Here is a 144,179-nt window from a genome sequence, read left to right on the forward strand (position 1 = left end):
GACCCCCGAAGAATCCAGTGAGATTTGGCTTGCATAGTTCCCATCATGTTTTCCTACCCATTAAAATCCCTTGGGGAGCGGAGATTTCCGAACCTTAAGATGGCCGCCATCTAGGTGAGCTCCTTCGGCTGTATAACGATCCTGCGTAATCCTGGTGCTATCAATATCCTATTGGGCGCAACTGCCGTCCAGCTGCTGCCTGACATTGCCCACGATTGCTGCGAAGCTGAACAAATGCCGCGTCGGCGGTGCCACAAGACAGTTTTTGAGCCTGGATTCCATCAGCTAGGCCATGCTGAAGACTGAAGAGAGCATCCAGTTTGCAGCGGGAGGGGGGGTGGCACCCGATTAGCATCACAAGCTGGCGGCCCGAATCAGCTGAGGAGCACAGGCCCCACTACCTTAGGAACTACAGTAGAGATGGGCACTGTAAACCCGCACTTGTGCTGGTGGTCAGGTGGGGGTTCAAGAAGTGCTTGATGTGGAGTGATCAGCCTGGTGGATTGGGGAGAAGCCTGCCAGCACATCCTGGCACTTGCTCTGCCACTTGACCCCAGACGCAGAGCCTGCCTGAAGCCACCTGGTGGCTGGGCATGGCGGGAGGATGTGGCGCCACAGAGGCATGCCGAGGTAGGAGAGCTGTGGTCACACCCAGGGAAAGCAGTGAGTTCTACCTGCAACCCATATGCCGGTTCTGGTGGCACCAACCTTCTGAGGATAATAGTCTGGGCAGGGAGGGGAGCACAGATTTCACCCTTGAAGGAGGCCGAGGATTATCAGCGCAAGTGGCCTACAACGCACACCGCAGGATCACCAGAGGAGTACTGCCCTCGTTCGATTCCATCTTGCCTGAGGGGTGGCCCAGGCTGTTAGGAGGAAGAATCTGCATGATGCAATTGATGAGTAGCTTTGTGCAGGGGGATGGGGGGGTGGGGGTGGAGAGGGGAAGTGTGCCTGGCCCAAGAAGACGACCTGCCATGGGAGGATAGCTGCACTGGACTGGTACTATAGTGGCCACTGTCACTGCTGCCCAGGCGCCGGCCGTGGCCTTTCCACCACCCTAGTGGGCGCGAAGGTCACCAGCAAGGCCGTTCTCAATATAGGGTGCAGGACTACGAAGCACCACTGTCTGTACCAATTTGCGCATGTGCCCCATGGAAAAAGATCAAGTAGTTGTGGGATGGAGTCCTGACTAGGCATCAGTGTACCCATCGTGGGTGGGACTGTGCCACTTGCATGGTCCCAAAGACTGTGGTATCCCCACCTGGGCTCAGTATGGAATCTCCACTTTCAATGCCACTCATGCCATTTATCCCAGCACACAGGTAGCCTGCTGGTGTTTAGGTTCCCTTGGAGGCAGTGGTCTGCTGAGAGCTGCTGGGAGAGCTGCTGGGTGAGCTGTAGCATCAGAGAGGGCCCCACCTATCAAACAACAGAAAATTGTATAGAAGACACCTCACGAGAACCCCGTTGGAACACTGCGATACATCTCTCAGGTGTGGGCAAGGCAGATAAATCACAGCCTAGATTGACCTTTTGTTAGACTTTTCATCTTTGTTGTGGTCACCCTTAACTTTTTACCTCTGTTCCCCAGGTTGTTGATGTGTGCTGGACTCTGATTTTTACTGTTTTTTTATTTTTTTTACTCTGGGCACTTTACCACTGCTAACCAGTGCTAAAGTGCAAGTGCTCCTTTACAAAATATGTATGTGATTGGTTTATTCATGATTGGCACATTTGATTTACTATTAAGTCCCTAGTAAAGTGCACTAGAGGTGCCAGGGCCTGTAAATCAAATGCTACTAGTGGGCCTGCTGCACTGGTCGTACCACCCACATAAGTAGCTCTGTAATCATGACTCAGACCTGCCATTGCAGTGTCTGTGTGTGCAGTTTTACCTGTAAATTCGACTTGGCAAGTGTACCCACTTGCCAGGCCTAAACCTTCCCTTTTCTTACATTTCAGAAACCCCTAAGGTAGGCCCCTAGGTAGCCCCAAGAGCAGGGTATGGTTAAGGTAGGACATATAGTAATGTGTTTTATAGGTCCTGACAGTGAAATATTGCTAAAATTAGTTTTTCACTGCTGCAAGGCCTGTCGCTCTCATAGGTTAACATGGGGGCTACCTTTAAGTATGATTAAATTGTAGATTCCCTTTGGGAGCGGATGGACATTTGTAGTTTGGGGTCTCTGAGCTCACAATTTAAAAATACATCTTTTAGTAAAGTTGATTTTAAGATTGTGCGCTTGAAAATGCCACTTTTAGAAAGTGAGCATTTTCTTGCTTATACTATTTCTGTGACTCTGCCTGTTTGTGGATTCCCTGTCTGGGTCAGTTTGCTGGGGTGTAGTCTGCATATCCTGATGAGCCATCTGTGCTAGGAGGGAGGGGAGAAGTGGTCACTCGCACCTGAAAGGGCTGTGCCTGCCCTCACACAATGCAGTCTCCAACCCCCTGGTGAGTGTCTGGGGCCTGGCCTGGGCAAGGCAAGGCAGGATTTCACATTCCAAAGAGACTTTACTTTGAAGTAGGCCTACTTCAAAGGAGAAACTGGGTATAAGAAGGGCATCCAAAACGACAGACTTTAGAACACTTCTGGAAACAAGAAGGAACCTCTGCCTGGAGAAGTGCTGCCCTGCCTGTGACTGTGCTTTGTGGAGCTATCCTGCAGTTGCTGCTTCTGCCAGAGTAAGAGGGCAAAGGCTGGACTTTGTGTGCCTTCCATCTTGTGAAGAAATCTCCAAGGGCTTGATTTAGAGCTTGCCTCCTGTTGTTTGAAGTCTCAGGGACAGCAAAGACTTCTCTCTGCCAGCACCTGGAGTCTCTGGGGAGACTCCTGCTCTGACAAGTGGTGCCCTATTCAGTCCCTGGGCCCTTGAAAGGAAAGCTGGTGGAAATCCAAGGAAATAGACGTCGGACCGACACCGCTGCTGAATCCGGTGATGCCGTCTGCACCCGACGCCGTGACCTTCGCTGGAACGCGACGCTCTTCGCAGGACCGACACCGCTGCAGCCCCGCTGAAGTCCGAGACTCCGTGAATTCGCTGCACCACGTCGTGATCGGCGCTGCTCGAAGTGCGCGGATTCAACGTTTCGCACAGACGGCACGATCCCCGACTTCGCCCATCGGCTTGTTTTCACTCTTCACCTAAGGTACTGTACTTGGGGGTCTACGCGACTCCGTGTCCGGAGCCGCTGGTGTTGGCTTGTTGGGAATGATACCGTGTTAACATCTCAAAGCATTTTTGTTTCTAAGCCCTATTTTTGAGTTTTAATCTTTAAAAATTCAGAACTTGACTTGTGTATGTCGGATTTTTTGTCGTTTTGGTCTTGTTTTGTTTAGATAAATATTTCCTATTTTTCTAAACTGGTGTTGTGTCATTTTGTAGTGTTTTCATTAAGATACTGTGTGTTGGTACAAATACTTTACACCTAGCACTCTGAAGTTAAGCCTACTGCTCTGCCAAGCTACCAAGGGAGCAAGCAGTGGTTGGCTGAGGGGGATTCTCTTTTACCCTGACTAGAGTGAGGGTCCTTGCTTGAACAGGGGGTAACTTGACTGTCAACCAAAGACCCCATTTCTAACACCTTTGAAAGCAGAAGACCCCCAAAACTCATAACAGTGGCGCACCAGAACCCAGACAAGACTAAACAAACCTAGAAATGGGGAGTGACTTGCAGCAGATCTTAGCTGCCATGCAACATAGCCTCACCATAATTGATGGCAAAAATAGATGCGACTTCAAATGGATTGCACGTCAAGGCGTCTGGACAAACATGCAGAATGCATCGACGTGCTGGAACGTGTTTGAGGTGGAGGATTAACAAGCTGCTGCTTCGGTAGCCCAGAAAAAGATGGACAAACTACCTTGCACACTACAAGTGAAAGCAGGAGAACTTGAAGCCAGATCGCACTTCATCAGCATAGTGGGGCTGGTGGAATTAAACACCATCAATATGGAAAAGAGTGTGGAACAAATCCTCAGACTTGTTAGAGTCTGAAACCTTCTCAGACATTTTTGTGGTTGAGCAGGCGCTCCGTTCCCGCGCACCACACCCTGTCCCTGGTGCTAAACCTAGTCCCATCATTGCGAGACTCCTGAATTACAGGGATCATGATGCGGCGCTTCGCAGGATATGCAAACTTAAGGTGCTCTGCCACAAAGACTTGGAGTGGTCTTTTTACCCGTACTTTACGCAGCAGGTACAGGAAGCCCATAAACCGTTTATCCCAGCTAAACACAAATTTCAGGAATTAAACCTGGAATCCAGCATATTATATCCTGCATGTTTTAGTGTTATGGTGGATGGAGAGGTGACTATCTCTGGCATACTCACACTAACATTGACATGACCATATTACATGAAACACAAGTGGGGTTATCTGGTGGCATCGCTACTGGCAGGAGTGCATGGCCCTAGTTATAACCCACAATTGTTTGACGTGCAGCGTACTTATTTGACTCAATTGTTTTCTTGTGTGGGGGGGGGGGGGGGGGGGGGGGGAGGGGGGAAGAGAGAAATCTGCCCAGATTTGGGGTGGGGTGACTTCAATTGCGTAATGTGCCAGGATCACTCCAGAGGCTTCTTTGACTGCCTTCAGCTACACCTCGCACCTTTGACAAGACTGCAGGTCAATGCGGCTTGTTGGATATTTGGTGCCATTTGTTCCCAATGGGTACATGCACTACTCCACTGTACAAGACATGCACACCCGAATAGACATCTGGTTGACACCTCGGACCAGAGTGCCACATGTAAAGCACTGCGAACACTTGCTGCATACTTACTCAAACCACTCGCCGGTGCTACTGGAACTACTAGGCACCAAACAACATGCTTTTGCGTGGCGCTTCTCTCACCTCCACATGCTGCTCAATAACCTGAAGGCTCTCATGGTTCGTCTGAGCGGGAAAGCAACTGAGTGTCCACTGGCACACACTAACCCTACCTTATCTGGGCTTAATGCTCCAGATGTGGAGATATACTACAGAGCAGCATAGTGCATGTATGCTCATTATTGGTCAAAGGGTCTGGCAGACCTGCCGCATCTGTGGCTCGAGCGAGATGCCTCCTTTCCTCTATCACTTCCTTGGATATTTTTTAAACCAATGTAACATTACAACGATCAAAGGTAGGGCCATAGTGTCATGGGAGCCAAGGTGGCTTCCAGACGTTCTCTCAGTTCTTCAGGTCATCTCTGATAGACCTGTGCAGTACTCCTGAATGGAGATGTTTAGCACCACCTGGGAGTGCACTCATTGTCCATCAGGCTGGCTATGCAAATTATTGTGGCCCCCATCCACCACACTAACCGGGCAGCAATCTGCCACATTATCCACCCTTTCATGCACTCTGGTAATATAATCTTGAGTTGGCATCTAAGGTTCTCTAGGATGACATTCTACCATTCCCTGGCTTCCGCTAGTCGTATTCTTGAAGCAGAGTCAGTATCCACTCGATTTCTTAGATCATGATGGTCCCATCCAGCACCACCAGTTCACAGTAGAGTTCCCTTGGGATGCTTGCTGTCATACCCATACAGTGCTCACAAATAACCACCTTGAAAGCTTCCCACTCGACAAGGTAGTCCAAGGTCACACCTGAATTGTGTGTGAAATAGTTCAAGATGGCCTCCTGGAGATCCTCTTGGTAGGTGGCATCTTCCAAAGTACTGGGACTAAGGCACCCCATGGGGATCGTGGGCATAAGTATGCCCAGCAGTGATCCCCTCAGTAGAGGGTTATGGTCAGAGATAATGCGGCACAGGTATTCAGTGTGATGGACAAATTGGCAAAGGGGTGCAGAACACAGGACCTTATCCAGGTGGACATGTAGTGCATATAAGTAGAGTAGTAGGAGTAATCTCGCTTCTCATCATGTTGCGTCTCCAAATGTCATCAAGCCACCACCCATCTACCTAGGCTTGAAACCTCTTTGCAGTGCTACCTTCCAACGCCCCTGGGAGCAGCAGGGTAGAGCGATTCCAGGTGGTGTCAGCCACACAATTAATGTGCCCTCCAATAATCATGCCCCTGCCAGGAAGAGAACCGAACTGTGCCAATAGGTGGGTTAGAAATGGGAGTTGGTTCAGATTAGGGGAATAAAACACACCCAGGTGTCAGGGGCTTACAATCCAACCTCCCCTCCAGCAACACATCTACCTACTTGGATCTCTGTGGCCTTCGAGGGGATGCCTACCCAGATCAAGGCTCCCCGAATGCACATTGAATACCCTGTGGCATACACCTAATCTCTCCGACTCCTCTGGAGGTGCTGTACTTCCATGGTGGTGATGTGTAGCTCCTGCAGAAGAGCTATATGGAAGGCCCTGAGCAACATAAATCTTGGGTCTACGGCCCCCCCCAGCCTCCTTCAACCCCTCTGCCCTCCCCCCCCCACCTCCTTCAACCCCTCTGCCCTCCCCCCCCACCTCCTTCAACCCCTCTCCGCCTCCTTCAACCACTCTTTCCCCCCCTCTCCAAGACATCCCACACCACAGGGCAAGGCTGGGCCTCCCAAAAGGTGACAAAAGCCATTGTAATTAGAATGAATATCAACATAACAGGAAAACCAGGGGGTTGCAGCTCACAGCTGGGAGTCTCCTTCTAGTCACTCAGCAGTGTCTTAACCTCCCATGGCATACTGGCACCCAACATGAATAACCTTGTGTTCACCTTACCAACATGTCCGCACATTCAAAGCAGTTAGTCTGCCATGTCACAAATAGCCTATGCTGCCGATCCACTGATGTGTCCTGAGGAGTCTGCAGAGTATCAGAGTGAGTCCCAGCATCTAAGTCGCGTTCAGGGGTGAAGCCCATCGCTGCCAGCAGAGCTGCCGCCCATCCCTCCCCACCTGGGTCTTCGTTGGACCATGGGCACAGCTTGCATTGAACCTTTTCTTACGTCTCCTTCATGAATATGGGATTGGTCATTGCTCTGGCATACCACTTTAAGCCCTCAGCTCGGTTTCTGTCCATCCACTCTCCGGCATCAGAAGGATTCAGGAAGATCTGTGCAATTCCATCTAGACCTGTAATTTAGCAGGAAACAGAAGTGAATATCTGAAAGGCCTCCCGTAGTTCCGGCCCAATCTCCAGTAAGGAAGACTTTTTAGCCTGCAGTGAAGTCAGGGTCACTGCTGCATTGCCCACTCTGAAGGGGCCACTCATGTGGGCACTGAAGCAAGATGTCACGATCCCAGTAATGCAGCAGCCTAGCCATCACAGGTCTCGGCAGACTTCTGAGCAGGGAACCTGAGGGACTACATGCTCTTGATCAAGGGCAAAGAAGGTGGTTAGTTCTGTGGGGATGGCTTGGGTTCTTATCCAGTGTTCCAGGAATGCAATCATGTCATTAACTTAAATTGCCTCTGGCAGCCCCACGGTCTACAGATTGTTGTACCAGTTTTGGCCCTCAGAGTTCAGCTCTGCTCTTCAGAATCTTTACATTCAGGTGGATCTGTCATTTACTGCTGCAGGGACTGCTGTGCCAGCATGAGCTCAACTACCACCTCTTCCAAAGAGGCTTTTGAGTCCACAATGTCAGACAGGATTTTGTCTAGAATCTGCTACAGGGCAGGAGACACTTGCTCCATGTCCCTTCCAGATGGTACGTTGTCCATCACAGTTTAACCCTGCACTCCAGTGGTGGTGCCAGTGTCACTTTGGGGTTTGCCCATTGTGGCCACCTGTGTGTGGTCCTGCATGTCAGTCCCCCACTGGATCATTGCCAAACAGTCTAGGAACCACACCCAGGATGAACAAGAGCTGCACACACTGTCCCAGTATGCCAATTCCCCCACTGGCAGCACTCTTCCCCACAGTTATAGTCTCACTCTAGTCAGGATAGTCCCGGGGGGAAGAAGGGAACCACAAGTCCCACTCACCTGAGCAGTGGTGCCCCATATCATGCTTGAAGGAAAGTCTGGTAGCATATCAGTGAGTTTTCGGTTCACAGGGTGGCTGGGCAAAGGACTGAAGCCTCCCCCACCCAAACCTGTTGCGATGTCAGGCCCCAATAGTTCACCAGGGATACAGGCAGATCTATCACGGCTCTGTGCTAAAGGTCTTGCTTCCCAGCTGTCAGGTAGTGATTTTTGTTTTTACTTTCCAAATGAAGACTTATGTTTTTTCCTGGTTAACTTGAAGCCTGTAAGCCATGTTTAAAGTGTTCAGGGCGTTTAGTGCTCACTGTAGGCCAGTTTTTGTGCAGTCCACTATCAAAGTTGTCGACATATTGGATGATTTGGTGTTTTGTGGGGCCAATCTTTGGTAGAACCAGGCTGGCCTTCAGATGTTCCTCTAAGTCGGCGGTGTACAAATTAGACAGCGAGGCCAAAACTCAGCCCTGCTTTAGGCCTCTGTAGGTTTCTATTTTCCGAGATAATGTTCCTGGACCTATTAAGGAACGGATCCAAGTGTGGGTGTGCAGTGAGATGAAGGCTCTTAGGAGTTGTATGGGAATGCTCTATGCTGATAGCTTCCTCCATAGGGTTTCACGGTCCACCCTGTCAAAGGCACCACTATAGTCAACGAAGAAGCAGAATAGCAGACAGTGATTGGTGTTTGCTGCTTGATGTTGCAGGTGTGAATGCACCACAATGTTGTCCACTTTTTAGACCCCAGGTCTGAAGCCAGGTTGGAAGAACAGCTGGATTTGATACTCCTGAACCCAGGCTTCCAGTTGACCCGGCAGCAGTCATGCGTTCATTTTTGGCCTCAACATACAGGAGCGCTATTAGTTGATAGTTTGAAGCTACCGATCAGTCCCCCCTTTTTGTAGAACGGGCAGACCCTCTCCAGGAGTCTGGGAGAGTGGTCAATTGATACGGGTAGTTCAAGAGCTGAGCCAGCCTCTCTGCCCAGTCCAACAGCATTTGAACAGAGAAGCTGGTAAGTCATTTTCCCCTATGGCCCCATCCTTCCTACTACTCTATAGCATTCTCAATCATGCTGACGGAGAAATGATTCAGCTCCGCGCCTTTCGCCTCGTCGGGTGCAACTGGCTGATCTACTTCACTCACTAGGTATTCAACCGTTGAGGGGGGCCTTGCACTGTGTGGGTGGGTTTTGGGCAGGGGGGGGGGGGGGGCGCAGAGATTCTTGTCAAGCCTGTTGAGGTCCAAGTCTGGTTCGGAGGTCGTGTACAAGATAGCGACGTGAGACCCATGCTGTCTCTGCCTCACTACTCCTTTACTTGTGGCTGTTCCTTAGCTTGTTTACATGCTCCCAAAAACCGACGCGATTAGGGTCCTTTAGGAGCTTGAATATTGTTTCCAATACCTTACGGTCTTTTGTCACCTTGTGTTCCCATATTTGTTTCTTGAGGGACCTTCTGATTTTTCGTTATCTGAGCCGCTATGTCCTGTGTGAGCATTTGTTTATGCATGCGTAGGACTCTACGAAGTACCCACCTTGCCTTGAGAACATTTTTGTCCAGTTGTAATGCTGTACTTTCCCAGGCGAGATGAGTAAGCACCTGTTGGCTTACCAAGCAGCAGAATGATAAAGATGTCCACCAACTTCACCCACCATTCAAGGTTCTGGTTAGGCTCTTGAGGCAGAGTTTAACCATATGGCTATTTTAGATGAATGCTCTGGTCTCTATTTAGTTCTCACCAAGCGTACCTTCTTTGTGCCCGTTGAGGCCCCTACCACGATGTACTGCCCTGCTGCCTGAGCTTGTAGGTCTATAATGCATTTCAGATCGCCCTCTGTGACTTCAAAGTGGCCAAGTCTCTGCATGAGCGTTTCTGAGAGGTACACGTAATCAATAGTTGAGCTTCCCTTAAAGGATGGAGGAAAGGGGCAACTTGTCCGATCGTTCATGTACTCCTGGCAGGTAGAAGATAATTGGAAAGTTGTAAGAAAATTTTGTAGCAGTTGACTGCCTCTGTCCTGGGGGAAATCCTCTAGTTGTGCATCTAGCCTGCTTACGTTAAAATCTCCCAGCATGACTATTTCCGGACCAAAGTGATTGAAGATGACAGAATCCAGGTTCTCCAGGAGTTTGAGGATTGTCTCTACTTTTGATTTCCTTGTAGTGTTTAATATTGTAGTTATTTAGTATCAAGTCTACTCCCCCCCAACCCCGATCAATGTTCACACCACTAATACGGATTACCTGGGCCATTTTGCTGTTGGTCAGCTCGGAGGATGCAAAACAGACTGTATGCTTGATGAAGGTGGAAAGGGCAACAGAGGGCCGCCCAAAAATACTTGGGTGAGTGGCTGGCTATAAAAATCTCGTAATAGTCTGGCAAGTGAGATGGAGCACATTGCCAAGTTTCTTCCATACAGATGATGTCGTTAAGAGTTTAACTAGAACATTGCCTTGCTAGATCTGCCAGTGCTCCTGAGGCCTGCCATGTTCCATGACAAGATTGACAGGCATTTGACTGAGCACAAAGGTTTGGGCTCTGCGCTCCACTTAGAGCTAGGACCTATTCCTTGGTTCTGCCTGGACCCTCTGCTTGCTTTATGGGAATGATTGTGTGACCATGTAGACTTCTCCTGTTGTGTGCAGACTATGGTTATAGTCTGTACTCCTACAGAGGATCTGCAGTGATTTTCTTCCCCCCACCTTTTGAACCTCTCAAGACAGTTTTTGGCCTGTCTCTAGGGCATGTTTATAAGGATAAACTGGTATTTGTCAGGGGGGGGGGGGGGGTGCGCGAATTGGATGAAGCCTATAGTTCAATACCCCAGTCTGCAAAGGTAGCTCTTGCATCCCAAACTACAGCCCTCTGTGCTGCGCTTTTCCAAGTTGTTTTTTATAACCTTTTTGCTTGCATTTAGGAAGGGCGGCTCAAACCTGACCCAGTCCATGTCTTCCGAGGTGATGTGCCTGAGAGCTGGCAACTGAGAGAATAACCTCAACAAGTTCCTTCTGTTTAAAATGTCTATTCGTCCCTTTGAAGTGTAGTGAGGGATAAAAGTGAGTTCCAGAAGGTCCTGTTCTTCTGGTTGTGGTGTGTAGTGTCCAGTTGACAGCGGGCATGACTGGCCCACTGCTGAATATTTGGCACTCTAGCTCAATGAGAGGTATCTATGCTAGAAGGGGCGTGATGAGTTGTGTTTGCCACTACAGAGTGGGCCATCTCTCTGCTGCTTGTGTAGCTGGTTGTGCCAGCAGACAGCTTTGGCAATTGTGCACTCCTTGTGCCAGTTCACAGATCGTGATAATATTCCTGTGCGCTATGTGGACTAGAGTACTCCCTGGCACCCCCCCCCCTTGCTGGAGCAGGCTGCTGTAATCCTTACTGGGATTGTTTTTGGACAAGTCGTTCGGTATTTGATTCTGTGATCCAGAGGCTTTCTAAGCCCCACTCCGGGTTCCCTGGTGTATCTACTCTACCTCTTTTGCCGTTTTCTGGTGGTGGACTAAGTCCAAAGGCTTCTGCTACATCATGATCCCTAGGAGGAACCGTCTGTCACTGCTATGTGTTCTTGTAGTTGAGGCAGTTGTGTTGACCTGGGTGTGTCAAATGTTGGTGTTTGTGCTTTGAATGCGGCTTTCCCTTCCCTCCATAAGGGGGAAGGCAGCAATTGTGACCAGATCAACATCCCCAGTCTAGAAAAACAGTATAGAAGTGAGCCCCCACTGTTTAATTTCTTCCTTACTGGAGACAGAGCTTCCCTGTGTACTCTAAGAACTGCTGTGCAACCAGGGCTGTGCCATCCAGTCTTCGAGGGAAGATGGATTACCTGAATTCTGTGGAACATGCTGGGGAAGGTTTGGGTATGACTAGTAGCCTGCCTGCCCAGAGAGGTAAGAACATTCCCTTGCCCTGAAGCAGGAGAAACTACCCAGAAGAAGCCTAACTATGTTCCTAGTATAAAGAACCAGGAGCAGACTTGGGTTGGGAGTGTGCCTGGAGCTTACCAGAGATCATAAGGTCCCCTGGCCTCCCAATTTAACTCATTTGGCAGTCTTGTGAAGTCCAAATACAAATTACATTCATGATCAGTCTAGTATCTCAACTGTAATTGAGTAACTGTTGTCACCTAACAGTATGGCCAGACAACGCAACCTCTGCCGCCCAAGACATCTGATGGGCCAGAGGCTGCAACAGCCCATGAGAAGACTACTGCCAATCCTGGTTTGAGATTGGACAAGATGCAAAACCCGGGGCTGACTCAGAGACCCCGTTCCTGCTGCAGATCACTGCTGTGCAATCACAAGAAACATGTACGACTGCCACACACTGAACTGCACTTTGCCCAGATAGGAACATGGCAGTCCCTGAAAGTCTGAGAACCAGCTTGCTTTAGAAGTGCATATTTCAATATGGCCAGTGGGCCACCTGAGCTCTTAAAGTAAGAGACTGAAGAGACCTACAGGTCCACCCACACTGATTTTAAAGTGAAAAAGGACAATATCTGGATAACAACTTCTCCAATACATAACTATCCTCAAGCGGACATTGTCTAGATGGGAGGATGCTACAGCCTAGCTGGATATTGCTGTAAAAGGGCATGGATCACCATCCCTGACCAGAGTGCAGGGCAAGTGTAAACACCAATAACGTGCCTATAGTGCATAGTAAGTAGGAGCCCCCCACCCACCCCCACATGAACCCATGCTTTTATATTTGTTGCACAAAATTACTTCTTTCCATACAAAAAACACTGATGTGGACAGACTTTTTCTAACTGTTGGTAGAGTTCAAAGTTCTTGCCACCCAACCAACCACACTACCTTCCTGAGAAATCTGTCTGCAAGCCCAATTTACCAGGAATTTCAAGTAAGGAAGGAAAATTTCCCAGTTTGCAGAATCCTAAAGAGACTGACCCAAAGACATCAGTAGCAAACAACCTCACCCACCACAGATCGGGCCCAGTGTTGCTTTCTGCCTTCTGATTCACTGAACAGGGACTGACATGGACCATGGACAATAAATGTACCCAGACCATATTCACACTTACACTGGTGAATTCCACAAAGTTATGGAGATTTTTCACTATCCACTACACTGTGGTGGTGGGTGGTGTTCAAAGGAACACAATGAGTGGCCAATGCATTCAGCAACAAAGCTATAGTTGTTACGATGTATGGAACCAAGGCTGTTGTGGGTTCTTTAGGCATACCGGAGATGGGAATCTAGAAAGGAGTGCAAATAGAACTAAAGGCTAATGTTAGAAAGGCACAACTAGTCTGCAAGATACAACTCCAATGGCGCAAGTACATTTACTTGGGGAGGAGACGTCATTTCATCACCACAGCATAAAAGGCCACCACAAATACTTTGTGTACATTACCTAAGAAATATAGAATGAAGATCCTGGAGGACTAGACCGTAACAGAATGCACACATGCTCTCCAAGATACTGGTTAGTTCTCTCAAAAGACCTGGCTTAAGCTATAGCAGTTAATTATGTATCCTGTAGGTACCCAATCGCAAGCACGACTGCAGGTTATTCCATTGTTTTTTTTTTTGCTCACTGGTTTGGACCCAGCCATATGCAAGTCAGTCTTGGCCCTTCTCCCAATGGGCGTAGTCCAGGCCTTCCCTGGACCAGAAACAAGCATCCTGGCACTGTTTCAGGTTATCACCCCTCGTCATCCAGGCTACATTGAATCCACTGGCACAGTGAGCACATTACCCTAGTCTGCGCATAACCTTCCCACTTAAGACAACTATAGCATAACAAGATGTGTGAAATGCTGAACATGGTCAAACATTCACTCCCAGACACGGATCTGGGTTTAATCCATCATTTGTTTGCTCACCATGCCACCCCAGTTTGGACTCCAACATATGCAAATCAGTCTTGACCATGCTACCCATAACTGATTTGCATATGGCTGGGTCCAAACTGAGGTGGCATGGTGAGCAAATGAATGATGGATTTAACCCAGATGTGCGACTAAGGGTGAGTGTTTGACCATGTCCAGCAGTCCACCCATAATCCTTGCGTTGCTAAAGTTGCCCTAAGTGGCCATGAGTTTGCCCAGATATGGGTTTCTTGCTTACTGTGCCACTGGATTCAAGGTAGCCTATCTGATTAGGCATGATACCCTGACGCTGGTCCCAAGATGCTTATTTTCAGTCCAGGGAGGACCTGGCCTGGCAGTTCAAGCTGGACTGTACCCATTGGGAGCAGAATCTAGACTGATTTACATATGGCTGGGTCCAAACAGGTGGTACGGTGAGTAAGATCAATGGCTATAACCCAGATCTGTGGTTGAGGGTGGTTGTTGGACAGAGTGTTGAAGCTCTTCAATCATCCTTTTGTGTTGCTATGTTTCCCAACATGTCATATCTGTCCGGGGTGGAACTATCAAGATGGTAAGTCAACCATATGGTATGATCCTATGCAGAAGTTAAGAGATTGTCAACCAAGGCCATAAAACCACTCACTAACTAGACAAGCAGGTGAAATATGGATAGACCCAAGGTAAGCTTACTCTGGGCTCATGCTATTGCTTAAAGCAGGCAAGTCTCACAATAGTGTATTTACATGCTGTGCATCCTTGCAAAGGGGCAGATGTCTATGAATTGGAGCGCTTTACAAAAGCCTGACCTTGAAAGAAAATTTGTTTTAGTAGGTTTGCTCAGGGTCAGATGGATGCAAGTGGCCATTCTACTCATGGAGCGGGCAGACCAAGGACAGTGCTGAACTGGGAATCAATATTGTTAGCTGTCCATCCCAAAGCAGATAACCCCCGTAGCGGACATGCCTAATCGGTTTGTATAGAGGTGAAACTTGTTGCATGGGGGAACACCAATGCACACCTGCTGGGTCTACGCCAGGTTAAGTGTGTGTTGTAGTGTTGGACAGGCAAGCACATCTCATTGGTTGAAGGGATGGATATCCCAGAGCTATTTATTGGTAGGTGACACTTTTGGTAGGGGGTAGAGGTGCTTGTTGTCATGACTGGTCTAACCAAGGTAATATCTATTTGCTGGAATGCAGGGGTCAGAAATGTGGTATATCAGAATGTTTTCTTCGAGTATTTGCATGTACAAGATGTTTTAAATGAGCTGCCCCCTGGGTAGCACTCAAATTGTACTAACATAAAACCCTTATATGCAAGATACCAACCACATGCAAACTCTTACTCTGGTTTGGCCAACAAACTTTCAATTTGGCAAATCACAGGCTTTAAAGATGGCAAAAATAGAGTCACTGCCTTTGTTCTGAAAGGTTGTCTGCAGGCTGGTCATCAACTTATTCAGCACTTAAGGCGCATAACCTGGCTGCACCATTAGGCTTCCTAAAAAGTGGCGCTTGTTTTTCTTTTTGTAACATGTAAAACAAAACATAGTGCACTGAAATATATTTTTAAAAAGTGCACAATGAAAATTAATGTTTTATGTAAGCCACATTTGCAAGAATGTCAATGTTCTATTATAAACATTTCTAAAATACAAATTTTATATTCAACAAGTTAGACATTTAAAAACCTATTTGAACTAAGTGAAGGCTGCATTCTTTTTGTATATTCTTATCTTCAATGTGAAAGCCTGCTTTTCCAAAGCTCAGGTCCTGAAATTAACAAGGCACTCGTTGTGCATGAGATATAAGTGAGAGAAATGCTACGGACAAAAAGGAGTTTCCGGGCACTGGCAGCTACAGCTTTTGAGATTCCGGAATGACCGGGTGTATCAAGGTCAGGTGCCCAAGGCTTCGGAAGACTGAAGTGTTAATTATAATTGATTTGCAGTTTTGTTTTTCAAATGAGTTGGTAATGTAGTCATCACACCTGGAAAAAACTAAGGTTTAAGTGTGGTTTAGTAGGAGAGAGATTCAGATTCTCTGTCCCTTCCTCAGAGCAGACCTTTTGAAGTACATACCTCATAGTTTGCATGTGGTTTTATGCTACCACATCTCTTGAACAGAATCCTCTACCGATGTTCTGTTTGCTAACCTTTCTCAGATATTCCTTTAGTATTAGACTATTGTTTCGGAGCTAGATTTAGTGGTTAGGCAAGAAATTCATTTTAGAATCCAGACACCAAGTACTTTTCCCGACTTTATGCATTGTTGCTATTGAAGTCTTGCTCTTTTATATGGTGTTTGTATGTTGCTTTGATATCAAGAGAAGCCTTAATTCTCCATTGGTGATTTTGTTTATCTACACTATTGTTTTGAGACTCATCTATGTAACTTTGGCTTAGTCTGTAATAAAGCCCTTTGAAACTTTACTTTGGACTCAGTTTTAATGTAGGACTATTGAGTTGCACTGTAATTGATTTGCTAACATGATCTTCACCCCTCAGGAAGGAGAAAAAAAGAAAAATTCAGACCCCAGATGAAGATAGGGCCCCAGGATCCGTCAAAACTGAGGTAATATGTGAAACAAACCAGAGGAAAAAAATACAAATACAAAAATGGCAGCACAAAGTTCTTTGCTTTATTACAAAAGGTTTAACGCTCACATCTTGCTCTACTGCTGCATTTAAAAATAGCCACAGACACTATTAAAACACACACAATAATTACTAAGGTGAACCAAGCTCCCTCCTCCAGAGGTGCTCCAAGTTCCGCCACGTGATCTGCAAGAAAAAAAAATGAAATTCACCGGAATACATAAATCTGTATTTAAAACTTTGATCACAGCACAATCAGATACAGGGTGGATCTAGCAAAGACAGCAAATATAGGAGCAAAAGATACGTAATAATGCTACACCATTAAAATTACATCTTGGATTCTACGCAAGATAGGAGCTATTAAGTAACTCAACTGACCAAGTTGTTTTCCAAATACATCCCAATAATCAAAGCCACCAATTTAGTATGCATGTTAAATCTGTGAAACATTTTGAAAAGTAAAAACGAAAAGAAACAAGCAGTGGCAAAGTCAATAGGACTCTTATTAAAGGCTTAGCCACTGCCTTATTGCTTTGGTATAAACGAATGGCAAAATAGCTGGGAATGTGTCAGCACTCATGCATTCAGGTGTGCTGTGATGCATGTGTGTACAAAAACCCCATTACGAGATTCCCACATGCATTTTCACTCAGCAGCAATTTTGCCATTCTTAATATACAGTTCAGAAATGTTTTTGGGCATTTCCAAACAGGAATGATTCCCACCACCCAAAAAAAAAAAAAAAAACACCACTTCCACACACAATCAGAAGACCCTTACTTTTGAATTACATTTTACAAATCTAACAGATGAGCGAGGTAGTACGTAGACTGTGTGTGAGGGGGCATTGGGAGGATAGAACAGGACAAGACACGCACTCCTGGGGAGTTCTGAAAGGCAAAATAATCCCAAGTCAGCAGTGGAAGGATACAACCGATCTATTTACAACTGAAAACCAAATGTCCCAGTGGAGGACCGAAAAAAAAACAAAAAAAAAAAAACACAAGACTAGGGAGGAAAACCACTGAATGAAACAACGACCTGTGCCATCCATTAATAGGGGCTGATCAACAACCCCATAAATAAATGCAATCAATATGACGCAATAGCGCTGCAAAGATCGCCAAGTGGTCTGTGACACGCAAAATTAAACTTCAAAACAAAGAATGAATTCGACATTTAATTAACAACGCAGGTTAGTTATCATACCTTTGCTCTTTCTGGAAAATTCACCTTCAAAGATAACTGGACCAGGTAAACTGGCCAACATGCCACTGGAGGGTTCAGCAGCTGCAGTAAATATACAAAGAACTCGTATTTAGTAATTTAGTTTTTAGGAACCAATTAATGTAAAAATCTAAAGTACAAATTACCCGCTCTTCGTCGCCTTCTGCCAATTGATGCTGGGCAGATCGTTGTGCAAAGAGTGGAATCAGGAGTTAACTTATCGCAGACTATAGCACTGCAATGGAAATAAACCTAGACAAAAATAAGAGGAGAAGGGAACATAACATTCTGTGGTCGAATCGAATTACAAAAGCGAGAGAGTGTGGAATGGTTAGGTCAACATCAGGGCTTTGCAGAGGCAAAAAAAAAGTTTTATAACAATGTTGTGAGGCCGTTAATGCAGCCAGAGATTTAGTACAGTATATTGAAGTTTGAAAAGAACCAGCCCCGGCACGCTTTAATGATCAAGTCATGTTTCTTTGACTACAGTTTCCACACTAGGCTTTGGGCATTGAAAGAGCAACCAGAGAGGCTCTTCCATTGGCGATTGTCCAAAGAAGTGCGAGGGGAAGCAGATGGTTTGTTCACTGTACCAAATGTTACTATAAATACGAACATCAATGTCTAATTACTCTAAAGGGTAGCATTTTACTTTAAAGGTAACAATGCAAGTTTATCAACCAATTCAAAGAAACGTAACAAAAATTACCAGTAAACCTACCAGACTTTTGAATGCTTGGCTGCTCGACACAAAAGCAAAAGTTTTAACTTCAAATCTTTTGCGGTAATTTGGGTAGGAAACTTGCCCAACGGAATGAAACAGAGTTCGGTAATTGTCGTTTTTAAAGTCACACCTATAAGAGAAAATATTTTTTTGGGGGGGGGCAGGAGAGGGAACATAAGGGGTATACACATCTAGTCAATCAGAACTACTTTCAGAATATTATGCCAACCCTCCCACCCCCACCTTGAGATAAAGGTACAGATACTAGCCTTACACAGGAATTCAACTACAGCAGCGGCCAACCTACCATGCTCTACCTTTAACCAGAGTCCTTGAACAGAAATAGAATGAGAACTGTTCAACACTAAACCCGCTACAGTACAGAATTAGGGGTGACCACATGCTTCCCAATACAGCGGTATCTGTAGCTCTTAGCCAACAGAGTTGTGCCTTCTCATTCACATCACTCCTCTTCCTTTGTACAATATGACAAGCTGTTCTAAGTTTTCAGACATAGAAAAGGTGAATTAATCATTTCCCCCATAACTGCTACTCATTCACACACTGAACTGAATTAAGATAAAGCCATCTCCACAGCAGTCACACCAATGATATATTTCGGCTATTTTTGAGTGAGCCAACTACTGTACGCTACAGCTCCCCTCTGTCCAATTCTATTTCACTTCAAAAAGGGAAATGAAGTTATCCATTTCAGGTAACACTGCAAGCTGGTTGGGGGGGGTTGGAGTGGTCTGCTCTTCCAAGTTCTGTCCTGCTCTAGTTACTCCTATAACACTATTCTTCTGTCCACTCTGCTTATTACTAGGATTTCTTCCCTTCCATCACTTACTAGTAAGTAAGCATGACAAATGTAAAAGCTCAAATACAAACTAAAAGATTGTTTAAAAGGCAATCATAAGTCACAACAGTACCTACCCATCCACCACTACATTCCATCGTGGTTGCGAAGTTGGATCTTCCTGTGATGTTGCCCAACAGTCATTCAGCATCAATTCAAGGTTAGGATCGTTCCTATTTAGCAGCTGTACTTCTAAGTAAACTGGTTCCCGCAGAAGTTTCACCACTGGATATTGTGAAATACTGTAAGGCGTGTTGTACGAATCATCTGTAAACAAAAATACACTGAATGAAACTCCTGAAGCACATCCGAGGTCAAGTGCCATGTAATATTAAACGACCACAAAGTAATCAAATTTTGGAGTTTGTCTAACCACCCATTTCACAATGATATGCAGATGTTACTTGGTGACATTAAGAGTTCCGGGCAGGCAAGATCATCAATATCTCTCGTGCCATCTAGATTTTCAGGATATACCTGCCTCCTGTGCCACAATCCAGAAGACTTACTTCAATTTTAACTGTCTTATTTCTGGTTTCAATTGTTCCCAGTCTCTGAATCAAAGTAAGATTAGAAGCACAATGACATTAACTCATAGCCAGATTATTCAGAGGTTTAGCTCTCATTAGGTCTTCATACATTTGAATAACACCCTCACCCCCTTCACACTTCCCATCAATCCAGTTCTGAATTGCTAGGTTGATTTACTCAAACAACTAATCGTTTTAATCACCCATTTAACCACCACCATGGATGGATTGAAGATTTCTCTATTTGAGGGTAGAGAGTAAGACATTTAGATTTTTAATGTTAAAACAAGACACCCTTTCAAACTGTTAAGGTAACTTGCAAGGTATAATTGTTAGAGGATTCAGGATCAAGAGTACAATTTGTCATTAAGTAAGAAGATCTTGTTCACTCCATCTACAATAAGCAATACACATCCCATGACCAGAATTGACCCAGATTGCTACAGGGTCTACCACCAACATAGGCACAACGTGGGGGGTACCATATCACCCATCACAGAAGCTATCGAAATTGCAGCCATTTACACTGATCACCACCCATGGTGATCTATAACTAGTTAGGCCCTAGCCATTTATTCCTCCCATCCAAATGCTATTTAGGACTGATGTCAGAAACCGCTCACAAGATCAAACCCCTTCAACACGTAAGACCAAAAAGATTCTACATTGGGACGTTCTCTACTAGGTGTGCAACCAAACTAATGAGGCCACAGTCTTGTCTGTGCTTCACGAAGACACCCAGTCAGGCTCCAACAAGTAAAGCAATACATTTTCAAGTCTGTTAGATAAGTGTTTAGTACACAATCTGGCATGCCTAGTGACTAACAAGTGGGCTGTATGAGGCACACTCTTCTGCAGTTTTGCCATTCTAAAGCACCAGAGAAATGTCTGCCTTACAGCCATGGGGTGCCTTCACACACACTTACATTTCCATCTTAGATAGAAGGGTGCCATTTTTATTACCTTTTTAAAGGAGGAAGGTTTGGCGCAAGTTCAGGGTGCTGGGTTCCACTCAGTACGAGCTATCTAATTTTTCCTTTGTTAAATGACAATTTGAATAAGTGAGATTTTGTTTATCTTGGATTTTCCATCTCCCTTCCCTGGGGAAAAAAAATGGTTTTCCACCAGCCACCACTCCTTTCCCCAATTGTAGGCACAGCTACGGTTATGTCATGTATTGCTGCATTAAGAGAAATTCAATTGGTAGCCTAGAAGGCATCAGAATATATGCTCATACTAACGTACACATGTACATTCAGTCATTTCTGCTCTGACCTAGATCTTTTAAAATTCTGTGCATTCTGCAACAAAGCCCTAAATAAGTAGCTCCTTACACCTTCCATACCCCCATAACAAGAGCCTGGCTGGTTATATATAGATGAGATATTTTAGCCTTATTCTAGTAAATAGAGTAAAATGGCATAAAAATCTAGTCACTAGACAAGTAGATGTTAATATTTGAGGAATAATCCTTAAAGGAAACCATCCTCCAAATATCCACAAAACTACCTGTAACCCTCCTTCACAATCCCCAAGGCATACTCCCATGAGAGGAGTTCACACTGGCAGATCTGTTCAACATGGCAGTCTGAGAAGATTTAAGTTCCCCATCCCTTCCTCCAAACAATAACTTCAGCCAGTAGGATATTTAATGTCTCAGGAGGACAGAGAGGACTGCTTTGCCATCGGCTGTGCAGTGGGCCAGAAGGAGTTCCCAGAGGGCATAGGGCTCATTCAACAAGAGCAAACTATACTCCTTTTGGATAATGTCCTTTTGAGCATCACTTTTCTAGTTTTGTTGCCTACATACCAAAACTAGTGCTCCCCCCAGAATTATTGTACCCAAAGAGAGCATTCATTTTTTTTATATCGACTGCACAACCTCTTCCTTACTAGGGTGAGAAAGGAAGGTAGTTTGAGTACGATGGAAGGATGTTACCACCTTAGGAAGAAAACCAGCTCTGTTTTGGAGCAGAAGCTTGTTGTGGAAGAAAGTAAGTGAGGACAGACTGGACTAGTCTGGCAGACAGAACTGCAACAGGAAAAATAAGCTTGAGTCTCAGAAGACGTTAGGAACAATTACAGTTGCTCAAATGGAGACACCATTTAAAAAAAATAAAAAATTAAGCAAGCACCAAACAAAACCCACTGAGGCACAACAGTGGGAGAGAACATAACAATAGGGGGATCTGAAAAGGGACAGCTGGCAGGAAGGCAGCGGGAGGGCGACAAAGCCACAAGATGTCCCATCACCATACCCACCCAGTACATCCTTCTTGGGTCAACAAAAGGGCAAAGTTTAAGATGTCCAATAAGCAAGCTTTCAAGTGATCATTCTGGGGGTCTGTGAACTAAACATCAAACCTACACCACTTCCCAGAGGAGACTTTTAGTGGACAAATGACAAGCAGAGATGACTCCTACTATGCCTTCAGTCAGCTAAGTGTTGAATGTTGCTCATTCTCCATGCATGAAGGTGAATGCTGAAGAGTCAGATTGAGGACCTGCCCTTACGGCTGGGAAAGGAGATCCACCCTGAAAGGAAGGCTGCGCAGGGAACAAGGAAGTTGTGAAAACTACATGCATTCTGCCATCTCAGCCAGTCCGGGGCCTACTGATCGTCCTCAGTAGATGCAGGCTCCGATTGTCAGCCCTGGTGTTCAGAGTGGGTGAGATGATTTGCCACCATCCACATTCAGTTTTGTGCACCCAAGACAAAGTTGCAAAGACTCCCAAACAACGGCAGAGATTCTACTTCCACTTACCTGGGGATCTATCACATTGGCTGTCAAGTTTTGGACTGACAGAAAAGGGAAGGTAGGAAGACCTTCAAGAACTAGATTAAACCCCTTCAATTCGAGCATTTGAGTCTTTTGCTCCGTTGGTGACCAGAGGCCTCTGATCCGCAGTTCCTTTTGATGAGCTCCCAAACATTAAGCAGAAGCATCCATTATTACCATGGCCATGTTGAGGAGAGGTTGAAGGTTCTCCATAGCCCAGACAAGCAATGCAGCACTGTTCTTGGAGATCGTCTGACAGAACTTCCCAGTGTTTGAACCACTGCTTGGAAGCACCAATGAAAGGCCATCTTGGGCCAGCGGGCGTGAGTGACCAGGAAGACGAAAGCAAACAGACCAGGCAGGTATGCGCAACACAGGACTAACAAGCACCTTCCAAAAAAGTAGGGCTAGGTATCCTGGATTTGCTGCAAGTGAAAATACCTGCAACAAGGTGGTATCCAGTACAGCCTCTATGAACATAAGGTGCTGAATGGATTCATGTGAGATTTGGGCACAATGATAAAGAAGCTCCAGTCATGCAGCAGAGATGCTGCAATTGCGCCATTTCCAGAGTCCTAAGCTTTCAGGAGCCAGCCATTCAGGAAGGGAAGAACTGGAATAAGGCCTTCTGAAGTGGGCTGCCACAAGTGCCATGACCTTCATGAAGGCATGTGGTGCAGATGTCAGACTAAGGTAAAGGGCTGCAAACTGGTAACGAGTTGAGCATACCACAAACCATAAGCAATACCTGTATGACTTCAGGATTGGTTGGATGTTACTTGACATGCAGGATGCTCATTTCCACCTGTCCCACAGATCCAGAAGAACAGGAGATAGAGTACCCACCAGGAAGAGTCTTACTGAAGTTAAGTAACTTGTTCTGTAACCAAGTACAGATTCCTCACCTTGAGTATTCCCCAGATAGTCAGACTGGATCCAACAAACTCAAAAGCAGTACTCCTGCGTGCTGCTAGGTAGTGCTGTGCACCTCTGTACCAACATATTTCACTCCAGAAGTGGCAAGTGGGGCAGCATATACATTCAGAAGTTGCAGGACCAAACTAGCAAGATACCCATTCCAGTAGACCTGTACGTCAAGACAATAGTGCTTACACTGTGCACTAGGGCCCACAAAGCAGCCTGCCATTTATCCAGGACAGTCACTCTGACAATGCAGTAGTAGGCTTGGCTTTGTTATAAGCCCATATTCTTTCAGGTGGCTGCTTCTAAGCTAGTGAATTGCAGGTTTTAACGCACCCACCTAGTGATGCGTCAGTTTCACACTACCTTTCCCTCCTTTGCTCCAGAGATGCCTAGACAAAGTTATGTCCAGCTGATGGTCCCTGGTGTAATCAATATACAACATGGATAGCTCTTTTGATCTAAATGGTGGAGTCTCCTTTTCCAAGGAGTGTTATCACTTTCCAGAAAATGTTCAGCTCCAGATCTCAGCACTGGTTGGTCTGGAAGAAAAAGAGAAAAAAGAAAAAAAAAAAAAAAAAAAAAAAAAAAAAGCAGCATAAGGAGTTTGCTTGTCTCATGAGTGCAGGCACTCTTGATACAGACATTGTGACCAGGAAGAGTTTACAGGGGTAAGAGGCATAGTACAGTGCATTGGCTCAAATGGAGTGTACATTTGTAAAGGGAGAACTACATCAAATCCCATAGTGGCATCAAGAGGTTTCAGCAGAAACAAGTAAACCTTTACAAAATCTCATTGCAACAGTGGCTTATCCAAAAAGGGCTGATTCAGCAACCTCAAAAAGCCTAAACAGCTGACAAATGTCATTTAACACTGCCCACCACAACTCCTTGTTGGGCTGACAACACACTTCAAACAACTTAACTTTTAGCAGGTCATCTCAAACAGCCGAACAAAGCCACAAACTTGTCCCAGTGCCCGGCGTATGATTTTGTAGCTGGGTACCTGGCTGCCAGAATAATCTCAAGCAAGCCCCTGCTTGCCCTGGATATTAAGCTCTGACCGCGCCCCAGGTCAGAGTTCTAGCAAGCCCTGAGGAAGACCAAGCTCTGAGCTAGATTTGCTGGCCAACTGGGTCTCAAAGTGCCAATAATGGGGATTCTCCCCCCCCCCCCCCCCCAACCCCCCAGGTTGATTTCCCCTGCTTGTCCAGTTCAGAAGCAGTGACTACATACCCCAGGTCAGAGCACTGCACCATCCATGAGTTGCTGGCCTGATCTGAAATCAGGATGAGTGCTCATTTGACGCCAGGAAGTTGGATGTGTTCACTCAATGTCCACTTTAAGTGTGCATAGATTACATGACAGACAGGTAGCTTTCTTCCAGACTAGGGAAAAGTATGAGGAACCCCTTGTGCTCTGTTCTTTCTGCCGAGGTGCTGCAAAGACCTGGACTGGCCTGCCCCAGGGCCCCACGTTTTCCAGCCATGCCTGATGGGCCTTTCCACTGAGCCCATCTTTCCACAGATGGGACAGTGATGCAAAGCAGACATCCCTGTGCAAGGCAGCCTTTTTGAATCTGGTTTAACCAGCATTGTACTCAGATCAATCATGCACACTAGTCCACTTAAATGGGACTGGCCACGCAGTACACCCCCCGTTTCAAGCAAAGAGCTTCCAACCTGCTTGGTCAGTCAGACTTAAGGTCTACATTTTGTGCAGGTCACTCAGAGATAAGGCCAAGCAGCCTGTAAAGAGGTCTGACCAGCGTAGACAAGGTTGTGGCAGTAGTCCCGGATGCTGCCTGGTGGACCAGACCTTACGCGCCTTTCCGCTGCCCTTCTCCATCAATGCATTTCTACAGCAGCTTGGAACAATCATTCCATGGGGTGTCCCTGGGTGAGACACTGTAACCAGCGTCTTTCTTAGCCTGGCCCACCTCTTCTATTGACATGGAGCATGTTTGGCCTGCTGGTGTCACTGCTTGTCATCCCCCAGCACTCTGCAGACAAGCACAAGCTAAAGAAGGCACCGGAGGAGGACTGTTGGTCCAGAACAGGGGTACGTAGCTCATTATGTCCAGCTGTTGCAGCTATCTTGTTGATCCTGCCAGAAGCATATGCGCAATTTAAAGATTAAGCCATTTGTGACTACACTAGACCAGTACAGAGAAACTGCAAATGGCCCCCTAAATGAGTAATTGTTTTAGATCGCTCTATAATTTACCAGTACCAGATGGAGCAAAAAATGCTGACAACTGCTGGCCTCCAGGGACTCATTCATCACACCAAGACCAATCTGGGCTGGCTCAGCCACTTTGGTGGCTCTAAATAGTATTTAAAAAAAAAAAAGGAAAAAATAAAAATAAAAACACTCTAGGCCCTGTAATTGGAATGAGTATACCTTAAATTATTTAAGGAGGGTCCATGGGAGGGCAAGTGTAGTGCTAGCAGCTGAAGGGATTCTAGCTGAAATAGCATTTATTAGAGTTGCTGCAGTTGTAAACCTCAGTTGGCTCTTGGGATCAAGACAATCATAAGCTGAGAGGAGAGTTACCACCTGTACCAGCCCCTGCCTCCAAGGTCTTGACTGAGCCTGGGAGTCCTAAGCATTTACTATGAAAAATATTCAAGTATTAAAAGCAAGCTGGTTGCCTGAATGCTTCAGCTAGGAACAACAGAAAAGGAAACTGGTTCTATTTTGTTGGTTTTCAGAATTGGGGCCATGATTGAGTGGGACAGCCTGAGGCAGTCAGTGCTGCAGGAAGTGTAATTCTGACCAATGCAAGGCAAACATTACAAAAGCATTTGCCAAGAATGTTTTCAATAATCAAGAACTTAAGTCAGAGGTTCAAAAGACTACCAGCAGCTTTATTCCCATTACCTGCTGAGCAGCAACTGTTTAACTCCCTCCCCCCACCCCCCTTCTGCACTGACCTGCTTAGCAGCTTCCAGGAAACCAAAGTCTTTGGGTTCCAGGAGTATGGTTGCAAAGCTGAAGCTTAAAGGAACTGACAGAAGGGCACCACCAGGAGTGGAGCCTCCAGCATAATGACTCAACATGCTAAAACTCACCTGGCCTGGACACTAAAAGCAATGACAGCCCTTTCTATTCTGTGGGGAGTAGGGCATAGCCGTCAGTTGAAGGATTGTTCTCGGTTAGCACTGTGCTGCCTGGAGCACAGATATTGACAAGATCCCTTACAGGTCCGCAAGGTGGCCAGATGACTGAGCGGTCACCAGGAGGCAAGATTTGTGACTCGAGGAAGGAGCTTAAAGAAACAAATAGGTTAACCCTCTCAAATAAGTCACTGGGTGATGTACCCTTCAATCAAGGAGGCAGCCACCTGGGATATGGCTCCCTTGGAGATAAAAAAAAAAAAAATTCTCAATTGGTAGCCTCCTCTCAAAGGGGACTATTTCTGGCATTTTCAGTTTCTTAATTGGAGCAACCAGGACAGAACAAAGGGAACAAAGAGCGGTGGGATTGATAGTCTAACTTTGAGGCACATTCATAAAAGCACGATCAGTCTACATAAAGAGATTGGCTATAAACCTGTAGAAGATTGGAATTACATCCCCAAAATAACTGCACAGAATGTACCCAGGTGCCTTGGATTCGTTAGAGTTGGGATAACTCGCCATATATCAGGCACTGCCCTCAAATTGTGCCCTTCTCGAAACCAATAGCCTAAGTATTGAAATCTATTCTGGGTTCTCTAGTGTTTGACACAAAACACTTCTATTGGGCCTTAGACTCAAGGGACATGCTCACATCATTATGACAGAAAAGTATGTGAATTTGCAATGCTTCGGGCTGCTAACTGGTCAACAGATCAACACTGGAAGAAAACAAAGCCACCCTCCATTTTGCAAATTTGCCACCAAGTTGGGTAGCTTCTGTGTTTGTGCCAGTAACTATGAAATCAAGTTGTTGAACTTGCAACCAATATAAGAGCTCAGATCAACAAGTGCAAAATTATCTTGCAGGACTTTAGTGTCCACCTTATAATATTAGAGAGAGTACAGTCACTAAATGGGAAAATTCATAACATTGTGCTTCTTAGGGATGGTTTGATGTAAAATATTTTGGTCTATTAGTGAACTCTGGCAATAATGCAAGTAATAGAACTGCTGCTGTAGTTTTTGTACAGTCTAAATGTAGTCCTCAGAAGCAAGCAACAATTGTTACACCAGATACAATGCTAGCTGATCTACTACCTGTAAGAAAACAGGGTTATGGCAAAAAAAAAAAAAAAAATTGTGAAGGAATTGGCACCCTGCAATTTTTTTAAAAAGCTACATTTGGCCAACAATGGAATAACTTCCTTCAGAAAAGGAAAACCTGTAACCTTTAAAATATGCGGAGAGCTATCTGCTAAAAGGTCATGCAGAAATCTGACAGGCTGTCTTATGGCACGAACAAGAGGCCTGGAGTTGGACAGCTGGTATGATTAATGATATGCCAAACAGCCGAAGATTCAGGCAAACGTGTACGGCAAATTTGTAAATGGCTGTCTTGCAGCTGGATTAAATGGTGAGGATTATAATCTGAAGAGTGGCATATGATATAAGGGACTATAGTAAAGTCCAGTAGAATGATTCAGGCAGACTGGATGTTAGCATTGTGACCGCAGCTTTAATTTGCATATAGGAAACAGTCACTGGAGCAATAAGACTCCTGAAATGTCAGAAAGACCATCTGGGCTTTTGCTGTGAAGTTCATTGCAAACTGGGATTGTGGATTCTTGTGTAGTACTACATGAAGACTTCCTTTCAGTAGTGGCAATTAGGGTATGAAAGAGGTTGCTCCAGTTTACCAACTAATTGGAAATGTCTATGTTCAAGTAAGTGCTGTGGATTTTAACTCGATCGCAGAGTTTCTAGCTACTATGTCATTCCCAAACAAGGTAACGCATGGCTGCTGTCTGGGGATTTTAATGTGTTTCCACACCTTTGCCCACTAGAACTTCCAAAAGGATTACCACATAGAGAGATTATCAATCTTGTACAATAAAGTACACCTCCCTGGGGAAGCAGAGTAGTCAGTCTATACAAGCTAGCATTATTAGTGGCATTAGAAATAAATATGGAGTAACATCAAAACCCATTGTCCGATATAATGGACTGATAGGCAGGGAAGAAGTGTGAACTGGGCCCCTGATGGCAATTGTTTGGAAGGAGACATTACGCGATCTTTAGGAGTTTTAGCTAGTTCTGAAACAAGGAAAATTATCCACAAAGTTATATCAAAGAAACTTATGGCTCAAAACATAAGTTTATAAATTATGGACATAATAAACTGATCAAGGCAGTCTGACTACTAGGAAGACTTCTGCATGAGAGGAAGGGGGGGGGGGGGGAAGCACACATGTCTCAGGCTGGCATAACCAATGAGGAAGCAGCCAGAGTGGCTTGCAAACACATGAAAAAAAAAAAAAAAAAAAAAAAAAAAAAAAAAAAAAAAAAAAAAAGGACTGTGAAAGGCTGCCAAAGACAAGTTTAGTATCAGTCACCCTACTCAGTATGGACATTACTGGGAGGAGAGAAATGCAATATTAAGTTACCAAAAAAAGGTGTTTAAATGATTCATTGATCAAACACGTCTAATTCACAATCAAAACCACCAAGACAGTTAGAAGACAAATTAAATTGTCATGAGCTCCAGGACCCAATGGGCTTCTAGCTGTACTTCACCAGCAAATTGGTAACATTATAGCAACATGCTATTACTAATATTTCAAAAGTTACTAGTCCTAAAAAAAAAAAAAATGTAAATTCTAGGATCAATGTCAAGTAGTAATCTATTTTGGGGACAAAAGAGAACTCTTCATACTATAAGGTTTAAATAGTTACTGCATACATACAGTAACATTATCCATAGTCACTTTAGCACATGGATTGAAAGTACTGGCATTCCACCAACTGAACTAAGCTTTAGGGAAAGAGGAACAATGTTATACTGTAACCTGGATTAAGTTGTTGCATTCTAGTAGTAATTTAGCTTGCCCTTTGAGTATGGAGGGTTATGCAAATCCATCAATGGATCAATTTGCCAACCTGTAGCAGACTGCTAACCCCCTATGGGCACTGCTTTTAAACATGTGCAGCATGGGCTGGAGGTGTTTTTTTTTTTTTTTTTTTTTTAAATTGAGGATTAGTGTCCCAGTTTAAAAGGGTCAAGCACCAAATGATCATTTCCTGAGAACTAATGAAGTTTTACAACAAGACCAGCAAAGGTACTTCCAAGTGACCTTACCCATTTAATTTGCTAAACTTGGTTTATTTCTATAGTGGAAAGCAAAGAATCCTATGAAAGGAGTGTTTTTTTTTTTTTGTTTTTTTTTTAAACCAGCACATCAAGCGATTTATCCTCCCACCCCGCCCTTCCCTGGTCAACATGGTGTGCGCCAAGTGTTGTGCCGATCTTTAAAACTGCACCAAAGTTATTGGTGAAGTGATTTTATGACCCCCCCATTTAACTTTCCCACACCTACTTAAAGCCTTCAGATTTCTATGAAATTTAGGATTCCTTCACTGTGCTAAGGTGCCAACAGCTAGCCAAATTTAATGCATATGTAAGAGCATCAACATTAGGGCACAATCATCTTTACCCTCAAATTTCAATGTTTCCACCACCCCCAATGGATCTGCACAAAGTGTGCCATACAGAAGATTTACCATGCTAAAGGTCTGCCAAATTACTTGTAGATTTAAAATACAATTTATTCAAAAAAAAGAAAAATATATATATCTATCTCTGGCCCCTTTTCAAATTTACCACTTGACAAACCTGAATAGGTTTAAAAAAAAAAATATATATATATACCCAGTCTAAGCTAAGCATCGGCCAAAGTTTGCGAAATTGTCTAGTGCTTAAGTTATAGCTAAAGCTAAAATAAACTTGGTCAAGATCTCCAAATCTCTTCAGCACCGACTAGCCTACTTTTCACACTGTTCAATAGATGCACATCAAACCAAAGGCACTTCCTTGAGTAAAGTTCTACTTTTATCCCAAGTCTGGTGTAAAACTGCAGTTTCTGTATTCAGGAGCAAAGACTCCTATGACAATTAAAAATTGGAAAGCTCACTCTATGCCCCTTTTTTGGGGCATTCGACTGGTGTCAAGTGATTTTAAAAATAAAGTGACTTTAGTGGAAACTGATTGCCGCTACATAGGCTTTTTCGCCACCTGTCAAACATGGTAGAACAGCACAATATACTATAAGCCTATACTCCCTGCTCTGATCAAAAGCCAATTAGTCACATGATTACAGAAGCGTGGTCCTTGATAATGATCTGTGATCCCAGTCAGAAGGTGAAAATATTTGTTTGTGGTATTTTTTTTAATGCATCTCAATATGGAACTTTGACAATTGCAGCCATCTTGAAATCTCCAATAGTTACTTTGCCTAGACCAGTGAATTCCATTTCAAACATTCCTCAGATCTTTTTCGATTTCACTAGACAGTTATACTTCAGTTTTGTAAAACAGAATTACCACCCAATTCCCGTAGCTATTTTGTGGTGAAACAAGTCATGTTACTACTATTTCAGCACATAATATACCTAGTGCATGTCCCTGCATGATTCAACAAAAGACACCCAAAGAAACAATCCTACATCGTATAGGAACAAACAGTCATAGTGGTTGTAGAAATTAGAAGAAACGTAAAAGGATTACTTCAAAATTGCACCGCACATGCACTTTTTTAAAAACCTGAGTAAAGGATGCCCTACTGAGCAGACCACAATAAATAAAACGTGTAGGAATTTTTAGTGTTAACCCCATATGAAAATCTAGTAAATCCTGTGGTTGTAACAGTTATTACCGAGATGGGTGAAGCATTTATTCCCCCAGTTTCATCCAGTGTGATCTCGACCCAGGAGCACTTTACATGAGAGCCAGTTACACTACACAAGGTAAGATGGTTTTGGTTTTAAGGCACTGGGAAATTATTTGCTTTGCGTAACATGCTGAGAACCTCAAACCTGGTTCCTCAGTTCCAAAGTCAGCAGCTCTGGCTCCAACGCCACACCCTCCCTAATGATACTTGAGGAAAGTGACGCATGAACAAATTCTATTTGCATCACTGTCAGCGACAGCAAATATTTACATAGGTTACTGAAGTGTAGTTCAAATACTACGTTAAGATACCTAAGGCTGGAAGTGAAGAATCAATTCCAAGCACCTGTACACAGCTCACACCTGTTCTATAAAGTGTCTATCGGGCACCCACCACCCATAAATTTACAGAAACTCATTGAATTACTGCAGAGCAGTGGATGCCTGACAATTACAATTTGCCAGAAGATTACAAGGAGAAACACGTACCCAAAGGATATTATTAAAAGATCAATAACGGTAAATCAAGTATTTTTGAAAGGATAAATATTTCAAGGAAGCAGACTACAGTGCATTAAGGGGAAACAAGTCCTAGGCAACAATTCGATTTGCAAGCCAAGACTGCGACTGGATGAGAACACCAATTACATATATGAGCAGCTGAAAGTCAAAGTCTAAAACCAGCTTAGCAACTCTCCCCCCCGCCCCCCAAGTTTTAGTGCTTTGTTTGCACCATGGTCAATTTGATTAATTTGCAATATCGTATTAAAAGCTTCTGATGATTGTATTACATGTGACATGATAAAGGCGGACGCAGGACCTTTTCCTTTCTAGCACACTGCTTTGAAAAGTTATCAAAAACCATACAGGAGGTTCCACTAAGCACTGCAGAGGATACTGCTCAATCTAGTACCCTAGGTGAATAAAGGTTGAAAATACAGCAGAACTGTAATGAGCGTAGTTTATATAATCAATTCATAAACATTTCATGTTAATATAAAGGTGTGATACTGCCGCATAGAAAACTATAATAGCAATTTTGCTTAAACGTGCCCTTTAATTGTGACCACAGTGAGTGGCCACCAATGTATACGCATACTAATAATGATGACCAAAATGTTTGTTACGTTCAAATGAGCTTATATTAACATTTGCATTATTAAACTCTGTATTGAAAACCTCATAGGCCTTAAGTTAGCATGAGCTGCAGCTTAGCTGCTCGGCTCTCATTAAACGCATTTTTCTATTTTTCAGTGTGCCGACTCACAAGGGGCCATGACCCTGCGTGTTCTTTTTCTTTGACTTGGAAGATGAATGTAACCATGTTAAATCTGTTCACAGGCATATTTTCCATGCCCATGGAATAAATGTTAAAATATATTGAAACACTGTAGATTAATGTAATGTACAAGGTCATTCAAACCGGGGAAGACAATGGAACTGCTGACCAAAAGATGTGCAAAGAATTACCAAGAGATGAAGTCACACCAGACGTGCCACCTCTGAAGACGTCAATTACGAAGACCAATCAAAGACTTGTAAACCAATATGGGGTGAAGATTAGGATTACTTAATGTACTCTGATAGGTTAAAGATAGTGGGGTTACAGCAAATGTCCAATAGAATTTTGGGGGAAAATGTACTACGAAAAAGGAATAAAAACCCAGGTCACGGGAAGTCATTTAGAATTAGGTAGGGCATGCTATTGATTTTATCCAGAAACTGTCACTCTGGTGACTTGAGATTTTATTAAAACCATCCTCACCCTTAGACTGCCCATTTACACTTTACCTCCTTATGAGGGAAGTGCCCTTTTTGTCCCAGAGCTGAGTTCTGACTGATATCCTGAAGACGAAGACTGAACCTGTGTGCGGACCTAATCTTTGCAGGTTAATTATGACAATGCATTTGTAATTTGTCAGTTTGCTTTTCCTTTCTGGGTACCAACTGCTTACTTTTGACAGACTATAGCTAGATGTTTTCTAAATTAGTGTTTTCTAAATTGTTTTGCATGAAGCCCAACATGCGAATGCTAAAACAGTGGTTAGGACAGGTGGTCACCTAAACTGACGCAAATAGACAAACGACCAAGACTATGCTTTGTCGAACTGACAACGCTATTGACACACTGCTAAACTTGATCTATGTTCACGCCGTGTTATGTTCTGAGGTTTGTGATTCGCTTTATTGAAATCTTATCAAAGTTGCCATATTGTGACTATGCTATTATGTTTTAGTGTTGAGATTAATGCATTTGCTCTTAGATTGTAACTAATAGGGAATAAAACTCATAAAATTCTACTAAACTGGTGTGGTTCTTCATGGCTGCAAGGTCATGGTAGTGTCTTTTGAATTGATTAATGACTGACTAAAGTGAAATGCATTGTCGTGATAAATATTGATGACATTGATTGATATATTGATTAGGTATCTCGTCCTACGGTGTCTCTCAACTGGGTCAAAAGATTCATTGGCCTAAAACGAGTCCTGATGTGTAATAGAATATCATAGAGTGACGCGTTATCAGTAATGTTACGTTTGTCAGCAGACTGATGCTTATGGGAAATTACCCTCTATGTCATTAAAAGGCAACACGTGGACACTCCAGATCCAGGAAAGGTCATGGATAGAAACTTGCTGCATCAATAGGAACACAGCCACATTCTCTCTCAACATAGGACACCCACCAGCAACAGTACTGTTTGCCAAGGAAATGTACACGTAAGCAGTCGGAAAGACCAACTCTCACTAAAGCAATGAAAACAGAATGCACGTCATTGAAGGGGGGGAGGGGGGGGGGGAAGGTTTTGTAGTGTGGTTAGTTTTACGTATCCTTTGCGCATTAGCTTCAGGCCTTTGTGCACTTTGCCCTGGATGTATTTTATTCATTTGCTTGCAGCTTAGAGCCTCTGTGCACTTTGCTCTAAATGCTTTATTAGGCTTCGTACTGTTATTTTTCAAATAGACAGTTCTACGGTCTTGTTTTATATTCATATCACACTGTTTAGCCTACTTCAGCACTGGAGTTCTCCATAACACATTCTTGTTCACTCTGTGCTTCAGTCAAGGATACAGTCTGGTACATTGCCGATAGACTTGGTAGGAGTTTAGTCTTTGGCATTCCTGAGTAGGGACATTTTGTGATCATGCTGACATGTTAGTTATAAAAACACTTCCTTGTCCCAATACACGCAAGAGGGAGATTCCGACCAGGGAACCACAACTAGACGCCGACTGCCTGGTTGCAGATGCTGAACCAAGATCACAGGCCTTTGCTCAGGTATGAGGGCTGATGTCACCCCAGTGACTCAGAAAGGCAAGTTAGAAGCTTAACATGCTGTGCTCGAAATAGAACAAGCAGAGGGAGAGAGAAACTATTAGACACCATGATAGCTTTGTTCTTATGTTTTACTCTCCTGGTGACTATTTCAATCCTACTGCGTTGTATGGTTCTGGTTATTGCGGCTCACGCCTTATTATCTAAAATGCAGTCGTTTTATTAAAACATTATATAAAAAAAACTTACTGCCTTTGTCATTTGTATATGAGATCATACTGTAAATGAGAGTTGGTTTGGATCTGAGTGACCACGACTTCCCTGAGAAGTTCCAAAGAGGTCATGCGCTCGGCTGCCCAATCATCTCTTCCCCTTGGGAGAAATGAGGCCCTGCTAGTTAGCCGGAGCAAAAACCGGATTTAGGGTGACAGAGTTCCTTACACGTGGGTCAGACTCAGTCCCCCACAGGATAGGTACATCCTTTTAATTAGTGGTTGGTTGTTCAAGCTTGAACTCTGAAAGGAAAACCCCGATATTGGTGTGCCTTCTCTGACCTAGTGCTGTTTTCACAAATGGCGAATCTTAATGTAGTGAATATAGCGCTTAATATGCGACAACCGCTCACAGGACATCTGATAGCACATGGACTGACGGTCCAGGGGGGTCCGGTCACTTTTGTGATGGACGCCGATGTAGCCTATAGAACAGAATTTTTATTCTTGGGTCCTATTTCCAGCAGTTGATGGGGGTACAAACACTTTTCACGAATACACTGTTGCGAATGTCCCTGGACAGTACAGGGCTTATGCATACTTAGAGATACCTTTCTTATCAAGAACACCATAATTGGCTTGATGGCGCCCTCCCACACAGTAGCACCGGTTAGGTCCCTTAAGTAATGAAGGTCCTACCTGGCCTTTATTGGCTACTTACACACCATATCCTGCGGTTGCTAATTTGGTAGTGGCTGACGTGCGTCGTTTATATATGGATTTGGCAGCTACATACAGAAGACTGGTTCAGTTTGTCATGCAGGCACTAAATACTAATGCAGCGCATGCTGCTCCGGCGCACCCACAAGCAGTGGTTCCGGGTATTAATCCGGCCACTGTGCACTCATCTTCAAATGCTAAGTCTTACTATTTTAAAGTTACTCCGTATGCTAATAAGCAAATGTTATTGACCGATACTAAATTACTGTATTCAAATTTGTTTGTATCTAAACTTTCGGTTGAGGGGGTATGAATATTGGTTTAAGACTGTTGATTTGAAAAGTGTCTGGGGGAACGAAAAATTGGCAGATGCAAGGCAGGGACACATTATTTAGAGCATGTATTATCCCTGTGCAGATGATTTTCCTCAATGACAGTACAACAGACTAGCTGTTTGGGCTTCGCAACGATTAGAGAGTTAAATTTGCCTAGTATACCTGTCCCTTCCAAATTGAACAATTGGCAGCGATATGTTAATGCTACGTTTAGTGAGTTTACACACTGGGACCAGAATGGTACGCTTAACACTTCATTGGTACATCCGGGCGGGTGGTTATTATGGCCTGTAGACACTAATAAGTGTCAATGTTTTGTCACCTCTTCAGGGGGATTCAGGACTAGTAGGGCAGACCCTCGCTACATTTCACCAGAACATGCTGCTATCACTACATACAGCGTGGGAAAGCTTTGTCAGCAATGGTTGAAATCATCCACGCTGGATGCAGTTAAATCACATCTCACATTACTGATTAATGATACTGACTTACAAGATTTGTCAGGACCTAAGGTACCTCGGAAGAAACGATTTTTATACGAAGTCTATAATGAGATTTGGAAGCTTTCACAACAGGAGGCTGCGGCCCGGTTGCGGCAAATTGATCAGGAAAACCTGATACAGGCTTTGTCTGTTGTGGATAATGGCATGCATACCCTTTCTGACCGTGTTTACACCATTGATAGCATCGTTTCCTCTGCTATAGACATTATTAAATCGGATGTGTCTTCTTTATATCATGGGCAGAGTCAGACGCGGTCCATCATGCAGCTGGGTTGGACTCTAGACCTTGAAGGCAGGTCGCGTTCTGTGGCAGCACATTCGTGCCAGAGAGATCTTGGTCTCTTAATTTAACTCGTCAACAACAGCTGATGGCGAAAAAAAGGTAGCGACGTATGTCATGTTAGATATTGAAAAATTGGAGAAACTGCCTTTCACGGTTGCTGAGATTCCGTTAGCTGAATGGTTGATTCATGGGGTTATTAATTTGCCTATATCCACTCTGCAATTTACTTCGTTTGAAGCACATTCCGGTGGGTAGATACGAACGGTTGGGAGACAGTTACATACACGAGGTGTGGGAGCTTCCCTTTTTGTACAGATGTATTAATGGTTTGAGGGAGGTTTTTCTTAGCAGTAGTGAATGCGCAACTTCTGTCAGCCATTCCATGGTTTGTAAACAGCTGTCCTTGCCCGGGGCGTGTAACGCTTCGATTGCTAACTTAGCTTGTTATCTGAAGGGAGTTCCAGTCCCGGTTATTAAAAACACTTTCCAGGTGCTTTCTAACGGCAGTTACATTGTTCTTAACAGCGAACGCTGCTGTGGCATGCGTGCCGGAATAGTTTACGTGGTCGTTGTCACCAAGGCCGTTACGTGCTGCGGGAATGTGTTGTTTCCCCCCACTCAAATTAGGGAGGTGGCAGACATCTGGCCTCATATTGCTACTTCCAAGGTTAATTTCGACAAGTTGAGTCGACTAAAGGCTTTGTTTCAAAAGCATGTGGCCCTTACATCTGCTAGCGAGACCTACGCACTTCAGGTGGCAAGGTCATCAGCGGAAATACAGTCCCTTTTCAATACTAGCTTTCCGAGTCACTTTGGTGAACTTGTGGGACGTATATTTAATGCATCCAGCACCGCTGGAATTGCATTTTTTCAAAGCCGTTAGTGTTGATTTTGCTCACACCTTCTCTTCCATATTCGGTTTAATACCTTCGGCTATACACTATTTTCGGAAGCATTTTTGGGGGGTTTCCCGATTACTTTGGCTTTATTGGCTGGAGTCTTGCTATTCTTTTGCAATGGCTGTCCCGCCACGACGAGATCCTATATTGCTGCTCCCGTCAGCGCAGCTGTGTCATGAACGCATGATGCAGCATTTTGGAGCAACACTCCTGGGACATTTGGAGTGTGACTGGTCTGTCATTCCGACCAGTTTTGGATTGTGTGCAACCCGTGTTTCGGTGCCTTTGGTGCTCATTTGAACATGCACTGGCTTTCTGTCTCTCACTGCAGCGCCCTCCAGTGGTCGATACTGATCTGTTGATGTTCCCGATTAGGGCTCATTCCCAGACTAGTGCACTACGGCTGTGTTTGCTTTGTGACGCAGTTTATGAGATTCCCTTCCTGGAGGAAGATGGTATGGTCTCATTCATAGGCCCTGCACAGGGTGCCGCCCTGAATGGTTTTGGGGCTTTGGAACACACCTGCTCCATGGTACTTTGTGGCGTGGATCTTCCGATATTGACATATCGAAGTTGAGGAGCTCCTGCTTTCTATTGCTTCTGTCTGACAATTGGATTTTTTTTTCCTCCTAAAAAAAAATTGACATATTGAATTTGGCTTGATCGTCACATGTTTCCAAAATTTATGACTGTCTTCTGACCTTGTCAAAATATATATTTTTATGTATTGTTTATATCTGGGGCATACTTTTATATTATTGGAACCTCTTGCTACCGACAAGGGGAGGGTGTAGTGTGGTTAGTTTTATGTATCCTTTGCGCATTAGCTTCAGGCCTTTGTGCACTTTGCCCTGGATGGATTTTATTCATTTGCTTGCAGCTTAGAGCTGCTGTGCACTTTGCTCTAAATGCTTTTTATTAGGCTTCGTACTGTTATTTTTCAACTAGCCAGTTCTACGGTCTTGTTTTATATTCATATATCACACTGTTTAGCCTACTTCAGCACTGGAGTTCTCCATAACACATTCTTGTTCACTCTGTGCTTCAGTCAAGGATACAGTCTGGTACATTGCCGATAGACGTGGTAGGAGTTTAGTCTTTGGCATTCCTGAGTAGGGACATTTTGTGATCACGCTGACATGTTAGTTATAAAAACACTTCCTTGTCTCAATACACGCAAGAGGGAGATTCCGACCAGGGAACCACAACTAGACGCTGACTGCCTGGTTGCAGATGCTGAACCAAGATCACAGGCCTTTGCTCAGGTATGAGGGCTGATGTCTCCCCAGTGATTCAGAAAGGCAAGTTAGAAGCTTAACATGCTGTGCTCGAAATAGAACAAGCAGAGGGAGAGTAGAAACTATTAGACACCATGATAACTTTGTTCTTATGTTTTACTCTCCTGGTGACTATTTCAATCCTACTGTGTTGTATGGTTCTGGTTATTGCGGCTCACGCCTTATTTTCTAAAATGCAGTCGTTTTATTAAAACATTATATAAAACTTATACTGCCTTTGTCATTTGTATGAGATCATACTGTAAATGAGAGTTGGTTTGGATCTGAGTGACCACGACTTCCCTGAGAAGTTCCAAAGATGTCATGCGCTCGGCTGCCCAATCATCTCTTCCCCTTGGGAGAAATGAGGCACTGCTAGTTAGCCAGAGCAAAAACCGGATTAAGGGTGACAGAGTTCCTTACACGTGGGTCAGACTCAGTCCCCCACACCGTGATCGATCCTGCTGCCTAGAAATCCAGTAGTCTCATTTAGGATAATGAGAGCGCACGCGACAGTTTCCAGATAACCGACCACTAGAAACACTTTACAGAACTGTGACAAAGATAGATACATGTTCAGGATGCCCTTAAAATGAGATCGCACACCTTTCAAGCAAACCAAACTATACAGTCAATAGATGCAATGCGACAGAACAAATGCCAACACAGCATAATTTTCCTGAAACGTCCTTTAGATGGAAGCACTGACTTTTCAAACTTTCACTCCATTAACATGAACATTTCACCAGAAGCGTGGCAAGGACATTGCATCTTTGTTAAAATAAATACAGAATATAAAACATTTCTTCAAGAGGCTTCCTGAGATGGCATTTACATGCCTGATCAGATGTTCAGCTGCCACAAATGTTACTCTAGAAGTTTATTTTTTTTATTTGTTTTAATTTAAAAAAAAAAAAAAAAAAAAAAAAAAAAAAAAAAAAAGCTCACTAGTCAAGATTCTAATAAAATCTTATGAAAACATCCTCAAGCATGGGCTCCACAGAAATTAAAACAAGGGCAATGTTGATATTGCAAAAACGTTGATCCTTGCTTCTTCAGCAAACATTCAGATCCTCCTCAACATCATTCAATGAGTGAAGCAAATCTTGAAATTCATGCTGATCTACCTTCCTATGCGAGTAGGCAGCAAAAGTCTTGAAAGGGCAATATGACTGAAGCAGGTTATTGCTAGTTGAGTTATTTAACTTTGGTTGGTAGGTTTCTGATGGATATTCTACACGTAGATTCCTCACCTTCTGAGGGATCCCATGATAGATTAAAAAAAACCTGGAACCGCTCACGTGTGCCTGCAGGTGGTGCTGGCTCCATCTTGGTACCAGAAGCAGAGTCTGATGTCATGAGCCATACTACACCCCCCTCCCCCCCCCCTTCAAGGCAGAGACACTGTAAACATCAATCAGATATGAATGTTCAATGCAACAAACTAAGAGGGACATTAATACAGGAATGACTATCCTTTGGAACAGAGGTGGGCAGCATCCGTGAGAAATCGCAGGTACAAAGTATCCACAAGAAATAAAGGGTAAGTTACTTTTTCCCAATAAACATTTATACATGTAGGTTCCTCACCTTTTGAATAGATACTAACGCATCCTTTCCTAAATGGTTGGTCTGGAGTATTGTAGGAAAGTACCATCTTGCCTGGCATGTTACCCCCATATTTCACTGTATATATGTTGTTTTAGTTGTATGTGTCACTGGGACCCTGCCAGCCAGGGCCCCAGTGCTCATAAGTGTGCCCTGCATGTGTTACCTGTGTTATGACCAACTGTCTCACTGAGGCTCTGCTATCCAGAACCTCAGTGGTTATGCTCTCTCATTTCTTTCAAATTGTCACTAACAGGCTAGTGACCAATTTACATTGGCATACTGGAACACCCTTATAATTCCCTAGTATATGGTATGGAGGTACCCAGGGTATTGGGGTTCCAGGAGATCCCTATGGGCTGCAGCATTTCTTTTGCCACCCATAGGGAGCTCTGACAATTCTTACACAGGCCTGCCACTGCAGCCTGAGTGAAATAACGTCCACGTTATTTCACAGCCATTTTACACTGCACTTAAGTAACTTATAAGTCACCTAGATGTCTAACCTTTACCTAGTAAAAGGTTGGGTGCTAAGTTACTTAGTGTGTGGGCACCCTGGCACTAGCCAAGGTGCCCCCACATTGTTCAGGGCCAATTCCCCGGACTTTGTGAGTGCGGGGACACCATTACACGCGTGCACTACATATAGGTCACTACCTATGTGTAGCTTCACAATGGTAACTCCGAATATGGCCATGTAACAGGTCTAAGATCATGGAATTGCCCCCTCTATGCCATCCTGGCATTGTTGGTACAACCCCATGGGTCTGTAGCACAGACCCGGGTACTGCCAAACTGCCTTTTCAGGGGTTTCACTGCAGCTGCTGCCAACCCCTCAGACAGGTTTCTGCCCTCCTGGGGTCCAGCCAGGCTTGGCCCAGGAAGGCAGAACAAAGGACTTCCTCAGAGAGAGGGTGTTACACCCTCTCCCTTTGGAAAAAGGTGTTCAGGCAGGGGAGGAGTAGCCTTCCCCAGCCTCTGGAAATGCTTTCATGGGCACAGATGGTGCCCATTTCTGCATAAGCCAGTCTACACCGGTTCAGGGACCCCTCAGCCCTGCTCTGGCGTGAAACTGGACAAAGGAAAGGGGAGTGACCACTCCCCTGACCTGCACCTCCCCTGGGAAGGGGAAACAGGTGCTGCTGGCACACTGGACTGCTCTGAGTGGCCAGGGCCAGCAGGTGACGTCAGAGACTCCTTCTGATAGGCTCCTTCAGGTGTTGCTAGCCTATCTTCTCTCCTAGGTAGCCAAACCCTCTTTTCTGGCTATTTAGGGTCTCTGCTTTGGGGAATTCCTTAAATAACGAATGCAAGAGCTCAGAGTTCCTCTGCATCTCTCTTCACCTTCTGCCAAGGAATCGACTGTTGCAGTTTTGCAGGCTTCCAGCGCGGTCAGCAAAGTAGCGAAGACGACTACTGCAACTCTGTAACGCTGATTCTGCCGCCTTCGACTGTTTTCCTGGTGGTGCATGCTGTGGGGGTAGTCTGCCTCCTCTCTGCACTAGAAGCTCCGAAGAAATCTCCCGTGGGTCGACGGAATCTTCCCCCTGCTACCGTAGGCACCAAAGAACTGCTTCACCGGTCCCCTGGGTCTCCCCTCAGCACGATGAGCGAGGTCCCTTGAATCCAGCAACTCTGTTCAAGTGACTCCCACAGTCCAGTGACACTTCAGTCCAAGTTTGGTGGAGGTAAGTCCTTCCCTCCCCACGCCAGACTGCATTGCTGGGAACCGCGACTTTTGCAGCTACTCCAGCCTCTGTGCACTTCCGGCGGAAATCCTTTGTGCACAGCCAAGCCTGGGTCCACGGCACTCTAACCTGCATTGCACGTCCTCCTTAGTTGTCCTCCGGCGGCGTGGGACTACTTTGTGCAACTTCGGGTGAGCACCGTTTCACTCCTCTTCGTAGTGCCTGTTCCGACACTTCTGCGGGCTTGGTGTAAGTACCCCTTGGTACTCACTACAAGTCAGTCCAGCCTCCTACAAGTATCAGGCAAGGAAATCCTGCTGCATATGAGCCAAGTGGCCATCCATTCTAATTTCCTCATCCAAGCAATCCTGCCTTGGGGTGGTTTAGAAGAGGGGGGGGGGGGGGGGGGGGGGGGAGGAGGGCGGAGTGTAATGGAGAAGCCAGAGTCTCCATGCCACAAGTCTCTGCCACAGGAATATCCTTAGCTAGTGCAGACATTGAAGCTTCCCTCATGTTCCTTTTTAAAGTCAGAACAGGTTTTAAAGCGGATGTCAAGCCAACATGACAAGGTATTTTATGGGTGCGCTTGCTTTTTTGTTTTCTACATACCCAATAAGGAACTGTTTGTCAGACCTGAACTCCTGTGTTGCACTGATGTAATAAAAGACTGCTTGGTCTAGCTGGTGTGGTCACCGCTCCTTAGTGGGATGGGATAGACAGATGGGTAGAGTAGTGGACTGCACTAGACGGTAAGGGGAGCACATTAGCTTAGGCGGGAAAGTCCTCAAAAAAGTTGAAGTGAAGTGGCAAAGGGTGGGCTGACAGAAATTGCAGCTCAGTGATGCAATGCACTGAAGTGGAGACCACGAGTCATTTAGGATAACCACAACTGGCAACTCTGCAGAAGATCAAACAGCACCCCATCACAAACAGTCAAGACAAAATTCAGACCTCAGTGAGGCATGGCAAAGGATCTAGGGATAAACATGCAAGCATCTTCAAAAACCCTTTGAACAATAGGAGACTAAGTATGGTTGGTCAAGAAGATAAAAGGTAATCAAAGTGCAAAAACAATGTGCACTAGGTAACCCTGACAGGCTAAGAAGGGAAAAATGCAATTCAGACAAGTGTGCCTTTGGAGGGTCTACAATTTTGTCAGCACATCACAAGACCGTTCCAACATTTTAATTAGATTGTGAAGGGTCAATAGGCGTACAATATAACTTCCATCACCTCTGGTGCCCGATGAAGAGTACAGGTGCCCCCAACTCAGTTTCTAGGAATGAAGGTGGAGGCTGGGCTCTCCTCACACAATCTACTCTTCTGGAGCAGAAGGTATTACACACACACTTATATAAAAAAAATTATAAATATGTCACAAAAGGTCATACCACCACATGCTCCTCCACCAGTCCTGGCCATTAAGAATAGCTTGGCCCAGTACTTGTGCATCTTCCTCAGTGTCGTAGGTATTAAAAAGGCTTGGTGGTGGTGGTGGGGTTGTGAGAGTGGAGCAAACCATTACAAATCAACCAAGACACCATCACCTCCCAAATGCTCCCTGCAAACACAACTGAAGTAAGTAGAACTATGGGCAGTGCCCATCATTCTTTGAAATAAAAAGGTCCACCTAAGGACTGAACCTGCTCTTCTGCACACCCCACAGGACAAATGGACTCAATCTATTGGTCATGAGCTGACCCAAGTGCTAGAACAAGTACTTTGTGTCTTCTGGAACTCCCACCTGAAATACATCCACCAGCCCTACCGACCCGGATACGCCTTTATCGTATCTTTCTAGGTGTCCTTCCTGGATGCACCTGCTGCCCCTGCACAGAGGCAGATTTCTATCATATGGCCTGGGTCTGCCCAGTGATTGCTCATTCCTGGGAGAAGCTATTCAGGCCCTGTCTGAGGTGATGGGCCACCCACTACAGTGTGGCCCACTTCACCACCTGCTGTGACTGACCACATGGACAGGCAAGAATAAGTACGTTGCTCCCTCCATTGACCTAGCATTTGTTCTTCTGAAGAGCTGTATAGCCATGTCCTGGAAATCTGATGTAGCGCCAATAGCATCACTGGCTGAAAGATATTCTTAGATTGGCATCTGCTGAGAACGATATGGAGATTGTTGCCATTGGTGCCGGTGCCATCACTGGATACCTGGGATACCAATGGTTGAGCTGTTAGCCAAGCTGGATGAGCAACCTCCCTGAAGAGATGGGGTTTATTTCTCTCAACAGCCGCCCCTAAGCATGTATGTATATATATAAATAATCACCCCGTGTGGCTCCTCTATCTCCCAACTTATGTGCCAGGCGAAGTCCTCCCCCACACACACACTTGCATGGTAGGCTGACTAACTCCAGCTACACCCCTCCCCATCACCCCCCATCCCCACCACCCCAGCCTCAAATCACCCAACATTTCAATAATACACCAATGGATAGTTAGCCTCTCCTTCCCTCATCACATGACAGTTGGCACACCGATACCTTCACCTGGTACCCCCACAGGGGCAAATTTGTCTTCAGACTACTTTCTTTCCTTTGGTTACTGTTGCTCCAATATAGCTCCTTCCTGGGACAGCAGACTGATTCAGGCACCATACAGGTATGTTTCCCAGCTAATATGGTTGCCAGTAACAGCACCACGGACTATTGCTCATCAGTTGCGACTGATGTTCTGCTGAAAGCCTTATTTATTTTCCTTTTTTGTTACATCTCTTATTGCCGGTGAACTGATATGGTCTTGTATTGCTCATTTAAATTTGGATACTTACAAGGCTATCAGTGTGCTTTTAATTCTATGTATGAATATGTGAAAGGCATATGTCTACTACTGGCCTCAAAGATGCTGGGCACCCTAGGGTGGGTGTCAATTGCTACTGTGGCCACTGTTGGTGGGCAAAAGGACTTACCTTTAATCAGGTTATCCTCTCCAGACCACCAGAACAAGCCAGTCAAGGTCCTGAAGATTGTGTTGAGTCAGAGCACACTGGAGCTCGACCCCACTACAGATAGAGGCAACACTGGTGAGGACCCATGTGCCAGTATGCATGTGGGGCCAGTAGAATGCAAGAAGTTCGCAAACCTAGCGGGCTAAGAACCAGAAGGACCGAACATGAGGTACCTTTTGAAAGAATATTCCAGATCCTTCAAGTAGGTAAAGGCTCTTAATGATGCTGCATCCAGCACAGTCCCTATGGACAGTAGGTACTGAGAGGGCTCCAAGTGAGACTTGGGCAGGTTGATAAGCGCCCAGGATGAACATTTACTTGAACAGACAATTGTCAATGAACAGACCACAAAGTCCAGAGCCAGCACAGATGTGTTGCAACCACCAGCTTCGAAGAACTGGCGTGCTGATATTAGTCTGAACAGATAACCTGGAAACTGGTGGTGGGAGGGCTCTACCATAAGTCACAGGTAGATCAGTAGTTGAAAAATGTGTCCTACAAGTGAGGGGACATTTTCCAGTCTCCCAGATTTCAGTTGTTTTGGCCCAGAACTCTGAAAAGCATATTCAGATTTCGTAATCAACTTTTCCTTGTAAAAAGGAAGAGATTCACAAGGTCAATTATCAGATGTAGTCCACTGTTCTACTTGGGAACAGGAGACCAATTCCACTGCTCCTTGCTGCAATAGGGCCACAGCCTCATACAATTTAAAGGTGATCATCTGATTTTAGGGGAGATGGTGCCTGTTGAAAAGGGAAGGGCATACTCCCTTTCTATGATTTGCAAGACCCACTGGTGAAATAGAATGGCATTCTAGAGCTGCAGAACAGAACACACTTCCTCTAGTTTGCCACATGTGTTCCAGTAAAAGGAAACTAAAGCGGCTGTTGGACCAGTCGGCTCTTGGCATGGTTTCCCCTGTCTTTGGCTTTTGAGCTCCTGTTATGACTCTGTACTGAACTTCATTTTTGCTGGCTTTAGGACTCCAGGAATTGACCATTGCTGACCGGTGGTAAGGTGCAAGTGCGGTCTACCTAAATTGGGTTGATGATTAGTTTTCTCCATGATTGGCATATTTGATTTACTAGTAAGTCCCTAGTGGAATGCATTGGAGGTGGCAGGGTCTGTAAATCAAATGCTAGTAGGGGGCCTCCAGCAGTGATTGTGCCACCCACACAAGCAGCCCTGTAAATATGTCTGAAACCTGCCACTGCAGTGCCTGTGTGCAGTTTTAAACTGCCGGTTTGACCTGGCAAGTGCATCCACTGGCCAGGCCCAAACCTTCCCTTTTACAACATGTAAGTCACCCCTTAGGTTGCCCCAAGGGAACCCCATGGGCAGGGTGCAGTGATCAGTATAGGGAAAGGTGCGGAAGACATTGTGACGCGAAGGGTTAATTAGCTTGAGCAGTGTAGATTAGTGCGATGCCTGCTGAAACCTGAACATGGAAAAGTTCACAATATTAGTTTCAAGCTTGTTTGTGTAGGAGACTCCGTCTCAACCTTGAGAACGAGAGTACAGGGAGAAGATGGAACGAAAAAAATGACTGGGGAAGGAAGGGCAGAGCAGCCAAGAGACAAGTGCTGATAACATAGCTAGAAAATGCCAGAAGGGGATAGAATCCAAGCTGACATGTGGGTGAGGGTGAGGGATTTGAAGCTCGCAGATGGGGTTGTGAAAGCTGCCATGGCCCAGCGCTGCCTCCCCATTTGTTGTTGAGACTGACGTGGTGGGGGGGGGGGGGGTGAGGGTAGTTGTGTAAGGGGTCCAAGCAGGCGGTAGAGGTCTTCCCAGCATTTTGTGGACTAAGTTAAGTTCCACACAGTGATGAAAGGCCTTTGTTTCTCTGCTCTATTATGATTATTATGCTTGCACTGTGTTTATAATCTGAAGTATTCAGCTCGTTTATATTTTGGTTTCTGAACATCGTAGTGTGAGCCTGCTGCTGTAATTGAAACATGCATTTGTGTGCAGTAAATCAAAGCTTATCTGAAGTATTCAACTTGTTTATATTTTGCTTCCTGAACTTTAGTGTGATGCATTTTGGTATACAGTTAATCAGAGCTTATATCGGTCAATGAACTCTTTGCTCATATATACACAGATGCTCTTTGTAGTGTACTCATATATAAATAGATGCTCTTCATTGCTATTTTTATTCTACCATTGTTTATGTGCTAAATGCATACATTTACCTGAAATTCTAGTGAAGCTAAATTGTATTCATAATTGGCGTGTGGTCCTTCATTGAGCATCCTTATTGACTTATACCGAACAGGTGTCAACCAGTCACCTAGATAAGACAGTGCAGTGTATTTAAAAAGGTAGGACATGTACTAGTGTTTTACATGTCCTGGTAGTTAAATTCGGACAATTCTGTTTTCACTATTGCAAGGCCCCCTCTCTCTCCCTCATAGGCTAACATGGGGATTGACTTGAAATATCTTTTAAGTGAAGTCCATTGGGATCAGGTAGAGATGTGGGGTCTCTGAAGTTACAATTTAAAACTTCACCAAAATATAGATTTTTAATTTGTTAACTTGAAAATGCCACGTTTAGAAAATGGACATTTTTTGCTTAACCATTCTGCGTCTCTGCCTGGTGGTGGAATACAGATCTGGGTCAGACTGGCAGCTGGGCTGTTTGTGCATTCACTCTAGACGGGTCTTCCTGGGCTAGAGTGGCGGGAGGAGCAGACACTCACCTGAATATGGCTGTGCCTGTCCTTACAGGAAGGAATCTCAAAACCCCTGAAGTGTGTTGGGTGCCAGGACAGCGAGAGGCAATGTCTTGTGCACTACCAAGACTTTCCTTTGACGTTTGCCTACTTCAAAGATGGAAATGAGCATAAGTATTGGACTCTTCACCCTACAGCATCAGAATACTTCTGGACGGAGGACATTGTGCCAGAGAGAAGATCTGGCTGGAGGAGGACTTACCACTCTGCCTGTTGCTTTGCTCTGCCTGCTATTACTTCTGCCCTGGGAGTGAAAGGACTTGGGCTTTGCTTTCCAAGATTCTCCAAGGGCTTGAACTGAGCTTGCCTCCTGTAGTAAAGTCTCACGGACAAAGACTTCATCTGCCAGTGTATTGGCTCTTCCGAGAGTCCGGACTTTGAGTTGTGTCAGATTCAGTCCCCGAGCCCTTAGAAAAGCAAGCTGGTAACCTGTGGACCAAAATCCATGCAACGCTGTATACGCATTAGCTTGTTCCGAGGAGCAGCAGGAGAGTTGGTAGGTCAGTCTGCCTCTGCTCCTGTACTGCTGCAGAAACTGGCTTAGCTGCTGGACAGGTTGCCTGCAGTCTCAGGCTGCAGACAATAATCCCACTGACAATGTAGCAGCCTTTTCTTTATGTTAGGTAGATGGGAATTGCGTTATCAGCTATGGATATTTGTCCCTGGCAGCAGGGATAAGGCTTAAACCTAAACTTCATGGGGTGGGGAGAATGAGTAATCAGCAGGTAGAGTTGTCCACCAGAATAACACCATCCTTCAGAGAGAAAAGGATTCAAACAAACAGTTTCTAGGCAGCCAAGATGGTAAATAAACTACATCACAACTCTCCCACCCCTTTAGGATCTTCAGCAGTAGGATTACTGGATTTTGACCAAGTCTACTACATTGTTCCTTACAAAATGTTTGTATCCACCCCCCCCCCCCCCCCCCAAAAAAAAAGTATATTTTTTTATATATACATACAAACCACCAAACAACCTGCTTTACCTGGAAAGAGATTGAGGACTAGCGACAGGGGTCCTTCACTTCTGGCAAGAGAAATCGGTGGTAAAGGGGTAACAACATTTGCACTTCCTACTTCAAGTCCTTTGTTTCTGTAATGACACTTGACAGTCAACCTGTAAAATAGGCATTTTGTTTTCAATGGAAAAGCAGCTACAGTTAGACCGATTTCTAAACAGCACCACACAATTTTTTTTATTTTTTTTTTTAAACAAAAACATATTATAATGATGGTTCCCCAAATAAGCATTGCAAAATTTGACCTGCAGATTGTAGACTACGGGTGTGTTTTTCTTTCCTAGCATACAAAACTGCCCAATAGCGACTGGCTTAGTACAGTGTCTAAGTGAAGGCAGTGCTCCGGACTGTTCTGCAGCGCATCCAATCCATCACAACACAAACTACAGACTTGAGTTTCTAAAAGGAGCTCTCAATACCCAGTTGACTGGCCAGGTAAGAATTTCCTTCTTACCCAGACTTGCTGCTACAAACTTGAGATGCTGCCTAATGAAACAACCACACCTTTCTCTTCCATTGCTGTGCTGCAAGCTGCTCACTAGAGAAAGATGGTTTGTATTTATGGGCAAAGGGGAAAGCAGAAAACCTATTGTGTGTTGGGGCTGAATCAGACAGGACGCTGGATAATGGTTGGAGTTTGTGGAATGGACATATGGTGCAAACAATTGGCTGTATTTGTGGGGTTTAGAAGGTGTTGGGGGTGGGAGGGCAGATTAAATGGGAATAGGTATGGTTTCCCAGATTTCAGTCGTCTGCAAAAAAAAAAAAAAAAAAAAAAGCGCATCTTTGTTTGGGGGCAGTTCTAGTTTAGTCCAAACGGACCAACACCTGATAACCTCAACCATATAAATTAAAGATAAAACTGGATAATGAATGGCGAAGTGACATGGTGCAGCAGTTTATTCTGCTATATCCTTAAGGAAGGAGCAAGTCAGTAGCTGAATGGAGGAGAGGGTCTGTTGGTCCTGCAACGCAAGTGCTGATGAATGCTGCTGCTCTGTAGTGGGCCCACTGTATGCAGACATTTCAACACCCAGGCATGAAGAGTCTGGCACTACACCCTCAGTTTTTTTGTCTCCCCCCCCAACCCACCCACAGTGTTGGGAGGTGTAAGTAAAAGGTTAATTTGCTCAACATTACACCATTTTAGTAAAGCATTGGTGACATAGGTATGAAGTTAGTCAGGTCTCAGACCAGGCAATGACGCAAGCTTACGCACAAGTAGAGGAGTGATGGAAAGGAGTCATAGGAGTGATACACAGGCTAAACCTAGGGATTGTTATCTTGTGCTAAATGGAAGGACCACAAGATAAAGCAAGCAATACTATGGGTGAGTGTTTATCCTTTTACAGAACTCTTATTGTGTAGATAAGGCCATACACAATAGTGGGTTAGTGTCATGTAAGAGACATTTTTATATTCATTTTTGACTGATAACTTATGGGGTACAAGAATAAGAATAAAATGCTCACCTATATTCACTGTCTCTAGAAATGGGGCTTTGTACAAGATACAATGCACGCACTTCATTTTCATAAACTATGTAGTCATCTTCAAGCTATAAAAACAGTAAAAAGCAAGATTAAGAGGCATGACAAGAAGCACCAGTCAGAGCCATAAGTGCAGTTTTATACGCACACGGAATGTAGTTCCACAAGCATATAGGGGGATATGGAAGTCCAGCTTTTCCTTTGACCTAGCAGTTGGCTGACAGCTGCCATCTCTTATTTTAACTGTACGTAGATCCAGATCTGGCACAGTGCTACCAGCAAGAACTTCAAAATCCATGAATCCATCAGCTGTGCACATTGACACTGAAAGACAACCAAAAAGTTTAACAATGCACGTTGAGCAAACAGTTCCATGCCTAGTCAAGCAATTTAACTGCCATTGTAACGAAGCAGAACAAACTATGTAGGGAAAGCAACAACTGCAATGCTACTTACCAGGAGTACTGGGCAATCGCTGACATGGGCAGTTTGGATATAGGGTTACTGGAATGGTGTTTAAACGTACCAAGAATGCCAAAGTCACATTGAAAACGAGCAGTTGTGGATATGTGCAATTGCCCTACAATTAAACAAAGCCACAATGAAAGATTCCAAGTTAAAATAAACACCAACGTATCTTTTAAACATGACGCAACCCATACACCCACATGAGTGAGACATGACCAGATAAATACTACGAAGTCTGAAACGCTTTTATGCCATACGTATTCAAAGTCCCTCAGAAAAGATTCTGGTCCTACACCATACAGGGCCTCTTGATTAGTTGTACTGTGAGCATAACTTATTAGGGACGTTTCTGAACATTGTCCTTTAATATGCAGCACCTCCTGCCAGGTGTATTTAGATGCTGGGCAGATGGGTTTTATTGTCTGAGGCTTGTGAATAGTGGGCAGGGCAAAATTTTATGCAAGGTTTAATCAGAATTTTAAACTCTGGGTTACGATTAAAGCATGATCTTCAGTTAAAGCCAAACATACTAATATGGATAAGACATTGGATGCAAAAGTTGACTAGGAGATTGTAGTGTTGCTGTATTGCATCCCGAGTCTAAAGTGACATGGTCTCTAACCAATCACTAGTACAAGCAGGAACTAAATTAAGGGACCAGTGCCACTCACCACGACTTACCTGCCAAGTATGCCGGTCAATAGCAAGGTTGAATCCACGTTGTGTATCCAGGAATACACCATTTTTAGCCAGACTGTTTATGGGAATGTTTTTGCCGTTTATATTTATAGAGTTTATTGTGCCAGGGAAGGCTGGAATAACAATGGTCAGGTGTGTTGCATTGCAGATGAATGGTCCTGTAAAATTGAATGCAAATTTAATACATTTTGTTTGGCAGCATTACCCCCACCCGCAAAATAAGTCCCTTCAGTACATGAGATCCTCACCTGAAACACACATCATTGGAGCATGAACATGCTCCCGGTGACTACCTTGCGCAGCGATCACAGTTGTGTCAGCTAAGTAAAGCACATGGCTGCCTTGCTATAAAGTGTACATTGATATGGTTAGTAGTATTAATGGATACTAAGGCAATTATACTCTTGATCATTAAAACAATCTTAGCCAACAGATACGAGTAACACCATAAAGCTTAAGTTATGGTAGTCAAATCAACTATATGCACATACAAAAGCCCACAGTACCCCAGGTCATGTTCCAGCTTTCAATGGGCAAAAGAACAGAAATAGTGGAAGTGGGTAAGTTTTACGAACTGTCAAGATACTGAGCAACAGCCATCTAAGGCTGATTAGAGCAACTTAAGCCTCATCCAAAACAGTATCTTGTCCTCTACATTAACAGGTTTCAAGGCGTAGCACTCAAAGAGCCCTACTCAAGTCTCATCATACAAATGTTAACATACCTTATACACCTGAACACCAGAAGTATTATAAGAAGCCATCATAATGAGTAAGTGCTTCGCTTGATCGTGGATAATATTGTAACCCAGCTGGTTGGCTTGTGAAAATAGCCAGTAGAAAGTTCTGACAGTGTGCACTCCGAGGTACCAGGTTGAAAGAACCTTTTATAACACAAAAAGTGCATTAACTTCAGCAACATATTTCAAAACGTATGACCAACAAGAAAGAATTCTAGTACTAAACAATTTAATGTTTCTTCATATCAATTATACAATTAAGCACAAGGCTATGGCTAACCTTCAATTTGAGAGCCACACCAAAAAAAAAAATAAAAAAAAAAAATGAAATGCAGCATTTTATACCAAATACCTCGCCTGCAAGACTCCCAAAAGGAGTCTCATGCCACACTACTAGGCTGCAGAAAATAACTTCACACTTTAACAAGTTAAGCATGAAGTACTTTTATAGCAAATATTCAATAGGTTATCTAATACTTTAATGAGAACTAGTGCCCGACTCATGCTACTGACAGTCAAGATTAGGGGTACAATGAGTTATGTAATGTGTATCTGTAAAGCACACCATCACCTGAGGGTGTATCCAGACTCTGAACTGATGTGCGAGCTCAGCCCTACCTAGGGTGGATTGGTTAATTGAAAAGTCAGGTCTTCAGTTTCTTGTGGAATTCAACAAGTGGCTCTGATGTGGAAAGGGAGGCTGTTCCACGCTTGAGCAGCCAATCCTCTGGATCGGTTTTTTGTATACATGGGACATGTGAGAGTAGAAATCCTGCAAAGCTAAGGTGTCTGGGTGATTGATCACAAATTTAAGTGAGCCATTTATGGATCCTTATCATACATACCTCAGCCCAAGACGTAGCAGGGTTAAGGGCAAAAGCAATCTATGATGAAGAAAAAAGGTCAGTAATGAAGAACATCATTCAGCCATAAACTGTATGCAACAACCCCAAATTAATACCCAGATGCAAAAAGTTTATAATTAAACACTTGGAACATTATGCCAAACTGATTTCCCCCCCCCCACCGCTAAGTAAACTACACTAGTTTTAATGCATGCAAAGCTGTGGGGGGCGGGGGGGGTGGTGGGGGAAGGGGAACAGAAAGTGTCAGGAAACATGTTTCATCAACTAAGGTACATGCACACTCATTTATGATAATGAGTTACCTATTAGCGTTCTGGCTTCATCTACTGTCACTAAACAATGCTCTACTTACGCTAGCAACCTTGCATAACACCTTTGCAAACACCCTCTTGCCCATGGTTGCCCAAGATGACATAGGAACGCCAGATTTCCAGAATAACCTACAATGAATGAAGCTAAAGGGAACTCAAATGGTCAAGGATGGTTCTTCAAACCAGTCATGTTTTCCACCATCATGCACCATTAGACACGGCAACAAAAAAAAAAAAAAAAAAAAAAAAAAAAAAAAAAACACAAAACACAAAACACACACACGCAGACTGCTCACACCCTTCAACTCATTTTTATTACAACACTCATCCACCCAAGTTCATGCTACTGTAAACACTGTTAATTCACTTACCGACATGTCATGTTCAGTACAGTTTACAGCCTGGGCCACCTTGACAAGTGGTTGGTCATATTGCACATCTTTGCAGGAGACATTGTAGGTTACCTTCTTATACTTTGCATCTACACTGCAGACAAGGTGTAGCTTCAGGTGTGGTTCGCCTCCCTTAATGAAACAAATACATGTTAGCAACTATTAAAAGACAGAAAACTACATCTGGCACGTGTGTCGCACTCTGGTACCAGTGGGGCAATACTAGAATTAATAAAATACTTATCTGCACAATAGAGAACGCTTTCAGGGGCACAGAAAGCGCCAATTAATATTGGTGTACTTATTTAATTCAATTTTAACATTTAAGAAAGAACATAACTAGAGAGCAAAACTGCATTTTACTTTGCCATCTATGTGCATTTGATCAAAAAGACAAATACAGCGGATTCAAAATTGGGATTATGGTTAGAAGACAAAAACAACAAGTCTATACGAACTGCTACCTTCTTTCACTTTAGCTCAATAACAGGAGGGTAAAACTCAAGCAAATGTTAAAGGGCTTGAGCAAAGTAGATTGACACTAATATGGGACTGGAGAGAAAGGATAGAAGGTAAAAACTCCATTAAGGCAGCCACTCACCCTACCTAGGCCATTACTTGACTATTTGCTGGTCATACAGCATTTTGTTCCCTGTCAAGTAATTGGCTCTTCCACATAAGTGAGCTACTGTTTAATACAAGTGTAGGAACACAGAATCGAACATTTGTTATCAATGTAATTCAAGTGATTCAGAGGACATTTTGCAAAATTTATTCTCTTGCATACCGGCTTACATTTAGAAGACAAAAATGGAGAAATTTATCACAATACTGACCAGAGTTTAACAAAAGAATGGATACACAGTGCCACAATAGAGATGATTGATCTTCACCCAATTTGTGATAAATCAATAGGTTCGAGTATCCAAAAATCGGGAACATTGTATGGGGGGGGCAGGGGGCTGGGGGACAAACAGGGAATAAGAGCATTGTGCAAAGGACCAATTAGAAAATCACACCATATAAGCTTTTGTTTTGACATAAAAAGTTTAAGACATTGATCGGTAATCATTAGTTTTAGAGCACTTCCTAATCTAGGTCACTTAGGAAAGCCCCCAAATTCAAAGGGATGAACACCATGCCCCACTGTTGAGTCCATGAAAGTCTTCTTAATGTCGGTCAAGTAATGACTGTGCCGACAAAATGACATACAAACGATAAACCTAGAACATGTGGTTCCTTCACAATTGTTATCCATTTCATCTCTCCATATTTGCCTTCCAAAAGGAATAGCACCTGTGGAAGGATTGATATGGATGTTTTCTATACACTTCAAAACTGAGTGCCTTTAGTGTTACCATCTTCACACAGTGCATTTAATCATCCATGTGACATTCCAAAAGTGGGATGCGAGAAAACTGAAAATTCATAATGCCCTGTTCAGCTGCAGGCATTATTCCAGTCATGCAGCGCCAGGAACTCCGTGTTAGAGCCAAACCATGCCAGGAATCATGAGCTGCTAGGCCATAAGAATCTGCAGCTGCATTGACTAATTTAATACAAACATGGCCTTGTGCTACACTTCCTGAATTCTTGTCTGTCCTCAGAGTAGTTTCTCAGTTAACCACTGACTGGAATCCGAAAGGGCTCAATTAGATCTTCCCTGTAATATAATGGTATCAACAGTCTTCATCCCAGTTGCATCTGTCCCACATAGTTTCCATCTCACTGAATCAAAAACACTTGGGCACCTTCTCGTGGGACAGAAGACAGAAATAGATTTAAAGGTATTTGCTGCTGTTCAGAGCAGTGGACAAGATAAAATCTCACAGATGTTGCTGTAGCAAGATAACATTTAGTTCAGATTACCTTGTAGTAGAGCTTCATTATGCATTGCAATGTCTAATTGGCAAAGCACATGCAGGTGGAGTGTGCCAAGAGTAGGAGTAGCTTCTGATAAAGCAAGGAGGCAAGTTTGCAGAATGTCAGTGAACTTTTATGCCTCAAATGTAGGCCATGGGATGACATGGTGCCTGCGAGGAATCATGTGGTCTTCAATTATACAAGGCATAGAGTAGGAGGGTCTAGAACCCAGGGTGAGGGGTAATGAGGACTTATCTATAGAGTAAGTAGGCACTTACAAAGTAACTGGATCAGTAGAAAATGATGAAGGCATAGGTGGACCAAAAGAGTTAACTCATGGGTTTACCAATATGCTATTGGTAACTCTGAATTAGGTCTCAGGCAGTCTCCTATAGCTTCTGAACCCACTTCCCAGAAAGGTGCAACCTTCAACACCAATGTCTTAGTCATCAAGTTATGCTTTGATACAGAGGAACACAGTGCAAGAACAGTTTTAGTTGAGTAGGAACCCTTCTGTGTCAGGTGCTGGTACCAACGCACTATTCAGCATCAGAGTAGGTTATGACCATTCTAGATGTCAAGCAGGAAGAACTTTTTTTCAGCAAGATGCCACCTCTCAGATCTTGTACCTCACCAGTCTTTGGATGCTACAGGTAGACCTGTCATAGGACTCCAGTTGTTGGAACAAAACTGCTGGATTAGGGGTAGCAGCACCACAGTTAGTGGGTGACTGACTCAATCCCACACCACCTTGACAGCTCGGACCAACCCTTCTGGCTAGCTAGCAGCCCCTCACCAAAACCTAAAAGAAAAGATTTGTAACAGCCTGAAACATGACACTAGGGATCCCTCAGGGGAAGTCATGGTCAACAAGTCTCACTCAGTTTTATTAGCAAAGGTCTCATCCACACACAGGCCAAAGAAAGATGCAGTATGGTTTTCAGTACATTTATTGAAAAGACTACAATCTAATATAAAATATGAGCTGCAATTACGGCAGTGAGCCATAACAGAATTAAAATGGTGGTGACCAGCGAGAACCAAATAAACAGTCCCAACGTGTTGGAATAACATACATGGGTGAATTCTAACTAACCCTTAACTTCTAAGGAGGAGCATAGCGGTGATAGACCAATCTGTCCATATTTAGTCCTTGAGAGGAGCACCCCTCCAACCCCCCCCCGATTACCTGAAAGGTAAGGGTCTGCCCGCCATCTCCTGATGGAGTTATACATGACTGACTGGAGGCTAGAATTAACTCCCCATTTTCCCTTGGCCTATATAGTGTTTTTATGAGAAACATTTTCGTTCCGTGCAAAAGTGCAAATGTGGGCATGTACCTAGCTGTCGGACTGTTTACATACTCTTGCAACGACAACTGCTAGCTGGATCATGTACTTGACAACATTGGACAGGGGTACATGGTGAAATTTTGTGCACAGAACAATGGTTTCGCAGAATCAAAGTTACAGCTGATCAGAACATAAAACCTCTCTGCTGAAAGCAGGCTAACTAAAAAATGAATTAAACTAATAAATTAAATTAGCACCTATGTAGGTAAAAGGACAGGTCGCAGGCCTAAGCTAAAGTCCAAAGACATCAGGTGAAATGTAATATTAAAGCTTTGGAAAGGTTTTCAAAGAGGGAAAAAAGCTAAAAAGGTTCAGTGCTCCAGGAACCCCTCTCTGAGACAGAAATGACCCATGGGACGTCACTGACAACACCTTTAAAAACTGGCGAAAGACAGTTCTTATTCTTTATCTATAGCATCTTTTCTGCTTGGATTGTCATGCTATTCATCGTAAAATAATTTTATGAAAGACCATCACTTTCTTAAAGTAGTGGCTATAGAATTAACTTTTTCTTGTAAAAGCAAGTTCATTCGGATGAGAAGTAATTTCACATTGAGATACCTTTATGTCCACAAAAAAAAAAAAAACAAAAAAAAAAAAAAAAAAATTCTAGTTATATGTTGGAAAGACAAAGCAGTGTTAACTCCCCTTAACCCCCCCCCCCCCCCTTCCCACACACACTTCTGACAAGTTAAAGGACACCATTGGTGAGATCACTATTTAAGTAGCAATATTGAAATTAGAGTTCAACCAATGATTCAGACAGTTTGATATAGGGTTTGTGAACAAGCATTAATAAAACCTAAATGGATAGTTGCACTCTTGAAAGCTTGGACAAGCTTATAAAAAAACATGTAAATAAATATTTCAGAAGTGAAGCACTTTAACATGTCATTGCCGTTTTACTTGCATCCTCCCAAAGGATGGGCTGCAGTAGGTTGTGATGGGCTGAAGGTTTAGCACGTAGGGTGGTAGGTGGTCATGGAAGGCTGGGCAGACTGCATGGCACTGTGACGGACTCTTCCCTAAAACCAGACTACTCCCTATTCCCCTGGCGCACCCAATAACCCCCTCCCCCCCCCTGTATATTACATAGTGACAGACACCACTGTAGTACACGTTAGGTCAGAGAAAACATAGGAAAAGCATTTGGGTTTTGTTAATTTTAGGGCCATTTGACAGTCACAAAACTCCACCCTCCCCTCCAAAAGAGGGAAAAACATTTAAAAAAAAAAAAAAAACCCTGGGCAGCTACTCTGTAGGCTCTGCCCAAGTTTATCATTCAGTGTTTATTTTCAGCAAATTTAGCTAAAGTGGGTGAGCCAAGACTAGATGTTAAGACTAATGATGTATGTGCCCATTGAAGTGAACACATCTTGTTAGGGGGTCATGTCAAGGTGTTCATAGCACTAGCTTCCAGTATTGTAACCATTCACACACACACACAAGGTTACTATTACTCAATTTACTATAACTCCTTTTACTAACCTCAGAAAGATGCAATGCTATGTTGGCCATGCAAAGATTTTGAACTGGTGATCTGTACATCACTGCAGGTGTAGAAAAGTGTATGAAAAGCAATATACATATAAATATACTGTATCATCTCATTATGAGAGATGAGGTAGAATTTAAGCATTGTAAACTATTAGATTAATCATGGAAGGGGGAACTTTGTCTCACATGGGTTGCCTGTCTTAGGAAGCAAGGACCAGCTGCTAGTTCTCACGTGGAATAGACCCAACATATTGTACGTGTTTTATTTAGCCAACATACTTTAAATAAAGAGGTTCTCTGAACTACAAGGTGGTTAAACAAAGGCTGCTATATTGTATGCAGCAGCAAGAGTGTGGTGTTCAATTTTAATTAACGATGGAACTTTGCATAATAGGTCAAGCACACATTTGACATGAAGAACTGCTGCCAGAGGATGGTAGCGCTCTCAAATGAAACAGATGGTAAGAAAGCATTAGCAAAAATAAAGCAGGAGCCATACCTGGCCTTTGGTGTCACTAAACGGCACAATTAGGTCAGTGTGTGGTTTGGGGCATAATCTAACTATAGCTACACAAAGGACTGCCCTCTGTGTGTGTGTATATATATATATATATATATATATATATAAATAAAACACACACACACACACACACACACACACACACACACACACACACACCTAATGCACGAGACAATTATTATTATTTTTTTCTCTTTACTATATTAATGGAGGATTCCCTGGTAGATAACTATCAGGGAAATATATTGCCCAAGGATTCAAGAACTACTCAGGAGTCACTAGATATGCTGTGCAGGATTGGCTGTATGATGTAGCTTCAAATTATAGATGGAGACAAAGTGATTATCTTTTGATCCCGGCAGTGGTAGAACAGGTCTGGTATGGTGTATCCAAGACTAGACCCTTGCAAGATATGAGCTAAACTCCTTTTTCACAGCAATCTTCTCATACTAGATCCCCCAATTTTCAGAACCCAGCCGGTTGATTTTTATTGGTGCATTCATTAGTCCCAAGGAGGTTGCATAGGCCGACACGTTTTAGTCTTGGAGCTGTTGTAATTCCTGCAAGACAGTGGCATGTTCGTTTATGTCAAAAGGTGCCTGCCGCCTCCATGTCAGAGGCATAAAAATTTGGAACATACATTTGGGAGCCAAACAGCATCTCATATGTGGTGTACCCTCCCAAGGAACGTCTAGGCAGATTATGAAGTGTTATCTGGCCTTCATACAGGTGACTAAGCTAACTATGACCAATACTTTCACTGTTAAGGATTGCTTTATGTCTCTATTCTTCTGCTTCACTACACTGTTACCCTCAGGATGGGAGGGAGACTAGAAATGTAGTTGGACCACTAACTAAGCCATGGTGTCCCTGAATGCCCTTGATGCGAAAGCAGGGCCCTGGTACAAGCAGAAAGCTGCACTGCATATGTACAGATAGACATGCAAATCTTTACCAGTTCAAGCATCAGCTGATTGTTGTGGCCATACCAATAGACATCTGGAGCATGAGTTAGTGACTAAGATATATTTGTATGCACCATCAGGTGTCAGGTGACAATGGTTCAGGTACACATGTGTAAGGGTGTGTCTGAAATGAGAAAGTGTGTTTGTGGTGTGCTTTTTACTTTGTATCCTTTTATTCGCCTGATAGATATCACAGCAAAGGACATTGTTTCGTCTGTATAGACCTGGCCACCAATAGAGGTTTTGGCGTAGAGAAATAGTAGCCGCTGTGTTTATCAACTCAGATCTTTGTTTGGGAAATCATACAATTTGCTACCCCTGGTACTGTTACTAAACCAGTGTTTAGGCTAGTTATGCAGTATTTGGTAGGATATTCTTTTAACTGCTTGACGTCAGCTGAAGCTTTCACAGCAGCAAGTGTTTCATCATCCAACCTTGTTCGCGACAGAAGCCAAAGCAACTAGTGACTTGGCTGCTTAATCAATCAAGGTATTGCCTACAACATGTACTCCTACACGTTGATGTCCCAGTGTATGAACTACATGCGCATTGAGTAGCATTTCCTTCAGACCTGCTAAACTTCCCCCTCCTTCCCCTCCCCCCACAGTATCATGTGTTTAATGGTGTTGCCTTTTGGATCTCTGAACCCATTTTGACACCTGTTATGCAGATTTATTGAAAGACTGGACACAGAAAGACTATTACCAAGAGTTGTTCTGGATCTGTGTTCCAGTGCCATCACCAGAGCCTTGAGCTCTGCTAGTTGTGCAGTGCAGTCCCCTAAGCTCTGCAGATAAGTATTTTGTGGATGGAATTCACCATCTTTCATGGCGTCACTCACAGCCACACAAGCGGCAAAGTATTGGTGTTTCATTTTTTGCTTATGGCTTATTTGGCTGAACCATCAGTTGAAATGATTGGTATTGATCAATTGGCAAAGCATTTGGAAGAATTGGCTATTCCAAATCATATTGAAGGAATTTTTATAATTTTGGGTCGTGGATTAATGCTTTTGCGTTGGGAACACTAGCCTTTGTGACAGCCTCAAGGACTGGGACCAGAAAGACAACAATGCAATACGTATGGGTTAAAATACAGCTTCCAGCACGTCTTATCTTTTGAGCTAACCAAAAAGAGAATTGCTTCACATTTTGTAGGTACTTTACACCCATAATCAAATGCACTGTCACAGGGTTAAATCCTGGTGTGACTGCATTCAGTTGTGTTGGAGCAGCACGTGCAGGGTTAGTAATGGATGTCTGCATTACAAAGTGTACTAATAGTCTATATATTGCTACAAGCTCAATGTACAATTGGCAAACCTCAGCTACAGTCAAGGTGCCTGCAGCAGGATGTGGTGTGTATGTGGCCAATTGAATCCTGGTGGGACCATTACTCAGGAGGACCTAGCCTAACATGAAGTGTTGTGTGGGCTAGGGTGCCCTAAACCAGTTCTGGTGGTATTTAAAAGATAAAGGTACAAACAGAAGCAAAGATTGGTTCAATAATCTTTACTGAATCAATTAAATCTCGATAAAATGGCATGTACTGCAATGGTTAGGATGAGAAAATATAATGCGGTGACAAAGAATGTGAAACATAAGAAAAGTCCCAACATAGTGTCAGAATGCTAGGTGTTGAAATTCTTACCTACGCCACTAAAGTACTATGATAGCACAACAATGTTAGCCCTAAACAGCCCTTCAGAACCCCCTAGAAGACACCATTCACCATACCTAAAATTGGGGTTAGCGAAGAGGGCTGTTAATCTACAGAGTCCTCCCGCAGCAGACAGCTGTAATGAAGCAATAGCATGCAGTGACAAATATCTGGATGGAATGCGCCCTCCAACGTATAGGGGGCACAGAGAGGTTTTATAATTAAAAAAAACAGCTAATGCTCTAGGAAAACTGCCCCAATGTAAAACACATGTTTCCGTGAAGTGGAAAAGATTACAGAGTTCCACTTATACCAGCCACAGATTGGAGCCAGCCTTGAGCACAGAACAAGAATGTCATGAGTACAAAGAATGAAAACCGTTTGTGCTAAAGCATACAAGATAAAGTTAAATAAATTACCGCAGAAGAGAGCTTCTGCTCAGAAAATAAAATGAACTATAACTGGGCTAAAGGGCACACGCTGCAAGCCTGTGGCTAAAATAATGTGCCCATACATAGAAAGCTGCTAAGGTAACCTCACGACAGCACCTTGGCTGCAATGGGTTTCTTCAGTAAAAATACTGCAAGCTGGCAACTGGTTTCATTCTAAAATTCACCCCAGATATAAGGCTTGAAAGAAAGATTGAGGGTATGGTGCACTTTACCTCATATTCCATGCAGTTTGGAGAGGCCACAATGGTCCATTTATCTCCAAAGTAGTCACAACCAACAGGCATCTTCTGTTCTGAATCTGTGGAAAGCACCAGTTATTTAGGTTCTCTTGTGTACTTATAAACCTTCTGCGCCTTAACATGAAAATCAAATGTACCCACAGGGTAACAATACAAACTCAAGTGGAAGAAAGAGGAGAAAAATAAAAATACCATTGAAAGGGTAGGACTTTAATTGATAAGCAAGTTTAGAAGTATGAAAGTACAGGTGTTAATCAAACTGTGAAAGTCAATTTGTCAAATGAGTAAGTTACTATAGCATAAAACATCCACACAAAACCACTCTTTACCCAACCCATATACAACCTCTTAAGATTTTTATAGCTGCATTTACAGTAGTCCTAGGCATGAACTGCAAGTCATTTGGCCACAACGAAAAACTAAATAAAATCCTACACATGCACCAAGAGAAGATATACAATAAGGATTAACGTTCAAAAACAGCAGTTCTACCTAGCAACACCATAATTCGGTGTTGCAGATTGTGAATCTGGAGACATCCCAGGTCTCAAATTATCACTATGTGTGACACCCACCATAAAGGAGCAACTGATCAACAAACCTAGAACACACAGTTCCTTCACAGAACGTTCATCTTCAGGTAAAGTAACTCTGATTGAATCATTCAGGCAGGAGACATGTCCTAAAAGCAGATAAAAGTTAATGCTTGTTATCAGAAGTAGTAGTTCAGGTAAGAAGGTTAACAGACAGTAGTATGCAACTGTAAATTGTAATTGATCAATTTAAGAACAACTTTGGTAATGACCACAATTATCAGGACGCTGGTAAATGCCACCGAACATGGATAATCCAGCAATTGTGTTTTAGTTCCGAACTAGATAAGCCACTTTAATCTAGGGAATGTATTCTGAAGCCAAAAATAACCAGGTAGTCTGCAAAACGAACAAAAGTATTAAAGAAGAATAAGCTATCCCACAGAAAACTAGAGCAACATACTTGGCTGAGAGACGACTATGAAATTAAGGGGATTTATCATCTGAGCACACAACGGACCATGCACACTGACAATTGCAGTTAATTCTTTTAAGACTGTGCAGCCTATTGTTCTTTAGTACCTCCCCCACGCCCATTTGACTCCTGGCGTGTTTCACCGGCCCATTAATTGAAGTGTTCTAAAACCGCTCTATTGCAAATAAAGGAATATAAAAACAAATGGTTATTTAGAAGGAAGTATATAAAAAAAAAAAAAAAAAAAAAAAAAAAAAAAAAAAAAAAAAACACCCCACACACCCACGTTGAATGTACATTAAACACCCTAATCTGAATTGCTGGTCAGCATATAGCCTTCCCCCCCTCAAGTTAGTTACCAGTGAGGAGCACTTTACTGCATTGTCAGTCCCAGTTACCACCTTCAGTAGTTTTCGAAACACCTTACCCACACCTTCCACTGGTGGTGGGGATTTAGGAAGCTAGTAAGCAATAACTCCCTGCTCCTGGAGCAGACTGCTTAGTGCCATTGTTCTGTACCCTCCCCCTCTTCTGGCAAAACCCAGCACCATTGAAATGCTAGTGCATGCAGCTCAAGCACCTGTCTGGATCCATCATTTGATTAGGTGCACACTAGCAGAGACTGCCAGACCTGAAAACAGCTGAAAAATGGAGAGACCAAAAGGGGAGCACAGCAAACTGAAAATGCTTCTGCCCACAATGAACTGCCACCATCTAGTCTCCAGGGTTAAGAGTAAACAAGACCCCAGGCCAGTGTGAGTATTTTGAATTTCTCCTTCCGGAGGAAGGCATTGAGTGTGCAGGCCTTAAATAGGCCAAAAGGCGCACATACTTCTTGGGCACTAGCAAGTAGGGGTAACAACCACACAGTAATTCTGGCACAGGTACGACCTCGATAGCCCTGTCGAGAAAAGGGCTTGCGCTTACTGCTGCTAAACAGAGATGGTCCTCCCTTAGTCGCTGGTGGAACAAGGTGGAAGGTGATGTAGGACACCAGCTCTCCATATACTATACCAAAATTAGGTATAGAGTGCACAGAGTCCAGTGGATCCCCAGAGGCTAAAGTAGATAACACTAATGCCCTTTTGTGGTAGAGCAGTTAGGGGTATGAGAGGGCAGTGCAAAGTATTTGCTGTACACAGTCAAGAAATGGAGGCACACTCAAAGACTAACTCCAAGCCAATGTTTTTATATAGCAAAAATATACTTTGTTAGTTACTTTAGTTCTAGAAATAACAGGATCTTTGTTGCAGGTAAGTACAGTTGTAAGTTTACATCAATCTTATGTAATCAAATGTACTTTTAGGTTTTGCAAATAAAAAAGTGTTACTTACACTTTTCACTTTCAAAAGCAGACAGTGCAATTTCTCATAGGAAGCAATGCATCATAGGGGAGGAAAAAAGTGTTAAGTTTACAGGCAAGTACTGACTTGATCCCAATCTTTGGGTGTTAGGATGTCAAAAGGTCAAGGTTCAAGTTGACCCCAAAAGCACATCAGCAGCCACATAGGACCAGCTGCAAATTCAGGGCACACCCCTGGCTGGAGAAGGGGGCGGGGTCTTTAGATGAGCAAAGGGGGGCCACAGGTCAGCACCAAACACCCACAGTGGCACAGGGGCAGCTGGGTGCAAGGTGCAAAAACCATCAGGCACCCAATGCTTATTAATAGGGAAACCCTTGTTGATGGGGGGGAGGGGGGCACAAAGATGCTACAGGCTGGGTCCAAGGAGTCTGCTGCAGAAAACCAAAGACTGGACAAGTAGGAGGAGATCAGCCCACTGAATGTTGCTGGACTGTCAGATTCCCCAAAGCCTGGGGGCTGTGTAAGCAGGGGTACCTTTGGGTGTCAGGAATCTGTTGGGAGTACCTCTGGATTTAGGCTGCAGGCGTTGTGTTGACCAGGAGGGTTCAACCCAGGGTGGACTCGAGATTTGAATTGCCTGGGGACCTTCTCTGGACCATCTGGACTCAGGCTGTGGGCGTCAACTGCAAAGTGGGCAGGACTCTTGGATCTAAGGAGGCTCTGGAGTCCATAGAGATATTCTAGTTGCAGATACCTCTCACTCAGGTGAGAGACTGGATCTGGAGATTTTCCTTCAAGTGGTACGCCTACGTGCCGACGGTCAACGCGATGACAGTCAAATATAGGTGCCACCTCAGCGCACTGAAGTCAGTTTTACACAATTTCTCACACCAGTAGCGTGGAGCCATGAACACCGAATGGTGCGCTAAAACTAGGGCCCTTTAAAAGGGAAGTTCCTGTCCCTAAAAATCAGTTCGTATAGCGAGGAGGATGGGTGTGTCGGTAAGGAATCTGCAACTAGAATAAGTCTCTACCAGATATATCGTTACCAAAGGTAACTTGTTCATCCGATAGACGTCTAATTGCAGATTCCTACTTAGAAAAGATACCCGAGCAATACCATCCCCTTGTGGTGGGATACAAACCAAGATCACACCAAAAAGTCCTGCAGGACCGTACTAGCAGTCTCTGCATACCTGACTATTCAGGCAGTAATGTTTATGTGAACATGTGCAGGGATACCCGTGTCGCTGCCTGGGCACACATCCAGGACTGGAACTCTGCATGTGAACACTGTTGTAGCAGCAGTTTGCTCTGGTGGAATAGCACGCAAACCCTCAGGGGATTGCTTTTCCACCATAACAATTGCACCTTTTGATGCAGAAGACTACCATTGCGAGATTGTCCCCACTCCAACACTCTTCCTTTCTTCGCACCCACAAAGTTGTTCATCCACCCGAAAATCTTGGATATGATGGAGTAGAACACCAATGCTCTTTTTGAATCCATGCAGTCCAGTCTCCTCCTCATAAGAGGGATTTGGGGGTGCATTAAAAAGTAGGCAAGGTGATTGTGAAAGAAGAAAGCCCTGGTATGAAGCACAACATTGTCAGGATGGACCGCTAGAAATGGTGGCTACGAAGAGAGCCTGGAGCTCACTCATTCTGCGAGCAGAGGTGATGGCAATCAAGAAGGCAGTTTTAAGAGTCAAGAGTCGCAGGGGACAGTTGGAGTGGCTCGAAAGGACCACATGAGATATGATGGCCAAGTTCAAATCCCACTGGGGCATTAGGAATCTCTCTTGAAGGACTGCCTCCTAACAATGGGAGATTTTAACAGAGAGGGTTGGTCTGGCAGCCTTTTTTTATTTTTTTTTATTTATTTTTTTAGGCTGAGATTGCAGCAAATAACCCTTAAGGGTTTACAGAGCAAAACCCAGCTGGGCAGAGAGAAAAATGAAGAGAACCTCAGAGGTGCAGAAAGAGGATCAGACTTGCTCATACACCATTCAAAAAGAACAGATTGACAGAATGCAAAGCAAATCAAACATTCACCCCCAGTCACAAAGATCTGGGTTTAATCATCGTTTTTTGCTCACTATGCCACCCCAGTTTGGACCCAGCCAAATGCAAATCAGTCTTGACCCTGTTCCTCATGGGAACAGTCCAGCTGGAACTGCCAAGCCAGGACCTCCCTGGACCGTAAAAAAGCATCCTAGAGACCTCTACCACATTTAGTGAACTCTTCACCCCCCCCCCCCCCCCCCCCCCCCCCCCCACACCCCCAAAATGCAGGAGATTTGCCGTAGTCTGGAGGTGGAGACAGCCTGGGGAGAGTCGCCATCAGACATTTGTCAAGGTGTGGGGTTGGGAGACTGAAACCCCTAACTTGCGCAGATGAGCTGCAACCACTACCATCACTTTCCATGAACACCCAAGGGGTACCGGAAAAGGCTGAAGGGGAGCACGGCAACATCTGTGGGCCAGTAGGATGGGAGTGCCGAAATTGGCGTTCTACAAGTCCAATGCTACCAGTCTCTAGAGTCCAGGGCCGACAAGACCCGAGCTAGAATTAGCATTTTGAAATTCTCCGACGTAGAGATTGAGGAACCGAGATTTAGGATAGGGCGAAGGCCCTTGTCATTTTTGGGCAATAGAAGGTAGCAGGAATAACCACCATGAACTACTTATGGTTTAGGGACCCTCTATGGCACCCTTGGCAAAGAGCCTTGACGTCTTCGTGGACAAGTGCCAAATGATCCTGTGACAAATGATTGCGGCATTGTTGGAGGGGAAATCTCAAAAGAGAGGGAGTAGCCCCCTTGGACAATTTGCAACTCCCACCTGTCCATTGTAATGGATTCCCAGTGGGGCAGGGGATGGTGAATCCTGCCAACAGGCCAAGGATTTTCCCCACAGACTAGGAAGGCTTGGAGGCAGCAGGGTAGACTGCTGGCTCCCTGATCCACGTGGGACCCATGCAGAGGCTGTGAAGCATGCATGGGCAAGTGGCTGGGTGGAAATTAACATGGCTGGGTGCCGCTTTTTCTCTGAAAAGATGGGTGCCAAAGGGCATGTCCATCAGAGATTGCCAGAAATCCCCTGAAAAGCCAGATGTCCTCAATCAGGTGTGGCACCTCAAGGCTACTGTTGATGCAGCTACCCAACAAGTCAGCTCTATCCACTCCACAACGAATCATGAACTTTGCTGCATCTCTCCCGTCAGTAACAGCTTGGGAGAGAACTGCCTTGGACTCAAGGCAGCACCTGCTCGACTGTATCCGCAGAGAGTATGGGAGTATTAGCCCAAAAGGCATGCAGTGTTCACACTGCAGCGCTAGAATGGCAGAAGAAAACCTTTTTGTTCCCAAGGTTATCCTGTCTTTTTGATTCCCTATCCAGGGGGAGCAGAAGGAAATGTGCCAGATGAAGCCTAGATCACAAGGCTCTGAGGCGTAGGATGTTAGGTCATGAATTTTCGGTCGGCACAGGCCAATGCCAGCGGATAATCGTTGTATTCACAAGAGCCCTTCTACTGGGTACCTGGTCTGAACCCAGCACGACGTCCGTAAGGGCTTCATTAAAAGGGACGGAGGGGATCCAAACTGGAAGCTCCAGGCTGAAGCACCTCAAGTCAGAAGGCTAGTCCTGACCTCCACAGAAGGAAGCTAGATGTCCAAAACCTCAGCAGCCCTTCTTAACACCATAGAGTTTGTAGCCACGGTAGAAGGGGTGGGGGAAGCACACCAGCATCAGGAGAAGTGTCTAGTCCAGTAGAGTCACCCAAATCCCGAACCCAGTCCCTGGCAGGGTCAAACTGGTATTGTAAAGGGTCCATCGACCCCTCTACACTACCCCCATATCTATACCCATTGAGACGCTGTTCTGGATTGTCAGGGAGAAGTATAGGATAGATGTCAATTGTGGGCCCAACCAATGCCAGGAGTGTTGAAGTCTGTCCCAGATGCCGGGGAAGGTTGCGTTGGCACAACCAGCGTTGGTACAGATCCAAGAGCAGATCTAGAGGTTCTCCCAAGAGCCAGGGCCAAAGCCGCCACGGTGGAACCAGAGGGGGCCCTCACTAAATCCTGGGCCCAAAGGCACCAAGGGAGGGTTGGTCTTCTCAAAGAGGTGCATGGCTTCATAGAAACACTCAACTGAGAAATAGGTGGCACCACCTCTCAGAAAGTCGGGGAGGTGCGGAGCTGACCCAGACACACACGCTTCAAAGGCAGAGGCACAGAGCATTGATGTTCTTCCCGGGTTGCGTCATCCAAGCGACGCAGTGAAGTAGAAGAAAATTTGGCCTTATTTGACTTTGTGACCAAATCATCCCGATGACTTGGACAAAGAGGAGTGGTGATGACTCTGCAGTCATGTGACCTTCCTCTTGAATTAGACCAAAAGAGACACTGAGTCGGGTGCCGGACCGCCATGAAATTCAGGGACCACTCCCTCAAAGCCTTCAGGCTCATAGCCCGACTTTGGGTCGTGCTCCAGAAGTATTTTTTTATTTTTATTTTTTTAAAAAGGCAGAGATGCGGTACCATCACAGACAACATTCAATGACAGGAGCCGCAGGATTTTAAACCATTCTACCATGACATCCCTCGATGCATCCAAAACTCATCAAGAAATTAGACTAAAGTGTTGCAGGTAAAAAAAAAAAAAAAAAACACACACACACACACACTATGGGTAGCTCTTCTCCAGATTTGCGTGTAGGCTGGGGTGGAAACAAAAGAACAGACGTCAGCCCACTGGGGTGGCTCCTATATACACAACCATAACGTCAGTGACCATTACACCCACAGAGTCGACCGATGCCACCTGACGCACAGGGGTATTGCTGGAAGAAAAATTTCCAGATCCAGTCCAACACCTGGGGGAAATTCCAAGGCAAGGAATCTGCAACCAGAAGTTTCAGATTTAGGGATGTTAGTCAGTAGATAATGGCTACTGTCCCTAAGGGTGACTACACCGTTCCTGTGCCCACTCTTTAGTGATAGGGTGGGGGGGAAGAAAACTGAAGCGATAACATAATTAACCCTATTGGCTAAAATCCCCAAATCAAGCTGGGAGGATTCAGCCAGGAGGGGTTCAACTCAGCTCCGGGCACCTCAGGGGTAGTCCTAGCTGGGGGAGAAGATTACACCACCTGGTGACATTTCTACAAACTGGTTAATCCCATTGTTAGGACAATGCCCTTTCCCGACTAATAACATGTTACCTATTGGACACCCGACATCCACTATTGGCTATAAAGAGATCGGGATTATTCATGTTGATGAGTGTGGATACTTGTGTATATTCTGCAATAATGATCCAATAGTTCTTATTTGGAGCCGATCTATATCTTAAGGTAGGATGAATCAATGACTCCAGCTTCCTTCCTCCACATTATGCATCTGCTAGAAGTGCAACCCATAATTTGGCTGCTTGGGTAAAGAAGAATGAATGAACCGCCAATGATTTTTTCCCCCCCCCCATGCATAGGGATATGAAATGCTGTGGTTCAAGTCAGATTAAGAGTTAAGCTTCTTTTGTTAGTCCTTTAGTTTCAAATGCAGGAAAAACTAACCCTTGCAGAATACTTTTGTGTAATGTGGAAAATGTTGTCCTGGCCAGTTATATCAGATACAGAAAAAAAAATATCTTGTGGCATCCTTATGTATGAAACATAAATTTTGTTACTCGATTCTCACATATCATATAGAAAGGATGGCTCCATTATAATCGGTTGTTAGTGGGATACATTCCCCAGACCAGGACGGAATGAGTATTAAGCTTTTCAATCTCCATACATTAGTATCTCAGTTCAAGGGGTTGAGTTTGAGGTAGTTTGAAGTGCAAATGACTGCAGTTGACTGCTTTGGGCGTTGGAGTGTTCAGGTTATCCATCTTTAAGGATTAATTGTATAGCATCCAACTATTTATAACCAGTCCTGCAAAAACAAACCAGTACAAGCTTGAATAGATCACAGCTTTACTTCAGCTAGGTTCTACGACAGTCATGGGTATTACTCATTAAAAGGCCACTCGAAAAGTAAGGAAAAGGTAACAAATACAGTATGATCATTGTAGAGGGGTCTCTTGTCAGGGAGCAGTCTCCTTAAATCAGCATCACAGATTGATCACAAAAGATAGAGCTACATCATGGTAGATTATTTATTCAGGAAAACTTATTACATCACGTTTGTGTTCCCCACAGGTGCATATTGTACAATAGTTGACGGCATTCGCCAGAGTGAAGAATGGGCAACCCCCCCCCCCAAAAAAAAAATTAAACTGTGGAAGGTAACTCTTAACCTGCATACTAGGTGGACCTGGCTCTTACAGTTCAAGCTTAAACATTTTAAGTCACTGGTGGCAATATACAACATCCTAATTCTCATCTCAAACTTACACTTCAAGAAGTTGGACTCATTACACTGTGCCCTTTTAAGGTACAATACAGCCTACAATGAGCACAGAAGAAGTTATATGCACTTTCTGGGAGCGAACGCACCCATATGTTCTCTCAAATCCCTGACCAGTTTATCACCACATGGTTGTTAATCAAATAACCATCAGTAAGAGGCAAGATGAAGCGCAGTGGAAAACCAAAGTCAATACATCCAAGTATCTTAAAGGGAATAACTGATTATAGGCAGGTTTGTCTTTTAGCTGTATTTTCACATCCAGAAGAATTTTATTTACCGCCAAACATCCAGCACACGTTCATGCTGGAATAGTTGCTTAGATTACAGTAACATGGCCCCCAGGTTTGTTGCAGCAAAGTGTACATACCAATGAACAAAAAGTTAACACCCGCACTGAACTTTTACCATCCACGTAAAGGTTACAGCCTGCCATCCTGCCCCCTCCCTCCCCCCAAAGAACACCCATTGATTTTGTCTGTTATTTCTGCATGCAAGACTCTAGCAAATTACATTTTTGTAGGATTTCCCACCTTTCCATTTGCCTTTATCTACCTGGCTTCTTACAATTATGCACACCCCTACTTAAAACCCTAGTTCTCCCTCCCAGATGCCAAATTGTTCAAATATTACCTGGAAACTCCAGGAGAATTTCTGCATCTGTCAATTTTAACACAAGACAGCCAAGAAGAAAAAACAGCCTAGAAAAGAAAAAGAAAAAAAAGTTAAGTTACCTTTGACTAACTTTGCTAATGCCATGTTTTGTCAGTTTTTTTTTTTTTTTTTTAGAAACATTTAGATTTTCAGCCTCCAACATCATCATACATGGGCATCATAACTATATACCATATGCTGAGCACTGGTGACAAAAACAAGTTATTTACCTTCAATAACGCACTTTCTGGTGGCTACACTAAAGGCAGATTCCTCAACTTTAGAATATCACTAGGAGCCATGTGAAGATCCAGAACTTCTTAGCAGGACTACTGTGCACTGCTAGATTGCAACCTTGGGGTCTGCATTGGCTTCATTCCACCTCAGAAGTAACAGAAGCAGAATTTAAGCACCACATTGTGTGCTGCCTTCAGTTACTTGAATTACACTTTGCATGCCATCGAATGTGGAGCACAACAACTGCCGGCATCAGTGTGCACATTTCTAAATTGAGTCATTTAGAAAGAGGAATCTGGAATTAGGAGCATTGCCAAAAAGGTAACTTACTCTGCTGCTGGATACTTGTAACTACAGATTCCACACCTATAGAATAGATACCCAACCACTACCCAATAAAGTGAAGGGTCTGGATTACACCGACCAGAAACTTTGTAGGACTGAGCCTGTGAAACATCCTTCCCAATTAACCTGGCTCTCAAGAAGTGCTTCAGGAACATTCACAAACAGCCACGTTGCAGCCTGGCAAATATTAAAGACAGACACTCCATGTGGCAATGCAGTGGTATCAGCTTTAGCCCCGGCCCTTTCGGAGGTTGCTTTCTGGACAATGCACAGCAGATCTTAATGCAGAGGGTTATCCACCTCAGGTTTCTGCACTACCTTGCCTGTCTTAGCCCCCAGAGAACCTAATGAAAAAGGCTGTTCTCCAACCAATTGTACTTAACTCCTTTACTTTAGAGGGGTGAGGACATGCAGTGAGTTTGTGTCACACACCCACCAGCTGTAAGTGATGGATTACCCAGTGTTAAAAGGATTTAGTACTTCTCAGCAAGGAGGTGGTTTGAGTCCTCAACACCAGTTTGGTCGGGGCAGGGGGGGGGGGGCGAGAATGGGAAGTGTTGCAAGGCGGTTACATACACTTTGCCTGGAGTTCACTCACATGAGCTGAAGTCACAGCAATGAGTAAAATAGTCTAAGAATCAGAAAACGAAAAGCTGTGCAGCAGCTCAAAAGGGGTGAACGTGTGTAACTTCAGGATCAAGTACACCAGGCCTAAAAAAAAAAAAAAAAAAAAAAAAAAAACCCCACACACAACCTGCAGGTTTAGTAGCTTGAATCTACTCAACCCAACTAATATACTTGACCTGGAAACAGGTCTCAAATTGTGTGATCCTAGGCAAATATTGTATTTTACAAAGAATGCTGTATTTCCTTATTTCATAAAAAGAAGTTGCCTGGCCTTCAGGGGCCCAGTTAAATTGTAATATGTATCCGGTCTTTTATTTTATTTTTAAAGCTGCTGTTAAGTGATATGTTGACACTAGCTGCCTGCAGGTGGAGTGCTTGGGTGGCAATTTCTTTTTGTTGCCTTCACAAAATGGTAAGAGCGTGGCACAACTGAAATGTTTGATTTAAAGCAAACACCACTAGTAAAATAGTCACATAAGTGAATGCTTCTGCAAGCATATGGTGGCCACATTCAGGTGGCAGCATGTTTTATATTATTTTTGTGGAATAGGCATGGAATAAACACTTCTGCCATTGCCAAAATATGCCAAGGCCAGACCTACTGACTTTACCAGTGTTCTTTTGCTATGTGGTCAATCTGTAGGTCACTCGGAGGCAGTAATCAATTCATCTGCCTAGTGCTTGGACTTCACTGGTTGGGGCATGGGAGAAGCCTTAGGTGTTCGGTCCAGAGAGCCAGATTGTCAAACTAAAGCAGAATGGTTGTTGAAGGAGAATTAATTCAGTTTTCTAAGGACTTCAGTGAGGAAGTTCATACACATTTGCAAAGAAGGAGTCTGTTTCTGGGTGAGAACATCTTGAGGGAGAAAAAAAAAAAAAAAAAAAAAAAAAAAGTATTTTTTTTTTTTTAATATAATGAGCATAAGTGTCAAAATCTTTCTGCAGTGTACTGCACCTAGAAAACGAAACATATCCATACTGGGCTACCACCGCGTTGGTGCTATCAGTGGTATTAGAAATATCACCCCTTGGTGGGACAGTATTTCGGTGTACCACTTCTCTTTTTTTTTTTTTTTTAAAGGTTTGAGGTTTTTTTTGGGGGGGGGGGGGGGGGGGGGGAGGGGTATGGGGGGGCAGACTACAGAAGAATGCACATTTTCATGCCCCTACAGCTCATGCCCTAATGTGAAGTGACCAAACACTGGGCTTGCCCTGGTAGCACAGTGACAATTGGTCACAGCACTGAAAGTCATGACTTACAACGGCCAAGGATAAAACAACCCCTCCAAACAGAATAGCATTGAGGGGGGGGCAGGGGGAAGTTGCACACAGCAGCTGTCCTTGCGACAACCTGCTTCCCTCCTTGGGAAAGGTTGTAGAGACTCCTCAGGAAGGTGAGCAAAGGACCTGCTAGGGAGAGAGATGAGATGACCTACTGGCAATATGGCCTAAGTGCGTGGGAGGCCAAAAGGCAAGCTTCAAAGAGGTAGCCGCATTTGAAGGGCAAATGGTAGTCACAATAAGAAGAGGTTGCTCTTCTGTTTAAGCAGACTGGCTGCCAAGGGACAGAAAATCTGTTGTAAAACCAGTTTATGAAGAACTAGCTCTAGGTTGTCCTATGGAGCTCCACATACCGAAAGAAGGATCCTGCATTTTTTATTTATAAGAGTGGCCGGAGCAGTGTATCCCGCAATAGATGATACTAGACATAAGTGGATCCCAGGTCTCCAATTACATCTATACTGGAGAGAGAACCGAAGGACTGCCCTGTGGTTTCCTGGGCCCAGTAAAGAGGCTACACTAAAGACTGGACTGCACCTGTGGAGTAGCAAAGAGAACGGACTGTAATGCCCATTTCATGGAAAAGTTGCTCCAAAAGTGCCAGACAGATAGGTCTTCCCAAGAGTCAGCTGATAGCTTTTATGGCATGTGGCTGTAACAGGGAATCTGAGACACCTGCACACTTCTGAGCCCTAGAAGTTCTAATCTTGACCACTGCTTGATGCAGAGGTGCAGCTTGGGAGACAGAACCCGGACATTCAAAAGTTGCACCCAAGAAGAGTCAGAGTGCAGTTTGGTCACCCAGCAAGGAAGCAATCACCAACAAAAGGAAACCATGCGTTTCACTGTAAACAGATCAGTGGCAACTGTGCTCGCTGCCAGACTTTGAGCTAGGGCCAAAGTAATCCCTCCAACTCAAGGCTACAGGAAGACCCGCAAGTCTGGCTCAGCATCCCTTGCATCTCCATTCCTCTGACTTAAATGGCAGTTCACCCATAGGATTCAGAACTGGACTTGAGACTTAAACTGAAAGTTAACTGTACAACTGGACCGAACTGGTCACCATGACTGGCTGCCAATGTGAATTGGCAGCCCAAAGTGTGCCCATATAGTAGTTTGTTGCAGTTAACCCTAAACCACAATTGCATTAAGAGTACAAAAGATATGCAATGGTTTTAGTGAAAAATAGTGACATTGTTTCTCTAAAAATTCATCTCAGAAAACAGTGACTTGGCATCTATTTAAAGATTAACATACAACCTAGATTTTATAAACTGGTATCTGATTTGATAATCTCTTACTCACCGTTTTTTGTACTTATACTTTGCACATATTCCTTTGATAAAGCCAGACATCTCTGCTCTGAGCCACAGATACCCTGTACAAAGTATTCTCTAACCTGACTGGACCAGATACAGAGCCTTTATTACACAAGATGCACAACTACCATATAGTAAACCACATTTATCACAGTGAAGCACTAGGCCGGTGTGATTTTCCCCCCACTTGCTTTTCTCATTAATGAAGGAACCCACCCCAATTGAAAATAAAATGGTTTAAGAGGGACTAGTCAGTGAAAGGAAATAGAAGTTTGCCTGATATTTACTTTTAAACAGGTCCTGCAACCTCTATACTGCCTGTTCAACAAGTGTTGAAATTTTCAAAAGTATCAGGATTTAAAAATCAATTATACCAAATCCATTAGTATGGGAGTGCTTAATCCTTTCCACGCACATGGAAGACATTCAAAGCTATGGGTTGGGATTTGCCTGCAACTTATTTCTTACCTGGAGCTCCATATGAAATTACTATGATACAGGATCAACTTCCCCCCACAGTTTATAAAGGGGTAGATTAAGTGATGGTGCAGAATGTAAAGAGCATTTCCAAAAAACCAAGACCTAAACTGGGGAACCTTGGACAACAGAAGCATACATGGTGTTAGCATTTGATACCTACTGGCCGTGCTTTTGCAGGTCTCCACACATGCATATCCAGACTATGGAAAGAACTAGCAGGGTCCCCCACCCTCAACCAGGTTTGAGACAAATGAGAGAATGACTTGGGACAAGAATTGAGAGGGGGCTAATGAGTTAAGATACTGTACAGGGCAGGAAAGAAACCCATCTGCACCAAACATAAGGAGAGTGCTTTCAAACACCTCGCTAGATGGTACTTAACACCCATTGTAGGCTTAGGGTCATGTTTGGGAGTCATATTTCAAGGCATGCTAAGCCATGTATTGAGGGCTTGTTCCACAATTAATACATACTGGACCGAATTGACGAACTTAATTTATGATGTGTTTTTTTTTTGTCACTCCAAGGACCATGCAGCAGTTCTGCAGGGCTTGCTGGTGACGACATCTATCCTCCACCATATCCCTCCCCATTAGTCAAACTTGGGTCTTATTTTCTGATACAGAGCCAGTTACCCAATTTCCAACTTTAAAAGTAGTTAACACCACATCCACTAGGCATCTTGTGGTCTGTGTTTTGGGAGATATGCACATTGGAGATGTTAACTGCTATCATCTCTGATAAAATAGTATCCTTTGTAAAGTCATGCAAACCATTTAGACCTTCAGATCAGACATGCTTCAAACTATAGTTTCCAAGTTTAATGCACTTGCACAAATTACTCCAGACCAAGATCCCTAGTATTAAGAGGCAGACGGTAGTGCCACAAATATTTCATCCCCAGCTCACAATGACAAGCAAAAGAAGTTTCAAGTAACACCAAAATAATTCCCCCCCCCAAAAAAAAATTAGAAAGTTGTCAGCCATCAGCAGGCTGCTAACATTATCATATTCCCCAGATACACGCACCATATTGAGCTTTGGCAATGCATTATAAAGTGTCAGACATTTTATTGGTGTATTGTCCAATTTGTGTCAAAATTAAGTATTGCACCTTGAGTTTCAAAGCTGCATTTTCCTCGTTTAACTCTGCCATAGTGTCTTGTTATTGAAGACAAGACCAAGATATCTAAAAGCCTTAGCATTGCCTACTTTCTATTTACAAACTAGAACATCTCTAGTTATCCTACAGTCAAACATTAGAAAAATTAGTTTTCAAATCTAGACCCTCCATAAACCTGACAGCCATCCAAAAAGCATCTGCAAGTCAAGTCAGTCAAGGATAAAAGTATGGCTTCATCCACAAACTAAATGATGCCCATCACAAATTTGAATAACTTGATTTTTCAAGCCCACCTCCAGCCTATCAGTATAAGATAAGAGTGGGAAAAGAACACCAGCCTTGCTGGTTCCCTCTAGTTATTTTTCACCTGCTAAGCATTGCCTACTAGCCTCATACTGAAATCTATCAAATAGATCCTGGTGCGATGCTGCAGAAACAAGGATATCAATCAATACTGACTGATTATATGATGGACCAAAGCTTAGCACCAATATCACACAGGCTGAGTTTAGGCCCATAAATGCTGAATATAGGGAACCACCAGTAGCCACAGGGTATGTATTATTAAGTGTGGTTCAAGGCATGGTTGATCAACCAAAGCCCTTTCACTGAAACAAAACCAAATCTCCACCAAAACATTTAACAAGTATTATCACCATAACAAAACCAGCTATTTTAAAAATACAGCCATTTTAACAATGTAATTAGTTAAAGAAATTCAGCAGCAACGTTACGGATCCCTTTGGAAATTTCAGAATAATTAACAGTTTGGGCAAACTTAGATTACTGTCCACATTAAAAACATTTGTAATAAGGGCACAAAGTGCTGTACTGTTCTTTTAACAATCCATTGGAACACTACCAGGACCTGAGGCTTTACTAGAAAGCATGTCATTGACAGCTTTAACATCCTAGACAAAGGAAATTCTCCCCATTTCCCACAATTAACAGCCCATCCAATACCAAATTGGACCACAGATCATTACAATGAGAACACAGCTGTATGCAGGAATAAACAGTCAAGCCGGATGGTGCCAACAGGATTAAAAGAAAGGGGTGTTGACCAAAACGAATGTTGGTCATTTGAAGTCACTTAAAGCTTTTTCTTGGATTGCTAGTTTCCATTTTATACCGCCTTCTACACCTTGCAACCTCCTTACCATTTGTAAGGCTCCGTTTTAAGGCAGAGTAATTCAGAAGACAACATGGAACAAAAACTATCAAGCTTTTCACGCAATGTCTCATTTATGAATGAGAAATTGTTCAATAAAAAAGTAATCCAGACGACAAGTATAGTTATTTTCAATCATGAGACACTGTTCTATGGCATTATGTTGCTCCTTAAGCTTATTAATTTTTTCAGGATTTACCAAGTTCCAATTCAATCTTTTGCCATGCTCAATACTGGAGCCAACATAGTAATTAGTCTGTGCACTATTATGCCCCAAGTCCAAAAGCCTCAAACACAAATTATGGTCACTAAAGTGATTGATGAAAAAGCAAACCATAATAGAATCCCTTAAATTGGCAGCAACAAAATTGCAGTCTATAACACTTGCAATACCTAGGGGATAAAGAAAGAAGATACCACATGCGATGCACATATTGAACTCTGCCAAAAACATTCAATAAAGGGCAATAAAGCATCCCCTTGTTGATTACCTACATGAGAAAATTCAAATTACAACCCCCGCCCCCCCCAAACAAACAAGAATAAAAGTCATAGGCCACAGACTAATTCCGAAATCATCCACCTAAATAGCAAACGGCTCCTGGCATGTTCAGGGTATGTTAATGGACAATATCATGTTCTGTTTGAATGCAGTATTAGAGCAGTCACAGCCCTTAAATTTATATACAGGTATTAAAAAAAAAAAAAAAAAAAACACACACACACACACACACACACACACACACACACACACCCCCCAAGATTAACATGGTAGCTCTACCACTCACAAATTAGACCAACCTTAGTCATGCGCTAGCCTCACAATTCAGGGGGGAAAAAAAAAAAAAAAAAAAGGATATATAGATAAGTATTCTAGCTCTGACTACTAGAAGATGGAGGTGCCAGAATGGCTCAACACTAACCATCAAAATATAAAATATCAGTAGTCCAAGTTTGACAGAACATCATGCGCTATAACAACTCAGCCACTCCCAGTTTTAGTTTAGGCATAAGAGACCCGAGATGGGCTTCTCTATTGCAATTTTTTCCTGCTTCTGACAAATAACTAAAATAAATAAGCAAATATCACAGTTTAAAAAAAAGGTACTATTAAAAATTACTTAATACTAGCCATTGAACAAAAAACATTAAATAACTTTCTACAAAAAATGAACACATTAAACTTACTTTTTAAATTCAAACAAAAAAATTGTATAAAACAAAGTGATAATTAAAATTAGAAGCACTAAAGTTTGCAAACAAATTACAATAATTCAAATTGAACAGTTCAATTACCTTAGCAAATACATTTTTGAAGTCTGAGTATTACCAGTTAAAAAACTACTACAATATTTGATGCGATTGACAATATTTTTGCTGAATGCCTACACGCTGCTCCAGTCACGAGTGTGAGTGTCTTTCTTTTGTGGCAAGAAGATGGGGGGGGGGGAAGAAGGGGGGAGAAACACAAAAGCTTAAGCATAAAGGCCTCCCCCCAACATCAAAAAGGGGTAGCTTTGAGGCAGGAAATGTTTAAGCAGCTAAGCCATTAATTCTTAGGTTTACTATAGTCCTAAAGGGTGCCTGGTCATCAATTTCTGATTACCTTTAGCAGATCATACGTAATTATTTATCGTGGTTGTGAATCAGTAAGTGTGTGGACATCCTTCCATCACCAAGCAAGCATATCTAAATAAGGTGACTAAGAAGTGAATTTTCGATCCACTTAAGAGTGGCATGTCTCATTTCTTTGTTGGGAAGCACTTGTTTGTGTACCACCAAGTGCCCATCCATTTATCTAAACCTCAATGCATGCACATTACTTTAATGATAATTTACCTAGGTTGTGCGCGCAATACACAGATACCTGCTGACCTATGTGTTCATGTATTTTTAAATAATGTGCACACAAGTATTGTTTAGTCACTTCAGTAACAAAACGTCTTTGACGCTCACAAGGTGAATAAAGTATGTCCGGGAAACATTTGAATGTGCATTATTGGCGGTACAAGTTATTTTGTTCTGTGATGCAGACCAGTTTTAAAAATACTACATAAACTGACTCAAGGTGGAAGCACAGAGTAACGCCACCAACTAATTGGATTTAATGCTGTGCGTACAATCAGGATTGTGTTGACTTGTTTGGTTTGCACTCCGGATTTCATTTAAAGCCACTCTTGCCATTTGTGTAATTGCTCCATCATGCAACGTTAAGCCTCCTCCTAATTTTCTGCAGTCCAAACACAATCCTTTGTTCACAGCCCAAATGTAAGGAGGATTTTTTTAAAATCATTTGCCACCAAAGGTGGTAAAGTGCATATATCAAAGATAAGAATATTTTACTACCTTGTATGGACACTGAATGCTAGAAGTGCATAGCATTACTAAAATGACTTCACACGAGGGACAAGGTGAGATCAACTATTGTGACAAAAAGAAAATATATAAATAAAAAAAGCTGCCACACTATTTACGTAATGAAACAAGACTCAAACCTAAACCATTTACTGCCTTGGAATGACTCAACACAATTCAAGAACAGCTATCGGTGCATCCTTGGATGAAGCTGTAAAAACACGTATGCAGCATTTCAAATACATTGTCCAGAGAGACGAGAAAAAGGAAATAGGCTACAAATTACAGCCTTACCCATATTGCTTCTTTTAAAATGTCCTACTACTGGAAAATACAAACTGGGATGTAGACATTTTGCAAGATTGCGTAAAGAGTCTACAAAGACAAAAGCTAAATCTACCACAGCATGTGCCACCACAATCTGTGATGAAGATCACCAGCAGGCGAGGGGGGGCGGAAGCAAAAAGTGCATTGCTTTATTTAGTCAACAGGAGGCATTGAAACTCACCTCAATGATACAGACTCAAGGAAGGGATTTGAAGTTATTGTTCCCCTTGTTTAATTATTAAAAAGGATATATGTTTAGAGAACTTTAGGAACATATGCAAGTTAAGAGGTAGTGTTAAGCAATAGTTCCGGTGTTGGAATGCACTTTGGAGTCTGTGCAAACGTACTCACTTGCATGTCTTAGGGTGTTTTCACCAGCTCTTCTACAACCTTTTGTCATACTGAGAAAGGCTGGAATTTTAGTTCTGACCAGGGCAGAAATAAAGTGTATTCCACTGTTGGGACGTGGTTGAAGGGACGTGAACTTGTTAACACTTAAACATTTTTGCTCATTAACAAATCTACATAGGCTTATTTGCACGTTAAGTACAGTTCACAAATATTTTCTAGAAGTAAGATTTCCAGGTCTACTTTTTGAAAATTACTGTGAATTCATGAAAGCTGTAAATCTGCACTAATCAAGGGGTACCGTTCATGGGTGCACTTTTGTGACTAAGGGTTGGGCCCTTAATTAGGTCTTAAGTTAACCAACACCTTTGGTTTTGTTTTTTTATTAAAGTTCAGTCTCGCTCATTAGACTGGCTTCACTGTGAGTGAGAGCATTCTGCTCTTTCACAATGAGCATATTGGTACATAAATCGTTTTGCTCTGTGACAGACTACTGTGGAAATGTGTGCTTTGAGACCAAAATGATTATTGCTTTTGCCAAGGTTTGTTATAATGGTGAGGGGCCTGGCAGCTCACAAAAAAAAAAAAAAAAAAGTTTTACAAAATACCATGTCAAAATCAGACACGCAGTGAAAAAAACCAAAAGGGCTGACCATCAATGTCATACCTATTGGCTTTGCCAATTATTGTTTGTTTTTATGTTTCCCATAATCATGTTGAAAGTGGTTCCATTATGAATTTCTGGTAATACTAGCATGCATCAACATGTTAGCAGATGCTTCAAAGAAACGATACCAGAAATTCACTGAAGTTTAGCACAACCTTTTTTCTTAGTTTCATTTTTGTGAACATTTAATTTTAAAGCAAAGACTCATCAATATGGCTTTCAGGCTCTGCAAATATTATCAGCTAAGCAGAGTATTATACGTAGCTTCATATTGTTAAACTTTGCAAACCTGTGTACACATTTTTATACTGGGACCACTGTCAGCAGTGCAGTCCCATATTGCAACATTTCCTTAGAATGCTCACCCTAATAAAGGCTTTGCATTAATGAACCATAAATACAGGTTTCAACAGCATTAACAGACATATATTACCTCAACTGCAGACAGTTACCTTCCCTGCTCCATAACCTACTACTGTGAACTGTCAGGCAAAGGGTTTGTGCAGAGGGGTTGAGTTTACTTGTCCCAAGGACAAAAAACAAAAACTTGTTACCCTGGACCCCAAACAATAGGTCCTGGGAGTCAGGCTATAGGAATTCAACACCCCTGTATTACTAAATCATGTTGTGGTACTGCACTTCTTTACAGACCACTCATTTTCACTAAAATGGCTAGAAACTCTCCCAGCGACATGCAGTTTTCTTGACAAAACTATATAGAGTACGATCAATGTGGGAATCTGGTTTCAGCTAATATTTATCATTCGCACATGACCAAGTAAAGTGGTCATTTGTTTTGGTCCTATTAAAATCTCTTTCCATCACTCTTCAGAACCACAATCAAGTGTCTTCCTAACTACATAAATGTGTATGGCTTATTTAAAAGCTATTTGAATGTTGTGTGTTAGAAAACTACTGACATCCTACATCTCTTCATTTCACACTGCATGTACCCTAGCATGATTGTCAGATAGTTTTACTCTGACTGCACAGTTAAAGGATTTTGTAAATGCAGTCTCCAGGATAAAATAAGCAGTAATTTGAAAGATGTAAAGTGACATTTGGCTTATCTTTAAATAGGCAGCAAGAATGACGAGATAATATTTAAAGACCTCTTTATTGCTCACTTTCTGAATGAGCAAAATAGGTGTTCTTTGTCAGTTTGACTTAATCAGGCCACACCCATAAATTCTAAAAACAGCTCGCCCGATAAAATCTGACTAGCCATACAGAGTGGATTTCTTAAGTCCAGAATTTAAAACTTTAACTGCTTTCACCACACCCTATGGGTTATTTCAATACAAGAGAATGCTGCTTTGCCTACCTAGCCTCTGCTTCTTCAGTATTGCACAAGGCTATGTTTTGAATACTGAAGGGCATGGAAAATTGAGTAGCGCTTCCTGGGTGACATTTTAGCATATTCCAAGGATGAGGGAGAACATAAGTTACATATTTACCAAGATTGTGAAAGACAGCAAGAGAATTGGTTGACTGACATGTGAGACATGAAAGTTATTTGACATCGAGGTTGATTATTTGGGGTACACTTTCATGCAGCAGCGTTAAACCATAATGCTTTCTTGAGGCGGAGGGTATTCAAAAGGATCCCCTACTCCAGACTCAAAAGAAAGAGGTTGTCCTTTCTGAGACAATGTAAATAATACAGTAAATGCATTGAAACCTTTACTGAAGAGATAGAGCCCTTAAGGACTTCGAATAGAAAGAGTGGAGTTTGTCTGGGGTAGAGAACAAAGAACGTTTGACAATAGAAGATAAGAATTCCTAATCGTCAGGCATTTTGTGCAAGGAAAAAGTTATAACGGTTGATGGCTGCATTATGGCTGGGAAAGTTAAAGGCTTGAGTTGATGTAATATCACCTTTGCATCCCATACTGTGAACCCAACAGAAAAGACAATCGGGCTTTTTTGTGGGTGACAGACTATGTCCGAGATTGTGTGGGGATCCACTTTTGAGTCAAGTCGATCATACAACCTTAATTAGCATTCTTTCTCCAGCACAGGGGTACTACTTGACTCCTCTTGTAGGAGAGAGAGAGGACAAGGCTACAGAAGTAAGCCTTGAATAATACATATATGCTTGGAAAAATAAATGTGACTTACAATTCTCGATCAAGAGTTGCTTAAAGTGAATCAGAATAGATTGAGAACAATTGTGATGTGGCTGTAGTTATAACCATAGGCGATGTTATAGGTGGAAAATATGGATAAAAAAAAAAAAAAAAAAAAAAAAAAAACACACACACACACAACACACGTAAGTAACAGGACAGTATCTGAACTGTGTGAAGAAATAAGTAAAGGTGGTCACACCATGAGACTATCAAAGGGTGGGACTAGCTTGATTATTCACAACTGGAAGATGAATCAGATGTGAAAGGAGACTTACTTTTTAAATATTAAGTGTGTGCCTTGCCATACCATAATTGATGTAGCTCAACATGGTGATCCAGAGGTGTTTTCCATGGAAAAGACTGTTGATGAAGTCTTTTGGGTGGCCAGGAACGGATAGGATTGTAGACTGAGTAAGAAAGTGAAGTTTATTCTGAGAGTGACAAGATGTTCAAATAAATGTGCACTCCACTATCTCCTGTCCTGTGGCCTTAATCTTGAGGAAAGATGGCTTGTCACATAACAAGCCTTTAGAAGGTGCTTTCTCCCGACAGTAAATTTGCTCTTCTAGTTACTTCTTTCCAAGTGGCCAGAGGCCAAAGTTTGTAAACTAGGCTAGTTTGCAGGTTGTAACTGAAGTTGTCAAAGTATTATTTGTCAGGGACACTAGGTGCCCCAGTGTCACATACATATGTTATGGATCTACTTTGCATTATCTGCTTACTGGTAGGGCATAGCATCAGCATTAACCAGCCAGACACATTGGCACAAGTTAGAACAGTGCATTTTAAGTCTACATCCGTCCCAAATGCTCCAAGGTAATGACACTTCAGACTGGGCCCAGCTATCTGCAAAGAGATTAACAATGAGATACTGGGGGTCACCACAGGCTCCAACGGTGGCTCAATGGTGTGAGAACTTCCCCTAATGGGGGTCTAACATAGAATTGGGTCTTATAGAGAGGAATAGAAGATTGTGTAAATTACCCATATTACTTGAATGGGATACCCTACTAAAACTGTTCAAGTTGCAAGATAAAATGTTGGAAAGGGACTAACACTGGAAAAAGTCCGCCACACTTATCTCTGGGAAAGAACCTGGTTAGTGGATTGGTCCCCTAGCCATCCACTGTACAGATTGTAAGCCACAATTGCGCTCGTACACTTATTCTAAGTTACCCAAGCCTTGACCCATACGGCATATTAAAATGACAGTTCCAACACATCAGATTTTATTCACAACCCCCTACATAGTATCAGTAATTCCTTCACATACACACCCTCAGTATATGTGACAATTAGGTGATGCTGTTTAGTTAATGGGGGGGTTGGGGGGGGGGGGCGGCGTTGGTTTTTAGAAATGCATTGTTGGGAATATACATTTAAAAAAAAAAATATATATATATATAATTCATTGGACACTGATTTTTCCCGAGTTACTGAAGTTGTGACACTGTCATGTTAGGTGTATTGTCATGAAATATGCTATGTATATATAGTTTGTAATCAAAATGTTATAAATTTGTGTTAAAAAAAAAAAAGGATTATTTCTCAAGGAAGATATTACAGACATGGGTCACCGATAATGACGACCAGTTGTAATCAGCTGAAATAAAATGGCTTTTGAAGGAGTACAGTAAACAGGTTGCAAACGCACTTTGAAATACCCCACAAATTTCCACAAAGTAAAGGGCAGATGGAAGGCTTTAAGCCAGATTGAATGATGGCATTTTACTAGTCACATTCGGCGCCTGAAATTGGAAAGAATATCCAAGTGGGGCAGAAAAAAGAAAAAGAAAAAAAAGCCTGGTTGCACAGGTTTGCTCTTCACAGCATAACAAACGCGTCATTCTAAGTTTTCGATGGTTGTTCAAGAAAAAAGGTTTTGAAAAATTGTTGTGACTCTGGAATTCGTCGAAACAAAATAGGATGGGGGGCATAGTGGATGAGTGAAAAAAAGTGTCCAGAGTTGCGATTTTGCATACTGAAACCTGGATTTTTCCGGAAAGGTGAAGCCCAGTTTGGTAAACCCATTAGAGTTGTTAAAGTAAGCAGGAACAGAGTCATAATGCAAGAGGGAAGAGTTTGAAGTATGAGGAGTGAATGAAGTTAACGAAACCATTGCCAGAGTAAACCTGGTTGCCCGAGGGATTCCTGTATGGTGGATAACCCTGCCAGACTGATCACAGGACCTGTGCAGTTAGAGGTTGCATGTGGAAGTACCAGAAAGGTTGCCCTTTCTGATGTGAGGTGAATGATGGTGTGGCTTCCAGAATTAAGACTGGTACGAGAGACCAATTATTTTAAGTCTGTAAAATAAACAGCCTATGTTTGATTAAATATGAGAACAAACGCACGCATAGCGTTAGTTCTTCTAAATCACTGACTATTTTGTCAGTAAAGGGGCGAGATTTGTTACATATTTGCATGCAATTATTTTGTTGACTAATGCGCCGTGCATATTCCATTATAATGTTTCCCTCGTGCTCTGCAGGCAGTGTGCATTCCCAGGGTTTACATATATGCGACATCCTTTTCTGGGCAGTTAAAACTGTCTTACCTTTATAAAGAAGCTATGAAACACAGGACCAGCATTTTAAATTGCATCTTTAAATTTTACCTGTCACTCTTCCCTCCGCAGTAAAATCTCACTTTTAATGCTTTATCATCACTCCCCTTAATCTACAATACTAGCAAAAAAAACACTATGTAGTGTCATTATGGTTTGTACTGTGTACGACACATACGTAGGTTTGTGGCTGCCAAATGCCTTTCAAGCAGTGGGAGATCCCTTTGTGCAGAGTTGATGTTTGAGGAAACAGCAGTTCGCAGTCAGATAAGAATGTGGAACTATTAACTGTACAGATATTAAAATCCATTACAATTAAAAGCTCAATAATACAATAGACAATTAAAATAACCCTCATTGCCGATAGTCATAATTCTAAAACAAGCATATGACAAAAACATACTTGATTAATCCACATCATTACTAATTTAAAAGGTGAAGCATTAAACAAGACCATCCGATAGAGAAAGTATAACATTATACATGAAAATTAAACATTTTTCACGACCCCCTGGCAGTCCCAGCACCCACCTAACAACAAAACCCAGGCACTTAAAGTGCGCTTATTGATCGACCAGTAAGAACAGCCAACAGGAGTAAAAACCAGAATACCAAAGTAGGAACTCAGTGAGGACACAGGAGTGATTCGTCGCCAGAGGAGCAAGAGCACATTAAACTGTGCTCGCTGTGCCCTGAAGAAATGGGGCCAAAGCGGCCTTAATACAGTTAATCACTAAAACACTCAACATTGTATTGCTGCGATCTAGAGACACTATAACAGCCTGTCGACAGGACCGGGCCCCAACTCGTTCCACTCATTTGGTAACCGGGTTCTACGCTCCGGAAAGAGGGACAGACACATGCTCAAGGGTTTCTTCCCCGATACCGCACCCCCTACACATTACAACATCCCCTGGGATTGGACCATATTGGAAGATGCTTCAGAAAAATCCAGTCACCCATTCTTGGGGCCATGAGTTTCTCTTACAGATGAATACCTTAGGTACAGGAAAGGTAACCAACTGAAGTATCAGGCAGATAAGATAATTACATTCTCATACTAACTTTTAAAAAGCGACAGGGATTCCATATAGCACCAGCTGTAATATGGTAGTGGGCCACTTATAAGACACATGCCAACATTTTAAAAGAGAGGAATGTGAGAGATCCAAGAACAAAAATAATCGTGAGCACGCATGTCCCCCACTGACTTCTGTAGCAGCCAAGGCAATTCGAAGCGGGATACAGCCAAAATAAGGCAATTTGCGCTTAAAAAAAAAAAAAAAAAAAAAAAAAAAAAAAAAAAACACACAAGTATCCTGCCTGAATTGGGTCTGTTGGCATGTAAGCAGATACCCAATCATGAACGCCTATAGAAACATTGCATTTTGGTATCATTTGCAACTGCCGATACACGTCTAGCTTTGCTTCCCCTCCTTCTGAAGTACACAAAAAAAGTGAGAGAATAAAAAGGTTTGAATTTACCGAAAAATATCAACTGGGGGAAAAAAACAAGTAAAGGAACTGGAGACGTTTGCCGGAGGAACAAGCGCTCCAACCGAAAGGTAAAACTTTAATGAAGAGCCTACTTGTTTGTTTTTTAAACGCACTCCTTCATAAAATAAGCTCGTTAATATACAATTAAACAGGAGGCCTTCCTCCGCTGAAACAGTCTGCTGTAAACGTAATCGTTCTACGGCTCCAAAAGGGACATGCAAATCTTACTAATTTAGGAGGTTATCATAAAGCGTGTAAACTACTCACCGGTGATGTCAGAAAACACCCACACTTTCTTACCTTAGTCTGGCGAGCGGCGAAGATGTACCAAATTCGGAACAAAGGCGCAAAGCCACTCCAAACAGACTTCTGCCGGCAGATGCCATGAAAACTACAAAACAAGTTTCCGCCGGCAAGGCCAGCAGACACCAAGCACGCCGACACGACTAATACACTAAAAAAATACAAATTATCGGTTTCTCCTTTTGCTTCTAAAGAGGCAGAGTTACGCAGGCGCGCAACCAATCAGCATCAATGCCTGCTTACAAACCAGCTGATCGCCCTTAACTGCCTCCTAAACTACGTACACAATCTCAGACAGTTACGCTTATGACAGCACTTAAGCCGTATCAGCGACTGCATTTGTCATTTTTTTGGGGTCCTTTTTATAGCAAAAGCGTGCCGATATGGTTCTCAAGCTTACACTTATTTTTCTTCAAAGTAAGAGGACAGGCTTCTATTATCAGAGCACTGGCAATCTTTCCTACATGCCAACATTTTCAAACTCGACAAATTGAGATTTTTGAAAAAGTATTCGGGGGCATGATTTACACCATTGACCTACGTTGAAACAAAGTCGATTTTGGGTTCGAGACAAAGAAAATAAAGTAATTTTCTGTTTAAAAAATCAGCAGTCTCCCGCCTGAGTCGGGTCTGTTTTTGTAAATCCACACATGCCAATGGACCCGACTCTGGCAGGAGACGTCCGATTTTTGAAGCACAAAATTATTTTATTTTGTCTTCTTCCCGCCTGAAATTGCCTCGTCTTCAATAAAAGTCATGGAGAAATACACCCCCCCCCCCCCGAATATGTTTTTTAAAATCTCCCATTTGCTGCTTCTAAAATATTGCCGTGTATGTAAATCCTAGTTGCCAGCCTGCTTCCAAGTTGGTTGGCTATGTTTTTTTTTTATCAAGGCGAGTTAGAAAGGAAGATCAGCAAAAAGATAAAAAAAAAAAAATACGAATAAAAAATGCATGACATAATCACTCGAGTATTTTAGAGCTGCCATTATTTGTAAAGATCGTTAAATCAATGGCACTATTAGCTTGTTAAAAAATGAATACCGATACTTGTATACAACTTCTCATGTACTTTGTGCCATAGAGTGGAAATGCAGGAACACTTACCAGTATTAATGCGTATGAACTGGTGGAACTGTTTACCCAAAATATACCATGTTTTTAAGACTAATTCCATATAGAGTACCGCTTGTTAAGAGACAGAACCACTTTCTATTTACAGTGAATAGAAACAGAAACAAGCAGAAGCATTGGCAACACCAATAGGTATTGCTATTTTAAAAATGCCTACTATGTATAAACAGCAACATTATGCTAGTGCAAGCCTTACAGCATGCACGAGAAAGTACAGCTCATTTTGCATTCTTCTCAGCTCTCAGAATGATTCTCAGTATAATAATGATATGTTTTCCATATTGCTTCATACTGGACTTTTATAGATGACTGCCAGCATGTGAAACTGAGGCGTGCAGGTTACACCTGTCTGTCACTAGTGTCTGTTTAACCCTTTACAACATGTATGCTGGTTTAGAATGATAAATATAACATGAAGTAACTAAAGATAAGATTAAGATATACAGATATGTTCCAAACAAGTTGAGTAGACATTGCTCCCAGTGGCGACTGGTAGATTTTGATAGTGGCGGGCGCAAAGTTGAGATTTGAGTTGAATGCTCATGCAACCGAGCCTGAAATGAAAGATGTGTGGGTAGGGAGACCAGATGGCTCCATGTCACCAGGACATCACTTTTCTTTCCTGGTCTTTGTTTTTACAAATCATTGCATTCTGGGAGATGTAGTCTTGGTTCATTGTACTGGGACCAATGTGCCTGATAACAAAGATACACAAAGCATACTCCAGGAATAGAAAAGTGGTTGTCCTGCGTGTGGAGAGATAAACATTCAAGGGCTAATCTCCTCCAGCAAGCGGAAACAAGTCTGGTGTTACCTTCTCCATCAGGACCCTGATATTATTTTCTCACAGGAAACACACCTTCTCCAGGGAGATTGCCACAGCATGACCCACACACTACCACTGGTCGTATACGGACTCTAAAACTGTGGGGGTCGCTTTCTTCTTCAATAAAGGGTTCTACACTAAAGTACTTATGGTCTTTAGGGTGCCAGGCAGATGCTTTTTGACTTTGACAGTGGAGAGGGGGAGACTGGTGACGAAGTTCCTCACTCTATACACCCCGAACCAGACTCAAGATGCTTTTTTATGCAGGGTACTCAGTGCCCAACTGGGATCTGCCAGGGGAGACTTGATAATGGGTGGGGGGAAGGAGCGACTTCAATCTTGTCTGGGATCCTGAACTGCATAGGACCTCGTCTCATTACCAGGATACTGGGGCCATGTCTGGACAACCCAGATGGGAGCTTGCAGACACGGGCTTGGTTGATGCATAGTGATACCTCTATCATGACACAAGGGATTACACCTTCTACTCATGGGTTCACCGGTCCACCTCCGAAATTGATCATATCTTTCTCACAAACTCTCTCCTGCAGGGGCCTGGAGGTGGCCCAGATAATGGACATTTCTACTTGGGCCACACCCATGTCACGCTTACCTGGTCTCAGAGTGAGGCTTCCTCAACTCTTGGGTGACCCGGCAAGCATAGCTTCTATTAAGGAAGTCATCACTGAATACATGGAACTTAGTGCTGTCCAAGACACTCCCCCTCATATGCTTTGGGATTGCTTTAAGGCCACTATTAGAGGCGTAATGTCCTACATACCTATTACCAGAACACGGGAGGCCCATTTGTTCGAAGCTAACGTCACAGCAGAAATTTGTGCCTTGGAACAATCGCATAAACAACACCCCACAGCACATACCAAAGGACAACTGGCAATGCTGAGAAGCCAATTGAGAGCACACCTGGTCAACAAGGCTGAGAAGTTTCTATTGGCTCTAAAGCAAATATTCTATGAGGGGGGACAATAAGGTGGACACTTTTTTAGCCCATAGGCTTTGCCTGCAGGCTACCTGTTCACTCATCTCTAAATTTCGGGCCAGGAATTCCACATGGGCTATCAAAGAACAAGAAAAGCAGGAAGCATTCCGTGCCTTATATCAGACTCTTTATACTAGTGAGGGAGACAACCCAGTGGCCTTTGATTCCTACCTCAGGGACTGTCCCTGCCCCCTCCCGAATCCACAGATTACTCAGGACCTTGAAGTCCCAGTTAATGCAGCAGAGCTGAGCTGTGGACTCAAGGGACTAGCAGTGGGAAATACTTTGGGCCCAGATGGCCTACTGGTCTCCTTTGATAACCTCTTCCTCCCCCACTTAAAGCAAAACATACTTGAGCTTTACAACTTCTTTTCAGACTCTGAAGGCCTTACGCCAATGTCCACAGCTGGGATAATACTCATCCCCAAAGCGGGCAAAGACCCCGCCCTCTGAGCCTCTTATCGACCAATCTCACTACTGAATACTGATGCCAAGATTTGGGAGGCTCTCCCAGTGGGGCTGTTAGATTCCAACCAGGTTGATTTTATCAAACAACAGCAGGGTGCAAACAACATCAGGCGCCTAGACTGCCTGGTGGAGAAAGCCTGGGCCCACAACATTGCTGCCTGCCTCCTTGACGAAGAAAAGGCATTTGACCAAGTTAGTTGGGCCTTTCTATGCACAGTGCTGGGCAAGATTGGGCTAGACCCTCTCATGATTTATAAAATCATGGCTTCCTATACCACGCCCACACCTACAGTCCATGTGAATCTCAAAAGGGATACAGCTCTGCACCCCCAGTACTCTGTTGATGTAGGGGGACTTTCCTGCTCCAATCTCTTAGATTACTACTGGGATGCCCACTTACGCTACATATCTGAGAGGGCTGTCAGGAGGAGCAAAAAACATTACCTGCATATGGACGGAGCACTGGCCTGCAGACTACTATGGGACCTGGCCTGGCTCCCACAACAACATCGCCCCACAGCACATACCTGGCAACCCTGACCCGCACAGTCCTAGAGATCTGAAACAGACTGGCTATAGGGAGGGTCCTCACCTCCTTTCCATCTCCAAACACCCCGATAGCTCACAATGCAGACTTTATGCCTGCCCTCATTCAGGGCTCTTTGTAGGAGTTGAAAATGGGCGACTGTCAGACCTTGCAAGATCTCTTCCACAAACAGGCCCCCAAGTCCTTTGGACCGTGCAAACTTCAGTTTGTCGTTTCGGAAATGACTCGCCACCAGTATTTCCAGCTATGTCACTGGGCTTTATTTCCTCCAAAAACAAGGTGCCATCCGGCCTTTTACCCCTTTTCAGACCTTGGTGCGTGGCTTTGAGAGCTCTAAGGATCTCATCTCTAAAACATGCAGGCCCTCATTATGACACTGGCGGTAAATCCTGCTTACCGCCACGCTGATGGCCGGCAACTTACCGATACGGTGGCGGATATCCGGTCACCATATTATAACACACACACACCAATCCGACAGAATACAGCCACATACACAAATCCTCCAGACCAACGGTCAGTTATAAAGTGGCGGTCCCAAAACCCACACCGTTACACCAACAGAACAACGCCCATCTCATTATGACGCACAAATCACCACGGCGGACATTCAACGGCGGTAAACCATTGGCAGTATATACCGCTGCGCTCACAATGGACACCCACATACAAAACAACACCACATTGGACAATTCAAACAACACACACCTGACACCCATACAATCACCACACCCACACACCCACATCACTATAAAACACATATCCACATTATCCACAACCCTTTTCGAATACAAATCATTGGCACAAGACTGACACCAAGACCACTGCGACAACTAGAGCCACACACCACTCACACCCATACACCCCTCACGCACTCGACATCACACACCCCATTCACATTACCCAACACACCCTCACCAACACACATCACACAACACCAATGGCACCACAAAGGCACCCCCGTTTCACTGAGGAGTTAAGGGTCATGGTGGAGGAAATCGTCAGGTTAGAGCCACAGCTATTTGGAGCACAGGTGCAGCAAATATCAATAGTTAGGAAGATGGAGCTATGATGTAGAATCGTGGACAGGGTCAACGCCATGGGACAGCACCCCAGAACAAGGGATGCCACAGGAAGAGGTGGAACGACCTTACATAGCAGCAAGACACCAGCTCACTATGCAGAGTACTGCCGGTGGACACCCACCTCCTCCCCCACAACTCACAGCATGGGAGGAGCAAGTGTTAGCAATACTGCATCCTGAGGGCCTTGCCGGAGTCGGAGGAGGACTGGACTCTGGTAAGTCAACTTTTAACAATTATCACCCCCATACCTGCATGCCATCACATACCCTCACCCTCACTCCCATCACTCCACTCCATCCACACACTCCACCATCACATTGCACTGATCCCAATGCCAAGCCCTGCATCCTGTACCAAAGCATGGACACCCCTCACAGCCCTGCATGGACCCTCATCACTAAAGCATGCACAACATAGGGAAACTAACAATCCCACCCTTCACCAACATACAAAAGTAAAAGCTGGCAGGACAACACCAACTATAGAGGAGAAGCCACGGATGTACAATATGTCATACACATGAAGCATAATACATCATTTACATCTCCACAGGTACCCCTCCCAATGTCACTGGAGAGGAGGTGCCATCGCTATCCAGTCCCCCAACAGAAGAGGCCCACAGTGATGACAGTAACTCTGGTCTTCAGGATCTGGACGATCTACCTGGCCCATCAGGGACCACTGGACAGCTGGTCCCCCAAGCCCAGTCACAGACCACCACAGAGCCTCCCCTATCAGGAACCAACATCACAGCACCCAACCAGCGTCCCCAAGCCTCTGTACCCAGGACACGTCAATCAGCAGTGTGCCTACCTGTACAGGGACCCCAGGCTACACCTCACACACAAGACAATCAAGGACCTGGGGTCAGTGGCAGGGGGCACATGTTTCAGGGGTCAGAGGCACAGGCCGACAGGGGTACTGGGAGGACTGCTGTGCGCCGGGGGGAAGACAGGAACAGGGAACTGACTTTCCAGGAGGCGCTCTACGAGATCCTGGGAGCCTATCAACATTCCCAGGACATGATGGGCCAGAACCTAGACAACGTGCAGGAGAACAGGCGGCTGCAGGAGGGACAGTATCAGGGGATCAGGGAGGACTTGCAGGCCATCAACAACACCCTGATGTCCACAGCAGGGGTGCTGGCAGACATGGGCAACGTTATGAGGGAGGCAGTGTCACACCAGCGGGCCCCTGCCACTAGCCAGTCATCTGAACATCCCTCCACTTCCGCTGCTGCAAGTGGCCAGGAGGCCCCGCACAGGACCAACAGGCCACCATCACCCCTCCCCCTGCAGAAGGTGAACCACCCCGCAAATGTTCCCTGCGAACCAGACAGAAGCCAGAGACACTTGCCAAGACCACAGTCAGGAAATGAGACTCTCCTATTGTCCCCATTGTGTCCCACTCAGTCACCATGTCCACCTTGAATTGCCATTGCTCCCCTTCCTATGTCCCCTTGGACAATGCACCTGCGCTACAAACAGACTGGAACAATGCCCTGGACTTTCCTCCATCATCACCCTGTCCCATTGCACTTTCCTCTATATATATTAGCACTACAATAAACACCCTTTGATAAAAATCGACTTTGAGTATGCCGTGTATATCAAATATGTATTGATTGAAACAGGTACAACCACTGCAAATGAACTGTACATAGAATGAGCATAGAATTAATGACCTGTAGCTGGCTGTTGTGATCACACCAGGAGTAATTGTCAAATCACCAACAGCTGCAAAATGAATATCCAGAGGTAATAGTAAGTGGGCAAAGAAGTGCGCAAGACCAGCATGTCAATCCCATACAGAATACAACCAAAGTCATTAAAATGTAAAGTTGCACTGTCTCACCTGTGTGTCATTGGAAGTACTGAGGGATCACTGATGTCCTGTTGTCCACATCCTCATCCTCTGCCTCCTCATCCTCACTGTCCTTAGCGTCCACTGCTGCCACATGGGCATCTCCAGTCTCCTCCTCCTGCAAAAAAGGTACATTGCGTCTGAGGGCCAGTTTGTGCAACATGCAGCATGCCACTACTGTCTGGCAGACCTTCTTGGGTGAGTAGCACAGGGATCCACCTGTCAGATGGAAGCACCAGAACCTGGCCTTCAGGAGGCCAAAGGTCCTTTCAATGATCCTTCTGGTTCGTCCATGTCCCTCATTATAACGTTCTTTTGTCCTGGCATTCCTCACAGGGGTCAGCAGCCATGATAGGTTTGGGTAACCAAAGTCACCTGCAAATATTGAGGGACAACATTTAGCCACACACTATCCTATATGGCTAACACCATAGGCATACACCAAAATATAGTGGGGGGGAACCAGGGCTCGCCGGTTAGCCACACCCTGTGTCTCTGTAGTTGGGCCATCACATTTGGGATTCCGCTATTCCTCAGGACAAAGGCATCATGCACCGTCCCAGGATACTGAACATTGACATGGGAGATGTACTGGCCTGCCAAGCACACTATCTGCACATTCATGGGTGGAAACTTTTACGATTCGCTAACACCTGTTCATTCTGGCGGGGGGGGACAAATGCAATATGTGTTCCGTCAGACACACCAATTAATTTGGGGATATGTCCCATTATATAGAATCCGGCCTTCACAGTGGCCAAATCCTCAACCTAGGGGAATGCAATGTAGCTGCACATGTGTTTTATCAGGGCAGACAACACTCTTGTCAGCACTATTGAGAACATTGGCTGTGACATTCCTGCTGCCAAGCCCACTGTCACTTGGAATTAACCAGTTGCCAGGAAACAAAGAACTGATAGCACTTGCACAAGAGGGGGGATCCCAGTGGGGTGATGGATAGCAGACATCAGGTCAGGCTCCAATTGGGCACACAGCTCTGTTACTGTGGCCCTGTCCAGACTATAGGAGAGGATAATGTGCCTGTCCTCCAGTGTAGCCAAGTACACCAGGGGTCTCTACACGGGTGTATGTCTCCATCTCCTATTCATCCGCAGCGGTAGGTATCTAAGGGACAAAAGAGGGAGGAGGCTGTCACAAACTGAACAATGGAGCCACAACAGCAGTCCGCAATCTGCAAACATGTTATGGGACAGAGTAATTTGTGAAGTATGTGCCTATTTATCCTGTGACGCAGCATTAATCCATAGGCCTGTTCCCCCCCCACCAGAATGGCGCCCGCCTGTCCTGTGTGGAGGGACAGGTGGAAGTGAGGTTATGCCGCTGACATTGTGCGCCGTGGCGGAGGCGGTCGGGAACAGCCATGCAATTCCTCATTGGTTATAATTGGGCCCTATGAGGTACAGTGGCCAATGGTGATCTACGCCGGTGGTGACAGTCTGCACCGCCGCTGACGTGACAGCCATTTTCTATCATATTCATCACTTGTTTCCTGACCTCACATAGGAGAGGACCTACACTGTATGTGCTGCTGTGACCTGTGTCTGGAACCTACCATGGCCCATGTGACCGGGGAAAGGGCCCCAGCCTTAACTTCTGAGGCGTTGGAGCGACTGGTGGATGGGGTCCTACCCTAGTACAGGCTTCTGTATGGGCCTCCAAACCAACAGGTGAGTACATTGTGGGCACAATGCATGTGGCTTGAATGCATGGAGTTTTGTGTGTGAAGGCCTCGTGTAAGGGGGTGGGTGGATGTCCTCTTGGCTGTGTACACGTTGTGTGCTGGGCTATATGTGTGCCAATAGTGATGGAAACGGGTTTGGTGGGCCATTATTGTTACTGGCTGGACTGTTTGTCTAATGATGTTCTCCTGTCTGTATTGCCTCTGCAGGTCAGTGCCCATCAAAAGAAGGGTATGGCGTGCCTTTGCCAAGGACATGCGGACCCTGGGGGTCTATGGCAGGCGGAGCATCCACTCTCGCAAACGGTGGGACGATCTGAGACGCTGGGCACAGAAGACCAGGGAGGGCCAGCTGGGGATGGCCTCCCAATGAGGAAGGGGTGTGTAGTATATTATTTCTATATTTTTGTGTGTGTAATATTTGTAGCTTGTATATTTGTTTTAGGTAGTAGTTTATCTTTGTTGTATTTATTGTGCTATTTGGTATGGTCTGTTTTTCCCTCCACCTTTGGCTCTCTTTGGATCTTCTGGAATGCTGATTGAGCTCCATGGAAGTCAGTTGGAGGGGGAGAGCTGCAGGCTGATGTAGGTGGAGTTTCTTCTACCTACTACTTAATTAATAAAGGCAGCCTGATTCAACTTTACTTCACTTGTGGATGTTATATTTGGAGCAACTAATATACCACATTTTTGGCAACGAGGATGGGATATCAAACCTATTGCATTGTATTGAAGGAGAATGCATCACCCATAGCCTGTAAAGTCAGGAATATTCCTTTAGTTTACAAGATAAAGTGAAAGCAGAGCTTTAGAGGTTGCTGTCACAAGGTATTGTTGAGAAAGTCAAAGCTTCTCAATGGATTGCTCCCATCGTGGTAGCCATGAAAAGTTCAGGATACATCAGGTTGTGTGTTGACTTACGTAATCTGAATAAGGAAGTAGTGTAGGATAGGTTTCCTTTACCTAACATTACCGAGATGGTTAGTTCTTTAGGCAATGCCAAGTACTTTACTGCTTTGGATCTTAGCTCTGCATATCATCAGGTGCCATTGTGTGAAGAATCCAAATTGCTGACTTATTTTATTATGCCGTTTGGTGTTTACAAATTCAACAGAATGCCTTTTGGTCTTTGTTCGGCTGCATCTGTCTTTCAAAGACATATTAATTATATTTTAGGTGTTACGTTTTTCCAGGATGATGTCCTCATTTTCACTGACACTCTTGAACAACATAAGCAACGTGTCAGGGAAGTTTTACGTATTTTTCAGTTGAAGGGCATCACTTTGAAAGGGGTTAAGTGCAAGTTTTTTAGGTAAGAGATTTCATATTTAGGTCACATTATAAAAGGAGATGGTGTTAAACCGAAAGAGAACTTAGTGAGATCTATTATAAACTTGTCTGCTCCTGTGAAGAAAGATGAAGTCCAGGTGTTTTTGGGCATGGCTGAGTTTTATTCTAGATTTATACCTAATTTTGCGAAAAGATCTTCCTCCATCAGGAATTTACTCAGGGAGGGAACAGAGTTTGTTTGGTCTCCTGAGTGCCAGTTGGAGTTTGATGATTTGAAGAAAGCTTTATCCTCAGCTCAGTCACTCAGCAGCTTTCAACCGGGACTTCCTTGCTATGTTACTACGGATGCTTCTGAGAAAGGCTTGGGATGTGTTCTGAAGCAATTGAAGGATGGTAAAGTTAATAACATTGCTTTTGCTTCACGTAGTTTACGTGGAGCAGAGTATAGGTACTCAACAATTGAAAAAAGAGGCTTTTGCTATATTTTGGGCAATCAGGAAGTTTAAGCAGTTTCTGTGGGGAACTTTCCTTGAGGTACAAACTGATCATAAACCTTTACATGAAGTTTTTGATAAAAAGGGATTGGACATTATTTCTTCTGGAATTTGTAAATGGATTGTGGGTCTTCAAGACCTTCATTTTGTTGTAAAGTGTGTGCCGGGTTGTGAGAATAAAACTGCGGATTGTCTTTCTAGAATGACAATGGTAAGTTTCAATGAAAATGATATTGATACGTCCTGGTGGGTTGATGAGGATGTTAAGGTTTGCAGTATTACAGATGGATGTGTTTCTGAGAAAGAGTGGTTGCAAGAGTTATGCAAGGATGAAGAGTTGCAAGAAATCATTAGATTGATGAGTTCTGGCATGTCTCTGGACAGGGTTGAGAAGATTGGTATGCAGTTTAAGAAAATTTGGCATGAAATGTCCATCCAGAAGGGATTGGTGTTGAGAGGTGGTAGGTTGATACCCCCTCTTACTTTAGGAGACCGCCTTATTAATCTTGCTCATGGAGGTCATCATGGTATGTGCAATGAGGAGTGTGTAATGGTGGCCTGGCATGGATTTGGCAGTAGAAAGAAGAGTTTTGACCCACCGGACCCTGACCCCCCTGATGGCCTGCATACAGGCGGTGGTCTATCCTGAGCTGGATGGGCACTCGAGGGCATCACAGCAACCACAAGAGAGTGAGTGCAGTGGCCATCATTGAAGCTGACAGCTGGGGGGTGGTATCCAGGGGGTGGTTGTGTGTCAGTGGGTGCCCCTAGGGCGGGCCAGACATAGCAGCATAGGGCCTCTGGTGGCTAAGGGTCTGAAGGGGTAATACTGCTTACCTAGCTTGTTAGTATTCACTACTGGTCAGGGCTGCGTGGGACCCAGGTGTGCTGTAGTTGGTGGTGTGTACCCCTTCTCATTCCTTGTTGAGTAGCCATTTCACTGGTAGTGCAATGCATAGTGCGTAGGTCTGTTCCTTATGTGTGAGGGTGCTGTGTACTCCAACTGTGGTGTTGGTGCAGTCATTGACCTAGTGTATCCTTTGTCTCTCTCACCCTTTTCTTGTTTTGTCATCCTGTCCTTATGTGCATTAGCATCATCTGGCGGAGGAGCAGAGGCACTGGAGACAGAGGGAGCTTCATCCCACAGGACCCTGGAGGCAGAGTCCACTGACGCTAAGGGCACCAGTGGGACAGAGGACAAGGGTAGCACCACGGAGGAGACTGGAAGGGACAACACAGACTCTGATACCTCCTCCAATGGGAGCTCCCTGGTGGTGGTGGTGGACACATCTGTGACCACCTGAGCTGCAGGTACAGCCGCCACACCTGTACCAGTACTTCCCTCCCAGTAGCCCCTCAGCGAGTTGCCCGTGCCTGCTCACCCAGGAGGGTGGGCATCTCCTTCGCCCCAGGCACCTCAGGCCGTGCCCCAGTGAGCCCTGCTGCCCCAAGTAAGGAGGCTATTGACCTTCTGAGATCCATCTCTGTAGGGCAGTCAACCATTGTGAATGCCATCCAGGGGCTGGCAGCCCAGATGCAGCAATCTAATGCATTCCTGGAGGGCATTCACGGTGGATTGGCGGCCTAACAGAGATCGATTCAGGCTCTGGCCTCCGCTCTGATGGCAGCCATTGTCCCTGTTTCAACCGTCCCCCCTCCAACTTCCACTTCCAAGTCCCATTCTCCTCAACCCCAACCCATCCCAAGCACACACCCAGATGAGCATGTACACAAGACGACACCCAAGAGTGTCACAGGCAAACACAAGCACCACACTTCATCCCACAGGCACTCACACAAACACCATTCATTTGCAGACACAACCACATCCACTATTTCCACTGTCTCCCCCTCCTCCTCCTCCTCCTCCACCTCCCAGTTACGTTCACACTCACACCTGCATGCATTACATCATCATCCACTATCAGCATCATCACCACACCAAGCAGAACACACACCTCACTGCCAGACACCTCCAGAACATCCATGCACATGTACCCTGTGTCCTCTCCCACTGTGTCTGTCCCCCCTCCTAAAGTACACAAACGCAAGCACTCAGACACCCAATAGCCATCCACCTCACAACAGCATACAGGCCATGCACCTGCACCCAAATCCAGAGGACAGACACCTCCAACAATCACTCCCTCATCCTCCACTCCCATTACGCCACCCTCTTCCCACCCAAATGTCCCTAAAAAGCTTTTCCTTTCCCAGTTTGACCTCTTCCCTACCCCTCCACTCCCCCCCCATCCTGCACGTATGGGCAGGGTAGCAAGGACCCAGCCAAGCACCTCAGCCAAACAGTCCACGGGCCCAGTGGTAGCAGCACCTACTCATGGTAGAAAGGATTCCAGGCCACAAGTACTGAAGGGGAAGGGGCCTGCACCAGCCACAAAGAAGGCGAAGGAACCTGTACCAGCCACAAAGGAGGGGAAGGAGCCTGCACGAGCCACAAAGAAGGGGAAGGAGCCTGCACCAGCAGCTGTCACGGAGCCCCAACCCAAGCCATGGTTGTGCAGCCACCAGAGAGTGCAGTGGATGAGCAGAAGCCCCCCACAACCACCACCACAGTGCAGCCATCAGATGGTGCTTGGGCTGAGCAGGAGCCTCCCACAACCACCACCACAGTGCAGCCATCGGAGGGTGCAGGGGCTGAGCAGGAGCCTCCCACAACCACCACCACTGTGTAGCCATCACTGCCGGTGGATGCTATATAGTCCAGCCTCCAAGGGCTGCTGTGCGGCCTGCCCCCTCCAGAACCAGTGGGGTATTCACCCACTAAAGAGACTGTGGCCTTGCACTCCCCAGGACCAAGCACAGGGCATGTTGCCCCCTCCAGAACCAGTGGGGTATTCACCCACTCCAGAGACTGTGGCCTTGCACTCCCCTGGACCAAGCACCGGGTATGTTGCCCCCTCCAGAACCAGTGGGCTTGTTTCTGCATCCGGCTGAGGTGCCCTCCCTCCCCCTGAGGTGCCTGCCTATTTTCCAACTGATGCCCCTGCAGTGTTCTTTCCGTATTGGGGCAGGATTCGAATGGGACCTTGGACTTTGCCCTGTGGCTAATTGTGAATTGCAGTCAGCAGGATGCAAAGGGGCGATCTGTGGTGGGATGTGCAGAAGTGTGCTCCCAAACCCCCCTCCTAGTTAAAAGGCTCCCTTGAGCCAACAAGCTGATGAGCTTTGGAGAGGCACCTATTTCCGGTACTGTGACCTGAAAGGAATTTGGCAGCATTCAATGCAACCCCAGATAAATTTTCTTTGCTCTCTACTACTTCTGCTCTCTACTGGTGAAGGGCTAACCCCAGAAACGCATGTCTAGAGATATACAGCAATGTCTGCACCAACTTTGGTGAAAAACTACAGCTAAATTTGAAGTAAGCACTAATTGTGAACCTCATTTACCAGGATGCAAAGGGGCCAACTATTCTGGGATGTGAGGCAGTGTTCTCCCAAACCCCTTCCAGTTTAAAAGGCTCCCTCGATCCAGCAAGCTGACAAGCTTCGGAGATGCACTTGTGTGCCGTTGAATGGTACTGTGACCTGAGAGGAATTCGGCAGCATTGCAGGCAACCCCAGATTACTCTTCTTTGCTCTCTACTACTTCTGCTCTCTTCTGATGAAGGACTAAACCCAGAAACATGTGTTTAGAGATATACAGCAATGTCTGCACCAACTCTGCTGAAAAACTACAGCTAAGTTTGAAGTAAGCACTAATTGTGAGCTGCATTTACCAGGATGCAAAGGGGCGAACAATGCTGGGATGTGAGGCAGTGTGCTCCCAGCCCACCTCCTTGTTAAAAATCTCCCTTGAGCCAGCAAGCTGATGAGCTTTGGAGATGCAGCTGTGTGCCTGTGAGTGGTACTGTATCCTGAGAGGAAATTGGCAGCATTTCCAGCAAACAAGATGAATTTTCTTTTCTCTCTAATACTTCTGCTCTCTAATGATGAAGGTCAAAACCCGGAAAAATGTGTCTAGAGATATACAGCAATGTCTGCACCAACCGTGGTGAAAAACTACAGCTAGTTTTCAAGTAATCACTAAATGTGAACAGCAGTCAGCAGGATGCAAAGGGGCAAACTGTGGTGGGATGTGAGGCAGTGTGCTCCCAACCCCCTCCTGATCAAAAGGCTCCTTGGAGCCATCAAGCTGCGGAGCTTTGGAGATGCACCTGTGAGTGGTACTTTGACGTGAGAGGAATTTGGCACCATTTCCAGCAACCCCAGATGAATTTCCCTTATTCTCTACTACTTTTGCTACTTACTGATAAAAGACTAAACCCAGAAACACGTCTAGAGATATGCAGCAATGTCTGCACCAACCTTGGTGAAAAACTACAGCAAATTTTGAAGTAAGCACTAATTGTGAACTGCATTTACCAGGATGCAAAGGGGCAAAATGTGCTACAATGTGAGGCAGTGTGCTCCCAACCCCCTTCCTGTTTAAGCTTTGGAGATGCACCTGTATGCCTGTGAGTGGTACTGTGACCTGAGAGGAATTTGGCAGCATTTCCAGCAACCCCAGATGAATTTTCTTTGCTCTCTATTGATGAAGGACTAAAACCAGAAACACGTGTTTAGAGATATACAGCAATGTCTGCACCAACGTTGGTGAAAATCTACAAGTAAGTTTGAAGTAAGCACTAATTGTGAACTGTATTTACCAGGATGCAAAGGGAGGAACTGTGCTGGGATGTGAGGCAATGTGCTTCCAGCAACCTTTCTGTTTATGAGACTCCCTCGAGCCAGCAAGCTGATGAGCTTTGTAGATGCACCTGTGTGCGGTACTGTGACCTGAGAGGAATTTGGAAGCATTTCCAGCAAAGCAAGATGAATTTTCTTTGCCCTCTACTACTTTTGCTCTCTACTGAGGAAGGGCTAAACCCAGAAGCAGGTGTCTAAAGATATACAGCAATGTCTGCACAAACGTTGGTGAAACACTACAGCTAAGTTTGAAGTAAGCATTAATTGTGAACTGCATTTACCAGGATGCAAAATGGTGAACTGTGGTGGGATGTGAGGCAGTGTGCTCCCAACCCCTCTCCTGTTTAAAAGGCTCCCTTCAGCCAGCAAGGTGACAAGCTTTGGAGATGCACCTGTGTGTCTGTGACTGGTACCATGATATGAGAGGAATTTGGCAGCATTTCCAGCAAAGCCAGATGTATTTTCTCTGCTCTTTACTACTTCTGCTCTCTACTGATGAATGGTTAAACCCAGAAGCACGTGTCTAAAGATATACAGCAATGGATGCACACACTTTGGTGAAAAACTACAGCTACGTTTGAAGTAAGCACTAATTGTGAATTGCATGCACCAGGATACAAAGGGATGAGCTGTGCTGGGATGTGAGGCAGTGTGTTCCCAACACCCTTCCTGTTTAAAAGGCTCCATTGAGCCAGCAAGTTGACCAGTTGTGGAGATGCATCTGTGTGACTGTGAGTGGTACTTTGACCTGAAAGGAATCTGGCAGCATTTTCAGCAACCCAAGGTGAGTTTTCTATGCTCTTTACTACTTCTGGTCTCTACTGATGAAGGGGTAAACCCAGAAACATGTGTCTAGAGATATACAGCAATGCCTGTACCAAGTTTGGTGAAAAACTGCAGCTAATTTTGAAGTAAGCACTACTTGTGAACTGCATTTACCAGGATGCAAAAGTGTGAACTGTGCTGGGATGTCAGGCAGTGTGCTCCCAACCCCCCTCCATATTAGGAACATGTTGGGGTTTCCCGTACAAGCAGATTACTGCACAATCATACTAGGGGTTCAACCAATCACACTAGAGGCAATAACTCACATGGACTGGTATCTTGCCCACCACATGACTGGGGCAGCAAAGCAACTCATAGGGTTGGCCTGTGAGACAACATTGGCCCCCTCAGTGGCTGCTTGGTTCACGAGGCTTTGGTTCACCCTGGCCATGGAACAATTGTCACACAAGATAAAATTTTCTGGCAAGAAATGTACCCGCCCATGGCAACTGCTTGCCAACTACATGTCACAAATGGAACATCTATTTTTCATGTCCCCTATGCTCATATCTCTCCACCTGTTTGATTAATGGGCCTCTCTGACACCAAAGGGGAGTCTTGGATGCAAGTGAGGTTCGGGGTGGAGGGGACTCTTCCCCTCTCCCCATCTGTGCCCCTTTATGCCCATGGGCTCCCCTGTGGATGCCCCCACCAATACTGTTTCTTTGTATGCTCATTGGTGCTGCACGTTAGGAGGCCCCTCTTTTCTCTTTGATTTGGTTATGATTTCCCCTCTCTTCTCCTCTCCTGGTTGAGTCAGTTGGCCATTTGGTCCTTTGTGAAGTTAATGTATATCTGAAACCTGTTTATGCATTGCAACTACCGATGCTGTATCAACTTAGCCTAAGTTACTGAGACTGCAATGATTGTTGAAAATCTAATAAACAGACTCTGAGAAAACAAATAAAGTCAAATAGTGCATTTTACACTGCAAATTTCAGGAAACCTTATTAGAAACAAACAAAAAGTTTGCTAGACAAGATACAAAAAGGTATTTTTTGAAAAAAAACTACTACCCCTACCAAGCACACATCCACATATACCTTCACATCTACCTCTTTGGCTCAATCACCAGGTAAAGGAACAAGGGAGGAAAGGAAGGTGGAGAGTAGTCAAGGACAGAGCATGAAGACTTATACAGGAGCCTGGATACAAGGATGAGAGGAAATGAGGAAAGCAGAGATATGGAATGAATGGAAGTACTGTGCATGGAAGAACAGCGCGGAAAGTAAAAGGAAGGAAAAGAGCATACAAAGAATGGAGAGTGAAAACAAGGAAAACAGAGGAGCACAGATGGGAGAGTGGCGACATGGAAGGGTGAAGGAAGTGGAACAAATAGAGTGGATGCATGCTTTGGAGAGATAACAAGGATGGGAAAAGGAAAATAGAGTAAACAATTAATGGCAAATCCAGTCAGTGTGGTCCTAATATGCTAATGTCAGTGATAGTTTATTAAAGTGAGGCACATAGGAGGGAGTAGCAGAAACAGACAGAGAGGAAAATAGTTTTAAAGTATCCTCCCTGGCAGTTTGATCCAATCACTTGTGTGGAAGTGGAAGGATACACCCAAACAACATTAGAAAATAGATAAATATTCCACTAGGCTGAGACAAGGCATGCCTGACAAAGTCTGAGGCAATGGCTAAAACAGATTGATCAAAGAAAGCCAATGGTTAAAAGGGGTGAAACAAAATCCCAGTCTATGTATATTGATAGCAGAAGGTCTCCTTCAGAAATGTGCTATCTAAATCCAGGTCCATGAGAAGGGGGTGGCAGGTAAAGAGACAAGGAAGGTTGAGAGATAATAAAGAAGATAGTAACAAGCAATGGATTGAGGGGACAATGATGTGAGTCGATACAAGATGCGAGCGATGAGTCATGCAAGATAAACAGAGGTCTCTTCAGCAGGAGTATTAATCCACTAAGTTATTTTACGCAGATTGTTAACTGTGAAATATAAGCAATACACATTGCTTCAGCAGGAGCATTAGCCTTCTGAGTTATGTTACTGGGATTCTAACATGGGAAAGTCGGATCCCACACAGGTCTACATCCATCATCTGCATGACACTCATCAGGCAGGAGTCTTCTCCAGAATGGACTATTTTAACAATACATTTTCTATCTTTTCCTCTTAGCAGTTTGTTTCCAAAGCTGTCAGATAGCAAGCGTCAAGTAGTGTGGCCAAAAGCAGCCTCATAAAGTCAGTTTTAAGCTTTGTGAAACAACTGGGTCGGTCTCTTCAAACCCACTTCCTCTTTGCTAATTGAAGACTAGAACCTGATATCCTGCATAGAGGATGAAGAGTTCTTTATCTACAGCCCATTGCTCTTCCCCCTTGTTCACTGCTGGGAGAGCTGCAGGGGACACATACTGTTAAGTCTCCTACCTGAAAAATGCACTTTGTTTGCAGTTTTATATAGTACAAGCTGAACCCAAGGGTATTGGAGCTCTTTACATGAGCAACTGTTACATTACACAAGGATACTGTCGTGGGTGTATGTATAGGGGTTTTGTTCGCCAGATATACTTGTAGGAAAGAAAGAGGCCATACGACTTTTTTAATTAGTATGGTAATATCTCCTTTTATTGGCTAGGGTTTATTCAAGTATTTCTGTTTCTTTTTCTCTTCTTGTTTCTCTCTTCTCTCTTCCTTCTTGCAGTTATAACTCTGGTTTCAGAGGCACCGTTCCCCAGAAGCATGGGCATCAATGGGAAAAGAAGGAAAAAAGTAGGGGGTAGGTAAGTACAATTTCTCTTTTGGGGTAAGTTAATCGCACCTGATGGGAGGGGGAAAAGGGAAAGGGAAGAATAGGGCCAGTGAGGTCTGTGCCTAAAAAGTGCAGATTCTGATTCTCTTATGTGCCCGAGTGCTTTTGGTGTACAGAGGAAAAAAGGACAAAAAACAAAATAAAGATTGCGATATTCTTGTCACGCTTCGGTTCACTCTCCCTAGTAATATTATCATTTTGTTGACCAACTCTGTGGAGGTTGGTCCACAAATATCGTTGAATCTTTTCCCACTTCTCCCTATGTTTCTTGTAGGTTTCTCCCTCCCCCTCTTTTCCGCCTCTAAAATAGGTATCCGGGTTTTGCAAATATGCCCGTACCTGTAACACCGCGCTCAGACGCGGCGTCTCTTTCTGTCCTCGCGGATGGAACGCGCTACCGATACTCGGAGCGCCGTTCCCTGCGTTTTTTGACTACACATTCTGGGAAGCATATATTTCGCTCCCGGTCGCGCTACACTTACGTGTAACCCTTTTTTTTTCTTTTTTGTTGTTGGTGGGTTTGTCTGGTCTTTTTACCTGTCTCTGTCCATGTTGTGTCCATCTTGTCTTCTTCGTGTTTTTGTCCCAGCATGCTCTGTTTTTCTTTTATACTACTTCCTTTTTCCTATACTGGTCTATGGGCTCTTCCCAATTCAAGATGGTGTTCTTTCCTTTTCCTGTGATGTCACTTCCCTTTTCTCAGTATATAAGTCAGTCAGTCTTGTTCCACCTTGCGTTACAAACACTTCCTTCTGGTTGTGCTGTTCGCTTCTATTCTTTGTTCCTGTTTTTTGCCTTGGGAGATTTTTGCCTGTTCTTTGTTCCTGCTTTTTGCCTTGGGAGATTTTTGCCTATTTTTGTTTCCTGTTGTTTAGTCCTGTTTTTTCTTGTTTTTTCTTCAGGAGTTCCTGTTTGAGGTTTTTCCCCAGTATTGGTGTTTTTTCCCTCTGGGACTCCTTCTGGAGGGTACGGTCTGCTTTGGCATAGCCTGTCAAGCAGCACCGTGGCTACTAGAAGGGGTCACCCTTATCTGGGAGTATCCAGAACCTGTAAAAGACTTGGGGCCAGATGTAGCAAAGGTTTAGCAAGTCGCGAACGGCGAAAATCGCCGTTTGCGAGTCGCTAAAGCCACTTTGCTATGTTGAAATGCATTTTGCGAGTCGGAACCAACTCGCAAAATGCATTTCCGACTCGCAAATAGGAAGGGGTGCTCCCTTCCTATTTGCGAGTCGCAATGCTATGCATTTTCATTTGCGACCACGATTACGGTCGCAAATGAAAGTGCAGTTACCATCCACTTGAAGTGGATGGTAACCCAGGCGCAAACGGGAAGGGGTCCCATGGGACCCCTTCCCCTTTGTGTCTGGCAAAAAAAAAATGTTTTCAGGGCAGGCAGTGGTCCAATGGACCACTACCTGCCCTGAAAAATACCGAAACTAAAGGTTTCGGTTTTTTTTTCAAAGTGCAGCTCGTTTTCCTTTAAGGAAAACGGGTTGCACTTTGAAAAAAAAAAGACTGCTTTATTTAAAAGCAGTCACGGAAATGGTGGTCTGCTGTTCCCAGCAGGCCACCATCCCCGTGAGTGCCCTGAATCGCTATGGGGTCGCAAATTGCGACCCACCTCATTAATATTAATGAGGTGGGTCTTTGCGACCCCATAGCGACTCGCAGAAGGTGTCTGAGACACCTTTCTGCATTCCAAATTGCGAGTTGCAATTTGCGAGTCGCTGGGACTCGCAAATTGCAACTCGCAATTTGGAACCTTGCTACATCTGGCCCTTGGTGTATTCGCCAACCCGGCATCCAGAGGTGAGAAGTCCAGCGCAGTACGTAACAGTACCTGCATTAGCCACGTCACTCCTGGGACGTGGCGGGTGGTTTTGGCGTCCTTGTTCGTCAGCTCGATTTTGGCTGTGAAGTCTGTTTCCGGAGCCCTTCTCACCTCCTCTGAGTCCGTGCCATTTCTCTCTGTGTTTCCGCTGCCAATTGTCCCCGTCTCTCTCCTTGCGTCCTCGGATGCCGGTTTCCCGTTCTCTCCGTCCTCCCACGACAGCGTCTTCCTGGCCCTTTTCTCCTCCTCCTGCACGCCGCAATATCCTTCTCCTTCCGGGTTGGCATGTGTCGTATAGTGGCAGTAGTACCGCCAACAGGCTGGCGGTACATACCGCCATATTATGACAATGTACAACACTGACCACCACGGCGGTAACGACCGCCGGGCTGGAGACTACAGTCTCCAGCCCGCCGGCCGTCACTAGGCCGCCCACGGTAATATGAACCCGCCCACTGCTATGGTTCCCGTTACTTTTTTACCGCCACAAAAATCATGGCGGTAGGCACTATCAGTGCCAGGGAATTCCTACGGTCTCCAGCCCGGCGGCTGTCACTAGGCTGCCCACGGTAATATGACCCCACCCACTGCTATGGTTTCCGTGACTTTTTTGCCGCCACAAAAATCATGGCGGTAGGCACTATCAGTGCCAGGGAATTCCTTCCCTGGCACTGATAGGGGTCGCCTCGCCCCTCTCACCAGAGTCCTCCCCCACCCTCCCCCTTCTGACACCCCCAACATACACACACCTGCAAGCACAGACATTGACACGCATACCTACATTCACCCACGCATGCATACATCCATGCACACCCACATCCACACACACTGACATACATACATGCACACACGCATTCACACATCACACATACATGCACACTCACATCCATTCATGCACACACATATTCCAAACGCACCACACCCGCATGCAGGCACACAGAAACATACAATCACACCCCCACACAGCACACCCCCCTCCCCTGTCAGAGCACCCGACTTACCTGCTTGCAGGGGTCCTCCATCAGGAAACGGGACGCAGCGCTGCTACCAGCAGCAGCACCTGCCAGCAGAACACCTCCAGGCCGTACCATGGATCATGATCCGGTCTGCAGAGGACTACTGGTGTGGCGCTGCTGCTGGCAGCTGCGCCACATTACCGCCACCTGCAGGCATGATTGTAGCCAGAATTCCACGATCCTTATGGCTGAATTCCGGCTACGGTCACAATATGGTGGACGGTAGGTAGCCACAGCGATGGTCTTGTGGTGGCCGTGGCCGTGGCCGTGGCCGTGGCCGAAGGCGGCATTTAGCTCCTATGTCATAATGAGGGCCTAAGTGATTTGTCCACAATCACAAGATGTTGCACCGACGATGAGACTCAAACCTGATTCTCCAGTTCCAAGGTCGGTGGCTGTGGCCATTACTTGTGTGCCCTGACACTAAAGAGCAGAGCTACAGTCTTTTGAAAGGACCGATTCACTTAGCAGCAAAGCCTGGGCAAGATAAGTGGGCAATGGTGTGGCCCAAGGAACTGTCTACCTTGGGCGGGGCTTACTCATATTGGGGAGGTGGAGGGAATTTGCAATATGAAAGCAGGCATTGAAACACCATGGCTCTGGGCAGCAGTGGTTTTAATAGGAAGAACAGGGATGTCCTGCCACAGCAGTACATCAGATGCTGCATCAAGCAGTCTGTTTCAGTAAGCAAGGCTGCAGCTTCTAAAGTTCAGTCAAGGCAGAAACGCTGTTCCCTTTATTTACCAGCCCAAGGTCAGATGAAGAAGCAGGGTAACACAGGCCTTGCAGCACACTAAGCCTGCAAATCTTTGAAAAACAGTACAGAGTGCTGTGACCCAAACTAGCTTTGTGCACAGCTGCTGCCTGCAAGGCTCCATCACAGCCTCTCCAACCTGTCTTAGAGAAAAACATAAAGTGAATGTTGCCACATAGCCAAATGCTTCCATGACCCCTCCTATTCCCTTAATTGATGATGGGTATCCTGACTCCATCCTGGGCCACATAATTCAGCGGCAGAGTGCAGACGATTACTGCAGTGCTGGAATGTAACAATGCCCCACTGATGCAAGTATCCTAGCTTGAACTTCAAGTGTGAATATTATGTCGTCAAGCCAGACACATGGACACTTTTACTCATGTCCCCAAAAAGGCATGATTTTCAATAACATGCTTCGATGCAGGCAGCGGTGCTGAACTGCTTCTGCCATTCACCCTCTGCTTTCTCCTCCCATAACTGGCAGGGTACCCCCACCCCTTACATCCATGTATACCAGCTGCCCCTGAGTGCTACTAATGTCAACAGCAGCGTTTCCTCCATAGGAGTGGAGTAGTGTCACCCCACCCCCCCACAGTGTTGCAGAAAGCTGAAAAGTAAAATGATAATAAAATTATTTCATTACCGTTTTATTTTTCACTCTCTGCCAAATGGAGTGGGAGGGCAGGGCCAGTGTGTCATTGCTGCTGATTGGCAGTAATGGGGAGTGGCCATTACAGTTTGAAGTGCGCATGTAGGTTTGGCTGGCTACCTTGAAACACCCAGCCCGACATGTGCAATTCAAACCTGTCAAACCTCAAGCCTCCAGTGCCTTTCGGAGAACTGTGCCAGTCTGCTCCAGCCAATCCAGAAGCTGGTTAATAGCAGGAGAGCAGCCTCTGGATTGGATAAGGTAGTTGGCTGTGGGACCTCACGCTCGCAGGAATACTAGAGAACATCTATGATGTGCTGCAGGTTAAGGTAAGTAAATCTTTTAAATTTGAAATGCTTATTTTGACCTATTTTATGTATGTATTTTTACGTGTAGTGCCCCACCATTTTTGTAAGTCACCAACCACCACTGAGGGCCACGTTATGAGTTTCGCAGTCCATGGACCGCCATGACTGCAGCAGCAGTCCGACCACCATCGGTCTGGCGGTCGGACCACCGTATTACGAGTTTGGCAGTCATGCCAACAAAAGCTCTCCAGCGGTCTGCCAGCACCACCAGGCAGCACAGACTGTCACAGTCACAAGGAAGCACAAACAGGCCGGGGGAGTCTGTTTTGCCATCAGACCAATTAGGAGATTGCACACCGCCAATGTGATTGTGTCAGTCCAACTACCAGGTGTAAGCTGGCGGAAACGGACAGTATAAAGGGAGATGCTCACCTGCAAGAAGCCTCACATGTCTGATGCCGCCTTGGAGCCCCTCACAAATGTCATGCCACTGCTGATGCTCATCGTAAGAGATTGAAATCAATGCCACAGTGGACGCCAACAATGGTAAGTAGACACACCTACCTGTATCATTCACCTTAAAATCTGTCTGTAGTGCCAGCTCACACATTATAGGGGGGGCACTCCACGGGCAGCAACCTACACACACTCGCAAACATACATCAACATGGACACGCACACAGTCACAATACCCCCACTTTAGACAGTACACTTACACTGTACTGCAGCACTACACAAGTACACATGGCCACACAGCTCTGGCACAGGGAGACTGAAGGCTACACAACATTGTCATACACATTAACAACAACACACCAACAGCACATATATCACTCACATTCAACACTGGCCAGGGACTGTCCTCACATACAACACACATGTGTATAGATATGGCATGCAACACAAACAACACCACCATTAAACAACTCTGCAATGGACATACACATCACACACAGCATAATGGAAGCACAATGGCATGCACACAATACAGAGAGGCAAAAATACAAAGAACAACATGACAACTATACCTGCACAGTTGGGATGGGGCCATCTGGGACACCCAGGGAAGGCGACTGCACTGAGACATATATCACTTTCATCAGGCCCCTCAAACAACACAGGCACAGGAAATGACCTTACATGGGTTTCAGGGACAAACAATACTAAACACAAATGTCGTACCCATCTACACAATAGGGAAGGGCAAGTCTACAGAGCACATACAACTTTTACTGCCTGGGACATACCTCTACAGGAACTAGCTGCAAGAGACACACTCCTAAATGGACACATGCATAGGCAAATAAAAACAGAGCTAGCGCAATTTAACACACTCCACATCTCAATCAATCAATCACGTAATTTATAAAGCATGCTACTCACCCGTCAGGGTCGTAAGACGCTGGGGGGGGAGCTACTGGTCAAATAGCCAGGTCTTGAAGCGTTTCCTGAAAGTCAGGAGGTCCTGGGTCTGGCGTAGGTGGAGCGGTAGGGAGTTCCAGGTCTTGGCGGCGAGGTGAGAGAAGGATCTTCCTCCAGTGGTGGTGCGGCAAATGCGGGGGACGGAGGCGAGGGCGAGGCTGGCGGAGCAGAGCTGGCGGACGGGGGTGTGGAAGATGAGTCTGTCATTGAGGTAGGCCGGACCTGTGTTGTGGAAGGCTTTGTGTGCGTGGGTGAGTAGTTTGAAGGTAATCCTCTTCGATACGGGTAGCCAGTGTTTGCACAAACAAAACTCAAGCTGATTCACATCTCATGAATACATAAGCCATATCAGGGGGACAAGTCTAATACCATACTTGTCCACATTGGACAACACAAAAGAAATACTTACAATACCAAACATTACACAATGCTGTTACACCGCCATTGCATTTAGACACACATACGCATACACACAACATATACCCTTCTATGGGGGTGTTAGGGTTTGTGCACAGCAAAGAGCATGTCCCCTCTCACTGCACTAGTGGGTTCTGTAATAGCTCCCTTTTAAACTTACTATTGAAAGCCTTTCTTGTTATCTCACCTTCCCCCCCCCTAGGCTTCTGTGTATGTTGTTTAATGTGCTGTTTTGTTTACACATTGGGCCTTGCTTTTACCAAGGCTTCTTTAAAACACTCCTCCCTAGGCCATGTGTTAATTCAACTCACTTGTATAATAACTGAAACTCTGCACACCTTTCAAGAACATGTGCAGCATGTGAGGACCACACCCAGCTCTTCAAACCACACCCAGCTCTGCACACCTTTCAAGAATATGTGCAACTCACTTGTATAATAACTGAAACTCTGCACACCTTTCAAGAACATGTGCAGCATGTGAGGACCACACCCAGCCCTTCAAACCACACCCAGCTCTTCGAACCACACCCAGCCCTGTCTATAAAAGGCAGCCCCCGAGCCTCACCCAGTGCTTGTGCTCGTCTACCTCCCGCTTACCTGAGACCAGATCCCTCGGCGCTGGCACTCCTGCTCTCTACAGACTTTCATTGGCTTCAATGGGTGCAGCTGCTGGCTCTTCCTTCCTCCGGTTTCCGGTTACTCCTTGCCTCAGCCTCTCTCCTACAAGCAACCTGCAAAAGAGAAAGAAGACAAGGTTAGACTGATCAGTATCTCTTGCCAGCAACAAGTAAGTGCAAAACTTTTTATTACCTGAAAGAACTTTGACAACAATTTCTGGATTCGTGTATAGACAATTTGAAACAAGACACCTTCCACGAACATTGTGATTCAAACTCTTTATTACAAGAATACTTTGCGGAACTTTGTGAAGCAAACATTTTTTTTTATGGAACTTTTAAGAATTGAACAGTGGAAACCATTAACAGCAAGACAAACAGTAAATCAAGGACTTGCACAAATTACATGCTGTATTTTGATGTAAAAGTACAGTATTTGTTTTATAATAGATTCTGGAAATATGGGAAAAAAGCTTTACAGCAATAGAAAGCACATCCCTGAGTAGTAACACATTCCAAACCTGGAAACTAGAGACCAGGATCCAAGAGGTACTTTTAGAAGAGAATTTCTAATAAATAAAGGTATAGTCAGGAACCCATTTAGGAATAGGTTGTACTTATCTGTTCTTTGTTTATGTTTCATTAGGCACCAGTTTCTACAGAAGTCAGAAAGGGCCGCAGATTTGTGCAGAACTTCAACAGTGGACCCTGTCCATGATCCTCCGCCATAGCTCCATCTTCCTAGCAATGGATGTCTGCTGCGCCTGTGATCCGAATAGCTGTGGCTCTACCCGGATTATTTCCTCCACAATGACCCTTAGCTCCTCCTCAAAGAACCTGGGGTGTCTTTGTGGTGCCATGGGTGTAGTGTGTGTGGTGTGTGGGAGGGTGTGTGGGGTGAAGTGTTGGGGTGTGTGCTGTAAGGTGCATGGATGGTGTATGGGTGATGGTGTTCTGTGGCTTTGGTTCTGTGGGTGCTCTTGGTCTCTCTCTCTCTCAGTTGTAAATTTTTGGGAGTCGTAAAGGGATGTGGGTAGTGTGTGTGTTTTATAGTGGTGTGGGTGTTGTGTGTGTATGTGTGTCAGGTGTGTGTAGTTTGAATTGTCCAATGTGGTGTTGTTTTGTATGTGTGTGTGTGTTTTGAGCGCAGTGGTATGTACCGCTAATGGTTTACCATGGTTGAATGTCTGCTGCAGTGACTCATGGGTCATAATGCTGTAGGTGTAGTTCTGTTGGCGTAATGGTGTGGGTTTTGGTACTGCCAGTTTATCACTGACCTTTGGGCTGGCAGACGTGTGTGTTGCTGTATAGTGATGGATTGCTATGTGTGGGTCATAATATGGGTAGCGGTAAACCGCTGCAGCAGCGTTATGTTGCCCGCAGTCGGCATGATGATAAGTGGAACTTAACGTCAATGTCATAATGATGGCTACAGTGTTGGTTCAAAACTTGACTCCTAACTGCCAGGGAACTTCCACAGGAAGACGCATCAAGGGAGCATGGAAGCACCTCAGGGATTATCCAGGAGTGGGGAGACAGGGGATTGGATTTGGGGGTCATCTTCTTGGGAGGGATAGGCTGCTTCTTTGGGGGACAGAGATATGGCTACTTGCAGGGAGGGCAGGGGAGGCCTGGAAGGTGGAAAGGACGACCTTGGAGCTGAGTGGGATCCTTCTGGGTCTGTGATGGTGGTAACAGGAAAAGGTTAGACAAAAAAATTTTTGGGGACACACAGGGACGGTCATCAGACGGGGGTCAGGATTTGGAAGTTGAGGGAGGCATTATAGGCTGTGTAGGTGTGGATGTCGTGGATGCGTGCTTATGGGAGGTATGCCTGTGTGTGGTGGCTGTCTGTTGAGTGGGTGAATGCGGGTGTTTGTTTGTCTTGGGGGGACGGAAGGTGGAGGTGCTGAGGGATGTGGGAGTGGCAGAGGTGAGTATGTCTGTTGGGGTGGTGACTGCGGGTTGACTGGATGTGGTGGATGTATGTGGGTCTATAGTTGTGGTGTCTGCGGGTCTACTGAGGTGGTGTCTACAGGTTTGATGGGTGTACTGGGTATGCCTGTGACTGTTGGTGTTGTGCCTGTATGCTTGATGTAGTGTATGTGATGCTGGGGTAGTGGGAATGTCCAGGAAATTAAGGAGTGTTGTTGTGTCTGTAGGTGGATGTTGTTTGTGTGTGTGCCAGTGTGTTTTGTGTAGCTTGTGTGAGCTACTCTTAGGTGTTGAGGTGGATGTCTGCAGATCTGTCTGTGTGCCTTGAGAAGGCAAGGGGAGGTGGGATTTGGATTGGGAAGAGGGAGGTGGAGGGGGGAAGTAAGGTGGGGGTGACTGGCTGCCATCAGTGAGGAGGCCAGAGCCTGAAGAAATCTCTGTAGGTCAGCCTTTGCACCATGAATGCCTTCCAGGAATGCATTTGTCTTTTGGAGTTGAGTTGCCAATCCCTTGATGGCATTCACAATGGCTGACTGACCCACAGAGATACACCTCGGGAGGTAAATAGCCTCCTCACTGAGGGCAGTAGGAGTAACAGGTGCTGGGGCAGAGGTGTCTACAGCGAAAGGAGATGCCCAACCATTTAGGTGAGCGAGCATGGCCAACTGGGTGGGGAGTAATGGGGAAGGTGGTGATAGAACAGAGGTGGTGGACAAAGATGGTACAGGCGGATGCGCAGAGGGGTCCACCACCACTGGGGTGTGGCCACTGGAGTAGAACTCTGATGATGATGATGATGAGGATGTAGATCCGGTCTCCCCCATGGCACTCCCATTGCCCTCCAGGCCACTGGGTCCCTCTGTGTCTGTGGTGTTTCACCCGAGGTCCTGTGGCCCGATGCTTCCCCACTTGGGTCGGCCCTGTCTCCCCTGCCTGCTGATGCTGCAAGGAAATTGGTTCATCACTTGTCCATGATAACACTTGACCCGCAACTCTGATTGATATACAATACCATTATGTCAAGTAGGCCCCAGCAAAAAGTTGCACCTAAGTGGCACAAACATGTGCCATAACATATGCATGCATGCCATGTGGATTTCCTAAAGTTGCCCGCAGAAAAATCAGTATCTCAGACAACAAAAATTGCATGGCTGAAATCTTGAAACCACAATAACCATACAACAACTAGGAGACCACTTCATTCGCAAAGCTGTCCCACATGCAGCAGACCGCAGTTTACTAATGGCAAACAATAATATCCCATTGTAAAGTCATTTCCACATATCCCACACAAGGTCATGCACACATTTCCCTGGCACATATGTCATGAACCAACAATGAGAAATGATGCCCTGACATCCTGCTATGTTGCTTACAAAAGTACAATATTGTGGAGCAGGTGACATGGAAATACCTATGCCACATTGGAAACATATCAACAATGTACACTTCACCAAGTGACATCTGTCACAAAAGAGTCAAGGAAGTAGTCTGAATGTCAGTTAGATAGTCCACACATGAGGCATTGAAAGGAACACTGCTGAGGTCAGGTTCAAAATGTCATAGAGAGATGTCTCCACAATACACAAAACAATGAATCATCAAGCCCCAGGATAGTCAGCAATAATGCCTTACACCCATTACAATGACATTCTCTGAGTGTTCCTGTAGAAGCCATCTGTCCTTTGCATGTTGGAGAGACATAGAACTTGCAAGGAGTAATAGAAGACCCTCAATCGGTTGCACAATGAGAAGCAACATCACTATCCACATCTTGGACATGGCAACCATCTTGTCTGTCTGTGGATGAATGACTGTACTCAAATATATGTTATGTCAATGTCACCACAAGTCACTTCATGATGCATGCCAACAGTCAGAGCACAATCCTTAACCATTACACATGTGCAGTGCACTTTTCCACATGATTCCACATCAAGGGCATAGATATACACAAAGTGGTTACTCGCTCTGGGCCTACCTGTCATGTCCCTCATTGCTACAGCAGTTCTACATGACAAATTGCATACTACGGTGCATGAAGTCATTTGTCAGACAAGAAACAATGGTGACACACTCCTGTGTGTGGCACCAGATTAAATGTAACCTCATTGTAACTGTGCAATTTCACAAACAGGTTTGTCATGCACATATATGTGAGGGAATGTAGACATCATCCCATCGACATAGGTAGAACATGCATGAAACTGCAGCTTACAAATGTTTCCCAAAGAGAAAGGGACAGATGCTGACATGTAGACACAAGGAATGTTGACAACAGTGCTGACATATCATTCATGTTAATAGACATTCCTCACTTACAAAGGGGAAATAGTTTGCTACACCTGCAAACAATTAGCCATGTAAGCCATGTCACATGTATGATGGACACCTACACATCACAGACTGCCCATCAAGCTCCTGATAAGCCACCGCCAGAATGCGGGCCATTAGGGGTGTCATGGTCCGAAGTGCACCCCACCCCAGCTCGTCCTCCATGATCTTCTGGACCCAGCGTCTCAGGTCCTCCCACCTCTTGAGACCGTGGGCACCCACCAACTGTAGACCCCCAGGGTCCGCACCTTCTTGGCAATGGCTCTCCATACTGCTTTCTTCTGATGGGTGTTAACCTGCACAGATGCAATAGACAAGATAAGACAAGAAATTATGTCCACAAGCCTCATCTAAAATGTCTGAGTCACATACATGTCAGTACACCAAGCTGATAACTTTTTGTTTTGCCCGTAGTGCCATAGTGGGACATACTAGCTATTGAGTACAGGGACATGACTACAAACACTTCCCAATCTGCAGACCAACCCACCACCCTGCACTGACTAGGTAGGTCAACTTACATCTTGTGGGACATGATCTATCAATCTGACTGAGATCTGAGAAACTCTATGATACATCACACCTCTGTGGCTTCTGGAAGGTAGACTCCTTAGGCATGAATGAATCAAAACACTCACAATACGTGGGAATGGTCCTCTGCATACAGTCCCTACAGGCTACTGCCAGGGTACAAACTCAAACATTACACATGTGTAATGATGAAGGGTCTGGTATGGTGGGCACAGAAAGAGTCTAGCCTGTCCATGTGTGGACATGTGCAAATACAAATGTAGGCTTATTCCACTTCAGGGGGTGGGGTTCTTTGTGTCTCATCATTAACACAGAACACACTTTTGGACATATGTGTCCAAATGACATAGATTGCATCCAAAGCAACAGAGGCATGCATTGTCCATTTGCTGCAATGTGACTGGACTACTGAGTCACATATCATGGTGTCCCAGGAAACAATACAGTGTTAGCACTTCTTGTCATGCATAGGTACCGGGGGTGGGATTCAGACTACCTCCTGTCTATCATCTACATCATTCGGACCTACCGTCTGATTCAGCAAACAATTGTGGACCTATGTCATCTTTTGGAGCCAGATATGATGCCTGCCATTCATTATCCAACAGACATACCACACTTTGCACACGCTACGCAGTGTTGCACTTCCTGACCACAGGGTCCTTCGAAAATTCAGTGGTCCTATCTGCTGGTATGACCCAGCCCATGTTCAAGTCAGGTTTCCTCAACATGAGGATTTCACCCCTGTGAAGGCGGACTTCTATGGTTTGGCACACATTTCTCATGTGGTGGGGGAGCCATTGATGGTACATATGTTGCCTAGATCCACCGCATGGCAATAAACAAGTATACCGCAACAGAAAGAGCTTGCATTCCATCAATGCCCAAGTTGTTTGGTTAGGAGATCTCTACATTACACAGGTCTGCACCCATTATCTGGGTTCAGTCCATTATGCCTTTATTATGCAGAACTTCACAATCCTCCAGCTGATGTCACAACTGTACCCAGAGAGGGCCTGGCTGGTTGGCAAGTCACATATGTCCTGTTTGTGTGTGTGCAATGTCTGCTGCAACAAATCTGATGAGAGAGACTCACATTTGCACAAATGTTCCATTCCATAACAGGGGACTCTGCATATCCAAACCAACCATAGTTGTTTACGTTGATGAGGAATCCAAGTATGCCAGGGGAAGTCCACTTCAACGATGCCCAAGGAAGAACACAGCATGTCATGGAGCAGGCTTTTGGGCTCCTGAAGGCCAGATTTAGGTATCTGGACAAGACAGGTGGAGCCCTCCTCCTCTACTCACCCGAAAAAGTGTGTAAGATTATTGTGGCCTGCTGCATGTTCCACAACATTACCTTGCTGAGGAATATCTCATATGTCCCAGACGAGGGGGAAATAGTAGTGCCAGCAGGTGGGAATCCTAAAATGCCAAGTGAGGATGATGGCGATGAGGAGGAAGGTGAAGACTAGAGGGCAGATCTCATCAATCACTCCTTTACCTGAGTGTTAATATGCAATGTGATGTGGTTACTATGACTGTATGAGAAACTGTAGTTGTCAGGATGTGTGGAGTAGTTTTTTCTCCAAAAGATAGGGAGTCTCATGCTTTGCAGTATACAGCCAAGGGTTAATTGCTAAGTCAGATGTGAACATTTCACTACCTTGATTATCTGATCGATTTGTGTCAGTCTCAATTCAATGTCAGTGTATCAACTGATGTTTGATATGAGCTTTCGGTCAGAGGTATGAATTTCCAACCTAAACTCCTTGTATTGTTTCTATCCACGTACTTTCACCATGACATCCTCATGTGAGCATTTCAGAGTTGTGACATTGACAGGTATCTACTGCTGTTATGACATAGGAAGTGGACATGGATTGATCCGGGTAATGTTGATCACGGATTTAGGGTGTATGAGTCCTGTGCCAAACCAGGTTGGACAGTGGGTGAGTGGAAGTGTGAAGTACACAATACACTGGTTTAACTGGTTTGATGTAATGTGTTGGGCAATTGTCTCATGTGTGTGATCATATGGCCTTGAGATATGTTGTCATTAAGTTCAGTTCATGCATTCTCCCTTCACATTGTGTCAACAATTATCTTTTATGAACTGTTTGTAGCTGTAGATGTGTTTCCTCATTGCAGGCCACATGATCAGGGACTGTTGTACTGACCTCTGTGTCATGGCTTTGTTATGTTGGCAGACCTGGTTTTGGTATGTGATAAGGCTCAAGCTGGTGACAACATGGACAACTCTGTTAGCCTATTCTACAGGGCGAGGTCTGACAAAGCCCTTTCTACTGTGATCTGGGGAACTGTACCTTGGTACATCTACCCTGACGCACTATGGATCAACTATTCTTGGCTAAGACAGTTGAGACGTTTTGACAGCCTACGTGCTGCACAGTGCAATAAAATGTTTGATATGACCAGGCACTTGTATTAGTGTGTTGCTAGTAATCCTCAAAATGCCACTACCTGTGACATCTCCCTCCTTCCATTACCATCTTTTATCTTCCTCACATGCATCACATGGGCTTACATCTCAACATTTCAAAATGTGGAACAGAAGCAAGCAGGCACTGATTTTCTAATAGGTGAGTTTATAAACATCGGTGCAGGAAATAATAATGCAATACACCACAAAACGAAAGTGAAGGGATCAGTCATGGTGGATGTAATCATTTTAGTAGATGCCACAACATTTGAAGTCCAAAGACCAGTGTCCTACTAACATAGAAAATGGAAGGTGGTTGAAGAACAGTCAATAGAGTGATCTGTGGCACACAAAGGATTTCCTTCAGGAACAGGTCACTTGCTGGCAGTGGTTGGTGTGTTGCCATCCCATGCTCCTGTATTCTTGGCTGGACATCCCCTGTTACAGGTGAGGGTGTGGATGGTGGGGTCTGCTGATACAAAGGCAGGGGTGTCTGAGGTGAGTCTTACCCCTGACAGGGCCTCCCTTCCTGTGGCTGCCTCAGATGTTGAAGGGACTGGTGTTACTTGGCCAAAGGAAAGGGTGTGGTTTTGCTCACGGTCCCTGATCAGGGTACTGCTTATCTCCCTGAACACCCCTGATAGGGAGGCCAGGATGGTATTGGTGGCTTCCCACTTTTCCAGTGACTCACAATGGAAGTCTCTCTGAAGCTGCTTCATTTCCCTGAGTTCGTTAAGTACCTGGCCCATTACTCCTTGGGATTCTTGATAGGCTCCCAAGACTTGGTCGACGGTGTCCTGGCCAATATCATCCCCAGTGGCCTCATGCCTGTGACCCACAACATCCCTTCCACGCATCCTACCCCCACATGCCTGCATCCTTGCCACAGATTGCCCCCTACCATTGGATTCAGAACTATCATTGTCGGAGGTGTGTTGTTGTGACTCAGGATCCTGGACTGGGGGCATAAGATGGTTGTCACTGTCCTTGGGACACTGGTTGGGGGCGAATGGCTGCCTGTGATATTAATGCAACTGAGTTGGGAGGCTTCGATGTGATCATGGTGAAGCTCACTGGTGTCGTCTGACCAGTTTGCCCTCATGGGCCAGAACCGTCCTCAACGTCCAGACGTCCAGGAGTGTTGTCCTCACTGAAGGCTTCAGTCTCTCAGTGGTCTCGGTGTCCACAGTGGCAGCTCGACCTGTCGATGTCAGAGAAACAATGTTACGGGTTGTATTTTGACATCTACCTCCAATAGCTGACAGTGAGCTGAGGAGAACAGACGCATCGACGGAACAAACGCTGGTGGCCCGGAAGTGATCCCTCCGTGTGTTGTCAGTTCTGCTGTCAGACCTCCCGAGGCTCCGGCTCTGACCCGAGGGCATAAGCGGCTCCGGGGGACCCTCGGCAGGACCTCAGACCCCGGGGGAAAGACGGAAGCAGACACGATGACTCAGGAGGACGTGAGGAGGCGGAGCCTGCGTTTGTACGCTGCTCGAACGCCGCCGGAGCCGGAAGGCCTTCGCGCTCTCTTCCCTCGGGCCCCCCTGTCCTGGGACTCAGGCTCGGTTTCGGGCCGCGGCAGCCGACAGCCAACAGACCGTCTCATCTTGCCCCTCAAGTAGCCCCGAGAGACCCGAGCATCCAGAGTAGCAGGTAGGGGCCAGGTCAGGCTGGGGCTGGAGGGCGAGGGAGGCGATCTGCCACTGAGGGACCGAGCAGCAGCAAGCGGCAGCAAACAGCTTCAGTCACGGAAGATCAGGAAGGTGGGGGAAACCGCCTGAGGCGTCTGTCAGTGCGCTGCAGAGCGGATTTACCGGACTGCGTACGCCTTCCTCTTGGGTGCTTCTTGTACCAGTTTTGTTCAGAGGTGAGGGACGGAGGTGGTCGTAGGTACAGAGCCCACCTTTACTCCCAGAGCCGCAGGAGCAGCCTGGGACGGGCTTGAAAGAGACGCAAGGTGGTTGGAAGGCGTCTCACATAATCACGACTGGCAATCCCTATACCCTAACGAAGGGAAGGTCGTGAAGGAGGCAACAGAAGGAGGCAACAGAGACTTTGTTTGGTCAAACTTCGCACTACGAGTATCTTAGAGCGAAGCCGCCGGATCATTTGGGCTTCCTTAAGAATATACTGCATTGGGGGAGGCAGTGTGACCATAAGATGATCAGCCTCCTGCATTCCACAAAGTGCCTGTATTTGGTGAGGGTCATATCCGGGAAGGCTTCCACGTGCTCGTGCCCCTCAACCAGAGGTGTGTCGGCGTGGCCACCTGATAGGCAGAAGTGGAAAGAGATACGCCTGGACCAAACAGGCTTTTGGGATTAACATCCTGTTTTAGATACCAGTGGAGGTCTATACGTGCTCGCGCTCCTCAAACTTGAGGTGTGGCAGTGTGCCATTTGGACTGGAAAAAGAAAAGAATAGATAAACACCAGCCAGTCACAATAGGAATCTTTAGTAAACTTTGAGTAGCCCCCAAAGGATCACGTGACTTTGGGCCCCGCACCTCGGAGGTGTGGAGGTACCCCCCAGTAGACTAAGCAAGGAAAAATAAGCAAAAGGAAAGATATATTAATCTATAACAACGGGAGGATGAGGTCCAGGAAAGAAAGGGCTTTTCAGCAGCAACCTAAGAAAAGCAAGAAAATAAACAAACCCTTCTCCTCACCTTTAACACCAAAAAGGGAAGGGAAACTAAAGCTAAAATATCAATCCTTGATCTCCACCATAGCCCCGTTTTTTGCCAGGCAACAAAGACTAGGAAACGCCACAAAAAAATCAAGTTCAGAAAAAACAAAATTAAAACCCCTTTCCCCCCAAAAGGAAACTAAAGAAATAACTTTTGCAGCAACCGAAGTTATTAATTCAATAAAAAATAGTAGAAGTGGGGGCGCTCCTGGGCCCAACGGGATCCCGAACGATCTGTTCAAGCTAGATTCTACTCATTGGGGTGAAAATCTGGCCCCTATTTTTAATCATTGTATAACGTCAGGAAGTATCCCGAAATCCTGGAAGGGAGCCATAATCCATCCAATATTTAAAGGAGGCAATAAAACAAAACCCGAGAGTTACCGATTAATCACCTTAATAGATGTAGAAGCTAAATACTACGCCGGTCTTTTATTGGAACATCTCCGCAGCTGGGCAACTGAAAACAGTATTATCCCTCCTAATCAGACAGGCTTCGTGAAGGACCTTATCTACGGTCACTGACAAATGTAAACAAAAAAAACAACCATTGTATCTGTGTTTTGTGGACTTTAAATCAGCTTTTGATTTGGCCTTGCGACCTCTTCTATGGGAGAAATTAGCCTCCTGGGGAATACCGGAGAATTTATTAAAAGCCATTCAGCAGTTACACACAGACACGTGGGTAAAAGTCAAGGTAGGGGATGGCTCTTTCCTTTCAAAGGAAATCGCGACAAAACAGGGACTGAAACAGGGCTGCGTGTTGGCACCATATCTTTTTAATCTTTTTCTATCTGATTTGACTCTGGAATTGAACAAGGTTAACACACACTCTCCTAAGCTCAGCGACATGACCATTTCAAACCTGCTATATGCCGACGATGTAGTTCTCCTGAGTCAGACCAAAGTAGGGCTACAGCGGCTTATCGGTAGGATATTTGAATATACAGAGCAGAATGGAATGGAAATTAACAAGGAAAAAACCAAAGTAATGAGATTTTTTTTAAATTGTTTTCAAAAATACATGGACCTCACCAAGAGGCCCTTTGGATCAAGTAAACCAGTATAAAAATCTTGGTGTGCTTTTTGACGAACGTGGCTCATTTCTCCCCCAGAAGCAGGAGCTTTATAGAAAGGTTAATGCGTTATTGTTCCCTTTCCGCACCCTAAAAAAATTCCTTACTGGCCCTAGCTATCGGCCCCTGCTTCAAGTCATTGCAGCCAAACTAATTCCAAAACTTGGATATGGAAGCGAAGCTTTGTGCGGACAAAATGCCACCATCCTAAATAAAATTACAGGAAAAGTCTTCAGGTCCCTATTTTAGCTACCTGGGCACACCTCACTAGCACAAATTAGGCTGGAGTTTGGTTATGCAAAACAATGCATAGGTAGGGAATCCAGTTATATCAAAGTCGGAAACAGATACAGCTAGCAAAGAAAAATCTGCTCTGCTCTGCCCTTTGGAAAGAGATCAGCTCAAACACCACAGCTACATGTCGACGGTACCTAGATCATGCATTAAAGAATCTGGAGGCAGAGGAGCTATGGGATTCAAACCTTTCCTAGATCGCCTTTAAATTCTTTTAAAACGGATAGTAAAAAAAAGATCAATAATCATGGACAAAGGTTTACTAGCCACCAGATCGCACTCCTGGATGACAATTAATGACTATAAACTCTTGAAGTATCAGCCATACCTGGAGGTGGGGTGGACCAAGTCAGATAAAGACCTTTTCATCAAACATCGATTTGGGATTATCCCGGGCAACGCACATTTAGCCTCATGTGAACGCCCCGCAATAGCTTCACAGTGTAGGCTATGCGGTAACGGCAAAGAAGACATAACCCATTTGGTCTGTATTTGCAATAATTTAAGAACCGAACGCAAACTTTTACTGAAGTCACTATTTAATCAGAGGGGATTACGGACTTGCCGGCAAGCGGTGATTGCCTGCTTCAACCCCTTTGATGTTATCTTGAATGCTAAATTTATGAAGTTTTTACGCTTAGTATCACAAAAGCTTTTAATGAAAGAGCATAATTAGTATACTAAATATCTGCATAGAAGTAAGGAGCTTTTTTTTAGATTCTAGTTTAAAAAAAATATATATATATGTATATATAATAATATAAGCATAGCTTTTTTAAATTATTATACGCACCGCAGAATGTAAAATTGATATTCTGAACTGTATAGTTCCGCCTTTCGTTTTAAACAGAATGAGGAGATGTATTGATGTATTGGTTTTTATTAATTACACATCTAGAATAAACTTGAACTTGAACTTGACAGTGACATTTAGTAAAGGCTTTGTTCACATTGGACTTGCAGATTTTCCTTATGTGACAGGTACACATGCTATCAAATGTATTGACATGACATTTGTGAAACATACCAATTCCATTTCAACCAACCAGCTGCAGGATGGATGAATTCATTAGCACTTGGGTGGATGGCTGGGAAGAATGTGTTTGATCCTTTTAAGGCCTTTGTTGTATATGTGATTGGAATCATCATGTGATCAGTGCATTGTGAATGTGTCTGCTGGCAATACCATTCAGGTGACTTATCTTGAGGCCTTTGGTTCTTGTTTATTTCACACAGGTAGAGCTGTCCTTCCTGTCTACAATATTTTAATCTTGGCTTAGCTCCTCAAGATGGATCTATGTGATTAGTCACATCACACAGTGTACCACGATTTCTATCTTGGTCCCTCCCAGGTGAGTAAACTTCCTTTGTGAGTTCACAGATAGATGCATTATGGCATATGGACATTGGCTTGGTGATTGGAGTTACAGGGACTGGCCCTCTTTTGATTTAAAGTCATGTTACTCCATGTACTACACACAGTATACACAAGTTATCCTCCCAGGTGAGTTCACTTTCATTATGAGTTAACGAACAAGGATATTTGAACAGATGCTCACTGGGCTTGTGTGTGGAGTTGGAGAGACAGAGCCTCCTGGCTTTATCAGTCATGTCACTCCATGTACTTCATGCACTTGTCATATGCCATCCCCCCAGGTGATTGTACTTCATGTGTGAATTCCCAAATAAGGGTATTTTTGCAAGTGTACGCTGGACTGGTGGGTGTAGTGACAGTAAGGGGGACTCCTGTGATTTGCAGCCATGTTATTCCCTGTATTACACACAATACACATATGGTTTCCCCCCAGGTGAGTACACTTCAGTGATGATTTGGTACACTGGGGCATTTAGAGGGAGAACACTGTTTTGGTGTTTGGAGTTGGGGGAACGGTGCCTGCTGTGAGTTGTAGTCCTGTGACTCTCAATGCTCCCCAATACTTGACAAATACCTACTCCCCCAGAGAGCACACATCATATGAGATTTAAAAGTACTGTGTACTTCAGAGAGAAGGGCACTATTCTGCTGTTTGTAGTGACAGTACTAGTGCTTCCTGGCCTTAGCAGTCCTGTCACTACGCACACTATACAAATGTCTTGCTTCCAGGTGAGTACAGGTCAATGGTAAGTTCAGGGACAAGGCTCATTGGAGCAGAGAACACTGTGGTGGCTCAGTGGAGTGACAGTACCAGTACCTCCTGGCCTTAGCAGACCTGTCAATGCCTGTACTACACACAATATACAAATGTCATCCTCCCAGGTGGGTACAATGTGGAGTTGACAAACAAGTTAAATTTGAGTAGGATATACTGTTCTTGTGTTCGGAGTTATAGTAACAGTGCTCACTGGGAGTTGTAGTCATGTCAGTCCCTGTACTACACAGACTATACAAATGTTATGCTCCCAGGTGAGTCCACTTCAAATGGGAGTTGACAAACAAGAGTCTTTGAAGCAGCTGACACAGGGCTGGCTGAGAAGAGTAACAGTAATAAAGCCTCCTGGCTTTAGCAGTCATGTCAGTCCCTGTACTACACACAGTAAACAACTGTTATCCTCCCAGGTGAGGACACTTCGATTGGGAGTTGAGTAACAAGAGTCTTTGGTGTAGAGCAGGGTTCTGCAAAGTCAGTCCTGGAGATCCATATCCGCATTTAGAAAAAAGATGTTTCAGAAATCTACATTTTTCTAAATGTGGATATGCTAAAAATCTGGCATGGACCCTGCTCTCCAGGATTGACTTTGCAGAAGCCTGATGTAGAGGACACTGGGGCGGCTGAGTGGAGTAGCAGTAACGGTGCCTGCTGGGAGTTGCAGTCATGTCAGTCCCTGTACTACACACACACTATACAAAGGTCATCCTCTCAGGTGGGTACACTTCAATAGGGATTTGAAAAGCTAGTTGATTTGGAGAAGGATACACAGTTCTGGTTTTTGTAATTGTAGAACAGTGCCTCCTGGGAACTGTAGTGCAGTCAATCCCTGTACTACACACACTATACACAAATGTTGTTCCCCCAGGTGAGTCTACTTCACATGTGAGGTGGCAGACTGAGGTCCATGGACAAGTGGACAGTGGGCTGGTGAGTGGGGTGACAATGAAGGTGACAAAAGGTGAGCAGTGAGCATGCATGACAATACATTTTGGTGACATATTTTTGTGTTGTAACTTACCAGAATCCACTTTGCCAGGTATTCTGGTCAAGCCCTCAGGATGCAGGATGGCCAAGACCTTCTCCTCCTAGGATGTGAGTTGTAAGAGGAGGTGGGAGGGGGACCACCACCAGTCTTCTGGGCCCGCAGCTGGTGCCTGGAAGATGTGGAACGGACCTTCTCCCTGAGGTCGTTAAACCACTTCCTGATATTGTCCTTTGTGTGCAGGGTGGGGCCTACAGAATTCCCTATGTTGCCTATCTTTGCCACATTTTCCTGGTAGTAGTGTTTTGGACTTGGGCTCCAAATAAATGGACTCTATGCTTATGATTTCATCCACCATGACTCTTAACTCATCTTCAGTGAAACAGGGATTTTTGTGGGGTAACATGGTGGTGATAAAAAATAAGGAGCAAGTTAACAGGTGACAGTGAGTTTATGAATTTGAGAAGTACAAATGGTTGTGATTGGAAATAGAAGTGAGTTGAGGGTGTTTAGGGAAAGTTGAAGGGGTGCCTGTTCTGAAGTTTTGTGTTTTTTTAATGCTCTGTGGCCTCCGTGTTTGGCGTTGGAGATGCAAATGATTGTGATGTGTGTAGGGTGTGTTTTATAGCGTGCTTTGCAGGTGTGTCTAGTGTGACAATGTGTGTTAGTTGTGTTGTTTTCAAATCCATCCAATGTGGCGTTGTGTATTACTTTGGTGAGTGCAAACCGCTGTGGTTCAGACCGATATTGGCAGACCACCATGGCAGACTACAACTGTGACTTTTGACTTGTAATACGGTTGATGGTTGGTCAACGGGCTGTCAGTGCTGGTGGTTGAACGGCCTATTTCCTGCACTCAACAGTACTAGCAGTCTGGCATTTTTAGCCTGCTTTTGGCGGTCCTGCCCGCGTCCCTAGTAATATGGAGGTTTGTAAGACTGCCAATAGGGTGGTCTTTTTGCGACCACCACTATGGCAGTCCGACTACCAAACTCGTAATGAGGCCCTGAATGTCAGTGTATTGAATATGATAGCCACCTTGACTACAAAATAGCCCTATTACAGTTAAAGTTAGGGTTGTTATTTAGTCTTCTCTGGAGCCATTTTGTGCAAATATTTCTGGCTTGTAACCTAAAAAAAAATTTCATTGGTTGGTCGCTGGGTCTGTGTAGTATTGTCGATATAGGAGAGGGTGAAAGCCAGAAGCAGTCAATGTGTGGGAGAGAAAATGTATTGGTGAGGAATGAGTATTCAAGTGGATGGATGAGAGTGTGACTTTTTTGACACAGGAGTGATGAAGTTTTGAGAACATTTATAGAGGCGTCATCCTGCCACAAAAGTCGAACCATCATGACAAAGTGTGCTGTCTCGCCCACAAGAGGACCAATGGTGATGGAATGTTTCATGGGGCGAGAGCTGTCACCTCTGACCAAACATAGAGGCTAATTGGTCCTGTCTGCATTGAAAGATATGCAGCATGGAATGTTGGAGCAGTCAGTTTGATTTATGAACACAAGGTATGCAGCAGTGACGAGTGGATGTCTTATGATAAGGCTGTTGATGAGAACACAATGCAATGCCTTAAATTTGAGAAATAACAGTGACCACTGTGAAACTGCATGTGAGAATATTTGAAAATTGGAAATCATTACCCGTTGGATGGGTGGAATGCTGAATTCTGGAACTACTAATACCAGAATGCACTGTTTCCAATAAACAACTAGCAGAGAGATTGCAAATATAAATGATCGCTGAAAGAGCAGACTCATTTGCACCCATGATCAAAGTTCAAGGAGGATCGAAATACATAGGTTTAACTGATGCCTTTGTGTTTTATAATTAAATATTGAGTGGCATTCTGCAATGGGACCGTGACTTTTGTGTCACAGGAGTGAAGAAGTTTTGGGAACATTTGTACTGGCGTGATCCTGCCACAAACTTGGCACCACCATGACAAGGTGCGCTGTCTCGCCCACTAGAGGACCGATGGTGATGGAATACATATACATAGATATATATATATGTATAAAACCTACTGGCCAGTAGGTAGTTATAGTTAGGACCATGTTTCCATAGAAAAAAAGTTTTTTGACTTAGCCCATATCTTTGGCATCATTTCTCGGATCTTCACAAAATTTTCCAAAGAAAGTGTGCCGATGATTCTTGTTGCACATAGGAAATTTCAGGGAGATGAATCATGCAGGGCCTGAGATGAAGGGGGGGGTTCAAAAAGATGTGTTTCCCATGTTAATTCCCATAGGACCTTTGAACACGACTAGAACCCGAACCATTAGATGGAATTACACCAAATTTGGCAGAAAGCTAGTTTTTGGTATGCAGATTGCACTTATTTGGTGTAAATCTGTTGAGTAGTTTAGGAGAAATTAAAGTAAATCCAAATTGTATATCTGAGGTCCGGAAGACTTTGCGAATCCTAACAAGCTTGTGCAGGCAGATACAGAGCTCTGAACTGCTGCCAATACCTCAACCAGGAAGTGTTGGCAGCCATCTCAGGACTCGGATACAGCTGAGTCCCACAAAACAAAACGTCAAATAAAGAAAAGGGGCCAGGATATGGTCACCCTGACCCCCAAGCTCTGTTACTGGAAACCCAGAGTGACCCCACCAGGGCAAAAAAGCAATTTGTTGTAGTTTTTACTACAAACTTGCAGTTAACAATATATAACTTGAGCCTTCGCCATGCACAGCTAATTACTCCACAAATTATATCATTGATTAGATCTTGTATGGCATCTTTGATATTATCACTGCAACATTTGCAATACAGATATTGATAAGAAAACTGTGCATGGCATGCACGCGAGTTATACTTACCTTAGGGTGCGTGTTACAGTTACTTGAAAGAACTCTAACTATAACTGCTGAATTTCTGTGGTTTGTATGAGTAAATTCAGAACCTAACAATAAGGTCCCTGTAAACTTTTTATCAGAAAATATTTATATATATATATATATATATATAACATTATCAGCCCCTAACCCCTAGTCACAACCACCACTAAACCCTAAAAGCACTCTTACCACCCAAATACACTTACCCCCCATAAGCCATAAAAATAGCCTTGCCACCCAAATGCCTGTACCCACCCTAAACCTTGAAATTACCCATGCAATCCAAATGTCCCTATGCATCCTAAACCCTAAAATTACCCTTGCCACCCAAATAGCCTTCCCCACCCTAAACCCTAAAATTAACCTTGCCACCCAAATTCCCCTACCCACCCTAAACACTAAAATTATCATTGCCACCCAAATATCCCTACCCTCTCTAAAACCTAAAAATACCTATACCACCCAAAAACCCTTACCCACCCTAAACCCTAAAAATACCCTTACCACCCAATACCCCTACCCAGCTAAAACCCTAAAAGATCCTTGCCACCCAAATTCCCTTAGCCACCCTAAACCCTAAAAACATCCTTGCCACCCAAACTCAACAAAGTAATTTTTAATCATAGTCCTGGGGAGGTGGTGGTCCATCGGGATACTAAAAGCCCTGGGGGGAGGGGCATGCAATGGCCCTGGGACTTGGCCCACTCAGGGGCCAAAGAATTTAGTAATGCAGGAGACCGTGTTTTTTTTAAATCATACAGTAGAGAAATATGCAGATCCAGCTGCGGATTTCTCTGAGATTCTTTTTTAAAAAACTGCCTTTTAGCCGTGAGGTGCTCCCAGGGGGCCCCCTGAACCAAGGCTAGGGGTTAAGGGTAAGCATACCCTGCACCTTTTTCTTTTTTTTGGGACTCGGCTGAAGCTAAGTCCCAAAATGGCTGCCAACAGTTCTTGTTTGAAGTGTTGGCAGCCAATCAGATCTCAGCGGGAGATCGCCCTGGATCCACGGCCCTAGGTATACAAATTTATTTTCCCTTTAATATCTTGAAAACTACTGAATGGATTTACACCAAATTGAAAAAGGGTGGTCTGCGGCCCAAACACTACCATTGTTCCAAATTTGGTGTAATTCCATCCAGCGGTTTGGGCTGCAGGCATGTCTAAAGAGTCTGTGGAAATTAATATGGAAGCACACTTTTTTTGACCCCTCCTTTTTCTTGGCCCCCTCTTGACGGATCGTCCCAAAACTTTCAATGCACAACAAGATCTTTGGGCACACTGTTTTTTGGAAAATGTTATGAAGATTTGTCAAAAGGTGCCAAAGGTATAGGCAACTGCAACTGCCCCTTCTGTGTGTCTGGTATGGTCAGCTTGCTGTCCTTGCTTCTTTCCCCCTGCTCTCTGTTGTCCATGTGCATGGCTCTGTCCCCTCTCAATTGCTTCCCATGGTCCATTATGCTGCACTGCTGTCCTGCTTGCCTTGTCTGGTTTATTGTGCTGCTGCAACCCCTGAAGCCTGCCTTGTAAGGTCAGTTTGGTGCCCTGCCCATATCCCTCCTGTCCTCTGTTATCCGAGTCCATGTCTCTACCCCATTCCTCCTGGCCTCAGTGATCCAATGTAACATACTTGCCAACATTTTGAACTTAGTAAGAGGGAGATTTGGAAAAACAAGCCTGGGAAATTGATTTTCCCCATTGACTTACTTTGAAAAAGAAGAGATTTCAAACAGGAGACAGATAAAATAATGCCCATTTGGGCTTAAAAAATTGGGAGACTCCTGCTTGAATTGGGTCTGTTGGCATGTATGGTTGTTTTACCACTGCCTCTTCCTTTGGCCTCAATGGTCTGTTATATTGCTACAGTCTCTCTTCTCTGTCCTGTATGGTTGGTTTGTTACCCCTTACCCTCTTTCCCCTGCCCTCCCTGGTTCCTTGTGCTACCACTGCCCCTCTTGCATGCCCAGCGTGCTCAGCTTGTTGCTTCTGCACCCTCCGCTCTACCTCAATTATCAGAGTCTGTCTGCCTCCCCACAGTATTCTAATGAACAACTAGGGACAGGATGTAGCAAAGGTTTTTCCCCATTCTGTGTCTATGGGAAAAAGTGTTCGTACATATGGCCCTAGATTACTAATATTCTATATTTATTACAAAGGTGTGGCACGACTGACCTCATCTTGATGTAATCAAAACTGTAATACCCAACGCATTTCCTTTAGAAATTATAAAAATGAGAGGGTCATATTCCCATAGAAATTATGATTAGTGCTCTACAAAATGAAAATGGCAACATATATTCTGAGTTCTCAAATAGAGACAAACCACTTTGAAATTATTTGCTATCTTGAATTGTTTTAATCCAGTTGATCACCTGATTATATGTTGCACTTAGGGGAGAGAATGTAGTGCTACGGCCAGAGCTGCAGACTTTGCAACTGGGGAACCGGATTTGGGTTTCAGCTTCAGCTCGACATCCTATGATTCTGGGCAAATCACATAGGGTCTGATTTAGAACTTGGCAGATGGGGTTACTCCATTACAAGCGCCATATTAGGATCACATTATATCCTATGTGAATCATAATACAGCGGATGGGATATCTGTCAAATTTGTGACGGAGTATCCTGTCCGCCAAACTCTAAATCAGGCCCTTGATCTCCCCATGCCTAAAGCCCAAAAGGAATGTGTTCTTGGGTAATGTAACAAATGCCCACTCCAATACCTTCAGGTCAAGTCTGCACTATAAAAAACTGCAAAAAAAAAACCCCAAAATTAAGGGTCTGATTTAGATCTTGGCGGTCGCACCGCCAAACCGTGCTGGCGGTGGACCCGAGAAGACCGTCAAATCGGCAGTCTTCTGCCTGCTGTAATTAGATGTTTTGCGGATGAGCCAAAGCCTGCCACAAGAGTGCTCTTCCTAGTCGTCAGGCAGGTGGGTTCTCACTGGCTGTATTTAGATGATGCAGTTGGACAGGCGGCGTACTGGCAGTGGTTTGCTGATGGAGGGAGGACATCACTAGACCCAATGGACATCGGATAATCCCAGTGGCAAGTCACAAACACTCTCTACACATATGCATCCCCCTGCATCACACACAACACACCATATACACACCATTATCCATTGCCATTACACCACAACACCTACATGCCACAAACACACACACTGGTACATCTATCATACAACATACACACACAGGTGACACTGCACCCACACATGGCTCACACACAACAACCAACATGCTCATCTACACGAACACACACAAGCACAGCTACACACATCTCGACAGTGACTGCCACACAACAACATTTACCGGAGCTCTGCCTGCAGCAACTCAACACAACAACATCCAGGCTATATGCAAGTTGCACTCATACTGACAGAATCACATCACCCACTACACCTCCCTCCACCTGACCCAGCCAATCACATCACACACATATATGTGTACTAACTCACACACACAACTCAAGCAATATATGACAGGTACAGGTCCCTTTACAATGCGCACACATCGGCACAGTTGACAAGGTTGAATGTCTGGTGACAGCATTAATTTGGGAATGAATACCGGCACTATAATGACAGTTGTGCATGTGTTCGATATGTGTTGTGTACCAGTGTGTCCCCACCCATGTCTGCCCACTTGTGTCCTTGACATATGCATGTTACAGTAATTTAAAAAAAATACTGTAACATGTATTAGTTTGCAGTGGTCCCATGCCCATGTGCAGTGCCCCCCCCCCGTCCCAACGTACATAGCCAATGCGGGTTGCCTACCTTTGTGTCCAGCGACAGTGAGTCGTGATTTCTCCGGGGTCCCTGGTGGGTCCTATCCAGTCATGTCCTGCCAGAAACTGAAGTAGAATCGGGAGAAAAGCTGAGTTTTCACCCTTTCTTCACTCAATCCATCAAGTAAAGTTCGGACTGCATTTTCTACTTGGCGATATGACACATCCAAATCTGCTCTGTGGTTAAGTGTGGCTGGAGTACTGTCATCAGCCACTCTTTCCTAGGACACTGTGGCGGTGGATGGGATTCCTTTGCGGAGTCTGCCTGACTTGGGCGAGTTAAAAATTTATGGGAACACCAACATCTAAATACAGCAGGCTGAACGTCATGGCAGCGTGACCGTTACCGTCAACATCTAAATCAGACTCTAACGCCCTCATTGTGACCTTGGCAGCCAGGTGACCGTCACACCAGCGATGGCGGTAGTACAGTCGCCAGGTCGGTGGTAATTACCGCCAAATAATGGTCATTATTTGGCGGTGATCCCTCCCAGAGACAGCCAATGTACCACACCAACCGCCAGTTCGGTATGACCACTGAACACGGCGTAGCCACCTACATGCAGGCGGAAGACAAGGATTCGCCCACCATATTAAAACATAGCACACCACCAGGATTTCCAGGGTAGTAGCAAGGCCACCAAAAGCCTGGCGGAAACACATCATATAAAAGGGGATACTCACCTCCAGGGACACAGAGGAGTCAGCGGCCGTCATGGAACCTGAACTGCAAGTCTTCTCAATGCTGTACCATGCCATGGCTGTCCTGCCGACGAAGATGAGGATGGTGAGTACAGCCACCTAGCACACAAAGGAGGGAGGGAGGGGATGGTGACACACACATGCACAACACACACCATACACACACACCCAGAACCATCTGCAGAGTAAATCGACTTCAGGAGCAAAGAAAGCCAGGACACATACCTCAATCAATCAATCACTTGTTAAGCGCGCTACTCCCCACTAAGGGTCTCAAGGCACTTCCTCTGTTCCAACCACTGTAATCCTGTTGGATGAAGAGCCAAAATCCAAAAAATACAGAACTGCATATTTACATGAAGGCCTAATGGCCAGTTCAAAGTCTGTCATGCCCACAGGGCAAAGTCCAAGCCCCAACTTGACTCCTGACAACATCGGGACTCCACTGTTCAGGGGCATCATATTGGAAAGGGCAGGCACCTCAGGGGATGGGGGCGTGGAGTGGGTGGGGTGTGCTTCTCATTAGGAGGGCTCATTAGCTTCTGGTTCGGGAGGAGGCTCCTTGGCCTCTGGTTCGGGAGGGGGCTACTTCGCCTTAGTTTAGGGAGGCGTCTCCTTGGACTTAGTTTTGGAAGGGGTCTCCTTGGCCTTTGTTTTTGGAGGGGTCTCCTTGGCCTTTGTTTTGGGAGGGGTCTCCTTGACCTTAGTTTAGGTAGGGGTCCCAGTGGCCTTTTATTTTGGATGCAGCTCCTTGATTTTGGCTTTTTTCTTGGGGGGGGTGGCACGTTAGCCCTCTGTTTTGGGTGCGGAGGAGTGTCCTTGGGGTCGGGGTCTGGCGTCGCACTCACGTGCCCCTTAGTGGTAGCTTGAGACTTTGGGGGTAGAACAGGGTCAGACTGGGTGCTGGAGGTACTGGGCTGGTGGGTGGGACCTTCCTCTAACGGGCATGATGGGAGGAGGGAAGAGGTCAAGGTGGGAAAGGAAAAGTTTCTTAGGGCTAATGGGTGAGCTGTGGGAGGAGGTATGAGAGTGGAGGTAGAAGGAGTGGTTGTAGGAGGAGAAGGTGTGCTGGACTTGGGTGCAGGTGCATGGACAGTGTGCATGTGTGAGGTGGATGGTGGTTCGAGGTCTGAGTGCAAGCGTTTGTGTGTCTTTGGAGGGGGGCAGACAGGGTGGGGGAGGTTAAACAGGACGTGCTACCATCCAGTTCGGGGTAGGCCACCGCCAGTATGCGGACCATAAGGAGGGTCAGGTTCTGACGGGCACCCCTCCCTCATTGGGAGGCCTTCCCCAGCTGGGCCCCCGCGGTCTTCCTGGCCCAGCATTTCAGGTCCTCCATCTGTTTCCTGCAGTGGGTGCTCCGCCTGCTATTGACCCCCAGGGCCTGCATGTCCTTGGCGATGGCACACCACAACCCCTTCTTCTGATGGGCACTGACCTGCAGAGGAAACACAAACAGAGGGACACCATGAACCAGGCAATCCAGCCTGTCACACATATGACCTACAAACTGCATTTGCCCCTCATAAGACACACACATGACCCGTACCTCTGCATTAACACTGCCACCAGCCATACCCCCTTAAATCCCCAAAATGACACACTACCAGCACACACACACATCTACATGCAGCCATGTTGCATCCAAAGTAACCATGGTGTACTCACCTGTTGGTCTAGAGGTCCAAACAACTGCCCATACAGTGGTAGGACCCCATACACGAGCCTCTCCAACTGCTCCAACGTGAAGGCTGGGGCTCTTTCCCCTTTTGCATGGGCCATGGTAGGTTCCAGACACAGGTCACAGCAGCCCTCGCAGTGGAGGTGTCTTCCTGTGGGAAGTTAGGAATCAAGTGAAGTGGTAGAAATAAAATGACAATCACGGCTGCACCGTCACCACCGGCGTTGATCATCATTGGTCACCATACTCCATAGAGGGCCATGTTAGCCAATGAGGAATTGCATGGCAGTGCAGACCGCCTCCCGCCATGATGTGAACGCCGGCGGAGTAAGGCCACTTCCATCTGTACCTGTATACAGGATAGGCGGTTGCCATTTTCTACTGCCAGTACACATGTACAGATTTAAAAGTGCGTCATTGTAGTAGAATGTACACACCTAGACAATTCCAGTGTCCAACGTGCAAGCATGCTCTGTGTACTCTGATGTAGTGTGTTCATAGTTCCTGTTGTCACTCCCTTCTTACTTTTGGGTCTCTTAGGTACCAAACACTGTGAAGGAATAGGAGGAGGAGGCAAGCCCCCTTGTGGACTTGGCTACACTAGAGGACAGGCACATCATACTCATTTATCGTCTGGATGGGGCCACAGTCACAGAGCTGTGAGCATAAGTGGATCCTGATCTGCTACCTGCTATCCGTTGCAGAACAGTAATACCCCCTCTTGTGCAGGTACTTTCAGTGCTCCATTTCCTGGCAACTGGCTCTTTCCAGGTGACAGTGGGCTTGGCTGCAGGAATGTCATAGCCAATGTTCTCTATTGTGCTTGCAAGGGTTTTGTCAGCCTTGCTCAAACACGTGCAGCTACATCGCATTCCCCCAGGTAGACGGATTACCCACTGTGAAGGCTGGATTCTATGCAGTGGGACATATACCACATGCTATTGGGGCCACTGACGGGACCCATATTGCCTTAGACCCCCAGGGCCAATGAACAAATGTACAGGAATAGGAAGAGTTTCCACTCACTCAATGTCCAGATTGTGTGACTTGCTGACCAGTACATCTCCCACATTACCGCCAAGTATCCTGGGTCGGTGAATGATGTCCTGAGGAATAGCAGCGTCCCACAGCTGATGGCACAACTACACAGGCACAGAGTATGGCTTATAGGTGAGCCTGAGTTCCCACCCAATGTATGTCAGTGTATGCCCTCAGGAGTCATACCCCATTCCATTGTGCAAGGATAATGTGTGTCCCTCACTTCTTGCAGATGATTCCGGCTACCCAAACCTGTCCTGGCGCCTGACCCCTGTTAGGAATCCGAGAACAGAGGCTGAGAATTGCTGCAATGATGCCCATGGGCGTCCCAGAAGGATTGCTGAAAGGACCTTCGGTCTCCTGAAGACCAGGTTCAGGTGCCTCCATTTGACATGTGGATCCCTATGCTACTCCCCTGAGAAGGTCTGCAGGATTGTTGTTGTGTGCTGCATGTTGCACAACTTGGCCCTCAGGCTCCATGTGCCCTATCTGCAGGAGGAGGGGGTGACAATGGAGCTGTGGCAGCAGTGGACACTGAAGACAGTGAAGAGGGGGAAGAGGAGGAGGATGTGGACAACAGGACACATATGATACAGCAGTACTTCCAATGACACTCAGGTTAGACTGTTGAACTAAACATTTCTCAATTTCAGTGTTGTGCTGTGTGGATGTAGCATAATGCCAGCCGCTACCTTTGCATCCCACCTGACTGTTACATATGCCTTTCCTTATTGCAGATGTTGGTGTGGTTACAACAGTGTAATGCTGTGATGAATACAGACTGCTGAGTCACATTTTTAAGATAGATCAACATACTACTGGACATTTGCACAGGATCATGCACTTCATTACAGTCAATACATTGTACATTACCTTCAGATAAAGCAATATTACTCAAATTGTGTCCAAGGGTGTTTATTAAAAATTGGTACACAATGCAAAGTGCAATAGAGTTGGGTGATGGATGGGAAACGTCCAGTGTAGTGGGCCAGTCTGTTTGTCGCACAGGTCCAGTGTCCAAGGGCTTGTTGGAAGGGGAGCAATGGCAGTTCTAAGTGGACAAGGTGACACAGTTTGACACAAGGGGAACATTCAGGAAGGGCTCATTTCCTGGCGGTGGTCTTGGTCTTGGCAACTGTCTCTGCCATCTGTCTGGGTTGCAGGGACTGTATGTGGGGTGGTTCACCTTCTGCAGGGCGAGAGGTGCTGGTGGCCTGTGGGTCCTGTGGCAGGGCCTCCTGTCCAATAGCTGCAGCAGATGTGGAGGGCTGGTCAGTACACTGGCTAGTGAAAGGGGCCCGCTGGTGTGCTGTGTACTCTATCATTATGTTGGCCATGTCACCTAGCACCCCTGCAATGGAGACCATGGTGGTATTGAGGGCCTGCAATTCCTGCTTGATCTCCTGGTGGTGTTCCCCCTGCAGCCACTGGTTCTCCTGCATGACGTTTAACACCTGACCCATCTTGTCCTGGGATTGTTCGAAAGTCCCCAAGACATTAGTGAGTGCCTCCTGGGCAGTCAGTTTCCTGGGCATATCCTCCCCCTGGCACACAGCTGTCCTCCAACCGTCCTGGCCCCTTGTGCCTGTGTCCCCTGAACGGTGTGCCTACTTCCACTGACCCCAAAACCCTTGTTGTCTTGCCTGTGAGGTGTGGACTGGGGTTCCTGTAAAGGTGGGCACACTACTGATTGACGTGTCCTGAGGACAGAGGTCTGGGGTCATTGGGTGGCTGCTGTGGTGTTGGAATCTGAGGGGGAGGCTCTGTATTGGACTGGGTGTGGGATGGGGTAGCCAACTGACCAGTGGTCCTTGATGGGCCAGGGAGTTCATCCAGATCCAGAACTCCAGAGTTGCTGTCACTACTGGGGGCATCTTCTGGTGGGGGACTGGGTAGCCATGAGGTTGGCTGCGAAACCTGTGGGGATGTGAGTAGTATATTAAGCTACATGTCTGTTACATATTCTGCATCACTAGCTTCCCCTATGTTATTTCTGTTGCCCTGCCTATTTTGGTTGTGTATGGTGATGGATTGTGGGATTGTTAGTTCTCCATGCTGTATATGCATTGGTGGTGGGTGTACATGCAGGACTGGAAGGGATGTGCACGCAGTGGGTATGGCTTGACATTTCATTTTACTAATTGTGGTGGTGAACTGTATGAGATGGAGTGGGGTGATGGGTGTCAGGGTGAGGGGTCGTGGTGGCATGCAGGTATATAGGTAGTAAAAGGTGACTCACCAGTGTCCAGTCCTCCAGCTACTACAGTGAGTCCCTCACGATGCAGGATTGCCAAGACTTGCTCCTCCTATGCTGTCAGCTGTGGACGAGGAGGTGGGGGTCCACCACCAGTCCTCCTGATGGCGAGCTGGTGCCTTGCTGTAATGGAACGCACCTTCCCCTGTAGGTCCTTCCACCTCTTCCTTATGTCGTCCCTTGTGTGTGGACGTAGTCCCACGGCATTCACTCTGTCAACGATCCTCTGCCATAGCTTCATCCTCCGGGCAATGGATATCTGCTGGACCTGTGCTCCAAACAGCTGTGCCTCTACCCTGACTATTTCCTCAACCATGACCCGCAACTCCTCATCGGTGAAATGGGGGTGCCTTTGTGGGGACATGGGTGTTGTGTGGTGTGTGTACGTTGTGCAGAGGGGGATGTGTGATGTGGTGGGGTGTGTGGTGTGTGTCGGATGAATTTGTAGTTGTGATATGTGTGTGCAGTTCTCTTTTGGATTAGCGTCCCAAAGTGTACCCGTCTTCTCATGTTAGCAAAGGATTGTGGGTGTGTGTTTTATAGTGCTGTTGGTGGGTGTGTGGGGTGTGTGTATTTGTGTCAGGTGTGGGATTTTTGTGCTGGCCAATGATGTCTTGTTTTGTATATGGGTGGCTATTTCCGCTGCGGTGGTGTTCACCGTCAATGTCCGCTGTGGTGATTCGTGGGTCATTATTTGGAGGGCATAGTGTTGGTGGCTTAACCGTATGGGTGGTAGTACCGACAGTTTATCACGGTCAGTGGGTCTGACGGATTTGTGGTTGTGGCTGTTTTCTGTCGGTTTTGTATGTATGTGTCATGATCTGGCGGATGGATGTCCGCCTCCATGGTGGTATGCTGGCGGCAGTCTGCGCGGTGGTATTCGGTATTTACTGCCAAGGCCATAATGAGGGTCTAAGTCTTTTGCACACTTCTGTCATTGGGCCATACTTGGGCTACATTTGGGTGATATTTGTGCTACATTCTGGTTGAAGTGCTGGCAGCCAGTCAGATCTCACCATGAGATTTGTGCTTAGTCTCCGTCCAAATTTAGAAATTTGGATTTCCTTTAATATTTTGAAAACTACTGAATCGATTTAGACCAAATAACAAAAAGTGTGATATACGGACCAAAAGCTACCTTTGGTGTAATTTCATCCAGCAGTTTGGGCAGCAGGCGTGTCTATAGAGCCAAAGGAAATTAACATTGGAAACACACTTTTTTTTACCCCCCCCCTTTTTTCTCAGCCCAAACTTCACAGATCACTCGGAAACTTGCTATGCACAACAAGACCGTAGAAGGCACTTGTTTTGGAAAATTTCATGAAGATTCATCAAACGGTGCCAAGGATATTTCCCATAGATGAAACATTTTTTGTTTAGCTAATAACTTTGGCGCCATTTGACGAATCTTCACCAGAGTTTCAAAACTAGTATGCCAGTTAGTTAAACTGCTGTCTGGAAAGTTTTTGGTGATTCATCCAGCAGGGGCCGAGAAAAAGGGGGGGTCATAAAACACTTTTCCCCCATGCAACGTCTATGGGGATTTTTCAATTTTTAGACACCGGCACAGTCTGAACCGCTGAACAGAATTACACCAAACTTGGCAGAAAGCTAGATCTTGGTCTAGAAATTTGGGGTAAAGCTGTTCAGTAGTTTCAGAGTTATTGAAGGAAAGAAAATATAGATATCTAGGGACACGGATCCACCAACAGGGAATCGATGGATCTGGGTGAAAAGCAAGGCCCTGATTGGCTGGCCACAACCTGACAAGAAAGTTTTGGCAGCCATTTTCTTTGTTGCTTGGCCTGGGGGAGGGAAAAATAATGTGTAAAAACACATAAGGGGTCAGGATACATGTTTTCTGACCTCATAGGACACATGGCGGAGTCCAGGCAAAGGTTGGGCCCAAATTATTTTTGGCTGATCCACGGATCCACTGTGGTGCTCAGCGTAACCCCCCTGTGTAACTTTACAATGGATCCGCGGTTCCAAAGCAGAATAAAAAAATATACACCTACTCACCCACTGAATCCCCGCCGGGCATGGCAAAAGGCCTAGAGCAGCCTGGGGTTGGGTGCATGTAGGAGGGTTGGCCGCAGGGCCTGGCGGTGGTTGTATTAACAGAGGGTAATTATATATTACTATACATTAAAAAACATTCAAATTCACTGAAAAAAACAAAGGTTACAGGGATGTTATTGCTAGGTTCACGTTTTAGTCACTCAACACCATATAATTTCAACAGTCATATTTGTTATACTTATCTGAAGAAACTGTAACTCATGGCTTTAAGTAACTTTAGGCCATGAGTTATAGTTTCTTAACATAAGTATAAATATAAATGCTGAATTGCTATGGAAGTAAGTTCAGGTGGTTCTTAGAAGTAGATGGGTTGTTGACAAAAGTACTGGCTGATTCGGATTGCAGCCAGTCCGTGATCAGTTAAGAAAAAGTGAAACCTGAATAATGGCAACAAGGAGAAACCGTTACCATTACATGTGTCACTGGGGATAGTAATCTGTATCCTGTAGCTACTGTTACTACCAACTGGAGGGGGTAGTCTTAGGTCTTACGTGTGGGAGCAATACTCCACATGGTAGAGGAAGTGTTTATCAGCCCTGGCTATCCAGACTTTTTACTGTTGTTATCCACTCCTAAATGATAAGGGGGGGTGGTGGAGGGAGGCTCCTTTTCAGGAGGAAGAGATTCCTGAAAGTAAGTGCTGTAGGAAACTCACACACTGGGGAAGCTCTTACAGAGCAGATTACATGTTTTAGCTGGTGAGACTAATACCCCACATGTTTCCTTTTCCTCAGCATGATTGTCTGAGACCAAGTGTAGTTTCAGAGCAGCCCAGAAAGAAGACTCAAATCTCACTCAGGCTTGAAATCAGGCTATTATTGATCCCGATGGTCAGGTAGGCCCCTGTTTTAGTGTCACCAAAGGGTTGTTGTATAGAAACATAAAAGAAGGGGACAAGATTGTTAATCAGTTGGTGGTGCCACTTCCCTTCAGACAACAAGTCCTATATTTCTCTCATAGTCCAGCGGGGGTGGGCACTATGGCCGGGAGAAGACAGAGGAATATTTATTGAGGCGGTTCTATAGGCGTTGGGTGTTATTTCTGATATCCCAAGGTTTTTTGCCATGTGTGAAAGATGTCAGATTACCAACTCCTACTGTATGCAAAAGGCCCCATTAAGACCATTGTTTGTGATCAATGCTCCTTTCTCATAAGTGGGCATGGATTTGGTCTATTCTTTAGTACCCTCTGTGCAGTGATATCAGTAC

The 144,179-nt window shown here is 44.8% G+C and overlaps 1 protein-coding gene across 1 annotated transcript; it reads right to left on the reverse strand.

Moving 5' to 3' along the window:
* Positions 1 to 16,342: 16,342 nt before the first annotated feature.
* LOC138294145 (zona pellucida sperm-binding protein 2-like) lies at positions 16,343 to 88,556 on the reverse strand. Its single transcript, XM_069233338.1, has 18 exons — positions 88,402 to 88,556; positions 71,606 to 71,673; positions 62,844 to 62,924; positions 62,216 to 62,301; positions 53,675 to 53,827; positions 52,972 to 53,010; positions 52,112 to 52,270; positions 51,636 to 51,732; positions 51,370 to 51,545; positions 50,677 to 50,800; positions 50,369 to 50,544; positions 50,203 to 50,288; positions 48,698 to 48,828; positions 19,211 to 19,400; positions 18,272 to 18,404; positions 17,697 to 17,802; positions 17,533 to 17,613; positions 16,343 to 16,506 (listed from the first exon to the last, which is right to left on the reverse strand). Exons 1-18 carry the CDS (start codon positions 88,485 to 88,487, stop codon positions 16,379 to 16,381), a joined length of 2,100 nt encoding a protein of 699 aa, XP_069089439.1. The 5' UTR covers positions 88,488 to 88,556; the 3' UTR covers positions 16,343 to 16,378.
* Positions 88,557 to 144,179: the final 55,623 nt, after the last annotated feature.

The sequence above is a fragment of the Pleurodeles waltl genome, chromosome 4_2, assembly GCF_031143425.1.
Source record: "Pleurodeles waltl isolate 20211129_DDA chromosome 4_2, aPleWal1.hap1.20221129, whole genome shotgun sequence".
In the NCBI taxonomy this organism is placed as follows: domain Eukaryota; kingdom Metazoa; phylum Chordata; class Amphibia; order Caudata; family Salamandridae; genus Pleurodeles; species Pleurodeles waltl.

Excerpts from the sequence above, each read along its gene's own strand:
- LOC138294145 (XM_069233338.1), bottom strand. The coding sequence starts at position 88,487 with ATGGCATCTGCCGGCAGAAGTCTGTTTGGAGTGGCTTTGCGCCTTTGT. Across the intron at positions 51,546-51,635 it reads TCCAATGATGTGTGTTTCAG|GACCATTCATCTGCAATGCA; the intron begins GTGAGGATCTCA and ends TCAATTTTACAG. Across the intron at positions 48,829-50,202 it reads TCTAGAGACAGTGAATATAG|GTTGACTGTCAAGTGTCATT; the intron begins GTGAGCATTTTA and ends CCTATTTTACAG.